We start from the raw sequence: 133755 nt of genomic DNA on the forward strand, positions 1-133755 counted from the left end.
TGCCAATTTTGTACCTTGCTGAATCCCCAGTGCCTGGAAAAGTCCCTAACACTGAGGAGCTGATGACAAAGATGAGGTGTCCCGGAAGCTACAGGCAGGAGGATGTGGCCAGTTCAGTAAACATATCCCAGAGAAACCCACAAGAGATCCACAATCTGGGCTCCGCGGGGCAGGGAAGCCACAGCACGGGGGAAGCCGTAGGGTCAGAGGCCAGATGGTTGTGCTGAAGCCCCAGTGGCGGCCGAGGTTCCAGAGATCCTCACTTCCAAGAATGCTGATAGTAAAAAAACAGCCGCCCGTCCTCAGTCTGGAAACGTTCTTCGACAGACACGCGGCCCTCCCGGGACATCTGGGACCTCTCCCGGCTCATCCCGACTCCATCAGAACTGCTGCTTCCCCTGGGGGTCCGAGGGAGTGCCTGTCAGCGCTGATGACTGTTTCGGTTATCGGAAGCACCATAACAAGCTATCCCACAAATCGGTGGCTGAAAACACAGCAACCTATAATTTTTCCCAATTCCGTGGGTTGATTGATGTGGTTTCTTTCCTGGCCTCAGGAAAGAATTACCCAGGGTTGTTGGATTCGCATGGAAAACAGCTGGAAGGGCCAAGAGGAAACTTTGCTGGGGGAGGTTGGCTGGACCGCTTTCCCATCCTCATAGCCTGTCATCCTCACGAAACCAAGCCAAGGTCTCTAACATGGCAGCCCGCAGCATCCCCAGGAGCATGAAGGCGGAAGCCGCAAGGCATGCTGGGGCCAAGGCTGGTAAGTCACGTGGAGCTGCTGCTGTACACTGATTGGTTAAAGCAAGTCACGGGATCAACGCACATTCCGGCGGGATAGAGCCCAGAGACTCCACCTCTGGTTGGGAGGAAGAACGGTCACATCTAGAGAAGCAGGTGTAGGCAAGAGGGAGGAATTTGTGGCCAGGATTTTTCAGTCTCTCACAACAACTGAGAGAAGAGTAGCTGTGGTGGGAGCTACATGACCTTGGATCGGAACACCAACACTTCTTGGCTGGGAGGCTTCTGCGAGCCACCTCTCTGAGCTTCCGGCTCCTGCCATCATGGAGAAGCAATCTAACCTTACCATGTTGGTAGTCATCTTTTTAGGTTACTTCCCAGGAAAACGAGTGGCAAATCAACAATTCTTAAATCTTTCCCGGCAGGCTCTCTCCCTGAACGTGGGTAATTTCATGTACTAGGGGTCCCAGTGGACCTTGGATGGCAATGAGAGAGGATGATAATGTCAGTGATAAGAACAGCTACCTCTTGGGACGCCTGGGTGGCTCAGTTGGTTGGACGACTGCCTTTGGCTCAGGTCATGATCTCGGAGTCCTGGGATCGAGTCCCGCATCGGGCTCCCAGCTTCATGGGGAGTCTGCTTCTCCCTCTGACCTTCTCCTCACTCATGCTCTCTCTCTCACTGTCTCTCTCGCAAATAAATAAATAAAATCTTTAAAAAAAAAAAAAAAAAAAAAAAAAGAACAGCTACCTCTTAGGGATCCCTGCTAGGCTGTACGTGTTATTCTGCTGATCTCTCTTTTCTTTTTTTTTTTTAAGATTTTATTTATTTATTTGACAGATGGAGATCACAGCAGGCAGAGAGGCAGGCAGAGAGAGGGGGAAGCAAGCTCCCCGCTGAGCAGAGAGCCCGATGGGGGCTGGATCCCAAGACTCTGAGACCATGACCTGAGCAGAAGGCAGAGGCTTAACCCACTGAGCCACCCAGGCGCCCCTCTGCTGATGTCTTGACGCAGACTAGGAGTCTTTGGGCCACCCCAGAAGCAGAACTTAAGACTTTGAAATTTTGTAGCTTATTTGGGAGATGATTTTTTTTATATTTTATTTATTTATTTGACAGAGAGAGATCACAGGCAGGCAGAGAGGCGGGGGGCGGGGGGAGCCGCTCTCCACTGAGCAGAGAGCCCAACACCAGGCTTGATCCCAGGACCCTGAGATCATGACTGGAGCCAAAGGCAGAGGCTTTAACCCACTGAGCCACCCAGGCTCCCCCATCTAGAGATGATTCTAGAGGCCCCAGGAGGAAACTAAGAAATTGGGACAGGGAGGAGAAAGAGTCAGTTCAGGGTGTGCTCATGAGCAGGTACTGCTGACTGGAGCTCAGTCCCCCTGGACACCTCAGGAACACAGTGGAACATGCAACTCAAGAGTTATCCTGACCCACAGGATCACCTATCTCTCTTGCACTGCCAGCCTGCCCTCCACTTGGGTGAGAGCAAAAAAACCTCCAGGTGTTTACAATAAGAGAAGTGATGCCAAAGGAATGTGGACAAGGCACTGACAACTCTTCACTACTGCCATTTTGTAGAGGGGGAACTCACGATGTCGAGTGAAATGGCCAAGAATCAACCCCAGGCTCTTCTTTCTCCAGAGTCCTGCTCTTTACCACTCTGCTATACTTCCAGTTGAAGTTGTTGACTTCAAGTTGTCTCTAGTTCAACAACGTTTCAAACCAATATTCGCCCTCCCCTGACAAACTTCAATTATAAGATCTTTCACCTTCTATGAAATTAACTCAAACTGTATCAAAGATCTAAATGTAAAACCCAACACTATAAAATTTCTGGGAAAAACATAGGAGAAGTTTTTGGATTGGGGAAAGATTTCCTAGATAGAACACCAAAAGTAAAACCCAAGAAAGAAAAATGGATATATTGGAAAATGTAAAACTTTGCTCTTTGAAAGACGCTGTTAAGAGAATGAAAAGAAAAAAAAAACCGAGGAGAAAAGATGAGAAAATCACATATCTGATAAAAGATTTGTTACCAGATTATATATAAAAAAACTCTCAAAACAATAAGAAAAGAACCAATCCCTTTTTATTTTTTAAAAATATTTTACTTATGGGGCGCCTGAGTGGCTCAGTGAGTTAAGCGGCTGCCTTCGGCTCAGGTCATAATCCCAGGGTCCTGGGATCGAGGCCCACATCAGGCTCTCTGCTCAGCAGGGAGCCTGCTTCCTCCCCTCTCTCTGCCTGCCTCTCTGCCTGCTTGTCATCTCTCTCTGTCAAATAAATAAATAAATAAATCTTAAAAAAAATATTTTACTTATTTATTTGATAGAGAGAGACACAGCAAACCAGGGAACACAAGCAGAGGACTGGGAGAGGGAGAATCAGGCTTCCTGCTGAGCAGGGAGCCCGATGCGGTTCTCTATCCCCGGACCCTGGGATCATGACCTGATCCGAAGTTAAGCAGTTGCTTAACCAGCTGAGCCACCCATGCACTCCAACCAATCCCTTAAAAAAAAAAAATTCATGAGGTGCCTGGGTAGCTCAGTGGGTTAAAGCCTCTGCCTTCGGCTGAGGTCATGATCCCTGGGTCCTGGAATTGAGCCCCACATCGGGCTCTCCGCTCAGCGGGGAGTCTGCTCCTCAGGCCCTGCCAGCCTCTCTGCCTACTTGTGATCTTGTCTGTCAAATAAATAAATAAATAAATTTTTTAAAAAAAATAATAAAGTGCTTTTATTTTATGTACATTGAATTAGCATTGTAGGTATCTTGGATATTTGCAGTTAAGGTAGGTGTCTTGGAAGGTAGTTCATTTAATCCAACTTAGTGAAGCCTGTATCCTTTACATACCGACAGAGACACCGGCAGCAAACAATGAAGCCATATTTCTAGACCAGGCAGTGCTGATTTGAACAAACACAGCGAGACTGACAACCCTGGCCACACTTCCTTGGACGGCTCCAGTAGAGTTGCTCTCTCAGACGGAACGAGGCAACCTATTTTTTTAAATGGGCAAAACATCCAAAGAGACAGGTCACCAAAAAAAATACTCAGATGGCAAAGAAGCATAGGAAAAGATGCTTCACATCATTAATCATCAAGGAAACGCCAATTAAAAATCACACTGTGCTAATAAGAGGATGGCCAAAATTAAAAAGACTGACCGTGTCATGTGCTGGCAAGAATGTGGGAGGAAACGGGACTCTCACTCATCGCTGGTGGGAATGAGAGATGGCACAGCCATTTTGGAAAATAGTTTGGCAGTTTCTTAAAAAATGAAACATACTGGGGCGCCTGGGTGGCTCAGTGGGTTGGGCCGCTGCCTTCGGCTCAGGTCATGATCTCCAGGTCCTGGGATCGAGTCCCTCCTCAGGCTCTCTGCTCAGCAGGGAGCCTGCTTCCCTTCCTCTCTCTCTGCCTATTTGTGATCTCTCTCTGTCAAATAAATAAATAAAATCTTTTGAAAAAAATTAAACATACCTACCATATAATGCAATTATCCACTCCTAGGTATGTACCCAAGAGAAATGACTGCATATACGCACGACAATACTTACTCACAAAAGCTCACAGCCATTTTATTCATGACAGCCGTAACTGGAAACAACTCCAATGTCCCCTAGCAGGTGACTATAGAATCACACTTGTAGATTGACGCAATGAGATTTTACCCAGCAGTGGGAAGGAAGGAAGTGTTAATGCAACACGGAGGAATGTCAGAATAGTTACGCTAAACAAATGAAGCCAGCCTCAAGAGGCTACATGCTGTATGGTGCCATTCATACAAAATTCTAGAAAACGTAAACCACTCTAAAGATAAAAAGCAGGTCAGTGGTAGCTAGGGGATAAGGAGGGAGGCTTACCAAGCAACACAGGAAACTTTGGATGGTCATGGTCGCATCCATCATCCACATGCATTGTGGTGTTAGGGGGGTTAGTCAAAACTGTACTCTTTAAATATGTACAGGTTAGGGACACCTGGGGAGCTGAGTTGGTCAAGTGTCTGACTTCAGCTTGGCTCATGTTCCCAGGGTCCTAGGATAGAGACCACTGTCAGGCTCCCTGCTCAGGTGGCAGTCTGCTTTTCCCTCTCCCTCAGGTCCTCCCTGCCTCACTCATTCTCTCTCTCTCTCTCTCATAAATAAATGTTGCTGTTGTTTTTAAAAGCACAACCTTTTGACTTAAAACCATGAGGTCTTAGTTGCCTGTTGTCTATGAACAGGACCAAGATCATTTCTAAAGGAAATCTTTGGGTCTGCCATTGAAAATTCCTGCGGGTGTGTGTGTGTGTGTGTGTGTGTGTGTGAAAGAGAGAGACTGAGTGTCAAAGACAGATGCTTCCCAGTATCCATTGAAGCCTGAGGCTAGCCCCAACTGGTGCTCCACATTGGTCCAGTGATACAGGACCACGGCAATGTCTTTAGTAAACGGGAACACCATTACATTAAATAATATCCTGTACTTGTATGGTAAATCAGATATCTCACAGTACATTCACAGCCGTCTTCTACATCGCCACAGAGACCTAAAGAATTGGGTAGCAAAAGCTTTACCACCTGTTGATGCTAAAGATGAAGAAATGGGGTACCAAGAGAGTAAGTTATTTTCCTGAATATTGGTGACATTTTGCATGTCCTGGTTTCTATATGAGGCATAGTTTTCCCCACTGTACTTAAATGATTTCCTTTGGGCTCAGGATTCTCACTTAGAGAGAGAGCGTGCCAGGGACAGACGCCTCCTGGGTATCTACCGAAGCCCGTGGCTTACCTCTCATTCAGCCGGCTTCTCTCTGTGGTCTCAAACTCAATGCTTCTAGAAACCTGCTAAAAGCACCCCAACAGTGGGAACGGCCATTTGCTTTGAGCTAAGGTGAGCCTGCTTTCCCTAAAACCATACCTGACCATGAAGCTGTCCACCTCCGCCCACTGGCAGAAAATTGCCGCTGTATTTATGGAAAGTTAGATGGGGACTTGGTTGACATGTCTGCTGGAAAGATTCCTCTGAAAGAATTTGCAGCGCATTCCCAGATGCCTGACCCTACTTTCCTGGGGCATTTATCAAGAATCCAGTATCTCTGGCTAAATTTTGTGCACCAGATTCATCTCTTAAATTCATGTTCCCTTCCTGGTCCTCATTTCTCCTTTGCCTCTGTCTTTTCATCTTTTTTTTTTTTTTTAATTTGAGAGAGACAGAGAGAGCATGAGTTGGGGGAAGAGCAGAAGGAGAGAGAGAAGCAGAGGGCCCGCTGAGCAGGGGGCTTAATGTGGGGCTCTATCCCAGGACCCCTGGTTCATGACCTGAACCAAAGCAGATGCTTAACTGACTGAGCCAACCAGCTGCCCCACCCTCTGCCTTTTCATCTTCTTTTATCATGTCTGTCTCACATTTCTTTCTGGAACAAGGTAGGAAAATAGGCACTGAATTTAAAAAAAAATTTTTTTTAAGGTAGAGATAGTGTTTGTTATTTCTGAGGGTTGTTCAGAGGATTTGGGAAGTGGGATGTGTTCACGCATCTACAGGAGAAACTGGAATGTGAGAAGTGCTTGATAAAAGAATAATATTTGTCCTTCTTGGTAAAGCGCACTTACCAACCCACTGCCCAAGCCTTTTATCCTGTTTGACTTTTCTTTCCCTTTTTTTTTTCTCGTGGCACTCATGACTTGTCAATATATGACATTAGGATTCTCACCCTCAGCCTTATTGACATTGGGAAGATCACTCCTCGCTGTGGGGGGCTGTCCTGTGTGTTAGGGGATGTGTCACAGCATCCCCGGTCACCACTCCCTAGATGTCAGTAGTACCTACCCTCCCAAAACGTGATACCCACAAATGTCTCCAGTCACTGACCAATGTCTCCTGGGGGGCATAATCACCCCCGGTTGAGAACCACTATGGTATATAACTTACTTTTGCATTATGTTCATTTTTTATTTGTCTGTCTCTCTTTACCCCCACCTAGAATGTGTGCTCCAAGAAGGAAAGAATTTTGGGGCATTGATGTACACACAATTCCTTGATTGATGCCTGGCACACAGTAGCTGTCCAATATTCACAATATTTACTGGAAGAATTAATGAACAGTTAGTGGGTTTTATGCCTGGGGATGGTCCCTGGGCTTGGTGTGCATAACCTCGTGTCTTTATCTCAACATCCTTTAAGGGGAGGACCTGTCACTGCCCCCCCTTTTCCCCTCAGAGGAGAAAAACTGAAGCTTTTTTTTTTTTAATTTCTTAACCCATTTTCTTTCTCATTTATTTATTTGACAGAGAGAAATTACAAGTACACTGAGAGGCAGGCAGAGAGAGAAGGAAGCAGGCTCCCCGCTGAGCAGAGAGCCCGATGCGGAACTCGATCCCAGGACCCTGAGATCATGACCTGAGCTGAAGGCAGCGGCTTAACCCACTGAGCCACCCAGGCGCCCCAAAACTGAAGCTTCTTGAAGTTACATACATACACCCCCACTCACCCACCCAATAATAGAATCCAGAAGCTTAGCTGGCCACCACCCAACAAACATCTGTGTTCTCCCTTCTGGCCAAGAAGAGTTGAATTAAGGTCAGGGTCAGCTTCAGTCTCCAGAAACCTGCAGGGAAGTTGAGGGGGGAAGCTGAGCTGGCCTGGAGGGGCCAGAGCTAAGGGGGCTTTCTCAGGAACTCTCGGAAGGGGGCCAGAACCTGGCTGGGTTCAGTCTGTTTCTCTCTGGAAGAAACCAGGCCCCAGACCTATAAGAAATGGGGGTGAGCTCCAAAATGAAGCCCCCAGCACCAGTCTGGAGATGTTGCTGCAGCTGTCTAGCTAGAGAGACCAGGACTGCACACGCATGTGCACACACACACACACACACACACACACTCTCTCCCCACCCCTCTTCACTCCTTCTACCCCACTCAACCCTCTTCTACCCCTCACCTCTGATTCCACTTCCCCCATCCCCCCTTCATGCTTACCCTTAAACAGGCCCAGACCAGAAAGGGCCCAGCCCTGTGATTGGTCTCTGGGTCCCAGTACCAGGAACTGAGAGGAAGGAGATGGGAAGGAAGGAAAAGAGTAGGCGGGACCGGGAGGGGGCGACATTTATATCTATGCCCAGGGCTGGGCATCTGCTTACCATGGACACTGTCGGGTACAGCAAGTGGGACAGCAGGCTCGAGGAAGTCCCTGGAGGTATGGGCAATGGGACTGCTTCACGGGCTTGGGTCTTTCTGGTCAGTGGTTTGGGGTTTGATGGGGGAAGGGAGGTGAACAGCCAAAAGGCAGTCCAAGTATTGGGTGCAGAAGAGACACCACAGGCGCCAGAATGAGCTGGATCCAGATTCTTTTTTTTTTTTTTTTAAAGATTTTATTTATTTGTCGAGAGAGAGGGAGAGAGAGCGAGCACAGGCAGACAGAATGGCAGGCAGAAGCAGAGGCTTCCTGCTGAGCAAGGAGCCCGATGTGGGACTCGATCCCAAGACGCTGGGATCATGACCCGAGCCGAAGGCAGCTGCTTAACCAACTGAGCCACCCAGGCGTCCCTGGATCCAGATTCTAATTCTAACTCTGCCACTTGGAGCTCCTGTGACCATGAGCAAATTACTTAACCTCTCTGAACCTCAGTTCTTTGGGAGGAGCCCAAGCGCCCAGAGCTCCATCCTCGGGGCCCAGAGACCCAGGGCGGTCCTGGAGCAGGAAGGACCCAGGAGTTCATCTGTGTTATCCCAGGGTACTGGGGAAGCTGGGGACGGCGACTCCTCTTCCTGGGCCTGCTTCTGGTGGTAGCCACAGTTCTGTGGGCCCTCATTCTGAGCGTCCTAGTTTCTAAAGGTGAGTGACCACATAATGAGGGGAGGTTGTGTCAAGCCACCCTGGGGACATAGACCTTCCCTCTGTCTCTGGACGCAACAGCTGGGTCCCAGACCCCAGCCTGGGTCTGAGTGTGAACGCGTGTGAGCAGTCTGTGTACATCTTTGGGCTGTGCGCACCCAGATGTGTATGTCAGTGCGTGCATGTATGTGTGTGCATGTCCCCATGTGTTTGTGTCCCCTGGGTGTGTGCACATCACGTGAATGTATGCCTACCCGCCCCTTCTACGCGTCCCAAGACGGGGCCCCTGCACCCCCTGCTCAAGGGGGGAGAATGCCGGAGTCCCCGGTCGCACCTGCAGGAGCCTCTTCTCCACAGCCTCCACCGAGCGAGGGACGCTGCTTGGCCACCAGGACCTGCTGAGGACAAACGGTGCGTGCGGAACGGTACTAGTAGCCACCCCCCACCCCACTCCACCCCCCCCCCGCCCACGTGGTGTGCGGGGCCGGAGTGTTTAGGATCCTGGAGACAGGGTAGTGGGTGGTCCGCGGTCCCGGGGCCTGGTCCCCGAGCGGGGAAGGGTGTCCTGTGAGTCCCCGCAGGTGACCGGGGTGTTTGTGGGGCGGGAATCCTTCCAGCCTCCGAGCAGACCGCGGCGCTGGGCAATTTGAACCAGGAGATCCGGGCCTGCAACAGCTGCTGTGAGACTGGCGTGCTGGGGGCGGGGCTTGGGCCGGGATTGGAGGAGGCGAGCGGGGGCGGGGTCGGGGGGCTGGTGGGTGGCCGACCCGTGGGTTACTGACGTCTCGCACGGGTCCTTCTCTCCGTTCCCCGCTCCTTCCCAGGCTTGGGGACACAGGCGCTGCTGCAGAGGACACGCACCGAGCTTGGGGAGGCGCAGGCGAAGCTGATCCAGCAAGAGAGTGCCCTGAAAGAACTGAGCGATCGCGGTGAGAGGGGGACATCGCCTGGACCCCTGATCCGTGATCCCGGCTGTCATTCCCATACTGACACCTATCCTGGTTAGGGTTACGGCGACCCTAGACCCTATCCTGTGATCCTGACCTCTGACAGCTGGACTCTGATCTTGACTACAACTCCTGACCCCAACCGCAACTTGCCCCGGACCAGCTAGAACAGTCCTTGACCGCGATTTCATTCTTGACCATGATCCTAACCATGGACGTGGATGCTGACCTTTAATCATGACCCTACTCCTGACCCTGACCTGACTTATAATCTGAACTCCCTTGACTTTGCAGTGACCCAGAGCTTGGCTGAAGCGGGCAGGGACCGCGAGGACATCCGCAGTGAGCTATTCAGGGCTCTGGAGGCCGCCCGGCTGGGGAACAGTGAGCAAGACAGAGGGGAGAGAGGGAGGGACAAGTGGACCTACCTGTGGGCCTTGGGGTTCCTTGATCCGCACTATCCTGCACCTTGACCTTGGCCTGTTCTCTCTGCCTCCGCCTCTAGACCTCTGGGGTCCACTTCCTGCCCCCTCCCCACCCTGGGTTTCTTCCGTCCGCTCTACCAGGAGCAGTTCACGTCTTTGACTCTCGCCACCACACAGGCTCCTGTGAAGAGTGCCCCGAGTCCTGGCTGCCCTTCCAGGGCTCCTGCTACCTTTTCTCCGTCCAGCGGGCCACATGGGAGGAGTCGCAGCGTAACTGCGCGGGCGCGGGCGCGCACTTGGTGATTGTCGGGGACCTGGAGGAGCAGGTGCGCAGCCCCCAGCGGTCGCAGGCGGGAGGCGGGATTCACCTGAGGGAGGTGGGGTAGGGGGAGTGGCGAGGCCACTCAGCCGGCTGGGTCTCCCTTCCCGAGCAGGGCTTCCTGAGTCGGAACACGCGAGGCCGCGGTTACTGGCTGGGCCTGAGGGCGGTGCGCCGCGGGCGCACGATCCAAGGCTACCAGTGGGTGGACGGAGTCCCGCTCAGCTTCAGGTGAGGCCAGGGACTTGGGGAGAGGGACAGGTCAGCTCCTGCGGGAAGTGCGCTGGCCAGATCTCAGGGACTCGGTAGGGATGGGCGGCCCGGACCCCAGGACCTGGCTGAGGGTTCAATCCCGGGAGTTAGAAAGTGATGTCGCAGGTGCGTGCTCACATTAAACCCTCAGGGTGTCTAGGTTAGACCCAAGCAATAAACAGGGTAGATCCTCAGGGCTGCACGCCAGGCCCATCTTGAGCGCCAGAAACCCCCCCCCCCCAACAACCCCCTGCAGCCACTGGAACATGGGGGAGCCCAATGACTCTATGGGGCGTGAGGACTGCGCTATGATGCTGCGCACGGGGATGTGGAACGACGCGCCGTGCGAAAACGAGCGGGACAACTGGATCTGTGAGAAGAGACGCAGCTGCTGACCGGTGTCTGCGGCCGTACCCACCGCCACCCCACCCCAGGGAGATCGCCCTAGCAGGTCACCGTCCTGGTGCCGGCCACTGCCATTGGTTCCCCCTCCCCCTCCCCCCGCCCGGCGCCCTGCCCTCCCCCAACCAGGTCCACCGCCCACTACTGTGAACCGCCCACCCACCCACCCCAGGCAGGTAAAGGCACTGGGACCTCCACTCCAACCTCACTGCAAGCCTGCACACAGACATAACCCAGCCTCCAACCCCACTCAAATCCCGGCTCCTGAGCCAGTCCACGGACCCCATGCCCCACACCCCCCATCAAAGTAGGGCAACTCAGGGATGGAGCTGTTTGGTTTTCTTGCATTACCCACCCCTCCCCCACTGGGAGGCATCACAGATAGGGGTTTTGTGAGCTGTCTTCGAAGTCCTAGGAAGCATCAATAAATCCTTGAGAAATGAATCTGGGTTCATGGCTTTGGTGAGCTGTTCCAAGTTTTATCCCAGAGACCCCAGTATCAGCCCTGTGAGTGACCCCGACCTCTCTAAGTGACCTCCTGGCCCTATGATGCTCCAAAGCTCAGTGAGTAACCTGTATTTGCCCAGGACAGCTGTCAGGCTCTAGGGACAGAGGAATGACTCTGACCCAGTGCTCCTCCTTCTGATCTAGCTGGGCACAGGAACAAGGTGATCAGTGACTCCAAGGAAGAATACACGAATGCCACGTGGTGCATTTGGAGAAGCCACACCTCTAGGGAAGGACCCTTGCTGGAATTCTGCAGGGGTGGCCCCTCCTTGAGGACACTGTCACCCCACGGTGGTGACCTGACAGTCTGAGACAAGGCTCTGAAGCAGGTGGGAGACGGGCTGTCTGCATCGAAAGAGCACGTCTCTCTGTCCTAAGACAGGTTCTGTGACCACTGGATGGACTGATCCCATACATCCCAGAGAAGATGGACTTTTTGAGAAACCATGGGATTTGCAAGCAGAGGGTGTTGGGGTGTGTGAAGTGTAGCTAAACCCATTTGGGGGGTGCAGAGTATCCTGAGTCTGGCTTTATCAGCTGGGGACTTTTGATCTGAATTCACCCTGCACTCCCAAAGTTTCCTGCTCCCATCCTGGAGATCTGGGGCTCTCCCAGAATTTCCAGTGGAGACAGGTCCAACTGAGGGGAAGGACAGGCTAGCAACCTTTAGTTCTGGGCAGTCTTTGAGAGCCCCCAGGCTGCCCAGCCATGAGAGCACCAACTGAGCAGGCAGAAGAGGGAACAGCACCCAGACTCCCTAACCAAGGGAAACCTTCCAGTGAACCCCAGTCCTCTGGGTGCTCTATGACTGCCGCCCAAAGCGAGGCACTAACCAGGACCAGGGGCCACCTGAGTCCTGGACAGATAGCATACCTACTAGACTGTTGGCCAGACTGATGGATTTCCAGACAGTCAGCTTGGAAGGGGTATATGAGTTTCTGGGAGCCTCTGTAACAAATGACTGCCAGCTTGGTGGCTTAAAGACAACACATATTCGCTGACAGTTCTGCAAATCAGAAGTCCAAAATTAGATTTACTGGGCCAAAATCAGGGTGTCACCAGGGCCAGCCTCCCTCTGGAAACTCCAGGGTGGTAACTGTTTCCTTGCCTTTTCTAGCTTCTAGAGCTTCATTCCTCACATTCCCTGGCTCATGGCCCCTTCTTCCATCTTCAAAATCAGTAGGGCAGTATCTTGCTTCCCTGATCATATTGCCTTCTTCTGCATCAAATCTCCCTCTGCCTCCCTTCCTATAAGGATGCTTGTGATTGCAGTTAAGACCGACCCAGGTCTTAATCCAGGATGGTCCCTTTAATACCAAGGCAACTGTGGCACTTTTAACACCCTGAGTTAGTGCAGACCACCCACAGATTAAAGGCACTGTTCCTAACAAGAGTGTCTGTCCTCACTGCAGACACAGGCTGCGAGTTTGGGGGCGCTATCGGTCACCCACACTTCGGACCCAATGATTCTGACCAACTGATACAAATTCAGAGGCTCTCACAATTCCTTTGGTTCTGTAATTCACTAGAATAACTCACAGAACTCAGGAAAGCTCTAGAAAGGACACAAATCCACAGTAGCCAAATGAAGACATCTATATGGTGAACAGGGTCATGTCTGTACCAACCACAAAGCTCCTCTGAGCATTGGTGTCCAGAATTTTCCTTGAGATTTCATTTTGCAGGCGTGGTTGACTGAATCAGGGGCCACACGATTGCCTCCATCTCTAGCTCCCCTCCCCTTCCATGGAGGTCAGGTGGTTGAAGGTCCCACCCCTCCTGGTTGGTCTTTCTGGCATGACCAACCCCCACCCTGAGCCATCTCCTCAGCATAATCCAGGTGTGGTCCAAGGAGCCCCCAGGATTGATGAAGACACTCTGATCACTCAGAAAATCCCAATGGTGTAGATGATGCCTGCCAAGAGCAGGGAACCAAGACCCACCAAACTCTTTAGTGTCCACATCTTCCCACCTCTAAATTCCTACTCACCTCTGCAAAATCTCTGTTGCTATATAAGATAGTGGCCAAGTTCCAGGGATTAGGACGTGGATATCTTTAAAGGCCATTATGCAGCCTCACACAAGACATGATCGACTGACAGACATGTGGCTCACAGTGGGGGAGGCAACCAGAACACCAGTCCGGTGCCTGCGTACTCGGTGAGTTGGGTCAGTGACGGTCTGGAAGACTCACCGATTCCAGTCTAACTTACCGGCCATCGGGAGACCCGTGGCCAACTGAAGAGCCACAGAGACAGACTGACAGTCCGCAGTCAGCCTTTAAGTCTGGCTGACACCCTCAATGGTGGTCAGTGTAGTGGTGGATGTCCAGCAGCACAGGTGAGCAGAGAGGCCGAGGTGTCTCGCCTGGGAATGGAGCTGAGTGAGTCCTGGCTGTGGTTGGGGCAGAAGGAGGAGACCTCAAAGTTAAGCAGGAGCTTCCCTGGGATATTTCAAAGACCTGGCTTGGACACTGGGGTCTGGGGCCTGAGAGAGCCCTGGACAGGAGCCTTGAGACTCTGTCCTGCCCCCCACCATCTGCCATGACCCCTCCTGGTCAGCTCATAGGCCCTGCATCCTGGTAGGTGGCCAGGCTCCCACCTGTCAACATTGAGTCAGTACACGAAGACCCTGCATGAGAAGGTCAGAATCAAGTGCTTCTTCTGGCTTCTTGGTCCCAGACCCGCCCTCCTTCCTTCCCTCATCCAAGATTCAACCTCCCTGGGAAGAAAGGCATCCCGGGAGCACAATACTCATCCCAGAGACCTTGACCTTCGGTTGACTTGCTTTCCGGAGAATCGGTCTTGCCAGAAAGAGTGTACTCTAAAGCTGGTACAGGCGGGGGCCTGAATGCGGAGGAATCCTACGATGTTTCCCCTGAGACTGTGACTGGGCCAGGTCAGCAGTCTTAAAGACAGACCTTCTTTCCTGGAGACCCCAGAAGCTCTGAGAGCTCTGAGAGCCCCCCATAATAGATCTGAAATACACTGTCCTGTTCCTGGGACACAACAGCAGTTGCCAAGAGCACCACAACGGGCCTATAGGAGGCAGAATAACGGTCTCCCAAAGACGTCCGTGTCCTAATCCCCTGAGCCTATGGCTATGTCACCTTACACGGCAACAGGGACTCTGCAAATGTGATTAAAGTGAGCACCTTGGGGTGAGGAGGTTGTCCAGGTTTATCCAGGTGGGTTCAGCATGATCGCAAGGGTCTCAAATCAATAAATAAAATCTTAAAAAAACAAACAAAACAACCCTAAAGTAAACTATGGGCTCTGGCAGGTAATGATGTGGGAATGTAGGTTCATCGGTTCTAACAAAGGGGCCCCTCTTGGGGGGAATCTTGATGGAGGGGCGGGCTGTGCCTATGTGCCGGCAGGGGGCATATGGGGAATCTCTGTATCTTCTCAGTTTTGCTGTGAAGCTAAAACTGCTCTTTAAAAAAATAATGTCCTAACCTCCCCATCCTCCCCCCTCAAAAGGACAAACAAGCAGTTCTCCCCTAGAGCTCCCAGAACAATGCGGCTCTGCTGACTCCTTGACTTGAGGCCCGAGAGCCGGGTGTCTGACATCTGACTTCCAGAACTGTGAGATAACAAAATTGTGCTGTTTTAAGCCACTGAGTTGGAGGTCACTTACTGCCACAGCCACCAAGGACTAATAGCAAAGCTTCCCTGGAGCTGAGCCCCAACTCGACGTTAACCACCTGCGACCCGACAGCCGCCTATGATGATCCTGTCCCATGCCTTCCCGCGTCTATAGGCACCTGGACGCCCCCACAGGAGCATCTCAATTCAACAAAAGCCCCTGGAAACCGCAGAATAAACTTTTCACACCCATAACGTGGCAGTCACTGCTTGAGATCGAACCTTAATCTCCCATCAGCTGACAATGCACACGTGTCGCTTACCTTAAACTAGGGTGGCCGAACGTCTCTGTGGGTCTCTGTCTGTCCTGGTTTGCATGGGCTCCAGGTAAAACTCTTTGTTTAAAAGATCATTTTTGGGGTGCCCGGGTGGCTCCATCAGCTGAGTGTCTGCCTCCGGCTCAGGTCATGATCCCGGGGTCCCAGGATCGAGCCCCTCATGGGACTCCCTGCTCAGCGGGAAGCCTGCCTCCCTCTGTTCCTCCCCCTACCCCACCCCCAGGCTCATGTTCTCTCTCTCTCTTGTTCAGTCTCTCTCAAATAAATAAATAAATCTTGGGGGAAAAAAAGATCATTTTTAAAGGTCAACTTTATTCCGGTGTAATTGATACACAATATACAAGATACATTATACACAATTTAATGAGGCATCATTTATGTGCAATATACAATATGCATTATATACAATATATACAGTAAAATGTCCCAATTTATCACACTCATCAGGATGATGTGCATCAAAAACAGCAACAACAGTGTAACAGGTGTTGCCAAGCAGTGGAGAAACTGGAACCCTCGTGTGTTGCTGGCGGGAGCGAACAATAGCGCAACCGCTGTGGAAATCAGCGGGGGGTGGGGCGGGTCCTGAAAAAATTCTGAACAGAATTCCCATGTTAGCCAGTGTCCCACCCCAAGTGTCCAAATGGCAGATGAACAGATAAATTGGGGTCCGCCCATATAATGGACTATAATTCAGCCTTGAAAAGGAAGGACATTCTGTGGATGGACCCTGAGGACGTTACGCTCAGTGACATAAACCAGTCCCAAAAGGACAAATATTGTATCATTTCGCTTACGTGAGGTATCTAGGGTGGTCCAACTTATAGGAGCGAGAAGTAGGGGTGACGGCCAGAGCCTCGTGGGACGGAGAAATGGGTACTTGTTGTTTAATGAGGCTAGAGGTTCAGTTTTACAGGACTGAAATATCCTGGAGATTGGTTGCACAACCACGTGAGTGTACCTAACACTACCGAACCGGACACCTAAAAACAGCCAAGATGTAAATTTTATGTTATGGACGTTTTGTACCATGGTTAACATTTTTTAAATGGAATGCAGCCATTTCAGGCTTACGATTCCGTGAGTTTTCAGAAACGTATGCAGCTGTGTGATCACCCCTATATTGCGGATTGAGAACATTTCCACCGTCCCCTAAAATTCCTTCCCCACCCCTGTCCCAGCCATGACTACTCTGCTTTCCATCACTATTAGCTAGACTGGCTCTTTCTGGAGGTCATCTGAATTGAATCATACAGTGTATTGTCTTTTTTTTTTTTTTTTTTTTTTTAGATTTTTGATTTGTTCATTTGAGAGAGAGTGAACAAGAGAGAGAGAGAGCACGAGTGGGAGGGGAGGGGGAGGGAGAAGCAGACTCCCCGCTGAGCAGGGAGTCCCACATGGGGCTCCATCCCAGGACTCTGGGATCATGACCTGAGCTGAAGGCAGGTGCTGAACGGACTGAGCCACCCAGGCGCCCTCACACAGTATGCAGTCTTTCTGTGCCTGGCTTCTTTCTCTAGGCATTTGTCTATGCCATTGTATGCATCTAGTCTGTTCCTTTTCACTTCTGTCTTGTCTTTAGTTGTGTTGCTAGACCACAATTTGTGTATCCATTTACCTGGATACACATCCATTCAGCATAGACAGGTATCTATGCTCTTTCCAGTGTTAATTACTAAGAATTAAGCTGCCACAAATACTCTTCTACAGGTCTTTTTTTACAAATTTAAGTTGTCACTTCTTGTGGGGAAATACCTAGTTGTGGTTCAGGGAGTAGGCGAATGTTTAATTTTAAAAGAAACTGCCAGTTTCCCAAATTTTGTGTTTCAATACTCAGCAATATCTCGGGGCTCCAGCTGCTTGGGGAGGATATTTTCGACGCAGGAAGGACTTCAGATCTACAGCTAAGTGGAGCTTTTATCTAGAGAAGAGCGGGCGCGGGGGGAAATGGTGCTAGAAGTTGAACCAGATAAAAGGAGGAAAGTAGGAAGCTGGTGGGAACCTGTGCTTGATAACACGTGTTCTCATAGGAAGATAAGACTGGGCCCTGGGAAAAAGGAGGTGGGGGTGGGGGGTGTCTCTGCTCTTTGGAATTACAGCCCCTGAACCAAGACAAGCAGGAGCTTGGTAAGAGAAGATGGAGAGAAAAAATCAGATCAAGTCTGTGAGCAAGGAACAATTTCTTTCTTTCTTTCATTATTCATTCATTCATATTTCTCCATCCACAAACACTTCTCAGCATTGATTATACTCCAGGCTTTGGAATGCCAGTGGAGAACAAGACGCCGGGGTCTCCAGACACAGAGAAATCTGGAAAAATTTAGGCAGAGCGGAAGCAGCCATTCACAAAATATTATAGACTTTAGAAGCCCATTTTTATGAGATTCTAGAACAGGCAAAACTACTCGAGGGTGGAAAAAATGTGGGAATGATGATTGCCTGGGAAGAGCCATGAGAGAACTTTCTGGAAGGAAGGATATGTTCTGGTGTCTTGATAGAGATTTGGGTTACACGGGTGAATGCATTCGTCAAAGCTCAAAGAGAATACACTTGGGATTTGCACATTTTATTCTATTTTACTCAAAAGGAAAAAAAGTAAGGAGATTGGCAAACAAATATTGGACCCTAGTTTGCATTTCTGGGCTGCAGTGTCAGAGGGAAATGAGCTAATGTCAGCAACTTACTTTGACCCGGGGATCATGACCTGAGCCAAAGGCAGATGCTTAACGACTGAGTCACCCAGGCGCCCCTGCAACTTACTTTGAAACGCATGAACATGTAGGATGGCTTGAGGGGTGGATGGATGAATTGGTTGTAATACACTGATTCTAGAATCTAAGAATGGGTTTTTCCATGCTTAAACTCAATTTTTCTATATGCTTAAAAATTGTCATAAAGAAATGTTGAGTTTCGGGTTATGGTTGGTGCCTTTCTGGGGCTCACAGTCTGGGGGGGAAAGAGCAGGTGATGAGGAGAGATAGAAGAGGGTACGGTCACAGGATGAAGTGGGAGGTAGAACATTCTGGAAAAGCACCTCTTCCCCATTCCCTGCTCTTCTAGTCTGAGGGGAAAGGTGGGGGAGGGAATGAGGGTCTGAGTTGGACAGGCCAAGGGGGTTTGTGCTAGGAAGCGGCGGGGGGGCTTGTTGGAGGGACTCCCTCGAGCACCCTCTGACCCTTTCCCAATGGGTGTCCCCATCAACAGCCCCCTGAGTGACCACACAACCACACTTTCTGGGGCTGAATCAGCAAGTCAGTGGTGACCTTGAAGCCCAGCCAGGTTTCCTGGACAGACCAGCCCCACTCATCACCCCACTTTCCAAGGAAATGGCCTTGTGACAGAATGGCTTGTTCTTTCCAAGCTCCTACCTCCTTCCCCCAGATCCCAGGAAACCCCCTGAGATCCCAAGGCGTCTTACCAGGTTGGCTGAGGTGTCTGGGGAGGGCCCCCAAGGTAGGGCAGGACCCATTCCCCTCAAGCTCTTGCTAGCCCCTTCCCCATCTGCCTCAATACCCCCACCCTCACCCTCTTGTCCTTAGATGCAGTCACAGATAGCTCAAGAGGGCTAATTTGGTAGATGCTGACAGAAAGCCCAGAGTCTAAACACAAAGCCTGTGCTTGCCCCTTCCTCACTGGGTGAGCCCGGATACGTCATTTTGCTTCTTCACACCTTGATTTTGCATCCATCCAGCGGGACAGTAACAACACCAGTATTTTGTGGATTTCTGGCCAACGGAATAATGGCTCCCAAAAGGTGTCCCCGTCAGTCCCTGGAACCTGTGATTATATGGCCTGACGTCGTAAAAGGGCTTGCAGATGGGATTCATTACATCAAGAAGCTGGAGATGGAGGTGGCCCTAGATTTTCCAGGGGGGGCCAAGGTCATCATCACAAGAGACCTTAGAAGAGGGAGGCCGGACGAGCAGAGTCTAGAAGGAGATGAGCCCGTTGAGCAGAGCCCGAGGGAGACTAGAAGAAAGCTGGGGAAGGAGCTACAAGCCCAGGAATGTGGACGCCTGCAGAAGCCAGAAAAAAATCAAGGAGACAGGGGTGCCTGGGTGGCTCAGTGGGTTAAAGCCTCTGCCTTCAGCTCAGGTCATGATCTCAGGGTCCTGGGATCCAGCCCCATGTCGGGCTCTCTGCTCAGCAGGGAGCCTTCCTCCTCCTCTCTCTCTCTGCCTGCCTCTCTGCCTACTTGTGATCTCTGTCTGTCAAATAAATAAATAAAATATTTTAAAAAATCAAGGAGACATAGTCTCCCTTTTGGGTTTCCAAGAGCGCAGCTTGGTGGATGCCTTCATTTTAGCCCAGGGAGAACCTGTGGGACTTCTGACCTCCAGATCCTTAGGGTATTGAGGTTATGGAAAGCCACCAAGTGTGTGGTAATTCTGCACAGTGGTCGTAGGGCGCTCCTATGCCCTGAAACCCGGGGAGCAATTACTACGTGCCTAGCCCTCCTGGCGCGACCAGGGACAGGGACTCCAGGACATGCCACTGTCCCCCCTTCCCGGCCCTGGAGCTCACAGTCCAACAAACCAGACGCATCCACGCACAGAAGACAGGTTGTAGAGACGAGTAAAAGGGTGACTGAGGGGCTAGGGGCCCCCTTAGCCAGGGTCACTTCCATCAAAGGCAGGCAGAGAAGCCCATGGGTGTGGCTAGAGCCCAGCAAAGGGGGAACAGAGCGGAAGGGGAAGGCGCCAGCCACACAGGGCCTTGTTGGCTGCCCGGAGTTGAGGTTTTCTTGGAAGAACCCTTGTGGGGCCAGGTGCAGGGCTGCCATGCATCGTGGGCTTCTCTCCATTCGGCATCGGGCGGAAGGCTAGGCGCACAAGAACCTATGTGGGAGAATTTACAGATGGGGAAACTGAGGCCCAAGAGGATACAGTCACCCGGCAAGGAAAGGGGCTGGAGCTGGAATTCAGCCGCCTTCTCCCTCTCCCACCCAGAGGTGGGGAGTCACCCAGGGGGGGGCGGGGGCAGTGACCATGTGTGTCCAGCAGGGGGCAGCACGGCTCCGGGGCTGGGAGATCTGAAGCAGGAGCGTGCAGAAAGGCCCAGGGGAGTAAAAAAAAAAAAACCCAAACAAAAACAAAAACCAAACAAACAAAAAAACCCAAAAAACAAAAACAAAAACAAAACAAAACACGAGCTCTAGACCAACGTTTTTTCCGGGGCTGGGGTCTTGGGTCTCTGAGGGAAGGGCCTGGGAACCTGGATTCGTGGGTCGCTAAAGGGCTGGGCCGGGTCTCTAAGGGGCCTGGGGACGGGGGGCCTGGAGTTCTAGCTCTCCAGGAAGGTGAGAGCATGGGTTCCGGAGTGCGGAGACTGGGTGCAGGATTTCTGGATCTCTGAGGGGCTGGGAGCCCTCCTCCCGCCTGGTCCCCCACACATTACCCAATCCCCTCAGAGAACCGTGGCCATTGTCAGAGAGAAATCCCCGAATCTCCCAGGGCAGGCCCGGAATGTTCTCAGGATTCCTGGGATGGGCTGGCTCAGCCCCCTGGTCCCTTGGGGTGTGCGGGGATCTGGGTGGGGGTGTGGGCTGTGGGTCCGGGAGGCCCTTCTGAAGTAAGGATGTGGACAGGCCAGCGAGCCTCACAGCGAGCCCCCTCCAACCTCTCCCTCCATCCCCACAACACGCAGAAGCAAAGCCAGCCGGCTCGCAGACCCCAAGGCTCCCCGCAGAACCCGTCTCTTCCCATTTCTAACTGGCCTTCCCTCCTGTTAATGAACTTACTGACTGGGTGGGGGTCGGGAAGGGCAGCCAGGAGGGGTGTGAGTGGGGAGTGTATGTGACTGGGAGCTTAGGAAGGACTCCCCCCCCCCCACCCCCTCCCCACGCCCTGTCCTCGGGGAGCTCCCTGTCCCTGGGGAAGGCCCATTAATGTCGGAGCTCAGGGCTGTGGGAAGGGGGATGCGGAGGACCCTGGGGTGAGCCAATGAAAGGGCACATGAGCCAAGGAAGCCCAGGTGATGGGGTTGGGCTCAAGATGAGATGTGGGAAGTCAGCAGGGATTGTGGGTGATTGATGTCAAGGGCCCGTGGAGAGGCAGAGAGAAGTCCCCGAGGGGACACTGAGGCACGCCTGGGCGGGGCAGAAGGGCAGAGGCAGACCGGAGGGCTGTTCATGGAGGACACCTACATTTTTCCATCAGCCTCTCCTTTGGGAGCAGCCTGCAGAGGACCTTTGTGCGTGTCTGGGTGACCGTGTGCGTGTCTCTGTGTTTAGTTTCCTGTGTGTAGGTTCTGTGCATTTATGTGTGTGTGTGTCCATGTGATTGTGTTCTGTGTGACTTTGTGCATATTGGGTGTGGCATCCATACCTGTGTGTCTACACTCCGTGTGTGGTGCCTGTGTCCCTGCGTGGGTTTCTCCGTGTACTTGTCCACGTCTGTTTCTCTATGGATGTGTGTGTCCTGTGGGTCTGTAGTCTTAATGTGTTGCGTCTGTGTGCGTGCGGACGTTGATTTGTGGTTTGGCTGTGTCGTGTGGTCTGTATCTTGGTGGATGTGGTGGGTGGGTGGTCTGGTGTGGCTTCTGTCTCTGTGGTTGGAGGGTGTTGTGTTTGCGTATGGGAGTCTCGGCGCGTGTCTGTGGTTAAGTCGCCTAAGACAGCTGGTCCCTGCGTATTCAGGTCTCTGTAGGTAATGATGCCGTATCACCTCACCTCCCACTTCTGAGTCACAGACGCTGTCACTTGGGCCCCCAACCCCCCACTTTCCTGGAGCACTGGGGTCCTACAAGAGGCTATAGGGCTTCTGTGCCTGTCAGGTAGGAGCCGATCAGGACCACGGGGCTTCCAAGCTTTAAAGTCCGGTGCCCTCCTCTGAGGGGGAATCTGAGACCCCAAAAGAGCAGATTGGGGCAGCCACGTGGCCAAGGTTGGGAGAGGTAGGTCCTCTCCAGTACCTGGGGCTTCCAGGGGAGGACCGTGTGGATTTCCCCTGGCCAGGAAGGGGGTGGGGCACCAGCTCAAGGCTTTGAGGTTGTAAAGCCCCAGGGGAGCAACCCTGGCCACTGAAACATTGAAGACGAAAATCCAGCTGCCTGGAGGGGTCTGCTCAGACAGAACCTCACGTCCCCCCCAGGTTCAGAACCCTCCAGTCTAAACTAGCTCTTCCCCAGGTACCCTAACCCTGCTTTCCACGCCCTGAAACTATCCCATGGATTTGTGAATTTCAAACTTGGTTTTTCTGCTGCATCGTAGATGAACCTGAGGACATCAGGCTAAGTGAAATAAGCCAGACCCAGAAGGACACATCCCACAGGACCTCACTCCCACGAGGTCCCCAGAGGAGCACCGTCCACCCAGACAGAGAGGAGAGGGTGGGAGCCAGGGCTGGGGAGTCCACGCTTCGTGAGGACAGAGTCTCAGTTTTGGGATGCTGGAAAGTTCTAGAGACGGACGGCAGGAACGGTGGCAGGATGTGAGGGTCCTTATCGCCACTGGAAATGATTAAATTGGTAAACGTTATGTGATCTATATTTTAGCACAATGAAAAACGAAACCTCCCTCACAAGAACTGGGACTTCCTCTTGTTCTCAGAACCTGGCACCCAGTAGGTGCTCAAATCATGGTTGTTGAGTGGTTGAAAGAGGAAAGCAGGTCATCCGTCCACAGCAGACGGACAGATAGAAGGGGACAGAGAGGAAGCGGGTGGAAGCCTGAAGCCAGCACCTTCTCTTTTGTCTATAAATCATGCTTCGAAGCAGTGGTGCTCGACTGGGGGTGATTCTGCCCCCCCCCCACCCCAGGAGGCATCCGGTGATGTCTGGAGACATTGTTGGCTGTCACGACTAGGTGGAAGGGGGACGGAGAGTGGAAGCTAGTGGCCAGAGGCCAGCGAGGCCGCTAAAGACCTTGCAGTGTACAGGACAGCCCCACCCCCCATGACAAGGAACCGTCCGGCCCCAATGCCAGCAGGGCTGAGAATGAGAAACCCGATTTCAGAGACACCTCCTCCTGCAAGCCCTCCTTGTGGTTCCTCCTTGTACTCCCCCCCCCCAACATCCACCCCCTTCCTTTCTCCCTTGTGCCTCACCAGGAGACATTGATCGGGTGGGGTAAGCTCTGGGCTGTGCCACCTGGATGGGGTTGGGGTCAGGGTCGGGGTTGGGGGTCCGGGAGGAAATGTTCCTTCATTACATTTGCAATGGACACCGGGCCCTGTCCCAGGTGCTGAGGCTCTAAGCTTAGTGGGGTGGTTGCAGCTTCTCCGCACAGAGCACACAGCCGGGGAGGGCTGGGGATCAGAACCTCCTTGGGGGTGAGTTGGGGTCGAGTAGGGTCAGGGATGGGGCTGGGGTGGGAACCTGCCTGGGAATCATTTATGAACCCCTGGTTTGTTCCTACGGATCCTGATCTGCGATGAGCGAGGGGACTGCCCCAGGCTGCAGGATCCCAAACCCGAAAGAAGAACCGACACCCTCCGATCGGGGCCCACATCCGCACAGTTTCCTGTTTTTCCCTTAAAGTGAACAGAGCGGTGGGCTGATACCACAGAAGGGAAGAGGGAGGGGTCATCGCGTGACAGGGTTACGGCCGCTCCCCCTGCCCCAAGGAGGGGAGCGAAGATTTCACCCCCAAAGCATCCTCTCGTCCAAGTCGACTCTTGACAGGGACCCAGCATCGCCCGATGGAAGGACACACGGGGATGGTTGGCAGCAGTGTGGACGGGGCACTGAGCACAGGGCCCGCAGAACTCCCGGACGCTCGAAAACACCGAACGCTGCCCCCGCCCCTTCCCTCATTCATCACTCCTTACCCCGTCCTGTGTCTTCACTGCGACCCAACAGGGACTGTTCCCACACTTTCTGCTGCTCCTTCCTGTGTCGTCCTCACTAGGACAGCTCCACTGTCCCTCAGGGTCTCCAGCTGAGACCGAGTCCATTTTTACAGCAGCCTCTGAGTACCTCCCCGTGCCCACCGTCCCCATAGCCAAGGCCCATCTCTTCCCAAACCAACCCGCTTCTCTTCGTTCCCGAAGCCGCCGCCCCAGACACCTCCTCCAGCACCTGGGCAAGGTGACAGCGCCCCAGTGTCCCCACCGGCACCTGGCCCCCATGACATGGGGGTCCCCCCCCCCACAAGCCTCCTGCTGCCTTATGTCTAGCCCCAGTGACCGACCTCTCTGGTACACACCTGATAATGCTCTTCTCTACTTAAAATAACCATTTTGGGGCTCCTGGGTGGCTCAGTCGCTTAAGCCTCTGCCTTGGGCTCGGGTCATGATCCCAGGGTCTTGGAATGGAAACTCGCATTAGGCTCTCTGCTCAGTGAGAAGCCTGCTTCTCCCTCCCCCTCTGCCTGCCACTCTTCCTGCTTGTGCTTTCTCTCTCTCTCTCTCTGTCAAACAAATAAATAAAATCTTTAAAAAATAAAAAATAAAATGAAAGGACCCTCCTCTGTCAGTTGGTCAATCATGCAATGGGGTCCGAGTCCCCACGATTAGCCCAGATCAAGGTTGAGAGGGACATTCGGGGGCCCCTGAATGAACCGCCTCCACCAACAGTCATTCAGTCAATAGACACACAGGAGGGCCGCCCTTTGGTGCTGAAAACGCGGTGTGACAGACGAGGGAGGCATTTCAGCCAGGCTCCTCCCCAGCCCAGCCCTAGCTGGGACGTGGGACACAGGGGCATGGGCAGGAGTCTTTCCATCCAAAGATGGGGGCTTGGCACGGGATGTTCCCCAAACCAGACCAGGAAGACGTTTAAAAATCAGAGAATACGGGGCGCCTGGCTGGCTCAGTGGGTTAAGCCTCTGTCTTCGGCTCAGGTCATGATCCCAGGGTCCTGGGATTGAGCCCCACATCGGGGTCTCTGCTCTGCAGGGAGTCTGCCTTCCTCTCTGCCTGCCTCTCTGCTACTTGTGATCTCTCTCTCTCTCTGTCAAATAAATAAATAAATAAATAAATATCTTTAAAAAAAAAAAAAAACAGAGGATACATTTTCTGGAGGACTAGCAAGGTGTGAGGTGTCAGGAAGTCCTCCTAAATACAAGGCCTGGTGAATGGTGGTTAGAGATGCAGACTTGGGACCCACGCTACCTGGGTTCAAATCCCTGCTTTGCCATTTATGAGCTGTGTGACTTTGGGCAAGTTACCTAACCTCTCTGGGCCCCACATCCTTCACCCCTAAGGCAGCGTGAAGAATGAAAGCATCTGCCTCGCAGAGTGTTTGTGGACATTAAATTGCTCTCCAAGGACACCGGGCAACGTGCACCGAGCACGACTAAACTCAACCCAATAACAAAACCATCGATATTTGACCAAGATGTTCTGTGATCTCATGGATCTTTCTAGTCACTTCGGTTCTGTCCCGACAGACCGCACTCCGGGGATGCGGGCTAGCATCCCTGAACCTGAGTTTGCTCACCTGAGTGATGGAGGGAGCTATTCATAGTCCGGACTTCACCGGGCTGCGGGGAGCCCCCGGGAGGCCATGCGTGTGCTGTGGTTACCCAGGTGGCGAGCCCATAATTAGGTCGGTGAAAATAGAAGCCGTGGGTGGGTCTGCTTTCAGAAGAAACTCTCTCTCCAGGTCAAGCTCCTCACCACAGCCCGCGGCCCAGCCGGCCTCTGCAGCCAGCCCCGACGGGCCAGGACAGCGACACGCTCAGAGCTCATGTGAGTGCATGAGACATGTTGAGTGTGTGAGTGTGTGAGTGTGTGTGCACATAGGTGATCCTGTGTGTGTCGGGGCTGGCCCTGGGGAGTGGACAAGGGAGGTTCCCCGGAAGAAGCGAGCTCCGGGCTGAGTCTTGAGGGATACTCAGAAAGAGCTCTGCTTGAGGAAAGGGCAGCGGGCAGCATGGGCGGGGTGGCCGGAGGTGCGGGGTCCTGGGCTGGGGAAGGGGAATCCAGCACCTGGCATAACAGCGAGGAACCAGTGAGCGTGGAGGGTGCGCTGGGGGCTGATCGCAGGGAGCCGTGGTGGGCCAGAAGCAGGGCTGGGAGCTCCGGAGTTAGAGAGAGGGCCTGACCTCAAGCCTGGTTACCAGCAGACCAGGAGGCCATGTGCTCCACGCCACCCCACCCCCCGACCACTGGTTGAGTAAATAGGCTCCAGTGTCCCATGTCCTGGGTTCAAGTCCGGGTCTCACCACTGTGTGACATGGACGAGTGACTTTCTTGGTGTCTTATATTTCTCAGTAGGTTAACTGAGCAGCGACTGCGCACCAGGACCTCGAGCACCGCCTCGGTCTTCACCGTGTGGGGTTGGCCCTGTCACCCCTGGTTGACAGAAGAGCCGACTAAGTTGCGCATTCAGAGAGGAGCCGGAACTCAGCCCCAGGTCTGTCCGGTGTAGGTTCAGGCAGGCTGGGCGGTGGGATGATGACACCTCCCCCCTCTTCCTCGACGGCGAACGGTCCAGTTGGAGCCGCCGCTACTCGGGTCCCGGCCACCATGCGCCTCCACTTCCCCAAGGCTCAGAGAGGGGAAGCAACTTCCCCAGAGTCATACAGCAAGCAAGACAGCCAGTAACCTCAGACAAGAGGCTTGTCTGACCCCAAACCCACAGTCACTGGCACAGTCTTTAAAGTCAAGAGACTTTTAAAGATGTATCTATTTATTTGAGAGTGAGGGGGAGGGGCCGAGGAGGAGATTCCCAAGTGGACTCCCACTGAGCCCGGAGCCCACCTCAGGGGCCGGATCTTACGATCCTGAGATCATGACCTGAGTCGAAATCAAGAGCTGACGCCCCCCCGGGCGCCCCAAAGTCAAGAGACTCTAAAGATGCCTTGAGCACGTTGGCGGAGGAGAAAGCTGAGGTCTAGTGGCGGAGTTTCTGCACCTCCCAGCACAGGCCTGATAAACGTTTAGGATCCGGAGACTCACTGTGTGCGTGCGGCACCTCGCTGAAAGCCTCACCTGGTTTGATCCTTCCACGACCTCCTGAGTTGGATGCGATCGTCATTCCCATTTTATAGAGGGGAAACTGAGGCTCGGAAAGGTGGGGTCCCAGGCCAAGGTTGCACAGGCAGCAATAGGAACAAGCTGATTCTATTTTCGGGGCTATGGTCAGGCCTTATTCAGAGAAATTTACATATTCATGAGGAGTACATCACCTAGGCCCTAGGGCCTAGGTGTCCTTCACATTGGCTTTTTATGGATGAGGAAGTTGGTTTTGAGGTTCAGTCGTTTGCCACATTTTTTGAGCACCGGCTGTGTACCCAACGTGTGCCAGACTCTGGGGCGCCTACCTCTGGTGTCAGGCCTATGACCGGTCATACCAGCTGCATCTCCCAATTAAATGCAGCATTGACTCCTGGCGATGGGCTGAGCACAATCAGCCAATGGTCACTGAGCTGCTCAGGTCCCAGATGCTGTCCGGAGCCTGACATCTAACCTTCCTGCTCATTAGAACCCAGCTCCCGGCCAGAGCTGTTACCTGTTAAGTGGACTGCTTTGTCCGGTGGTGAGCAGCCCGTCACTGGGAGAATCCAAGCAAGACTGCCATGGAGGAGCATTCATACTCAGGTGAGAGGACTCTCTGGAGCTGACACTGGCAAAACCAAGCACCTGACCCCTACCTTTCACCCAAGAGAGGAGAGGGGCTCCGGGGTCTCTCTCTGGGAAGAAGGCCCAGCCAGGGTCCAGGGGGAGGTGAGCCCTGACTGGCCCTCTGGGCCCAGAGCCAGGCAGGAGAGGGAAGCCACAGGCCCCTCCCTTCTCTGACTCAACGGCCTCCAACAAAAAAACCCGCTCCAGCTGGGGTGCTGGGAGCCCAGTAGAATTGGAAGCCAAGTCGAACAGGGCCTCAGAACAAGGGGAATTCGGCGTGATGAATCCTCCCAGCCAGGGTGAGGGGAGGGGGCCCGGACCCACAGTGGGGCCACAAGGTAGGGTCTTGGGCGACTCAGCGATTGGGATGAGTCCCCCGGGGGGTCCGACATCCAGGGAAAAGGCTGGGAAAGAGCTTGGGTATTGAGGAAGAACTGAAACCCAGTGCCCTGCGTTTGGGCCAGGACCAGGGTGAGAGCTGGCTGTCCAAGGGGAAGGGGGGCCCAGATTTCTGGGCACGAGGCTGGAGATCTAGCATGAGCGTGTGAGGGGGTAACTGAACCCACAAAAGGGAAGAGGACCACGGGTGAGCTCTGGGTGGGGGTCGGCCATCGGAGGAGGGGTCCGTGGAGGAAGGGTCTCGGCTCCTGGTCCTCCTAGGCCTGTCTTCCTGGGAAGTGACCTGGCCCCCAGTCAGTCTTGCCGGCCACTGGGGCGTGGGCAGAAGGAGTGGCAGACATGGGGCTGGACGCCTGGAGGGACAGAGTCGGAGATGCACGGATGCAGAGAGGGACAAAGTCGGGGGGTGGGGTGCTCGCTGGTGGGCACGACAGACAGCAGGCAAGGCGCGCAGAGGAGGCTGGCGTGTCCTCTGAGATCCACTGCCTTCGTGTGGGCTCTGGACAGGCTCCCTGGACTTAGGGGCTCTGGGTGACGGGGAGACAGGCACGGCCAAGCCCAGGCTCAACCTCCTCCCCCTGGCGCTCTCCCCAGACCCAGCAGAGTTCCCAAAGTTTTCCAGAAGGCGGCGATGCTGTGGGCAGAGGATGCAGCTGGCGCTGTTGGGGCTGGCGACCGTCCTGCTGTGGGCCGGGCTGCTGACCCTGCTTCTCTTCTGGCGTGAGGACACCCCCAGCCCCGCGTGGTCTCCCTCTTGTGTTCCCTCTCAGAAGCCTACTTTCCGACCCCAGGGAGCCCAGCACAGCCCTTGGAGTCCAATTTTCCCATCGTGTCTCCTGCCTTGTCCCCACCAGCCTCCTCCCAAGCCCCTTCTGTCCACCCCGGAGAGCTCCCCGCCCCGTCCAGCACCCCTGTCTCCTGCCCTTTCCACACCTGCCACACGGTATGCCCAAGGCCTCCATCCCCAGCTGACAGGTGGGGTGTGCGTGGCTGCGGGCATCTAGAAACCCGTCTCCTCCCCTCCCCGTCTCTCCTCCCCAGACTGGGACACCGTGCAGAATCTGAGACAGCTAGAAGTAACCGCTGCCCGGAACGGTATGGAGGGGTCAAGGCGGGGAAAGGGGGTCTCGTGCCACTGACCACTGTGGGCAGTGGGAGAAGGACTGGGCTCCAGCGACCCCTCACCCCGGGAACTGAGGGTCAGCCTGCATTTCCCGCTCCCCTGGGGATGAAAACCCGGAGGCTCTTGGAGGGGAGTGGGCTCGGAGAAGTGCCTGACGGAGAAGTGCTCCAGACCTCGGTTCCCTCACCTGTAAAATGGGCATCACCTCAGGGCTCTCGGGGCAGAAACAAGCTAAGACCTTCGAAGCACTGAGACCACGTCCAGTGAACTTTCGAGAAATACCTGCTGCTTTTATGTTTCATTCTGGGCGGGGGTGGGGGGGAAGGTACATGTGTTCATTCTATTCTTGGCTGCATTTTCCTGAGCACTATTGCCCCAAAAATGAAAAACGAAAATCTTCAGGTCTTGTGACCATGTGAGGGGGCCCCGCTCTTGGGGCCGGAGCTGGGGAGCGATTCGGGAATCGGCTTCCTGGCTCCTGAGGGCACATTATCTCTCCTGCTGCTCCAGTCTCTCGGGTTTCCAAGGACTTGGAAAGACACAATGGTGACCAGATGGCCCAGAAATCCCAGGGTGAGAGCTGGCAGCTTGGGTCTAGGAGGAGGGGAGGGCTGGGGAGAGGGGAAACCTGGATTACCTTGCGGGCACCATGTAGACCACCTGTGAACTTTAAAATGAGCAGGTGACCCTGAAGACACGGGGGCTGGGGGCAGGGGGGCTGGGAGACTGGGGAGGGCCCGGAGGACTGGCTTACCACTGAGCCCCCTCCCCCGCCACCAGCTGCCCGGGTATCACAGAACATGGAGGAAATCCGAGCTGAACAGGAGAGAATGAAAGCTCAGGGTGAGAAACTGGGGGGGGGGGGGGGGGGGGGGGGGTGGGGGGTGTGGGGAGCGCTAAAGCTGGAGGCATCACGAGGCTGGGGGCTCTGGGACTCCCAACCCTGACACCAGCACACCCCCATCAGACTCCGAGCTCTCCCGGAACCTGGACGGACTTCGTTTGGACCTGAGCAACCTCAAGTCCTTGAGTGAGCCTTGGGAGGGGCTGGGGGGTGGGGGGTGACGGAGGGGGGGCATTGCCAGTTCGTCTCTGACCACTGTCCCCCACTCCATCTCCCAAGACTTGAACGAGAGACACACAGCCCTACGTTCGTTGGAAAGACTCCAGCAGGAGGTGCTGAAGCTGTGGATAGAGCTACACACGTCCAACGGTGAGTTGGTGTGTCGGTGCGTGCATGGGACCACACAGGTGCGGTGACGTGTGATAGACGTGTGCATGTGACGTGGCCGGGTGTGCGCTCATGTGTGTGGCAGGGTCCTTGGAGGACACACGAGAGTGAGTTTCTTTCTGAGTCCAGCTGCTTCCCTCCACGGACCTGGAGCAGGTGCAGGGGTGGGGGCGGCGCTTGAACGCTTTTTTTCCTCCAGGTAAAAGCATTGTTTGACCTTCTCTGGGTTCTCTTGGCTTCTCTCTCCTCTGCCTGTTGTGGCTCAGCAGAGAGTCAGCAGCACGACGCCCTCAGCCACAGCCCCTCCCCGAAGACTGTCTGACCCCGCCCGGGGTGGAGCAAAGCGGGGGCTCACCTTTGCAGCGATGGGGGCGATGCTGGTGGTCGTGATTGGCGGGGTGCCCCAACATGCCGCAGGAAGAGCAGACATTCAGTCAGTGCGCCTTGAGCCCGGGTGTCCCTGCCCTGATGTCCTCCCCACCCTTAGCCCCTCCCTTGAGCTTTGGTTTTCCACCTCTGGGAAGCCCCAGCTGCCCCAAGTGGCAAAGAAAAGAGGAAGGCTCTGTGCTTGGTATGAAGGAGCTTAGTCCCCTGGGACACTGTGTGGCTGTGGGAATCCCAACCAGAAAGCCAGCTGTGGTCCCTCTGGGGAGGGCTCTGGAGCACGTTCTCTCTGATGGAAGGATCTTCCAATTCCTCCCCGGTCCCTGGGGAGGCCTGGGGTCTGAGCCCAGCTCCAGGGCTGTCTCTGGATGACTATGCAACACGCAGCCAGGCACTTTCCTCGAAGTTTTCTGCCCGCCGCCCCCAAATAAAATCTTTCTTTATTTGAAAGAGAGAGAGCATGAGCAGGGGAGAGGAACAGAGTGAGAGGGACAAGCAGACTCCTCGCTGAGCAGAGCCTGATGCGGGGCTCGATCTCACGACCCCGCGATCATGACACCCAGCAGAAGTCAAGAGTCGGACGCCCAATTGACTGAGCCACCCAGGCGTCCCCCCATCAAAATTTTCTTCAAGTGCCCAGAGATACTCTCTTCCTGTTTTAAGGTGCCCCAACCCCCACACCAAGGGCCACATACGGGTCACTGGTTCCTGGTCGGAAACACATCCAGCTTTGTTCCTCGTGGAGGTTGTGGACCCCCAGCCGCTTAAAAACTTCCACCAAAGCTATGGGCCCTCTCTGCCCATCATTCCAAGAAAATCTATTTTATTTTATTTTTTAAAGATTATTTATTTATTTGTTGGATAGAGAGAGAATGAGAGAGAGCATGAGAAGGGGGAGGGTCAGGGGGAGAAGCAGACTCCCTGTGGAGCTGGGAGCCCGATACAGGACTCGATCCCAGGATTCCAGGATCATGACCTGAGCTGAAGGTAGTCACTAACCAACTGAACCACCCAGGAGCCCGAGAAAATCTATTTTAAATCAAGAGTGAGTCAGCCCAGTAACAGTGGGCTTAACCTCGCACCTGGGAGGGTTGGGTGGTGGGGACAGTGTCTAATAGTTTCCTCAGGTTGGGAACAAGAGGAGACAGAGACCAAGGTGGCCCAAGGTCGAGCTCAGGTGGACCCAGCCCTTCAGGAGCCCCCTCCCATGAGCTTTCCAGTCCATCCCTCCAATTAGACAAAAATCCATCTCCATTTCCCCAAACGTGGCAAGAATCTGGTTTTGGGGGTGCTGGTAATAAGGGTGACCAGGGCTGTTATTGGAGCCGTTGGTGGGGACAAGTCATGGGGCAAGTAATGCTGGCAATCTTGGCCTCACCACGTCGGCACTGGGGTTGGCCGTGGAGTTGGAGCAGCAGAGAGAGGTTGCTGGCCATCCTGGTCCCCTCTGGTCATGATGGTGGTGACGCAGGTGTCGCAGGCAGGGGTGGTGATCATTGCCATGGTGTTGGCAGTTGAGGTGCTTCTGACTGTGAAGGGGTTTGCGGTGATGCTTGGTGGCTGAGGGGCCACTGGCCACAGAGCTGGTCACATGGGGATGCTGATGGTGATGGATACGCGGTTGGCTGTGGGTCACTTTGTGGGGATGGCGCTGGCAGAGGCTGAGGGTTTGCTGGCCAGGACCCCTTTGATGTTGGTGTCCGTGGTGGGCATGCTGCGCCGATGGGGGTCGGGGGGGTTCTTTGTGGCAATGCTGCAGGCTGTTGAGGTGCTCCTGCTGGGGAGCTGGTCTTGCCCGTCGGCGGCAGAGCCCCGGAGAAGGCAGCCTGCAAGGCTTTGTTAGGCTCTGGGGTGGTCTGCTTTCAGCCCGGACCCCAGGGGTGACTCCAGGAGAGACGCTGCCACCAATTCTGCCTATCATACCCACCGTGCCGGCCATGGCACCAGCCACAACACTCACCACAGTGCCAGCCACGGCGCCCACCACGGTGCCCGTCACGGCGACCACCACGGTGCCAGCCACGGCGACCACCACGGTGCCCGTCACGACGCCCACCACGGTGCCAGCCACGGCGACCACCACGGTGCCCATCACAGCGCCCACCACGGCGCCCGCCACGGTGCCCACCACAGCATCCGCCACGGTGCCCACCACAGCTGCCCCCCTGAGCCTCTCCTCCACCCCAGGCTCCACCTGCAACACGTGCCCCGAGAAGTGGGTCAGCTTCCAGAGGAAGTGCTACTACTTCGGTGCGGAACCCAAGAGGTGGATCCAGGCACGGTTCGCGTGCAGCAAACTGCAGGGGCAGCTGGTCAGCATCCACAGCCAAGAGGAGCAGGTGAGCCCGAGCTCGTGGGCGGGGACGGGGGCGGCGGACCCCCACCTCGACCCCTTGCATGGTGGGAGGGACCCGGGCACAACGCCCCGGCACTTCCAGGCCTGTCCTGCTCCCCAGGACTTCCTGGCCAGACACGCCAACAGGAAGGGCACCTGGATTGGCCTTCGGGACCTGGACAGAGAGGGCGAGTTTATATGGATGGACAAGGAACCCCTGAACTATAGGTGACAAGGGAGAACGTAACAGGGGGCCTCAGGGAGGGCCTCAGGGAGGGGGGCCTCTCTGCAATGGCCGGCTTGGGGGGCAGGCAGGCCCAGGTGGAGGTGAGGGCCTGCCGGGGGAGGGTATTGCTGGGCTGCAGGGATGGGGAGGGGCGGGCCCAGACTCTGAGGGGTGAGTCTAGACTAAAGGCACTAGGGTTCCTTCCCCACCTCCACCCTCTGACCCTAAGTCTTCCGCTGCAGCAACTGGCGGCCGGGGGAACCCAACAACGGGGGCCAGGGCGAGGACTGTGTGATGATGCAGGGCTCCGGGCAGTGGAACGATGCCTTCTGCGGCAGCTGGCTGGACGGCTGGGTGTGCGACCGGCTGGCCACGTGCTGACCGCCCGCCCACCCCCGCCGCCCCCCTGGGGTTCACCGGGACGTGCTCCGAGACCCAGACCCTGACAGTCCCCGGCCCCCCTGTCCGGTGCACCCCCTGTGTCGCTCCCCCACCTCAGACGCAGGAACAGCCAGGCCCACGGAGAGGCTCTGAGGATCCTCAACTATTTGTGGCTAAGGTCCCGGCCCCATCTTCTCCCGCCCAAACGGAAGAAGGCCTGTTGACCTGTCCCTGGCTTCTGCCAACTCCCCGGAGGGCCTGTCCCTCGCTCCTCAGCCCAGCTGGCCGTCACCATGCCCCTGTCTTCCAGCGCTCAGAGTACTCGCCTCAGAACTTTCCGGGGAGCAGAGGTGGATGCCTCGGGCCCCTGTGTGCTTCCCCTGCCGGGCCCCCCACACCGTCTGCTGGAGTCAGGAGTAGACCACGTCCCCAGCCCACCCCTGGCCACCCCAGATGTAGCCCCCGTGTCCTAGCCCCCCAGGGAGAAGACCTCGGGCAGCCAGGCTCCCCACCCAGCCCACGTCAGTAAAACGGGGTGAGGACAGCTGCTTCCCAGGGGCCTCGCTGGCTCCCGTCTCCCAATGTGGGAGCTGCGAGTCCCAGAACCCTCGGCCCGAGGCCACCTCGGGGTGTCCAGAGCAACTGAAATGGTATTTGCACCTCCCCACTCCCCCGCACCCCGCACCCCCACTCCTACTTCATTACAAGAGGCATTTACTAGACGGGGCTGGAGATGAAGATTGCCGGGTCCAAAGCAGCAGAGAACACCCCTAGAACACTGTAGGGCCGGGCAGGGGACGGCCTGAGCTTAACCGCCAGCCCGGCCTGCAGGCAGGAGGGCAGGAGCGCACACACGAGAAGGGCCCAGGATGGGCCTAGTGCCCAGAAGGCACTCGGGAGATGCGGACAGGCCCACGGGTGGCCTGGTCACCCGATCCAAAGGTGCTGGCCCCACCCGGACGCAGGTTTTGGGAGGCGTACATGTCACCAGCCCTAGGTCTGGCCAAGTCAGTCCCTGCACCCGAGGCTGAGGAGGGAGGCAGGCCAGGACGCCGGGACACCCTGAATTACACTCCCCACCCGCTCACCCCATCCCCAACTCCTGGCCTAGAACAAGAAGAACCAGACTGCTCCTGGGCTTCTCGGGCCCCCTAGAGAATCCATGAGGAGAGGCCCGCGCTGGACCACCTGGGACCTGGGAGTCAAGGGCCAGGCCGAAGGGGCTGGGGAAGGCACTAGGGTGGCCCCCGGGGGATGTCCTGGGGCCACGAAGGGGCAGGGGTAGAGCTAGGCCTAGGTTACCTGTCATCTACCCACTGCTCACCCGATTTCTGCCTCCTCCAGACGCCCCCTTGGAACTCCAGGCCAGTGTATAACTGCCTACCTGAGCTCTCCAAAGGGGACTCCCGGCCCCTCTGCCACTCAGGCCAACGACGGGGTCACACTCGGCACCTGTCACCCTCACTGCTCCCTCCGAATCCTCAGGGAATGCCATATGCAGAATCTGCCCACTTCCCACCACCTCCAGCAACTGCTTTGGTGTGGCCCCCCATCCTAGCTTGCCTCAATCTCCTTCTTCACTGCCTCACACCTTCCAGAAGTTTCCTTCTGGATCTGAGGGGGGAAAAAAGAAAAGAAAAGAAAAAAAAATCAAAGTCTTACAGGGTGCTTTGCAATTGCAGAATCCCTGCAGTTTGCCTGGTCTCCCCAGCTTCTCCTCCGCTCTCGCCTTCCCCAACCCCAGCACCTGCACCAGCCTCCTCACTGGCACTTACACATGGAGGCTCGCTCCTGCCTCAGGGCCTTTGCACATGTCTCCTGCCCCACTTACTCCTCAGTGGGGGCTATCTTGCATTCCCCTTCCCTCCCATTTAAAATGACACCCCAGACTCCGGATCGCTTGTATCTCACCCTACTTTCTCACGACACTCTTCCCCTTCCAAGAAAATGTGTCATTCACTGAGAGGTGTGTTCTTACTGCTCCCCGCCCCAAACCCCACCGGCCTCCCACCCCAGGCTTGACTGTGACCTTCAGGAGAGCAGGAGCTTTTGCTTTGTGACCCCCGCACCTGGCCCATAGTAAGTGTTCAATAAATATCTGTCAAAAAGATGAATGTGGGTCCATGGGCAAATGATCTCTTCTCTCAGTACCTACATCCTGGTCTAGTAAATGAGGGGAGGTACCACGCCTGCTTGGTTCACCAAGGGCAGCCGCTGCATTCCTCCTCCTCACCCCTCCCTACCCACCGTCTCGGCTTCAGCAGCCTCGAGCATCCTGTCGGAGCTGCTGTAATGGGACAGACACTTGCTAGACCTGTTCTTATGGGTGCCCCACCCCCACTCCTACAGATCATTCCACGCCTCCCTTGCCCGCAAGACCCTACTCACCTTCAGCAGGGAGAAAGACCCTGGGCCCCCTCCCAGCCCGCCAGCTCTCCAGCTTCCCTCCCCAGGGAACAGCCCCTCTCTTCTCCCGCCCTCTCTCTTTCTCTGGCAGCCTTCACTGTTGGGTGTCTGGGCGGAGCCCCGCCAGCCGGTTCCTGCCTCCTGTCCTTTGTTTCTGCCATCTGTCCCTCACCCAGCAGGCCCTAGAAGCCACTCTCCAGGGGCTCTGGGGACACCTCAGGCTACTAAACCCAAGGACTCTGCAGCTCCCCCTGGCTTCCCAGCGCGCCCCAGCTCACTCCTCCAGTCCTACGGTTTCCCAGCGACTTCCCTCCCAGCAGCTCGGATACCGGTTGGCCTCCTGGAAACTGCCCCCTCCCAAAATTCAGACTGCCCCCCTGATCGCCCCCTCCCCCAGCTCCCTCGGGGGCCCCTCCCCTCCCCCAGCCAAAAGCTATTTCCTGCCCATGACCCACCCCGGGGCTACACATGGTAGGTGCTCATAGTTCCATCTAGGCTGGGACACCCCTGTCCTTTGCTGGGGGCTGGGGCCCACCCCACCCCTCGCTGGAGGAACTGGACCTGCCCCCTGGTCAGACTCAGCACCCGGGCTCTCCCCACCTCATGCCAACCTCCACAGTGCACCCCCAAAAGCAACTGAGAGCTGCATCCACCCCACCCCTAAACCCTCGGTCAACGGAGGGGACCCAGCCGAGGGCACCCAAAGTTCTCTTTCACGACAGACCTGTTCAAGTCTGGGAGGAGGGGAAGGAAGGAAGGGAAATTTGAAGACACCCACCCCCCCACCCCTGGCAAAAGGAAAGGAGCGGCTGCCTTAAGTGTCAGATTTTACATTTTAAACAAGAACACACAAGAGGGTCCTGGGATCAAGCCCCGCAACATGCTCCCTGCTCGTTTGGGAGTCTGCAGCTCCCTCTGCCTCTGCCAGCCACTCTACCTGCTTGTGTTCTCTCCCTTTCTGTGACAAATGAATAAAATCTTTTTTTTTTAAAGATTTTATTTATTTATTTATTAGATAGACAGAGACGACAAGTAGGCAGAGAGAGAGGAAGCAGGTCCCCCGCTGAGCAGAGTCCCCTGCGGGACTCCATCCCAGGACCCTGGGATCATGACCTGAGCTGAAGGCAGAGGCTTTAACCCACTGAGCCACCCAGGCGCCCCACATAAAATCTTTTTTTAAAAAAGCTTGAAAAAGAAACACACGAGAACACCTGGCTGGCTGGGTCGGTAGAGCATGCCGACTCTTGATCTTGACCAGAGTTGTGCAGTTTGAGCCTCCTGTTGGGTGATTACTTAAAAATAAAATCTTTAAAAATAAAATAAAGGGACACCTGGGTGGCTCAGTCATTTAAGCCTGGGTTTTCTGCTCAGGTCATTATCCCAAGACCCCAGTATCGAGTCCCACATCAGGCTCCCTGCTCAGCGAGAAGCCTGCCTCTCCCTCTCCGTCTACCACCCCCACGCCCTCTGCTTACGCACTCTCCCACTCTCTGTCAAATAAACAAAATCTTTAAAATAAAAATAAAATAAGGGCACCTGGGTGACTTGGTTGGTTAAGTGACAGCTCAGGTCATGATCTCTGGGTCCTGAGACCGAGCCCTACATCGGGCTTTCTGCTCAGTGGGGAGTCTGCTCCTCTCTCTCTCAAATAAGTAAAAATCTTTAAAAAAAAAAAAAATGAACAGGAACATGAATGTGTTCATAGATCATCAATATTAACTTCAAACTATTGTAGGCACCGAGAGGATTCCGAAGTGAGCCCACCCACTTCCCCAGGTCTCTAGAGTCCTCCAAGTGTGGCCCCTGGACCATCAGCAGTTCTTGGGGACTTGTTAAAAATGCAAATCCTAGGACGCTTGGGTGGCTCAGTTGGTTAAGCCGCTGCCTTTGGCTCAGGCCATGATCCCAGGGTCCTGGGACCAAGTCCCCCATTGGGCTCCTTGCTCCGCAGGGAGCCTGCTTCTCTCTTGGCCTCTGCCTGCTTGTGTGTGTGCACTCTCTCTCTCTCTGACAAATAAATAAATAAAATCTTTTAAGAAAGGAAAAAAAAAGAAATGCAAACCCTCAACCGGCCCAGCAGTGTAGAATCTTGAAACTCCAGGGGTGGGGTCCGGGCACCCCCAATGCACCACACTCTGTGCGCTAGGGCACTGCTTCTCAATATAAGATACACAGATACCCCCGGGGAACTTGCTAAGACAGAGACTCGCAGTGGCCGGCTGAGGGTCTGCGTGCTGACCGGCCCCCAGGAGATCCTGCTGCTGCCTGCCCCGGACCACACTTTGAGCAAGAGTGTAAAGCTGGCGCCAGCCACCTCTCTGCCTACTCCCTCTGCGTGCTTCCTAGGCACACAGCCGTACCCCGTCCTTGACCTAATGCCGTCTACACCACAGAGTAGCTGGGCAGAGAGTAGCAGCATTCTCCCATCTCCAGCCACGGCGGGACTCCTGCAGACTCACGGCTACGCTAACCCCGGGCCTCCCCCAGGCCCGGCTGGGTGGGACCTGGCCCACCGCCACCCTCCACTGTATTCTAAACGTGCGGGTCTTGGCCTCCGTCCCCAGCCGGAGGCAGGCACCAGCGTCAAGGTGCCGGGTGGATGTGTGAGGCCCCCACACAAGACACGAGACACATTTGGGAAGGAGGCTCTGCATTCTTTATCTCCTGGGGGTCAGCGGCCCTCCAGGGCCCGGTCTCGGGCTATGACGGCCTCCTCGAACTTGATCATGAGCGTGGTGCCCTTGTGCCAGTGTGCCGTGACCTTGGCGGGAAAGCCGCTGTGCGTGAGCACCGCCTCCACGATGCCCGCCGTGAAGCTGGCACAGTTGAGCGTGCTGTTCTCCTTGGGCACGGAGATGTAGGTGTTGATGAGCGGCTCCCGCTCGATGATGTAGAAGGTGCGGGCATCATCGTTTGCCTGCTCCAGCTTGTCCGCCTCCTTGCCGAACAGCGCCTTCCACACCGCACCCTTGACGAACAGCAGAGCGCCCAGCACCTTGGTCTCCCGCCGGGCACCCTTCTCGCGAGCCACCAGCGCATCCAGAACGCGGGCGCCCACCTGGCGGCCCAGGGCAGCCAGGCGCGCCTGCAGCTCGGCCACGGAGAAGACCCGGCTCTGGCAGTGCTGCACCAGCTCGGAGAAGAGCAGTGCGAAGGCGCTCAGGCTCACCTCGGTGCGGGGCCGCACCAGGGCTCGCTCTAGCAGCGCCGACTTCCCTCGTGTGAAGCGTGCCTCCATGCTGCCACCACCGCCCTGCTGGGACACAAAGAAACACGGGTCGGGGGAGGGAGGGAGCACCCTTTGTGTGTGCTCCAGTGCCGACGTCCCGTGTCGGAAAAGAAGAGGGGAAGAAAAGGGGCACCCGCCTGCACATAAAGCACGCCTCCCCCAGGGACGGAAAATGGGGGAAAGTAGCAGGTTTACACCTTTGGCGAAGAAAGGGTTTGGTGGCGGAGGACACAAGAGGGAGACCACAGGGGTGACCGGAAACCATCCCCACCTTCGAGTTCCAGGGGATGCTCCTACATGAAAAGCACCTTCGTGTCCCCCTCTGCCACCTGTGGGAGCAACTAGAGACCTAGTGCACGGGGCAGGGGGCGTCAGACCTAGGGCAAGGAGAGGACAAGGATGGGGGAGCCGGCAGAAGTCTCGGGCACTGTCCCCCACAAGCCTCCAGCAGCCACAGGGCTGACCACCTGCAGATGAAGAGAACTTGCCCGCCTCTCCCCTGAGGAAGGCCAAAGAAAGCAGAGAGGGGGTAGGGTGTGTCAAGACCCACAGCCGAGAGGGTTTGGGGTTTCAGGGACGGACAGAGGACGACACGGGACAAGCCAGGAGGAAAGGGCTCTGACAGAGGTCGTCTGGCATGCACGAAGCACGCCTCCTTGAAGATGCGGGTGGGCCTTCGTTTGTAAGGAAGACTGGAGGCGGCCGCAGAGAAGGCGTTGGGAACCCCTCCACCTCCGTGCCCTGCAGAACGCCAGGGCGACAGTGGGAGACAAGGTGGAGGGAGACCCGGGCTTCGGGGGAGCCAGGAGGGGGCGCTGTGGTCCCCCCATCCTAGTGCACCAAGCCAGGGGTCGGTGGAAGAGACCCGGAAGGGGCTGCTGGAGAAAACCCGGAGGGGGCCCCGAGACCTCCACGACGCTGACCTGCGGTGAGGGTGCAGGAGGAGGAGCGGATGGGAGGATTCCAGGGGCGCTGAGACACCCTCTCCCGGCCCCCGGCCCTCGCCCACTCTTGCGCGACGCCGCTGCCCAGGGTGGGGTCGGGAGGAGCTGAGAACCCGGTTCCCACTGCGCAGGAAGGGGCCGGAGGGGTCTGGGGATGCTGGGATTGTCCTCAACGAGGTCCGCGCGGGGAATGGGAAGACCAGAGCGGGGCGAGTCCAGGGCTCCAAGACGTCCCCAGGTGCGCATCCCTCTACACCGGGAGGGCCCAGGGCGCGAGATGGGAGGGGAGTGCTGGCACCCGCCCCCCTCACCGGGCCAGGATGGGAGCCGGTAAGCTAAGCCGCGGGAAGGCCGGAGCCCCGAGACCCCCGCGCCAGCGTGGACCGGGCAGAGGGGCCGGAGAGGGACCCACAGGGACCCACCCTCCTCACGGACCCTTTGCGTGGGCCGAAGCGGACGGACCGGGGATCGCGGACGCCGGGAACGTCGCCCAGGATCCCCAGCGCGCGGGAGACTGGGGGTCCCGGAGCGGGCGAGGCCCCGCGCAAGCAGGGGTCGCGGGCGGGGTCTCACCGGCGAACTGCGGCCGTCGGTTTGGCCGAGTTGCTTTACGACGCCGTAAAAGGCCTTGAGTGCGCAGGCGCTGCGACTGGGACGGGCTCGTGGGCGGGGCGCGCGCGCTGGCGGATATTCCAGAGAGCGGCCGCCAGGGGGCGCGCGTGTCCGGGGCGTCCGCCTGGGAGTCCTGGGCGTCCGCGGAGTGGTGTTGGCCGGGAGGTCAGGGGCGGGGCTGGCTTGGGTTGGCCAACTCTTAGACAAACAGGAGCACGGATGGTCCCCGTTTGGGAGGACCCACGTGTCTGTCTCAGGGCACATATGTCTATTTGTCCTAGAGGCTGCACTACGCCTTGGACACGCAATCCGTGCATTTACTCGGGTACATGTTCTCTTAAGGGACATACATCCAGGAGCCGGGGGCATGGTGCACTTAGGGACGTCTGCACTCAGGGCTGCACGCTCGGTGGGCGTATACACTCAGGAACGCAGTTCCACCCGAGGATACCTGCCTAAGGGCTCGGAAATACCTGTGTGCCCACCTACACTTAGGGAGATACTGTCCATCTCAGACACACAGCCTCCCGCGGGGAGACTAGGTTACCCCCTGGGTACATGTTCATGGACACAGACAGACGCACTCAGGGCATTCATTCCCGCACAATCTCGTGCCCCAGGGCTCCTGGGATCACGTCCGCATGCTCACTGTGTGCCTTTCACCAGCCCCCAACATTTGCCAGACCCTCCCCCACCAGGCCCCCAAAGCCCCAGATGCTGGGAATATGAGATCCGAAAGCCACATTCTTTTGCATTGGCCTTTATCCTCACAAATCACAAACCGTGAGTGCAGAAACAAAGGGGCATACATGTGTACAGGCTCTGAACACCCTTGATGACATGATCAGTCACACATCTTGGCACACGCCTGTTCACACCAACACAAGCAATGACAGCACACAACGGTGACACCACAATCATAGTGGTGCACAGGGTGCCCCCCACACAGCTCCACCAGGACACATTTATACAACATACCACAGGACACTCGCACGTGGTCACCGGGCTCCCCATGTTACCAACACCCGCATTCCCAGTGACACTCTTTTGGGGGTCCTTGCTGACACAGCCCCCCACTGTGCCATGCATTACGCTCACAACACACCATGATACACACATGTGGCCGGCTTCACTGGGAGGTGCAGCCGGGTCTTCGAGGTCTCTCCATCTGTTGAGGTCTCTGTGTGGGATGGAGACCCAAGGTCAGGCAGATCACTCCCCCAGGAGGGAACCTGGGACCCAGTCTGTGGCTCCATCCTCACCCACCTCCCCCGCCCCAACTTACATGAGCTTGGGCTCTTCTCCAGGGCCTTGGAGATTTCTTCTAACTTATTCTTGATTTGTTTCATGTCTGGGGGCAGGAAGACAGGAGAAAGCTGGTGTGGGGTCCCCCACAAGACTCCCTTTATTGGGAGTCTCCTCCCTGCCCGACCCCCAGTCTGGGGTGCCGCGGGGCCTGTGTACTTGGTGTTCCCAGCAGCACTTAAATATCTGCTGAGTGACTTAGGGGGTGACATCCATCGTGCCTTTAAACCCCTGTGCCCTGGGAGAGTGGGACCCCTGCTGCCCCCGCCCCCAGTTCCCCAGCACCCAGCACGAGACAAATTCTGCCCAGTGAAGTTCTGCAAGGGCACCTGCTGATAGCGTCTTCACTTTATCACCCTCGGCCTGGACATCTCTCTTGACCACAATAATGTCCTGCTTGGCCTCCCTGACGAGCTGCCGGACCGAGCTCCAGCCCTGATTCTGCTCCTTCTGACACTCGTGCACAGAGGTGGAGACTGAGGACCGAAGCAGGCATGTCCTTATCGCCGCCGCCCCCCCCCCCCCCCCCCCCCCGCCCCCGGGGCCCCCCCCCCCCCCGGGTGCCACCCTCACCATTCCAGAGCTCCCTCTTCAAGACCAGCAACTCCCGGGACATCTCAGAATCTGTTCAGGGGGAGGGGCGGGGGAGGCAGGAGAAGCCTTGAGGCGCCCCCAGTCCTGCAGTCCTGGGAACAAGGGTGGGGGGAAGGCAGAGGAGCGAGGGAGAAGGGAGATAGGGTGGAAACACTGGGCCTCCCCACCTCCTGAGGACCGGACCCCTCCACACTGCCGCAGCCCCCCACCAAAACAGAACAAAAACAAAAACCACAAAAACAACAACAAACACCCTGAAACCAAAAACCCTACTCACTCTTTGCCAGGACCACTGCCAAGAGAATGACACAGGACAGGATGAGAATGACGTGCAGGCTCATAAGGGCTCTGTGCAGACAATGAGGGATCTGGGCGGAGTCTGAGGGCCGCCTAGACAGGGTGGAGACTGGAGTAGAGGCAGGACAGGTGACCTCCAGGGCCCAACACCACCACCCAGCCCGTCAGCACTGACTCTACCACCACCTGCACCTGCTCTTCCCAATACCGTAGCCACCATGACCACCAACATGCACGCTGACCAGAGCCCCAGCAGTCCTAATGCTGCCATCATCATGGCTCCCTTACCATCCCCTTTTCCAGCACTCATGATGCCAGCAGTAGCTGTCAAACACACCCATCAACATCAGTGCCTATACCGTTGTCAGCACTGTCCCTAGCACCGGGTCTCATCAGCACGGGCCTGTGTTCAGACCCACCCCTCCGCCATCACCAAATCCAAATCCATCACCAACATCCAAACCTTCACCAACACCAACACCACCAACATCATCGTCCCCACCTGAGAAGCTAAGCCGCCGCCCCCGACCTTTAACACACAAACCCTGATATCACCACGCCCCCCACCTCTGACCCCGACCTCCACCTGTTTGCTCTTTGTTCCCATGGTGCCCTACCATGGGCCCCTCCCAAGGCTGCGCGGTGTGTGTTGGCAGGTGGCTGCTTGTGCTGATCCTTGGATGGTGAATGCCTGCCCTTCAGCTGGTCCTGGTTTCTGAAGGTCAAGGTGATATTCTCATAGTCAGGGTTATCTGCACCTGTGGGGGGGTGGTCAGTGAGAGGGGAAACCTGCCAGGAGCTCTGGGGCAGGGGTGGGGGTCGGAAGGGGGCTCAGAGATCTTGGCTCACCAGACCCCTGCGCACAACAAATCTCCGAGGATAAAAGATAAGGAATGGGGGAAACATGATCTGTTTCTTGGTTAGGTGGAGAGGGCGTGCATGAGCGTTTGGGGGGTACACATGCACACATGCATTTTGAGGTGGGGAAGGAGCGCTGTGACCCCACATCTAGCCCCTTGTTTCTCCCATCCCCATCTCTCCCACTTGACCTCTCCCCTCCCCACCCCGAGGTGCCTAACCTTCCTTATCGGCTGGGGCCCTCTGTTTCTTGTCTTTGAAGGCTGCCGCCTGCATCTTGACCTTCTTCTTCGTGTAGATTTCCTCAGACTCCATGGTTCCCAGTCTGCCAGTTTGCCCACACACATCCCCACCCACCGGAAGGTGTCATGGCAGATGAGGAAATCTGTGGGTTGGGGGTAGGGGGAGAAGAGGTCAGCCTCCTCTTTTCAGCGATCCAGGACCCTCCAGCCCTCGGACACCCTCACTGCCCCCCATCCCAGATCAAGAGGGTCTTAGGAGACCAGAAGTCCCAGGGAGCGCCAAGCAGGAGAAGCCCATACATCCAGAGACAGGAACCACCACGATCAGGAACCAGCAACAGAAACGTTAGTCAATGCTACACGGTCATCATGTTGTAATAAACAAATATATCAAGTCCGCACCTGTATACCTCAATCACACACATCATTATACACCAATTAGACTCAATATAAATAAATTTAAAAAAATTTAAAGGATGGTCACAAACTTTACAGGAAACTATGTATGTGTCTACCTGTATGACCTTCACCCCTACCCCTCTCAAGAGAGAATCTGGGGCCCCTAGGAGTCCCGCCTTTTAGGTTTGGGGTATCTGGACTTGGAGGCAGGATTCCTAGGTCTCCCACATCTTCCTGCCCCCTGCCCCAATCCCACCCCCTCAGCTTCACCCCAAGAAGTTCTACTTCTTCAAGGCCCCGTGGAGGAAAGGAACGGATGTGAGGCAAGGGGACCAGCCACTGGAGCTCCACCCATGTCTGGGACAGAGGCCAGACGCACCCCTTGACCTAACCCTGGGCATGGTGTCCCCTCTCCCGGGACCCCCAGACAGAGGAACACTTGGAAGCATTCACTCTCATCCATACATCTGCTCACTTCCCCACACTCACACACACTCCCAGAAACCATCGCACGTCTGCTCACGTAGTCACGTGGCTCGCCCATTGTTGGGCTTCCACTCGGGTTTACCCGCAGAGAAATGCTCATATTCATGCCTTCCTGTGTCTGCTCTCTCTCTCTCTCCAGAGGTCTTAAAGCTCTCTTTGTGTCTGTGACTTTGAAAACTGGAGATAAAAATGAGACCAAGTTTGTAGGGAATTTTTCTCTCTAAGTTTAGAATGGTGCCTTCTGGTGGAAACATAATGTAAACTATATCTTTAATTTAAAATTTTCTGGCAGCCATGTTAAGAAGACTAAAAGAGACAGGTTCAATTAATTTTAATAATGTATCTTGTTTAACATAATATACCCCCCCCCAAATGATCACTTCAGCACGTAGGCAATACTAAAAAAATTATTGAGCTATATTATTTTTGGGGGGTACTAAATCCTCAAAAATCAAACGTGATTAAACTCACAGAACATTTCAAGCATTTGATGGATGCGATATTGGAGAGCACTGGCCTAGACTATCGTGGTTCTCTCCGTCTGGAAAAAATAAGTAAAAGATCATTTAAAAGACTTTAAAAAAAGATTCATTTATTGGACAGAGACATAGAGCACAAGCAAGGGGGGAATGGGGAGAAATGGCAGAGGGAGAAGGAGAAGCAGGCTCCCTGCTCAGTGGGGAGCCACTGCTGGGATCACGACCTGAACGGAGGGCCGACACCTAACTGACCGAGCCACCCAGGTCCCCCTTAAAAGGACTGTCCATGTGGGAGAAGTAGGTATGTTTTAGCTTTTAAATATGTGATTAAATTTGAGGTAACTTTGGAATGGTCCCCCAGGGTTTGATGAGGATAATGCTCTGTTTTCTAAACTACTGCCAACTTTGCCAGCTCAAGGAGAACGACTTTAACAGTCTCTCTCTGCCCTCCACTCCCTCTGATTTTTAGAAAGTCAGGATTGAGAGGTAAGACCCTGTTCTGACTAACAGTCACAGAGGAGACGGACCAATGGGCAGCCGGCTCTGCTGTGATGGACAGGCGCAGGGGGTGGGGCCGCAGCCTTGTTCATTTCTGTAGGTGCTTGAAGCTAAGACCAGGCTCCATCCAGCCCTTTGGACAAAATAGCAGTTGTGCACCTGGAGGCCCACGAGCAATCACAGTGGCCCGAGAGGGCTCTGTGAGCTTTCCTGACCAGCCCTGTCATAGGGTCACAGTCTCAATTTTCTTAAAAAACAAAAAAACAAAAAACAGAATATGCGTCTCCAGCCCAGTTAACCATAAACCTGTGATTGGTTTAGAGTTGGCACATCATCCAGGCCCAGCCAATCAGAGTCAAAGATTTAGCACAGGGGTGGGCACAGGAGCTAGATTCAGCCAATGAAACTCAGGCCTGCGACTTCTGCCGCATTAACCAGAGAAAAGGCATTCCCCACCCCCCCACCCCCCCAGGCGGCTCTCAGCCTGGGAAAATGTAAGCCTGGAGCTGTGTTGGGGGAGAACCCGCTTGAGAGAGAAGCCAACATTGAGGAAAGCAGAGCTGAGAGGGAGTCAGATCCTGGAGATACCATTTGAGGGTTCTATCCACCCATGCCTGAATCTGTCTCTGGGCTTGCCTGGGACCACCAGCATCAGACTCTTCGTTCTGGCTCAGGTCCGTGATATCAGGGTTGTTAGATCGACCCCTGCTTCAGGCTCTGCACTGAGAGTAGACTCTTCCTCTCCCTCTGCTCCCCTCTGCCCGTTTCCCCAGCACACTCTCGCTCTAAAATAAATAAATAAATCTTTAACTCTGGGCCTCTCAGTTACATATCCATAAACTTCCTCTTTTTTTTTTTTCTTTTTTAAAGATTTTATTTTTAAGTAATCTCTACAGCCTACATGGGTGTCAAACTCACAACCCCGAGATCAAGAGCCGCACGCTCCACCGACTGAGCCAGCCAGGCGCCTCCAGGACATCCCTTTACTTTTGCTCAAGCCGTCTTGACATGGGGTTTGAGGCACTTGCGACTAGAAGAATCTCGGCTACCTCAGGGGGGGCTGGGCAGTTGGCAAGTGAGAAAATGGAGGCTTGAGAAGGGGACTTGCCTATCCAGATCTGCACCCTGGGACGGGAGAGTGATTATGCTGGAAATGAGCATCTGAAAAGGACCTCCTTGGGGCCCAGACACGGGGACAATTGAGTGGAACTTGGAGATAAAGAGGCATTCCAATCGTCTGGGGACAAAGGAGGGCAGGCACCCCCCTCCACATCAGTGAGGGGGTGGGACAGGCAAGGGTCTAGACCGTTTCTGCTACTCAACACACTTCTGACTCAGTTGTCCTACCTCAACCCCGTGGCCACTGTGGGGTTGGGGTGCGGATACAGGAGGGGAATCTCTGGATTGGGGTATACCTGGGCTCCTGGGACAAGAAGAGAGTTTGTGACCTCAGCTCATGGCTACCTGAATCAGACAGGGGGCTGTGCCATCACAGGGGGGGGGTGGGTGGGTGGCAGAGGTGGGGGCATAACATTGGAAGAGAGGGATGGTCGGAAGAGAGGGATGGTCAGAAGGAAGTCATGGGCGCCCTACGCCACTGCCTCCCTCCAGGAGCGTCTAAAACATCTTAAAAACCGGGATCCCAACCCATCACCCATGCTCCAGTCCCTGGAGTCCCTTTCAAGACTGCACCCTGAGTGCTCTGAGGTCTGTCTGCATCTCTCAGGGGCTGGATTTTAAGACCCTTGGGTTAGGATTCCCAGAGATCTCTGCCCCCAGGAAGCTGTGTAAGGGTTGCAGGTGACTTGCCTTCAGGTCAGAATTCAGACTAGGACCAAAGCCTCCCGGGTGGGGGTGGGAACTTGATGTCAGAAGCAAAAGACTCTGTCCAGGGTTTACACGTTTATGTGTCTATGTTTCTCCTTCTATGGCCATGCTTATGTGGTTCAGGGGCATTGTTCTGCGGGCATGTTGTGTCCCTGTGTGACCATAGTGACTGGGTTGTGTACTGAGTGCGTATATGTAGTGTGTGCAGGTTTCTCCACGAGGTTGGGGAATGAGGGAGCATGGCTCAGGGCTCTGGGCTGAGAGATGACTCAGGCGTCCACCATGACCCTGGGGCTACTGGGGGCTTTGGCCCTGAAGTATGCAGGGGGTTGGGGGGAGGTCAGGGGTCCCTGTCCCATACAGACCCAGACCCCGAATGAAGCCTCATTGTAGAGGCTGGGACAGACTGACCCAATGACTTCCTGGAAGACCAGAGACCCGAGGGATCGTCAAGGTGGCCTCAGAGGTAACGTTCACTTCCCCTCCTGAAGGAGTCCATGATCCTTGGGTGTGAGTATCCTTAGAGGAAGCAGAGGCCTTGTTCTCCGAGATGCGGTAGGGGGAGGCACAACGTGGGAGATAAATGGGCAGAAGAAAGTCACAGACGCCCACAGCCACCGCCTTGCTCCAGCGTCTGCGTGCCCGGCTCATTTCGGAGACGCCAGCTCAGTCCCCTAGCCCCCAACAAACGGACAGCAGGGCGCGCAGACCCTCACCAGCATCTGCTCAGGGTTTATTTCCACCCCGCCCCTCCGAGGCCTGACTCCGCCCCCCCGAGGCCTGGCCACGCCCCCAGCCCCGCCCGCGCTCCCCGGGGACCTCAGGCGGCGGTCTGCAAGCGGCAGCAGCGAGCTCCGGTCCAGTCCATGCCCGCGCACTGGCAGTGGCACGTGGTCTCGGCGCGCACGTCCCACGAGCCGCAGGCGGAGCCGCAAGTGCAGGCGGTGACCGCGAAGCCTGCGGGCGGGAGCGGAGGGAGTTTGGACCCGAGCTGGAGGCTGTGGGCCGGGGGGGTCGGGGGAGAGCGGAGGCGGGAGGGTCTCCAACACCAGAGCATGGGAGCCGGGTTGTGTGGAGCGCAGGGAGGCTGGGGCCCTGGACTCCAGTGTCCTGAGGAAATGCAGTCTCGGTGCTGGGGCGGGGAGGCTAGCGTGGCAGACCAGGACTCTGGGGAAGTTGACTCAAGAAACAGAGCCTGGGACGCCTGGGTGGCTCAGTCGGGTAAGTGGCTGCCTTGGGCTCAGGTCCTGATCCCGGGCTCCTGGAATCGAGTCCCATATGGGGCTCCTTGCTCAGCGGGGAGCCTACTTCTCCCTCTCCCCATCCACCTGCTTGTGCGCTCGCGCACGCTCTCTCTCTGTCTCTCTCTTTCTCTCTCAAATAAATAAAATCTTTAAAAAAGAAAAAGAACTAGAGGCTGGAGTTAGGGGGAGGGGTTCCTGCGTGCGGGGAACAGAAGTGAGAGCTGGGAAAAGGACTTGAAACTCACCTGCGGGACAGGTGGCCAGGTCCCCCCTGGAGGTGACACTCCGGCAGGTCAGGCCAAAGTTCCTCATTGTCTCAAGAACTGCGGGAGGGAGGGAGGAGGGAAGGCAGCGGTGAGACCAAGCTGCCCCTCCCCCATCCTCCTGCGGCCCTGCCCCTGGTGGTTTGGAGGTAGGCAGGGGTCAAGAGAACTGTTCTGAGGAAGGCCCAGGTGGGCCAGGCCCTGTAGAGAGCCATGAAGTGGGGAGCCCACCACCTCCCAGGTTCTGTCTTGAAATGGGTGTTTATAGGAAGGAGGATATTCCCAGCTTCTGCGGAAGGTGCTGCGATTGGGGGCTGGGGCTGGGCTGGGCTGGGCTGGGTTGGGTTTGGGGTGGAGGTTTGGTTCTGGTCGGGGCTGGCTCCACGGCTGCTCCGTGTCCGGAATTAGAGGGTCCCCTGCTGAGGTTGAGTGAGGGGTCCTCACTTAAGGATGGGGCGTCATCCTGGATCTTCTCACTGATGGCTTTGTCCACGGGACACAGAGAATTGCCACACACCAGCAGCCCCAGGACAGGGAGCAGGAGGAGAGGAAGAGCCTTCATTCTGCAGCTGCTGAAAGAGGGAACCCACAGCTGGGTCAGTCCCTTCTCATCTGGGGAGGGTCAAGCCTCCAGAGCGGGTGGGATATGGAATCCTGGGTCCCTGTGGGGGACGAGACTGGAGTCCCAGCTTTGTTGGGCTTCTGGGCTGAGCCGGAGCAGGGTTCACTTACCCTCGGGATGGACTCAGCAGGCTGAGTCTCGGGCACTGATTTCATGCCTCTGCTGCATCTCCCTCTTTAAGGCTTCTGGACACGGAGCTTCCTGTCTTGGCTGGGTGTTTTGCCCCCCCTGGCCCTCCCATCCCACATCCGGAGCCAAGAGGAAGCCCCCAGGGCAGACTCTAGGGGCCCAGGGGTAGGAAGCTCTGCTCCACCCCCCCCCTTCCCTGCCACAGTTTCCCCATTCAAGAGCTCACCCTTCTCACATCCGGGCTGGGATTGGTCCAGGAGGTAGTGCCTGGGGGATGACTCCAGAAGCCCTTGTCCCAGGGATGGGCAAAGAAACAGGAGTTTGCACATAAGCATAACCAAAACCCCATGTGAGAACTGCATACCGTGTTCACACCCAAATGCCCATCAACAATAGAATGGATAAAATCATGTTTCTTTTTCCTTCAATGGAACAGTCTGCAATAGACGGTGACAAACTTGCAGTGCATGGGACAAAGCTGGCCCATGGTCTATTTCTGCACAACCCACGAGCTAAGAATGGTTTTTACATTTTCGTTTTGGGGGTTTTGTTTTTAGTACGAATGGATTTTTTTAAATTGTGGCAAAATATATTTCACAATAAATTTTTTAAAGGATTTTATTTATTTATTTGACAGACAGAGATCACAAGTAAGAAGCAGAGAGGCAGGCAGAGAGAGAGGAAGGGAAGCAGGCTCCCCGCTGAGCAGAGAGCCCGATGCGGGGCTCGATTCCAGGACCCTGAGATCATGACCTGAGAGGAAGGCAGCGGCTTAGCCCACTGAGCCACCCAGGTGCCCCTCACATTAAATTTTTAAAAAGATTTTATTTATTTGTCAGAAAGAGAGAGAGAGAGCAAGCACTAGCAGGGAGTGGCAGGCAGAGGGAGAGGAAGAAGCAGACTTTCTGCTGAGCAAGGAGCCCCATGTGGGACTCTATCCTAGGACCCTGGGACCATGGCCTGAGCCGAAGGCAGACGCTTAACCGACTGAGCCAGCCAGGTGTCTATTTCACATTAAATTTATCATTTTAATCATTTCTTACAAAGGGTTTATTTATTTATTTGGGAGAGACAGATTGCAAGGGGTGAGGAAGGGCAGAGGGAGAAGCTGACTCCGTACTGAGAGCAGAGCTTGATAGGGGGCTTGATTCCAAGACCCCAAGATCATGACCTGAGTGGAAGGCAGACACTTAACTGACTAAGCCACCCAGATGCCCCATTTTAACCATTTTTTAAATGTACAGACCACTGGCATTAAGTACCCTCGCACTATTGTGCAACCAACCCCACGATCCATCTCCAGAACTTTCTCATCTTCCCAAACTGAAACTCTGTTGCCCTGAAACACTAACTCACTATCCCCCCTTGCTCCTGGCTTCTACCATCTACTTTCTGTCTCTGTGACTTTGTCAGAATCACACAGTACTTACCCTTTGGTGTCTGCCTTTTTTCACGTAGCACAAATGTTTTCAAGATTCATCCAGGTTGTGGCAGGGGTCAGAACTTCATTCTTTTCCATGGCTAATATTCCATTGTAGGGACACACCACATTTTGTTTATCCATTCATCTGTTACTTACAACTTGCTCTGTTGTTTCCACCTCTTGTCAAGGACACCCCTGCAAACCTCGGAACGTACCGAGCATCTCTGAGCCCCTGCTTTCAGTCCCCTCCGGTACACATCCAGGAGCGGGCTTGCTGGATCATATGGCCATTCTGTGCTTAACTTTTCAAGGAGCTGCCAAAAGTTCATACATTTTTGAATCATTGGGGAAAAAAATATTAACAGTGACATATGAAAAGGACATGAAATTGAAATCCCAGTGCCCACAAATAAAGTGTGCTTGAAATATGGCCATGCCTACTTTTTTATAGATGGTCTGAGGCTGCTTTCCTAAGTCAGTGACAGAGATGATGCCCTGCAGAGGTGACCCCAGCTACCATCTGGCCCTTTACAGAAAAAAAAAAAAAATTGACCATCCCTGGTCAGCAGCCAAGAGTGTGAATGAGAGATGGTAAGGGACAGCTGCGTGTAACAATCTGAATGATTCTCCCCAACATAACTGTGAGCAAAAGAATCCAGACGCAGAAAAAAACATTAACTTCACAAATTCATTTATTAGAAAGGACTAGGACAGGGCTCCTGGGTGCCTCGGTGGAGTGAGTGTCCGACTTTTGATTTTTGCTCAGGTCATGATCTCAGGGTCCTGAGATCGAGTCCTGTGTCCGGCTCTGTGCTGGTGTGGAGCCTGCTTGGGATTCTCTCTCTCCCTCTCCATCTGCACCACCCCTCTCCCCACTCCCCGCACACATTCGCTCACTCTCAAAAAAAAAAAAGGAAAAAAAAAGAAAGGAAGGAAAGAAGGAAGACCAACTAATCTATTTGTTGGAGATGATGCAGGAAGTTTCCTGGGTAGTGAGGGGAAATGGGAAGCTAGTGAAAATTCGAGCGCACACTTACATCTGCACACTTTACACCTGCTGTATTTCAGTAAAAGTGATGTGTGTGTCAAATCCCTGTGTAAGCACAACCGTGTACACAGGGCCAAAGTGTAGACAATACTTATTGAGCAGTTACTATGTGCCAGATGTGATGCTGTGCATCGTGCCTGCCGTGGGGAGCAAGGGGACCCCCACCGCCTAGCCCTCATGCACTTTGCCCTGCCTGTCGGAGGAAGAGAGACACCGAGAGAGAGCTCAGTTAACCTCACCCTCCATCAGTCATCTCTGCCGTGGAGGATAGGAATCGAGTTCTGGGAGAACTTCTGGCAGAAGAATGTGGCCCCCACGGGGAGAATCCAAGGAGGTTTTATGGAGGAAGAGATAGCTGAGCGGAGGGTAAGCAAGAGTTAAGCAGGAGAACCAGTCAGGAGGGCATTCTGGGGGGGAAGAACAGCATGTCCCAAGGCCCTGGGGAAGGACAGTGTGCACCAGCTTTGAGGAACTGAAAGAAAACCAGTGGGCAGAAAGGCAGAGAGCCTGGTTGGCATAAACAAATTTCACAGGCTCCCTTCCTTGAAGACCCCAAGACACAGCTTGGATACAAGGTAGTTCAGGACACAGCAAGAGTCATTTGGTTGAGAGCTCTGATCCTAGAAAACTTTCAGTCTCAGAATTTTTCAGATAAAAACTTTTGAAAGGCTCAGAAGTGGGCATCTCTGTCTATAGGTCAGGGGAAAAGCAGGGGGTGTGTGGAACCCCGAGGGTGCCCTGGGGACTTAGCTTGAAAACCCTTGGTTTTCAAGTAGCAGGAAAGGGCCACATGCCTTTTCATTCTCTTTAAAGAAAGGAAAATATTTTGGGGGGCGCCTGGAGGGCTCATTTGGAAGAGCATGCCACACTTAATTTCAGGGTCATGAGTTTGAGCCCCACACTGGGTATAGAGATAACTAAAAAGAAATAAACTTAAAAAAAAATATTTTCAGGGGCACCTGGGTGGTTCAGTGGGTTAAGCCTCTGTCTTCGGCTCAGGTCATGATCTCAGGGTCCTGGGATCGAGCCCCGCGTTGGGCTCTCTGCTCAGCGGGGAGCCTGCTTCCTCCTCTCTCTCTGCCAGCCTCTCTGCCTACTTGTGATCTCTGTCTAATAAATAAATACAATCATTAAAAAAAATAAGGTGTCATTTACATAAAGCAAACTTCACTCTTTTTACCGAGGTCTAGGAGTTTTTACAAATGCACAGAGTTACGTGATTATCACCACCCAATACTTATTACTTAAATGACAGTTGGGAAAAAAGGAATTTCCCAACGATCTTAAGGAAATCTGTGTCCTGAAACCACAGAGAGGATTTTTTCCGCTCTGTACCACCCGTCCTTGTGAAAATTCACAGGTATTATGAGCTTCTTCTTGCCTCTGTTCCTGTACAGCTGTCCTTGAAGGGTTGTTCTGAGCCCAGAGGGCTTGGGAAACTGACCTCCAGAAGTAATCTGAGTTACTTGCCTCGCTAGATAACAACGTGCTGTCCGGTTGACAGACTCAGGTGACAGGAGAATCAGCCAAATCAGGAAAGAATCACTGACACTTGCTTCCTGTCCCATATGAATGACAGAAAAGAAAAGCAAAAACCTTGGAACCCTGCCCGTTTTCTTTAGCAAGAGCTGGCGAGCCTGGCGAGCCTGGCTGCCCGGCGGAAGGGGAGTGTGAGCCGCCAGCTACCTGCGCAGAGGTGGAGAGAGGACAGGCAAGACCCGATGGGGCCAGGTTGCACCTGGAGGCAAGGAACAGCGACAGCCTGAAGGTTGGGTGGTAAAAATCATGGAGATTTTCAGTGTTAACGACCTGAGATTGTCCTTACAGAGACCCACTCTTGCCTCTTGGTGTCCCTGGTTTCCTTGGGCCTCTGGACTCCTTACAGGCTATCTTTCCCATGGGGGCTCCTTGGGATGCTCTGAGATGACCGTGTCTACTGTTTGTTGAGCAATATATACATATGATCACCACCCAGTCAGGTAGAGATGGTAATTATCTCTACAAAAGGAACTGTTGAGGCCCAGAGAGGCGAAGGGATTTGTCTGGGGTCACAGAGCAAGTTGGTGGAGGAGCTGGGATTTGAATCCTGGTGGTCTGGGTCAAAGACATGTACCTTTCAGCCACCTGTGGCAGAGTGGAGGGAGCTCCCAGGAACAGCCACAGCACTGTCCCAGATTTACTTAAAAAAATAAAAAGAAAGAGGGTGCCTGGGTGGCTCAGTGGGTTAAAGCCTCTGCTTCAGCCCAGGTCATACTCCCAGCATCCTGATATCGAGCCCCACACCGCATCGGGCTCTCTGCTCAGCAGGGAGCCTGCTTCCCCCTCTCTCTGCCTGCCTCTCTGCCTCCTTGTAATCTCTGTCTATCAAATAAATTAAATAAATAAAAAATTTAAAATAAATAAATAAATAAAAAGAAAGAGAAAGAACAAAAGCAGCATTGTTTGGAGAATATTCCTACAGCTTTTCTTTTGCTGTTGAAGAAATGACAGAGATAAAATGGCCCTATTTATTTTTCCTAAGATTTTATTTATTTGGGACAGAGAGGGAGAGAGCACAAGCATGGGAGGGAGAGGGGGAAGGGAGAGGAGCAGGGGGAGAAGCGGGCTGGATCCCAGGTGCCCCCAAATAGGGACATTTTGGAGCACCTGGGGGGCTCAACTGGTTAAGCGTCTGCTTTCAGCTCAGGTCATGATCCCAGGGTCCTGGGATTTGTCCAACGCCAAAGTCTCCCCTTTTAACCAAGACATTTTCTCCCCCAAAGGGGGTTGTCCAAAGGGATGAGCCCTACATGGACCAGGGTGGGGATTCACGGAGCGCAAAGGAAAGGGGTGCGGGAAAGAGTTTCATGGAAACTCCTGCCACCCAGCCTGGCTTTTTCATTTTTTGTAAAGCTTTTATTTATTTATTTGAGAGAGAGAGCATGAGCAGGGGAAGAGGCAGGGAGTCCTACATGTGGGGCTTGATCCCGGGGTCTGAGGACCCCAGGATTGTGACCTGCGCCGCAGGCAGATGCTTAACCAACAGACCACCCCCCGCCCCAGGTGCCAGCCTGGTTTTCTTAGATTGCACATAGCAATCTTAAAGAAACAAACAAACAGGGTGCCTGGCTAGCTCCGTTGGAAGAACATGTGACTCCTCATCATGGAGTGGTAAGTTCAAGCCCCACACTGGGTGTAGGGATTACTTTAACTAATTAATTAATTAATTTAAAAAGCCAGGGTGCCTGGGTGGCACAGTTGATTGGGCATCCGACTCTTAGTTTTGGCTCAGGTCATGATCGCGGGTCCTGGGTTTGAATTCTGAGTTGGGATCCGCTCTCAGCTCAGAGGCAACTCGAGACTCCTTCTCCCTCTTGCTCTGTCCCTCCCCCGTGCTCTCTCGCTCTCTCAAATAAATAAATAAAATCTTTAAAACAAACCAACAAAACCACCCAAAACCTTACAGAAACAGAGAACAGATCGGTGGTTCCTGGGGGTCGAGGGCGGGATGGAGAAATACAGGAAGGTTGTCCAAACGTCCAAACTTTGGTCCAAACAGCTAGAGGATGAATAAGTTCCGGGGAATCTAATGTACTGGGGGTCACAATAAACACTACTGCATTGTGTGTCTGAAAGTTGCTAAGCGAGTAAATTGTAACTGTTCGTACCTCACACGCATACACACACACACTGTAACTCTATGTGTTATCTAACCTTATGGTAGAAATCATTCTGAAATATGTCACATCACTACATTGTACACCCAAAACGGACACAATGTTACAGATCAATTACATTCCCATAATGGGGGAGGACATCAGTTTCACATATAAGGGAAATCATGCAGTGTTTGTCTTTGGCTTTCTTTCTTTCCTTTTTTTAAGATATTTATTTATTTGGGGCACCTGGGTGGCTCAGTGGGTTAAAGCCTCTGCCTTCGGCTCAGGTCATGATCTCAGGGTCCTGGGATCAAGTCCTGCATTGGGCTCTCTGCTCATCGGGGAGCCTGCTTTCCCCCCTCCCCTCTCTCTGCCTGCTTCTCTGCCTACTTGTGATCTCTGTCAAATAAATAAATCTTTTTTAAAAAAAATATTTTTTAATTTATTTGACAGAGACAGAGACAGCGAGAGAGGGAACACAACAAGCCAGGGGAGTGAGAGAGGGAGAAGCAGGCTTCCTGCCCCACAGAGAGCCCAATGCAGAGTTCGATCCCAGGACCTGGGAATCATGACCTGAGCCAAAGGCAGACGCCTAATGACTGAGCTACCCAGGCCCCCCAATGTTTGTCTTTCTCCTTCCGACTTATTCACAGGCAACTGCAGAGACCATGCGGATCGGGACACCACACAAAACAGATGCTGCAGAAATGTCACCTTCCCTCACCATCATTTTCCCAGAATTTCCCTGGCCACTGACAGGGACGGAGACTCCGAGTGGTCTCACAAACTTTGGTCACTAGTCAGGACCTTGTCCGTCCCAGCGCCCCAGCCCTGGGGACTCCATCTCTGCTCACCCCACCCCCCAGCAGAGTCTTCCCACTCGCTGGGCAGTTTCTTCACTCCAGGGGCCTTTTCACAATATTCTTGGCAGCTGTTGGTTAACGGCTGTTTGAAGATTTTGAGTAACTTTAGAAAAACAAAAAAAACGGGAAGCTTGCTTCGGTGACCTCCTGGCTGTCTGGGCTCCCCTAGAGCTGACAGCTGACAGCCTCCTGCCCTCTTCTTCCTGGAGCTTTCCTTGGCTCGCTGAGTCACCCTCACTTCCTGTCCCTGCCCTGCGGCCACTAAGCCCCTGCCTCCCAAGTTGAAGGTTTCAGGCACTCCTTCCTCTGCCAGGGTCCCTGCTTTCACCCCTCCTGCCTACCTGGCAGCTCTGGTGTGCCCCAGAGCCTCGAGTTTGTTTCCGTGGAGCAAGTTCCAAGCCACAAACTTGGATGAAATCTTATTCTAGAAGGACCTCCCTGCACGGCACAGGTGGAGAACTCCCACTCTAATGCATTCCTGACCCTGAGACCGTCTGTCCTCACTTCTCCTGGGGACATGCCCTCAGACCCTCCAAAGCGCTGATGTGAGCCTGGGAAATCCTTTTTGCTCACTTTGTGGGGCCCTCCTTCTTAGTCCGGGGCCAGACCCCATTAGAGTGTCTAATAATAATAATAATAATAATAATAATATTATTATTATTATTATATCCATAAATTATCATGATGATAATTATCATTAAGGCAGCCAGAGTCCCCAGGATGCCTCCTATATGCTTACAATGTGACCACTGGTCACCCTGAGATCTGTTTCCACCCTAGATCTCCCTGATAAATTCAAATATCCTGCTGACTCCTGGGGATCCTGCAGATAATACCTAAGAAAATGTATCAGGTTGTTACTTTCCAACTAGTTGCTGAGGGATAGGTTGTTTAAGAAGGATCCTAGCTAATCCCAGTGGAAGGATTAATACACTTGGAAATAATCTTCAGGAGAGAATGGGTCCAGGCATGGAGACGTGATGGCTGCTGACACTTTTAGGTGGAGACCTGGTGGAAACTGGGGGACGTCTGCCCCACTCCCACCAATCCACAGATGAACTATAGCACCTGACCTTATGGAGCCCCTGAAGATGTAAAGCGAAGTGCCCAGCCTCCCCGGTGAGAGACTCTTCTGACCTACAGCAGAACCTGGTTCGGGTAGTGCTAGCCACCCCATGATCAGAGGAAACAGCACGGTGAGGATCGTGGGAACAGATGCTAAGAACAAGTTATACCGGGTCATAAAGAAGCAGCCAGCCACATCCAGAAGGAAGAGAACCCCGAAGAGCCCCAAAGAACACACACCAAGTCAGGATAGATGTCCTCAGGAAATAAAGAATGGTGACTTTTGAGCTAAAACCGGAAGGAGGGAGCATATGAAGATCTGCGGGGGAAAGCACTGTAGGCAACGAGAACAGCAGGTGCAAAGGTCCTGTGGCTGGAACGGAGTGGTGTGTTTGACAGATGGCAGTTGTGGCTGAGGGAGCCAGCGGGGAATGGACTTGAAGAGGGACTTTGTGAAACACGGAGAGAGGGAGGTTGGATTTCGTTCTCATAGGAGGGTTTTGACAAGTCTCAGTAATGCGTGCGGAGGGATTGGCTGATGCTTCACGCCCACAGGGGTTCATGAATTTTTGTTGAATCAAACTGTCCTTAAGTCGGAGACGCTACGACACCTCCTCGACATAAAGGGCAGAGGCTGAGGCGGCGGGAGCAGGGGAGTTTTGTTGCAGCAGAGAAGCTCGGAGTCACCGCTGACCCACTTACCGTTTCCAGTTAGGGTTACCCCAGCTCCAGGTACCGACGTGAAAGAGCCAAGATCCCGGAAAATTGGGGGCACAGCGCCCCCTGGTGCTCAGAGCGTTTATCTACCTCAGCGGGCCCCGGGCAGGGGTGGGTCGGAGCCGGGAGACCGCGGCTTCCCGGGGAGGCGAGTTTCACAGTCAGACTTTGAAACCACCTCCTTCTAGTTAAATGGCTTCTCTGCCGAGGCCGGACGGGGAGCCCCGCATCCAGCGCGGGCGTCCCACGGGTCGGGGGTCGGGGGTCGCCCCCCCCCCCCCCCCCCCCGACGACCTCGCACATCCAGCCTTCTGCTCTGGTGGGAGTTTCGCGTGTATTCTAGAAGTAGACTGAGTCCGAGGGTTTAGCCCTTTTCGAAGGCCCCGCCTGCAAACGCGTCCTTAGAGTTCCCTGAATTCGGAAAAGGAGCGGTGACTTCAATCGGGGCCACGTTTTCCATGGCCGGTGAGGAAGCGTCCTGTCCCCGCCCAAGCCCTCCCGGTCCTGGCCTTGGATGGCCACATCCCCCAAGGCGACCAAATGGGAATAAGTAGCGCTCCACGGGGCGGGGAGGGCGGCGCTATCCCCGGTGCCCCTCCCCCGGCACCCCTTCGGGCAGTACCTCTTCGTGGGCCCCGCCGGCCCTTGCTCAGATCCCTTCTGTAGTTGCCCCACTGCGCCAGATGCCCACCTGGCCCTCCAGGCGCTCTGGGGCTCTCAGATCTTACTGTTCTTCAAGGTCATTGTCACTCCTTCTCTCTCTTACCTTGGCTTCCACTGTACCCTCCCCCGCCTTCCCTGACTCCTCTTTTCATTACCAACTCAAACTTCCCCTCCTCCAGGAAGCCTTCCTTGACTGCCCCCAGACTAGATAGATGACGGTACCCCTCTGGGCTCCCACAGCCCCCTCCGCTGCTGCCCACCTGGCTCGGTATCCGTGCCCCAGAGAGGGACAGTCCTCATGTCTCATTCACGCTGCGAGATTCCGATCTCCTTTCTAGCTGAGTGTTGCGGGCTGAACTGTATCCCCCGCTCCCCGAAATTCAGGTGGAAGTCCCAACCCCCAGCGCCTCAGAATGTGACCATATCGGGTGAGAGTTTTTTTTTTTACAAGATAATTAAGTTAAAACTAGGTCATTAGGGTGGGCCTTACTCCAACATGGCTGGTGTCCTTCTAAGAGGGGATTAGGACACGGGCGTGCAGAGGGACAGCCGCAGGAGGACATGGGGAAAGAGGGCCTCCCGGCCTCCACTCCCCAGGGTGAGAGGAACAATCAAGCCACATACCTTGAGCTTGACCTTCCAGCCTCCAAAAGCCGTGGGAAAACACATCTCTGTTGTTGAAATCACCGGGCTGCGGCAGCCCCAGCACTCGCACATACCCAGTTTGGGGTCCCTGTGAACACCCTGGGGGTGGGGCGGAGGACGAGAAGGGGGAGCAGCGAGGCTCTGGGCTGGGTGGGAAGTGGGCGTGGCATGCTGTGCACCTGTCTTCACGCAAAAGCACACTCTGATCCCAGGAGCTGGAGAAGACCCCTGGCTGTCTGGCTCCAGAGCCCATCAAGACTGTTCCTGGAGTGGGGGTTGGGGGGGCGGTGGGAGGACAGGACACCCGTCCCTTCTGCTTGTCAGTAATAACAGGCCCATCACAGCAGCCAAGATGACTCAAGATGGAGGAACAGCGGCGGTCACGCCCTCACGCCATCAGCTTTCTGGCACGATCTCTACCTCATTCACAAAGAGGCCCGTGTTTTGGGTGGACAGAGAACCCAGGAAGCTGGCCAAGGCCTTACAGCTAGTCCCTCTCAGAGCCAGTGTTCAAACGAGGCCCAATTCTTAAGCTTCATCTCAGCTTAAGACGCCTTCTGGCAGGACAAGAGTGGGTCCTGAGGGACAGGTCAGGGAGCAGGGTCCACGGGAGGCGGGCCCAGGTCAGCTCCATCAGAAAGAAGGCGAGGTGGGCGCGGGAGGAGAGAAGGGACAAGGAGTTTATTTCTCTGGGGATGGGGAGGGGGCGGGTCAGGGCAAGGCAATGTCCTCCAGCTTCTGGTCCAGCGTCTTGAGGTCATCCAGGAAGCGTGTCGGGGTGAGAATGTGCGAGGAGCCTGGGCAGCGAGGGAGGGTTGGGGAGGTGGATCTAAGAAGTCTAGACTCCCTAGAAACATAGGAGTCCAGCCCCCAGGGGACCCCTTCCGTGGGAACCCAAGCCCCAGCCCCTCAGAAAGTCAGGAGTTTCCAGTCACTCACCCAGGGCTCCCCGACACAGGCCCTGCACAGGCTCCAGGGTTTGGGGACCCAACAGGGAGTCCCCTGCCAGTCCGACCCTCTAAAACACGTAGGAGTCCAGCCCCGGCACCCAGGGTACCCCAGCCCTGGCTTCTCACCAATGAGGACCTCCCACTTGCCATCGGTGGCCCTGGTCACCTCGTAGGCGGCCCTCATCTCTGACATTGCCACGCCGCCCAGGACGTAGATGATGAGCCGCGGCCCGGCCCGCGTCTCCACGCCGGCCTTGCTCTTGTGCCAGTGGCCGAAGCGGGCACTGTGCAGGGGGAGACGGGCACAGGTCAGTCCGGGCAGGAGACTCTCCCCCGCACGGCCACACCCCTCATCTCCATGGGCCTGGGCGTGGGGCAGGAGGCGGCCCCCAGGGGCCCTCACCTCACAGCAGCCTGGGAGCTGGATGTGGGGGCGGGGTCGGACACGAAGGGCCACAGCTTTCGGTCCAGCCGGTCCTCCACGGCATCCTGGGAGCCAGAGAGGGAGGCTCAGGACAGCCTCACAGCTTCAGGGGAGGGCATCCGGGCTCCACGGGGGTGGGCGGGGCAAGGCTGCTGGGCCCCCAAGTGGGCAGAGGTGCCAGGGGCCAGAGGAACAGCGGGCCCAGGCCTGGTCCTTTTTGCCTGTTGCTCCTTTGGGCTCCCAGGACAGGTAGGGGCTGGTGGTGGGGAGGGTGAAGCGGGAACACGGGGCTTTCTCGGGGAGGGTGGGCAGCAGGGGGAAGAGACCTGAGGAGGACCAAGGGGCCAGTGCTTGGACAGGAAATGCGGCTCCCCCTTGAGGTGCCCCCCCGCCGCTTTCCTAATTCCTCCGGTGTGGGCTTGGGGACCCCCCCCAACAGCACAGCAGATCAGATGCCAGGGGGATGCCCATAATGAGGGATTTGCCTTTAAGCCCTGAGGCTTAGCACTGTGACATGAAGAGGACTGAGCCACGGCCTAGACCAGGGCCCGACTTGCCATGGTTGGGGGGGGCAGGGGGAGGTGAGGCCCCACCAGTGGTACCTCCATCACATCCTTGATGACTGGGGTCCAGCGGGACAGCTGATAGGTGGGCTCCAAGCGCTCCCTCCGCTCTAGCCGGCTTGAGGTGCCAGAGCCCTACAGGCGGGGCGCAGGGACGGGGGCGGGGGCGGATGGGGGAGAAGGAGGTGGGTCACGGGCAGGACTGGGGACTCATCTGGCTAGAGGAGGCGCTGCAGAGAAAGATGGAGAAATGGAGCCGAGAAGCAGAGAGAGGGAAGAAGGTGAGAGGAGAGAGGGTTGGGGGGGGAGAGAACAGGGAATGAGAAGGAAAAAGAGATTCAGAGCCCGGGAGACTGAAACCTGTGGCAAAGAGAGACGACAGACAGGTGGAGACAGAGGCTGAAAGGTGTGGAGAAACAGAGAAATGGGGAGGTGGGGGCAGGGTGACAGGGGGCTGGGAGAGAGATGAGCGACAGGTGAGGGCACAGGAGAGCCACCCCAGCAGTGGAGGCAGGGTCAGGGGAGGTGGGACACACGGGGCCAGAGAGAGACAGGACAGGCTAAGACAGCTGAGTACAAGAAGCTGCTGTGTGGGTGAGTTTGGGGTGGGGGTGTGCGGGGGGGCGGTCCTCTGAGTCCTCCAGGAGCCCATGGTCGACCGTGTGCTGGTGACCCTGCTCTCCGTCCCCTGGGACTCCGGCCACACACCCCACAGCGCACCTCCAGCGGGACCACAGCTCTAGCTACACCTCACCTGTTTATCATGCAACCCATGGCTGGGGACAGCTGCGGCGCCCGCTGGTCCCCAGACCTGACCCTGTCCTTCCAGCACCCCACCATGCTTTGGAGGCCCCGGGCTCCCAGGCCCCAGGCTCTGACTCCCAGGCACCGCCCCCCATGCTCACATTTGCCCTCCGCCCAGTCTGACCCTAACGGCCTGTGGCCGGCATACCCCGGGGTTGGTGACCGTGCCCCCCAGCTGCTCCAGGTTCCGGATGAGGCTGCTGTGTGCCTGCACGTTGGCGTGCTGGATCAGCTTGGCCAGGTTCTCCTCACTCACACCTGGAGGAGGAGGACAGGTGGGCTTCTAGGGATGGGACCCTCATGCGGGGGGCTGGCTCAGAGAGGGCAGGGAGACAAAAGGTGGCCACGGGGTTCCTGGGTGAAGGGGTTTGAGGGTGGCGAGAGGAGGTCCCTAGACTGTGATGGGGGGGTCCTCAGGAGAGGATACTAGAATTCTGGATGGGGATCCCAGAGGGGAGAGATGGGGGTCCCAAATGAGTTGATGGGGCCAAGTTTGAAGGAGTCAGGTTTGGGGGTCGCTATGTCAGTGGAGCCCTCACTTCAGTGAGCGTGCCCCCAGATCAGTGGCGGGGCTTCTCAGGGTTGAGGTGGGTTTATCTGTGGGGTCTAGTGTGCCTGTTGAGTGGGGACATCCCAAGGTCGGGAAAACTGTGGGGTTGAGAGATTCCCAGGACCACTGCAGACCCCTGTGAATGGAGGTCTCTGGAGGTCTTCCCAGGCCCCCAACCCACCGTTCCGTAGAAGGATGTACAGCAGCAGGACCCGAATCTTGTCATAGGCTGGCACCGCCGTATCCAGCAGCACCGGCACGATCAGCTTCATGGCATCCTTGATCTTCTCACCTTCCGCGTCTGAGCCCATGGCCAAGTCCTGCAGGGCAGGGGTCGGTGGGTTTCCAGAGCTGGGCCACCCCCAGAGTCCCGGGTAAGACCTTGGGGAAGGCCTTCTTCCTACTACCAGGTCTCTGAAGGTTTTATCCACAGGCCCCGCCCCTCTCAAGACCCCGACCTCTCCACAGGCCCCCCCCTTATCCGGTTCCTTACCCCTCTATGGACCCGCCCACCCATAGACGGCAACCTCGTCCCAGGACCGCCTCTCTCCCAGGGCGGAGCCCCATCACAGTCCCTATCACAGTTCTCCGGAAGCCCCGCCCCCTCACGGGCCACACCTCTCCAAGGCTCCTCCCCTGCAGACCCGCCCCCTCTACAGGCAGGTCTCTGAGGCCCCACCCCCGACCCAGGCCCGCCCCCACCTGCTCCACACCGCACAGCTTCTCCACGGGACCCTTGAAGTGCTTCATGCAGTCGTCGGCTAAATGCAGGTGCGTGGAATACTGCGGGGTGGGAGGAGGAAGTTGGGGGGTGACAGAAACTGAGTCCCAGTCCCCCACCCAGGTTCCCCGCCCAGGCTCACCTTGTTCAGCTCCTTCTGGTACTGCGGCATCTTTTTCAGGATGTGGGACAGGTCTTTGATGTTGGCCTGGGGACAGGGAGGCCGTGAGGCCTGGCCCTGCGTACCCGGATCCCACTCCGGGCTCGGCCACGGGACTGGGGCCCCGCCCCCACTCGATGGCGGCACAGGCCTCTCTGCCCCAGCTGCCCATCCAGACGCGGGCCCGCCCCTACCTTGTCCGTGGTCAGCCTCTTGCTCTCACAGAACGTCTTCAGAAGCTCCGTGACCCTCCTGGTGGTGAAGAGTGTGAAGAGTGAGCAGGGGTGGGTTGGGGACTGGCGCCAAGGCTGTAGTTTGACAGCAGTGTGTGCGGGGGATGTGGGGTGCCACACAGCCGGGACGCCGGAGCCAGGGGACACATGCGGCCCTGGACTAGGCCATGGGCAAGGCCACACTGAGGAGTTGGCTGAGGGGCGTGGCTTGCAGGGGGGGGGCGCTCACCCTGGGCCAAAGACCATGCACGTGACCCACAGTGGGGGGTGGGGGAGGGGACGCGACTGGGGACACGGAGTGGCCCACGCACTTGGACACGTCGGCGATGTGCATGTGCCGCAGCTCCACCCACAGGTCATCGTCCTCGTCCAGCAGCACAGCCTTCTCACGGGCCTCGCTCAGCCCCGTGGTCTCGTACCTGCGGGACACGGAGGGTCAGGGCAAGCAGCTGAGGAGGGACGCGGGAGCTGATGTGCCCGGGTTAGTGTCCCTGGGCTCTGCGTACTTGTACGTGTCCTGTTCGATGTTCAGCAGGTCATAGGCCATCGCCTGGAAGGTGAGTTCATGCAGCAGTGGGGACACGGGGTCCGCCCCCCGGTCCATGATGAGTAGCTGTGAGCGGGTTTTTTCAGGGCCCTGGGGGGACGGTGGGCAGGGATGAGGATCTGCCCCTGTCCTTCCTCAGTCGCAGCTTCACCCCCTCCTCCCCCGCAGGCCCCCTTACCTCGCCCAGACTGGGATTGTCTGCCTTGAAGGCATTCAGCTTGGCCAGGACTGCGTGGGCCAGCTGCGCTGTGACCTCTGGGCCCCTGGGGGTGGGGTGGGCAGACATGGGGGCCTCAGGCTTGGGGCAGAAGAGGGCCAGGCCCACGCGGGAGGTCAAGGAAGGGGTTAGGGATGGGAGTTGGGCCCCGGGCGAAGACAAGGACTGGGGTCAAAAGTGAGGTTCAAGGCTGCAGGCAGGATGGGGTCAGGGCAGGGGCGGCCTGGGGGGGTCCCCACTTGCGGTAGCGGATGGCCGGGTACTCCTGCAGTGTGGCGCACAGTGTGGCGATCTGCTGGGCCAGTGCCTCGATCTGCCGGGCCCGCTCCCCCACCCGGAAGGGGCAGTAGAGGTTGTAGGTGCTGTGGGGAGCATCCAGGGAGAACACCTGGTGGGGCATAAGAGTCGGGGCTACTGCTCTGGGTGCACCCCTGGCCTGCACACGGCCTCCAGCACCTGCAGCTCCCCGGGGCTTCCCCTGGGCTCTGGAACCTGCCTCGCCATCCAGGAGGCAGGCCAGGCTGCTTTCAACTGATGCCGGCAGGAGGCGGAGAAACAGCCTGGGCCCCGCCCCCTCGGTGGGAAGAACTCGGCCCCTCTGTGTTGGCTGCTTTCCTTTCTGACCCGAAGGCCCCCTTCTTTACTGGATTCAGTGTCTTTCCGGGGGAACCCAGGCTGTTTGGTCACCGGCTCCCGCCCCCCACCCCGGACCAGCCTCGACCGTACCTGGGCTTCGTAGGGGAGGAAGGCCAGGTGGATCTCTTTCAGCGTCTTCACCACCTTGGCTAGACGGGAGCGGCCCAGCTCACTGAAAAGGGGCTCAGGGCAGGCTGGGGTGGCAAGAGAGGGCATGAGGCTAGAGTGGCCCCACGCCCCTGCCCCGCCCCCTGCCCCCTGCCTGTTTCACTCACTGTCAGTGAAGAAGATGTGTGCTGCTTTGTAGGTGAAGGTCGGAGTTCCCCGGAAGTCGGCGATCAGGGCCTGTACTGACTGGGGGGGCGGGGGGGGGGGGGGGGGGGGAGGTGGGCAGACCATTGTCCAAGCCTGGTCTTGCCCCTCCAAAGCCCTGCCCCAGCCTCCCAGCCACGGCCTGTCCCCCCCGACCATGTGCAGACATGCACAGAGGCATGCATCTACACACACACACACACACACACACACACACTCATTCACACCGGCACCTTCTCCGTGGGGCTCAGCAAATAAATGGCCTCCAAACTAGGGATGGGTTCTCGCCGTTTGTTGATGTCTTCAACAACTAGCAGGAATAGAGAAAGGGCCGTATGTAGGTGGCACTGGGACTAGGGCTCATGGAGAATCTCAGACTCGGAGAGTCGGACACTTGGGCAAGAGGGCTGGATGCCAGGGCAGGGGGAGTGGACGCCCTCGGCGCCTAAGGGGAGATACCCCCCCTGTGGGGCACATGGCTTAGGGTTACATGGCAGGGTTCAGCATGTTCAAGGTCACAGCCATGCCCCTCTAGGGGTCCTCCATAGAAAGTGACACATTCTGGGCATTAGGGGACCGACCCCATGCTCAGGTCCCATCTGGGCAGCATGGGGTGGGGGTGTCCACTCACTTGTAATGCCCTCAGCCAGGATGTCTGACATCTTGCAGCAGGAGGACAAGATGCGCATGCTTGGATGGTCCATGATGAGTACCTGCCCGGATGGATGGACAGAACGACTGATGGACTGAGGAGTGGGCAGGAGAGGTTCCAGCTGCCCCCGAGGTAGGGCTGGGGTGGCGGGCAGGACTGACGGCTTCAAGAGCTGGCTGGATGGGAAGACCCGACCCCAGCGTGCCGCACACCCACACACCCACCCCAACCCCCTGGACTAGCGGCCTCCCCAGGGAGTACTTATGGGTCCCACATTCAGGGCCTCCCACATGGGTCTGGACAAGGCATTCTGCCAACCCCATACCTTCCACTCCCCATCCTTTTTGACACTCCGAATGACTCCGCTCAGAATTTCTGCGGGAAAGGTAGAGCGGGCTCAGGATATTGGATTCGCTGGCCCCAACACGGCCCCGAGCCTTCTGGGTCTCCGGGCTGGGCCTCCGTCTTCAGTCCTGTTTACTTCTCTCATCAGTCTTGGGAGGGCACCCCTAGGGTCACCCCCAACTTACAGACAGGGAAACAGGTTCAGAGGACGGGTGACCAGCCTAAGCACCCTCAGCCCTAAATGGCTAAGTCCCTGGGGTTTAAGTAGTCACTCAATAACAAATATGCGTTAGATGAACGAGTAACTGAAAAGTTAGAGTTCATGTACGGGTCCACCTCCCTCCAGAGCCCAGCTCTCAGCCTCGCCATCGCAGCCTTGAGTTCTCCTGCTGGGGGCCTCGAAGCCAGACCGCCCCCTCCCAACCTCCATCAGTTTCCTTGCAGGACCCTGACTCCCTGCTCTGAAGCAGGCCTAGCTTCTCCGCATTAACCTCGTGTAGGAGGCTCCGCTTTGGGCTGGGGTGCTAGGGGTCTGAGCCATAGTCTGCCCTGCCTTGCGGAGGGAGAAGCAGAAGGGACAGGGTAGCCCCGCCCGCCCAGAGTGTCATGTCCACTCTTATCAGGACCGCCAGGGCGGAAGGAGCAGGAAGGAGGTTCTGAGGCCGGAACTACTTGAGATGGGGGAAGGGGCGACCTCCACCCCTCTCCCAAAGAGCCCCGACCCACGCCGGAGACGCCCGAGTCCTCACGCTGCTTGAGGTTCGTGGGGACCCGGCAAGAAGGAAGGTGTCCCCCACCCCCCGGGCCTGGACATTGGCCTGACCACAACCCCCAAGCTCTCATACCACCTGGGGTAGTTGACCAGCGCACCCAGCCCGGGCCCCAGTCCAAGAGTCCAGGCCCCCCCCCCGGACTTTGCCAGGCTCGAAGACCCGGCAGTCGGGCGTCCAGCTGCGCCCTCTCCCCGCCCGCAGCCTAGGGGGTCCAGGCCTGCAAGCCCTGGCGCCTGCCTACGCCACCCCTAGCCCGATCCCCCTGGGTCCCGGGAGTCCAGTCTCCCAACTTTGTTTAGCTCCGGCACGGGAGAGCCGGGATGTCCAGCAGGACCGAGTCCCCGCCCGCCCCCTCGAGGATCAGGTGCTCAACGCCCAGCCGGGCCGCCAAATCCCCGCCGCCGGCGTCCCAGGGTTCGTGCACCCCCGCCCCCCGCCCCCCCAGAAGACGCACTCACTTTCCCCCACCACCGCCTTCAGCCCCGAGGGCGCCATCTTCCCCCAGGGGCGCCGCCACCGCTTCCGGGTCTGTCCCAAGGTGGGGGCGTGGCCCCGCGCGTCAGCCACCTGGACCCCGCCCCGCGGAGCTGGCCCCTCCCCCACCGGTCCTCGGAGAGGAACATCTGTCCCGTGCAGAGTGGGCGGGCGGATGTGTCCACGCAGACTAGTGCGGAGTCGCTGGAGGGGCGCCCCGACGACACGCGCAGACGTGAGCTCAGACACACCTTCCGTGCTGGCGTGCAGCGAGCAAGTGGGATCGCGGGGAAACAACGCTTTAATCTCTCCCAGACGCGGCTAGCACCCTGCCAGAAGTTTCTCCACGGCTGACGGATGCTGTGTGCCCATCCGGGGCCGCGGGGCCATAAGCCCGTGACCCACTCACCTTCTGTTCCGCAGAGCGTAGCCGCGGGCTGGACAACATGTGATCAACTCACGAGAAAGCCTGGAGGGAGGGTTGAAGCTAAACCAGCACCCACTGTGTGCCGGATTCTCACTCCATCCCTGGAGAAGCCCTGACAGGGAGTGCGGTATAGACAATGAAACCGCGGCTCAGCGGGACCCTTGTCTAGGACCACAGGATGAATACGCCTGCTGGGATCTGAACCTGGACTCTGTCCGAGGGGGGCCGCTTGTCATAGCCTTGCCCTCACGGGCTGATAATCACATCTCTCTGCTGATGAACCCGTGGGCTCAGCGGCATGCTCAACCCCTTGCACACTTACACACACACTCAATTCACACTTGACTCAAAAGTTCATGGCCTGCTCCTGCTGTGCCCCAGCAATGGCTGCCGCCTTGTCACAGAGGGCACACAGTCCAGCAGCACCCATCCAAAAGAGGTCCCGTATCTCAGGTGTGATGCACGGGTGTGAATGCAGAGTCCAGAACTGGTTCCTTCATTTGGCCATGTTTATTAAGAGTTGGTCTGGATGGGGCACCTGCATGACTCGGTCCGTTAAGCAGTCTGCCTTTGGCTCAGGTTATAACGCCAGGGTCCTGGGTTGGAGCCCCATGTCGGGCTCTCTGCTTAGCAGGGAGTCTGCTTCTCCCTCTGCCCTTCCCCCTGTTCATGCTCTTTTGCTCTCAAATAAATAAATCTTAAAGAGAAAAAAAAAAGGTAATGAGTCTGGTGCTTGGCCCTTTGCCACTTACATGGGACAGGCAATTCACTAATTCAATTAGTGAATAAAAACTAGATCTGCCATGTGGCACTTAAGGTGAAGTGGAAGAGGAGAGAAAATGGTCAGTTCTGCTCTAACGGAAATAGTGATGTGAGAGCACATGCCAGGTTGGGGGGGGGGCGGTTTATCGTGTGTGGTACCAGAGGGGGGACACTCACAGGGTGACGTGTCAATTTAACCTGAACGACGTCAAGGAGCCATGCAGCGATGCAGGCAGAGAGAAGGGGATGTGGCTGGAGGAGCAGCGGGAAGTGAGGTGAGCTTGGAGGCCAGACCTCTGTGGGAAAAGGGAGGACTGACCCAGCCCAATTTGCCTGGGATTGAGAAGTTTCCAGGACACAGGACTTCCAGAGCTAAAACTGAGAGTCTTGGGCAAACCAGGATTGCTGGCCACTCTAGGTAGGATTTGGGGTTTTCTTCCATGTTTTCCTACCTCCCTCCATTCCTTTGTTTTTTCTTTCTTCTTCTTCTTCTTCTTCTTCTTTTTTTTTTTTTTTTTAAGATTTTATTTATTTATTTGACAGACAGAGATCACAAGCAGGCAGAGAGGCAGGCAAGAAAGAGGAGGAAGCAGGCTCCCTGCCGAGCAGAAAGCCCATTTGCAGGGCTGGATCCCAGGCCCCTGGTATCATGATCTGAGCCGAAGGCAGAGGCTTTAACCCACTGAGACATCCAGGCGCCCATAAAAAAGATCGTATTTGTTTGACAGAGATCACAAGTAGGCAGAGAGAGAGGTCGGGGATGGGGGAAGCTGGCTCCCTGCTGAGCAGAGAGCCTGATGCAGGGCTCCATCCCAGGACCCTGAGACCATGGCCTGAGCCCAAGGCAGAGGCTAAACCCACTGAGCCACCCAGGCGCCCCTTGTATTTTCTTTCTTTCATAGCTTTGTTGAGATATAATTCACATAGCACAGTCACTGAGAGTACAATTCAATGCCTTTTAGCATGTTCAGAGTTGTGCGTCCGTCCCCAATTTTAGAACGTTCCATTACTCTGTGGCGTTTTCTCCTGAGGGCAACGGGAGCCAAGGGAGAGTTCCGAGCAGGGCAAGGAGGGCATCCCTGCGGCTCCTGGAGGGGAAGGGTGGATTGCAGGGGCAAAGGGAGGAGCTGGGAGGCCGTGACACCCCCTGCAGCTTCTCAGTCTGTCCCCTGGGGGTGGAAGTCTGGAGGGTCTACCAGGGTCTTCTGTGCGGGTGCCCAGGGTCTTCTGCTGCTAATGGCTGAATGGTATCCTGTCCATCCTCCCCCAAGACAGGTTGAAGGCCCAAGCTCTGGTACTTGAGATTGTGACCTTATTTAGAGAAAGAGTCGTAGCAGGAACCTCTAACACAACGCGACTGGTTTCCATGTCTTGTGACGGCCATGTGGAGACAGAGACAGAGAGGAATGTCACATGACAACAGAGCCAGAGGCTGAAATACTGCAGAGACCAGCCAAGGAGCACCAAGGGCTGCCTGCAACCCTGAGGAGCCAGGGAGCGGAAAGGAAGGACCCTCCCCTACGGGTCTCAGGAGCACGGTACCGCCAACGCCCCAACTTCTGGCTCCGGCCTCCAGAACTGTGTGACAATCATCTGTTGCTCTAAGTCCCTCAGTTTGTGACTTTGTTAAGGCAGCAGTAAACTAGTACATCTGCGGAAGAGCAGAGCATCCCGTTGACATTGAGGATGCGGGGCTGCCGACAGGGTGCAGGCGGGGACCCAGATGGGGAAGCATTGCCTGGGGAAGAGGACCGAGCTTTGTGCTTGGGCAGGTGTGGTGACAGTGCGGCCCATTTACTCTGAGGAGAGGTTTTAACTGGTTTCTAGAAAGGCATCTTGGGTAGGGGATGGGGTGCCCGTGGGTTCCTCCCAGTGGCACCCTCTCCCAGGCCACTGAAAGGCGGCCATAGGTGCTTGGGGGAGGGGCAGGGACTCTTCTCCTTGCCTGCCATCCCCAGGTACTGAGATGACAGGTCTCAGGAGAAAGCTCAACCTGACATTGGTGGCAGGACAGGAAATCCCAGGCCTTTTTGGGACACCTGGGTGGCTCAGCTGGTTAAGTGTCTGCCTTCGGCTCAGGTCATGATCCCGGGATCCTGGGATCGAGCCCCGCATTGGGATCCCTGCTCAGTCTGCATCTCCTTCTGCCCCTACTCCCTCTGCCCCCAGCTTATGCTCTCTCTTGCTCTCTAAAATAAATAAAACCTTTAAAAAGGTGGTGGGGGTGGGGAAATCCCAGACCTTCTGGTATTAGGGCTGGTGGTGGGCAACCAGACCCAGGGACTGGAAGGGGTGGCCGGGAGACCAAGGTGGAGCTACTCAGCCTGGTGGTGCCTCAGTGGTCCTCAAGTCCACCTCCTTCCCCTACCACCTGCGGCTGGCAACAGCCCCACCAGCAGGGTGAGCCTTTCTCACTCTGCTTCCCACTGGAGGGCTACAGACCCCGCCTGAGCTGCCCTGGTGGCCTGACCTCTCCCAGCGGTGCCAACCAGCCCCTGCACCCCATCGTGGGGGGACACTGCTCTGGCCTGCTGCTGAGCCCCAATGAGAGTTCTTGGGGCCCAGTGAGTCTTGCTGCACAAGATCCCAAACCCAGGTCACCCTGTCTCCTGCCCCCACAGCAGCACTGTGCCCTGCTGCAAAAAACAATTATCTGGATCATCTTTATGGGGCTTAAGCTTGGGTGGGAGCAGATGGGGCATGAGCTGGGGATTTGGGGCTGGGTATCCACTCCCCCCGCCACATCCCAGTCTTTTAAAAAGCCTTCTCTGGCACAGGGCCGGGACAGAGGCCAGCAGAGAAGTGGACGGACCCAGGGGAGGGGCGCGGGGACGATGACGGACCAGGAAGAGAAGGCGGACGGGACCTCGGCTCCCTGCATCAAGGTAAGCAGATTCCACCCCACACATCCCTAACTCAAGGGCCTGTGAATGACAAGACTAATTGGTTTGTAGGGCACCTAATTAGCAAGCAAGTCTCCTGGGACCCCTGACCCAGTTGCTGCCCAAGGAAGCGCTGGTGGGCTTGGGGGTCCAAGGGCCTAGCCCAGCCCCAGGGCAGAGGTCAGTGCTCTTCGTGTTAACCCCTGGGAGGTGGGGGATGCTGGGATTCGGGGGCAGCCCTTGGTATGTTTCCCTGGGTCACATCCCAGCCCCCAGGCCACCCTGCAGTCAGGCCCCAATTTAGGATGTCAGGATGCTGGCACTGGCAGCCTCTCCCTGGAGGCAGCACCACGTGGAGTGGCCCCGCTGGCGGGGCCCCTGGGGCAGGGGCCGGGATTGGGAAGGAGGCTCAGGTCTCATTCTGAGCGGCTCTGCAGAGCAGCACATCGGCGGGGACCATGGTGAGCGCCGAGGAGGGGAGGGGAGGGGAGGGGCTCCCCAGCTGAGAGGCCAGCTAGACTGAGTGTGTCTGTCCCCCAGGCTGGCTCTCCAGACCAGGAGGGTTTCTTCAACCTGCTGAGCCACGTGCAGGGCGACCGGATGGAGGAGCAGCGGTGCTCGTTGCAGGCAGGGCCTGGCCCGACTTCTGAGAGCCGTGAGCACGGGCATGGGGGCGGGGGGTAGGGTGGGACTGGTGTGATGTTTGGGGGCATGAACCGGGCAGGGCATAGGGATCCAGGGAGAGTGGCCATCTTGGGGGCCTGTAGGCAAGAGTCTGAGGAAGCAAGCTGCAAATGGGAACACTGGGCAAGGGATGGGAGGGAGAGGCCAGCGCGCTTCCTAGAGAATGAGTGGGAGCGGAGGAGCGGGTTGGGGGCTCCGGCTGTGTCCCCTGGAGTCAGCGTATACGTTCATCCCCGCACACCTCTGCTTAACGCAGAGAGTGGCCCTGCACCCGAGATGGACAGTCTCATGGACATGCTGGCCAGTACCCAGGGCCGCCGTATGGATGACCAGCGTGTGACAGTCAGCAGCCTGCCTGGCTTCCAGCCCATAGGCCCCAAGGTAGGTGACGTGCCGCTGGGGCTGAGCAGGCACCCGCTAGGCTGAGCTCTCTGACCCTGACTCCCACCCAGAGCCAGGAGTAAATGGAGCCTTCCTCACCCTCATGTCTAGCCACAATGTGCCCCTTAGAGATGTAAGTTCCTAGTAAAAGGGCCACCCTGGGTCCATGCCAGGCACAGGATCCTGGCCGATCGGATACCCGACTTCGGGTGGGAGGACAAAGGCCCAGACGGGGCTGAGAGGGGCCCAAGGTCAGGCCGGAGGCATGTGAATGTTAGAGCCGTGGCTGGAACTCATGGCTCCTGCCTGTCTCAGGGTTTCAGGGAAGACAGAATGAGCAGCCCCCCTTCCTGGGAAGACACCTCCGAGGAAGAGGGCACCTGAGTTTATACACGGGACCCACACCTCCGTACACTAGTGTGTGTCTATGACACACATAACATACATATGCACATGTACCCCGGGTTCTGATCCCAAGACCCCAAATACCGCCCTAAAGATGGTAACTCGGGAGGTAACTAAAGGAATAACTCATGTACGTAGAAGCGGGGGGATGGCAGGGGTGAACGGCAGGAGGTGGCACACAGGTACCGTCTCCCGATGTCTGGGTCAGCTTTGGCTGGCACTGCCCGTGATCCGTCCCTCTGGCTGACCCCTCTTCATCCACAGGACGGAGTGCAGAAACGAGCTGGGACGCTCAGCCCCCAACCCCTCCTCACCCCTCAAGACCCGACTGCTCTCAGCTTCCGTCGGAACAGCAGCCCCCAACCCCAGACACAAGCCCCATGAAGGCCTGAGCCATCCTGGGCCCTGCTTGGCCCCTGAAAACAGACAATAAAACACTTCCACAAGAAACAAGAAACTGTGTATGTGTATTTTCTTGGGTGGATGGGCTCGGATTCAGGAGCTCTGCTGGGCAGCACGAAGGAGCTTCTCCTCCCGCTGCTTCCGTATCCTCTCTTTGAATTCTTCTAGCTCCCGGCGCTGGGGGGTGGAGAAGGGGGGGTGGAATGGGAGAGGAGGAGGACACACACCTCGGGGGCCTGGACCCCCTTCCCTTCACCCCCTTACTCCCCCAGGACACAGCCTCAGAGTTCAGCGTCTATGCTGGAAGCCCTGCACCAATTACAGCGAGGGTCCAAGTGGGATTAGCTTCACCTTTCAGGAAAAAGGCAAGAAAGAAACTATACACCCCTCTGCTCTCAGTTCTCTTTCCTCAGGACTGAGAGAAAAATCTTCATCCAAACCCATCACGGCCACAGGGATCCAGGCACCTCTGTCCCTTTAGGGGGGAAGAAGAGTATGTTACTTACCTGGTCTTCCCTCTCAGGTGGCCACAGCTCCCTCTGTGGGGACAAAATAGCAGCTGGAAGCATGAGCCAGGAGCCTCCGGAGCCCCCCGCCCAGGGCAGAATTGGCTGGTGGGAAGCAGACACTGGTCCCCAGCAGGCTGGTGCCCCATTCCCTCCCCCAGCCCTGGAACGAACCCATGAATACGCTCCCTGTGCCCACCTTACGCTGTATGACATAGTCTTCAAACCATCCGGCCTGATTGGCGATCCAGAACATAGCCACAGGGAAGGTGAGGTAGAGTGTCATCTGGAAGGGCAGGGGGTCAATGAACAGAGCCAGGGATTAAAGCTCTTCCACAACACGCACAGGTTGCTCAGAGCTTGGAGGACCACCCTCCCACGGAGACCGGAGTGCGTCCTCAGGGTCCCCAAGCACCGAAGAACTCCCACCACGGGCACAGAAGCCTCACACTTTAGAGCCTAGCCCTCTAGTAATAATAATTTAGGAGACCTCAAAGCCTCCTCCAAGTCTGGGGAAACGCCCCCTCAAAGACACACACACACACATACGTACGTACACGCGCGAGCGCGGAAAGACCCCTGACTCAGAGTACAAAACCCCGTACTAAAATCAAAGGCATCTTCGTGAGACCTCACGACCCACCCGTCCGTTAGATCCCCGGAGCATCTTCAGACCCTGGAATCCTCATTACTTGGAATCGATTCCCCTAAACCCAGGGGTCTATCAGAAACGCACAACCAGCCGGCGCCCACGAGCTCCCCCAGCGCCTGGAGCCTTCCTTCTTGGAGCCCGTTTCCCACATCACTCCTCTCGGACGCCCCGCCGCTTCCAACCTTAAAGATCCCTCTCAAAACTCAGAAACTCTCTCCCCACATTGCCCTCTTCCCCGGAGTCCCCTCCCTTCCAAAGCCTCCTCCTCAGGGCCCGGAGGAGTCCAACTGTCCACCCGCTGCAAAGCTCACTGACCCGAAACACCTCCAGCTTCACCCCCATCTCGCTTCTCCTAGGCTACAAAGCCGCTTCCGCCCAAAGTCAACCCTCCAGCAAAACAGCAGCTCATTGGGCGTTCATCGCCTCCATTACTGAAGCTGATTGGTAGACGAGGTTCGCGATGATGTCATCTTCGGGCGTCTCTTCCCTGCTTCCGGTCGTCTGTGCCTTCTAAGCGAAAGTCAACAAACGCGGTCCGCTGGGTCGGAAAGGGTTCAACCAATAGAAAATAGGTCTGGCCCCGGGGAGCGGGCCGTCCGCGGGAGGCGTCATTATAACGCGACTCCTGCCCGTAGCTGGAGAGCCAGGAAGATGGTGGTGATGGCGCGTCTTTCCCGGTCCGAGCGGCCGGACCTCGTTTTCGTGAGTCCGCGGCGGGGCCGGGGGTGGCCCGTGTGATAGCACAGGGCTTGGATGCTTCAGAGGCTCGGGGTCTGGCCGCCGGGGGTGTCGGCCAAATTCTGTCCACCCGAGAGCAGGGCGTGCGGGTCGGGCTGCCAGGAGCGAAGTTCTGGTGCCGGAGTCCAGGTGGTCTGAGCGAAGAGCTGCGGCCGAAGTTAAGGGCCAGGCGACCCGGGCCTCCGGTGGAAATGGGACCGCGCGGGGAGAGGGGTGGGTCGCAGAGCGAAATCTTGTAGAGATCTTGGCGTCTGAAGTAGAGGATAGTGACCCAAAGCCAGGGCTCTGGTTTCTGTGGTAAAGTCTTGGTGTCCTGAGTAACGGCCTAGGTCTGGCCCTGAGCCTTGTAGTCTCTGGAATAAAGGATTGGTGTCTGGATTCGCAGAACTGGAGTCAGATGTGGAGCTGGTCGGGCGATGGCCAGTGGGATCCTTAAGAGTCCAAGACTTGGCATCTGGAGCACTGACATATGTCCTTTGATTGTGCTTCACCGTTATTGCAGGAGATCTTTGTTTTCTTATATCTTTCTCTCTCTCTCTCTCTCTCTTTCTTTTTTGTTTTGTTTTGTTTTGTTTTTTGAAGGCTTGCATTTTCTAACTTCTTGTCTCTGTGTCACGTTTTGGTAATTCTCACAGTATTTCAAACTTTTCCATTCGTTTTGTTTTGGGGAACCAGGAGCCACGCCCAAATGAAAGGGAAAGTTAATAAATGTAGATGTTCCGACTGCTTCATGCGCTGTTGCCTATCTCTGTCCCAGTCCCTGAGACGTGACAGCATTGAAATTAGACCAGTTCATAACCTTCAGGAGCTTCTCAGTGTTCCAGTGAAGGGAAGAGTCACCTCTCACTTGATGTCAAAAGCTAGAAATGATTAAGGTTAATGAGGAAGGCATGTTGGAAGCTGAGATAGGCTGAAAGCAAGGCCTCTTGCACCGAACAGCCAAGTGGTGAATGCAAAGGAAACGTTCTTGAAGAAAATTAGAAGTGCTGCTCCAGGAAACACATGAATGGTAAAAAAGTGAAACAGCCTTACTGCTGTTACAGAGAAAGTTTTAGTGGTCTGGGCAGAAGATCAAACCAGGCACAACATCCCCTTAATCCAAAATCTAATTCAGAGCAAAACCTAACTCTTTGGTTCTACAAAGCCTCAGGGAGGTGAGGGAGCTGCAGGAGCCAAGTGTGAAGCTAAAAGAGGTTTGTTCATGAGGTTTAAGGAAAGAAGCCATCTCTGTAACGTAAGTGTGAAGTGAAGCAGAGAATGCCAGTGTAGGATCTGTAGCAAGTTAATCAGAAGATTTGGGGGGCAGGGGTGCCTGGGTGGCTCAGTGGGTTAAGCCTCTGCCTTCAGCTCAGGTCATGATCCCAGGGTCCTGGGATGGAGCCCCACGTCAGGCTGTCTGCTTCACAGGAACCTGCTTCCTCCTCTCTCTGCCCTTCTCTCTGCCTACTTGTAATCTCTCTGTATCTGTCAAATAAATAAATAAAATCTTTTTTAAAAAAGAAATTAAAAAAAAAAAAGAAGAAGATCTAGGGGCACGTGCGTGGCTCAGTTGGTTAAACGTCTGCCTTAGGTTCAGCTCATGATCCCAGAGTCCTGGGATTGAGCCCCACGTCAGGCTCCATGCTCAGTGAAGAGTCTGCTTCTCCCCCTCCTCCCCCTGCTCTTGCTCTCTCTCTCTCTTTCTCTCACTGTCTTTCAAATAAATCAAATCTTTAAAAAGAAGAAGAAGATCTAGTTGAGGGGCGCCTGGGTGGCTCAGTTGTTTTAAGTGTCCGTCTTCAGCTCGGGTCATGATCACTGGGTTTTGGGATCGAGCCCCATGTCCAGCTTCCAGCTCTGCGGAGAGCCTGCTTCTCCCTCTCCCTCTGCTGCTGCCCCTGCTTGTGTGCGAGTGCACATGTGTGTGCGTGCACGCGCATGCTCTCTCTCGCAAATAAATAAAATCTTAAAAAAACTTAAGATAATTAATGAAGGTGAGTACTTGAAACAGACTTAAATTTATTGTTATTATTATTATTTTCTCACAACCCTGAGATCAAGACCTGAGCTGAGATCAGGAGTCAGACGCCTAACCTACCGAGCCACCCAGGCGCCCCAGACAGACTTTTAATATAAATGGAAAAGTCTCCCCTAGGAAGAAAATGCCATTTAGAACTTAAATAGCTAGAGAGGAGAAGAAGTCAGTGCCCGGCTTCAGCGCTTCAAAGTACAGGCAGACTCTATCATTAGAGGCTAATGCTGCTGATGACTTTAAGACGAAGCTGGTGCTTGTTTGCTGTTCTAAAAATCCTAGGGCCCTTAAGAATTAAGCTAAAACTGCTCGGTGCTGTGTAATTGGAACAACAAAGCTTGGATGATGGCCTATCTGTTTACAACACTGTTTACTAAATATTTTGAGCCCCAGTATTGAGAACTATGGCCCAGAAAGTAAAGATTGCTTCCCAAAAATGACTGCTCACTAACAGTGCACCCGATCACCCCCGAGCTCTGACAGGGCTGCGCGAGATTAATGTTGTTTTCATGCCTGCTAACATAACATCTGTTTTGTAGTGCACGGACCAAAAGGGTAATTTCAGTTTTCAAGTCTTATTATTTAAGAAACATGTTTCATGGGGGTATAGCTGCCAGAGACGGCAGTTACTCTGATAGATCTGGGAAAAGCAAATTGAAAACCTTCTGGAAAGGCTTCACCATTTGAAATGCCGTTAAGAGCATTCTGATGCATGAGAAGAGGTCAAAGTATCAACCTTAACAGGATTTTGGAAGAAGTTGACTCCAGTCCCCGGGGATGACTCTGGGGGGTTCTAGCCTCCAGGGGAGGAAGCAACCGCAGCAGATGTGGTGGAAACAGCAAGAGAACCAGAATTAGAAGTGGAGCCTGATGACAGGACTGCCTTGCTGCGGTCTCATGTTAAAATTTGAATGGGGGGCGGCGCCTGGGTGGCTCAGCCTCTTCCTTCAGCTCAGGTCATGATCGAGTCCCACATCGGGCTCTCTGCTCAGCGGGGAGCCTGCTTCTCCATCTCTCTCTGCCTGCCTCTCTGCCTACTTGTGATCTCTGTCTGTCAAGTAAATAAATAAAATCTTTAAAAAAAAATGTGAACGGGGGAGGAGTGCGTGAATTCTTACGGATGAGCAAAGAAGGGGGTTTCTTGAAATGGAATCTACTAGCGAAGATGCCATGAAGATTGTTGAAATGACAACAGAGTTTTAATTTTTTTTTATTATTAAAAAAAAATTATTTAATGGGGAGAGAGATCACAAGTAGGCAGAGACGCAGGCAGAGAGAGAGGGAAGCAGGCTCCCTGCTGAGCAGAGAGCCTGATTTGGGGCTCGATCCCAGGACCCTGAGATCACGACCTGAGCCGAAGGCAGAGGCCCAACCCATTGAGCCACCCAGATGTCCCAACAACAGAGCTTTTAGCATGTGATGGAAACTCAGTTGCCAAGCAGCAATTTGAGAGGCCTGACGGCAGTTCAGAAGGAAGTCCTGCTGTGGGCAAAACGCTGTCAAGCTGAATCCTATACTACAGAAAAGTTGTTCATGTAGGAACAATTCAATTGATGTGGTAAATCAGTTTCTCTCGCTCTCTCTCTCTTTTTTTTTTTTTTTTTTTAATGAAATTGCCACAGCACCCCCAGCCTTCAGCAACCCCTACCCTGATCAGTCAGCTGTCCCCACGGAGGCGAGACCCTCTACCAGCGAAAAGATCTCAACTCACTGAAAGCTCGGGTTTGCATTTTTTGAGCAAGAAAGTATTTTTTCGTCAAGATGCGATTTTTTTAGACATAATGCCATTGCACGCTTAATAGACTACAGCATAGCATGCGTATAACTTTTACGTGGACTAGGAAACCAGAAAATTCACTTGCCACGTTGTGATAGTCCCTGTGTTGTGGTTGTTTGGAGCTGAACCCGCAGCATCTGTGAGGTGTCCCTATTGAGGCCTGGCCCCTTCCCCAGGGTTTTGGTCTTCGGTGTTGGTGAGGCTTGGTGGCAGTCCATACCTCTCTGGAGGTAAAGGTCTAGCTCCTGTCGAGCCTGAAAATAAAATCAATAGTTATGTTACCAGCAAAATGGATTTAAGAGTGGCAGAGGAATTTTGTTTATTTCTTTACTTTATTTATTTATTTTTTACTTTATTTTTAAAAAAAGATTTCATTTATTTATTTGACAGAGATCACAACTAGGCAGAGAGGCGGGTGGGTGGGGGGAAGCAGGCTCCCTGCTGAGCAGAGAGCCTGATGCAGGGCTCCATCCCAGGACCCTGGGATCATGACCTGAGCCGAAGGCAGAGACTTTAGCCCACTGGGCCACCCAGGCGCCCCTGACAGAGGAATTTTGAGCAGGGGTGTGCAGGCTCTGGTAAAACCAAAGGCAAGTCTGAAGAACAAAGGGAAGGACTGTCACTTTATAGAGAAAAAGTCAGCTGAGAGGGGCTGCTTTGAAGGAAAGTCTCTTAGAAGAAAATGATATTCCGGGGGTGGTGATGGCTTCTCGTTGACCTGAGTTCTGGCAGTTTCTGGGCTGTTGCCAGGCAAGGAGAAAATCTTCCTGTGGGGGTTCTGCAATTGACAGAGAGATGGTAGCCGTGAGAGTTCCCCCTTCAGGGCTTCCCCATTCCACTCCAGATGAGGTTTCCGTATTCATAGTTCAACTTACCCAAGTTCTGGGGCAGAGTTGAGCTCCGCTCTGGCTAGTGGGATCCTGAGATGCCAGGGGTCTGGTGTTCGGGAAGAGACAACATTGTACGGAGTCAAGGCTTGGTGTCCAGCTCCGAGTGAGGTCTGGCGATGGACCCCGGAGTCTAAGGAATCCGGTGATCTGGGCCAGGGAGTGGGTGGCTCAATCCGGAAGTCCAAAAGAGTGGTGTCTGGGGGACAGTCTTGAGCCTGACCTTGAACCCTGATTGAGGGGTCTGATGCCTGGGCCAGATGGTGGCTGCTGGGATTCTGAGGAGTAAAACCTGGACCTGAGCCCTAGGATCTGGGTCTCTGGTGCCCTGGCTTCGACGAACGGGGGGACCTGGGAGCTGGCTCTGAGGGCAGGTCTCTCTCCTCCCCATTCCCTGGCTCCCGCAGGAAGAAGAGGACCTCCCCTATGAGGAGGAGATCATGCGGAACCAGTTCTCGGTCAAGTGCTGGCTCCGCTACATCGAGTTCAAACAAGGTGCCCCGAAGCCGCGGCTCAACCAGCTGTATGAGCGGGCGCTGAAGCTGCTGCCGTGCAGGTGGGACCCGCCGCGGCCCCCACCCCTCCCTGTCCTTACAGAACTGGCCGGGAGGTCCCAGGGGCTCTCATTCTGGCACTAAGTAGCCATCCCCACGGGTCAGCACATCTCCCCTCCCCCACCCCGTTGCAGGGACTTGTCCTCCTGCTGCAGGTCCCCTCTCCCAGCAGTTGCTTTGTGGGGGCAGGGCACAGGGGTGGGGGGCGCGGAGTCCATAAGGCTGACCGGTCATCGGCTGCCCCCGCCTGCCTCCCCAGCTACAAACTCTGGTACCGATACCTGAAGGCCCGCCGGGCACAGGTGAAGCACCGCTGTGTCACTGACCCTGCCTACGAAGACGTCAACAACTGCCACGAGCGGGCCTTCGTGTTCATGCACAAGGTGGGGAGGGCGGAGGCCGGGAGGGGCGGGGCGGGGGAACTGGTCGGGGGCCTTCGTCCCCGGCAGTGGGCAGAGTGGGGGGAATCTGAGTCCTGCCCCCTTGGTAGACTTGCTGTTGAGCTAGACTTGGCCGTGGAGGAGGGAGTTCTGGGCTCACCATGCGCCTCTGTCCCGCTCCGCCAGATGCCCCGTCTGTGGCTGGACTACTGCCAGTTCCTCATGGACCAGGGCCGCGTCACGCACACGCGCCGCACATTTGACCGTGCCCTCCGCGCCCTGCCCATCACCCAGCACTCCCGGATCTGGCCCCTGTACCTGCGCTTCCTGCGCTCCCACCCGCTGCCCGAGACGGCCGTGCGGGGCTATCGGCGCTTCCTCAAGGTAGGTGGAAGGAGCACTGCCCCGCACGCGGAGGCCCCCAGAACGGGCTCCCTGGTTGTTAGCCCCTGGCACGATGTCACAGGGCCGGAAGTGGGGAGAAGGCTTCCCGAGACAGATCTTGTCGGCAGTTTATTCTTCACGCCTTTGCTAGCACCTGCCATGCATCCAGTATTGAGACAGGTCCCGGGGCAGGTGACAGGGACAGTCTCTGCACGTGGAGGTGTTTGGTCTCACTGGGCAGACCGATGCCCCCGAGCTGACCACGTAAACCAGGAGCACGGCCACCCCGAGAGGGCAGGGAATGCGAGACCAATGGCTATGGGAGTGTGTCGAGGTAGAAACCGCGTGCGGATGGTGTGTGGTTTTCTTAAACTTCTAGCAAATATCATATACCACATAACTCTTAACACAGCGGTCTCTGGCCGCGTAGGGCGGGTTGTGGTAAAAAGCAAGGCCTGGAGGGTGCAGGCTGTTCCGTTGCTGTTGAAGCCGGACCAGTGGGGCCCAGACCGATTTCAGTCCAGACTTGGATTCAGCAGTGCTGATGCCGCACTGGTGGGACCCGGGTTGGACAGGGGTGGCTGAGGCCGGGTTGGCGGGGCTGGCTCTTGACCGGGACAGTGGTGGCTGGCTGACCCAGAGCTGCCGAGTGGGAGGGGGTGTTGTGGTGTGGCTCCTCGGCCCCCCGACTGCTGATGGGGCTGGTCGCTGCGCAGCTCAGCCCCGAGAGCGCGGAGGAGTACATCGAGTACCTTAAGTCCAGCGACCGGCTGGATGAAGCCGCGCAGCGCCTGGCCACCGTGGTCAACGATGAGCGCTTCGTGTCCAAGGCCGGCAAGTCCAACTACCAGGTGGGCCTGTGGGGGGGGGGGGGCAGGGCAGGAGGGCTTGCTCCTGTGGGGAATCCAGCTGAGACTTCTTCTGGCGCTGCAGCTGTGGCACGAGCTCTGTGACCTCATCTCCCAGAACCCGGACAAGGTACAGTCGCTCAACGTGGACGCCATCATCCGTGGGGGCCTCACCCGCTTCACGGACCAGCTGGGCAAGCTCTGGTGCTCCCTGGCTGACTACTACATCCGCAGCGGCCACTTTGAAAAGGTGAGCGGGCCCGGCAGCCGGTGCGGGGAGGGGGTGATCGCTCCAGCGTGTGGCATTCAGAGGACGCAGGCGGGCATGTGTGGGGCAGCAAACACGGGCATGTCCTGCTGGCCTGCACGCCTGCCTTGGGGTTGGTTAGACCCGAGTCCTTCCTGGGTGGGTGGCCTTGAACCCATCAAGCCTGGGCGTCCTCATTTGCAAAGTGAGAGGGACAGTTGCTCCTTCGCCTGTGAGGAGTCCGGTGCCACCCAGGCGCCTGGCGTGAGGGTCACTCCCAAAAAGTTAGTCTCCCTTTCCATGTCCCTCTGCTTGCTTGTCAGTGGGGTGGCACGCCCGGGATGGGGCGGTGCCTGGGGCTCTGACGAGTCCCTGGAGGGGCTGGCGGGGGTTGTTGGGGGCCTCGGGGAGGAAGGAGCAGAGGGGAGTAGAGCTGGAGCAGAGGGGAGGCTGGCGAAGGCAAGGGAAGGGAGAGCTCTGCGGGCCAAGGAGGGGAGCCACCGGCCTGTCGTGAGCGGGACAGAGGCAGGACCAGCTCTGCATTTTAGCCCTGGGCGGCCACAGGCTGAGGCCCATGGCAGGAGACCAGCCAGGAGGCTCTGGGGCCAGTGGCCAGGCCAGGGCCGTGGGATGACCAGCCAGGGCTGGGTGGAGAGATGGGGCCCAAGCTGTGGCGGGGGGCAGGAGTGATGAGAACATGAGCTTCAGCAGTGGGGCCGGGCTGGCACGAGGGGTCCTCCACAGCCACGGCAGTGCCCTTCATGGCTGAGCTGAGACCAGGGTCCCTGCGGTGTGGACCTTGGGGCACGGGGGTTGGTCACCTCACGAGTCTCACTGGGTATCGGGCACCTTACACACGTTTCCCTTGAGCGTCATTCACTTTGCACAAGGGAGCATCACCGTCAGTTTCCTGGGGAGGAGTGGGGGCCCCAGAGCACTCTGGCGGGGCGGGGGGCAGGGGACAGCTCATCATGGCTGTGCGGTCGCCGCTCAGAGCCTGACAGAGCAGGGCGATCCCGGCTCAGGACCACTGCCAGGGCCGTGCTGTTGGCCTCCCTGTGTTCACGTGAGTGGGCACCTGTGCCTCCCCCGCCAGCACTTCCCTTCCACCCTCCCATGCCCGCAGGCCCGAGATGTGTATGAGGAGGCCATCCGGACCGTGATGACCGTGCGTGACTTCACGCAGGTGTTTGACAGCTACGCACAGTTCGAAGAGAGCATGATCGCAGCCAAGATGGAGACAGCCTCAGAACTGGGGCGGGAGGAGGACGGTGAGCTGCCGGGCAGTCGTCCTGGGCTGGCCGGCCCAAGGGCCCGAGGGTCCTAAGCGGCTGGGGCAGGGGAGAGGTGCGGCTCCAGGGCCGTCGGGGGCCGGCAGGCAGGGAGGGAGGCCGGCTGGGTGGCCAGGGCACGTGGAACCTTTGGCGAGTAACCAGGATGACGTATATGTCTCCGGCTGGGGTGGCCAGTGGGCTGAATCCGCCAAGCCCAGAGCACGCGGTGGGGTCTGGGGAGTGGGGCGGCTGTGTGCCGAGGCCCTCACTCGTGCTCCCCGACCCCCGTCACGGAGCCCAGATGACGTGGACCTGGAGCTGCGGCTGGCCCGCTTCGAGCAGCTCATCAGCCGCCGGCCCCTGTTGCTCAACAGCGTCTTGCTGCGCCAAAACCCGCACCACGTGCACGAGTGGCACAAGCGCGTGGCCCTGCATCAGGGCCGCCCCCGGGAGGTGCGTGACAGTCCCTCCCCTCGGCTGCGCGACCCCCCGCCCCCACTGGGGGCCCGACTGTCCCACCTGACTCGATCCCTCACACTAGATCATCAACACGTACACGGAGGCTGTGCAGACGGTGGACCCTTTCAAGGCAACGGGCAAGCCCCACACGCTGTGGGTCGCATTTGCCAAGTTTTACGAGGACAACGGGCAGCTGGATGATGTGAGTGCGATGCCGTGTGTGCGTGCGTGCGTGTGTGTGTGTGTGTCGATGCGTCCTTGGCCAGAGGATGCAGGAGGCCCAGACACAGTCACGTTTGCACGCGTGTATCCATGTGCACCCTCGTGGGAGGGGGCAAGTGGGCAGGGTCTCAGCCTGCCCTCTCCGCGCCCTGGCAGGCCCGCATCATCCTGGAGAAGGCCACCAAGGTGAGCTTCAAGCAGGTGGACGACCTGGCCAGCGTGTGGTGCGAGTGTGGCGAGCTGGAGCTCCGGCACGAGAACTACGACCAGGCCTTGCGGCTGCTGCGGGTAAACACAAGCCCGGGCTTGGGGTGGGCCGTGGGGTGTGCGGGGCCACGTGGCCGGACCCAGGACGCTCCTGAGCCCCCGCATCACCGCCGGCTCCCTGCAGAAGGCCACCGCGCTGCCCGCCCGCCGTGCTGAGTACTTCGACGGCTCGGAGCCCGTGCAGAACCGTGTGTACAAGTCGCTGAAGGTGTGGTCGATGCTCGCCGACCTAGAGGAGAGCCTGGGTACCTTCCAGGTGAGCTGCGTGGCCAAGTGCCTGTTGCAGGGGAAAGAAGGGGGGACAGCGGCCTGCGGACTCTGCCTTGGGATTTGCTCCAACCCGCCCCTGCCCCGCAGTCCACCAAGGCCGTGTATGACCGCATCCTGGACCTGCGCATCGCCACGCCCCAGATCGTCATCAACTACGCCATGTTCCTGGAGGAGCACAAGTACTTCGAGGAGAGCTTCAAGGTGAGCGGGGCTGATCTGGGGGTCCCAGATGACAGCGTGTTTGCTTCAGAGCCTCGAGCACTGTGTTGTGTCCTCTCACTGTCCTAACGGGGCATCACAGACCAGGGAACTTAAACAACCTAGACGTGTCATCTTAGTCCCAGAGGCTGGGTGGAAATCTTGGATTGTGGTGTCGGCGGGGCTGGTTTCTCCTGAGGCCTCTGTCCTTGTCGCACAGGCAGCCGTCTTCTCCCCGTGGCCTCCCATGGTCGTCGCTGTGTGTGTGTCTGTGACTTCATCTCTTCATAAGGCCCCCGGTTCTTGAATTAGGGCTCACTATAGCGACTTCATGCTCGTTTCCTTTTTAAACACCTCATCTCTAAGTACAGTTCCATTCTGAGGTCCTGGGGATATGGCTTTGGCAGGATTTGGGGGGCCCGTTTACCCCTTCAGAGGCCCCGAGTCCTTCCGTGTTTATGGGGCGGGGGTTGGTGTGGGTGTGTGGGGGCTGTTCCCGCTCCAGAGCCCAGGTCCAGGTTGTAGGTCTGCGCATGTGCACTCAGGGACACCTCGCCTGGCTGTGTGACAGGTTTGGGAGACCGGACACAGCTGGGGAGGTGGTACACAGTGCACGGGCCACCCCCAGCCCGAGTGACGTGGGCCCTGCCCCTTGGCCTGGGTGTGTGGGCCTCCGTGTGGGGCTCTGGGCTCCAGTGTCTGCAGAGCTGAGGGCCCCTCCACGCCCTCAGCTCCCCGGCCCATAAGGGTACCTCCTGGTGACTTGGTGAGTCCTAGTCCTGCCCGGTTGTTGGGGACTTTGCAGTTTGTTGAGGGAGGCATACATGGGCCTTTTCAACAGCATCGCGATAGTCAGGAGGGGGCGCTAGGGAAAGGCCACCTTGCTCAGCCCAAGGGAGATGGGGGGCAGACGCGCTCCCCACGCCTTCCGGCCCTGACTTACTCTCCCGGGGCAGGCGTACGAGCGTGGCATCTCGCTGTTCAAGTGGCCCAACGTGTCGGACATCTGGAGCACCTACCTGACCAAGTTCATCGCCCGCTATGGGGGCCGCAAGCTGGAGCGCGCGCGGGACCTCTTCGAACAGGCGCTGGACGGCTGCCCTCCCAAATACGCCAAGAGTGAGGCGGGCAGGGCCGGGCAGGGCCGGGCAGGGCACCCCGGGCTGGGCTCCAGCCTCTGACCCGCCGTCCTCCCACCGCAGCGCTCTACCTGCTGTACGCGCAGCTGGAGGAGGAGTGGGGCCTGGCCCGGCACGCCATGGCCGTGTACGAGCGCGCCACCAGGGCCGTGGAGCCCGCCCAGCAGTACGACATGTTCAACATCTACATCAAGCGGGCAGCCGAGATCTATGGCGTCACCCACACCCGCGGCATCTACCAGAAGGCCATCGAGGTGCCCCATGGGGGTGGCTGGGGGCACTGGAGGCCGGCCCTGGGCATGGGGACCCTGCTGACACCCGCCCCTGTGCACCTGGCAGGTGCTGTCGGACGAGCACGCCCGGGAGATGTGCCTGCGCTTCGCGGACATGGAGTGCCGGCTTGGCGAGATCGACCGGGCGCGCGCCATCTACAGCTTCTGCTCCCAGATCTGTGACCCCCGGGTAGGGGGAGAGCCTGGCGGGTGGGCAGTGGGGCGCTGCAGCCACGCCGACCCGCTCACACACGTGCCGCCCGCCCTCCACAGACCACCGGGGCTTTCTGGCAGACGTGGAAGGACTTCGAGGTCCGGCACGGCAACGAGGACACCATCCGGGAGATGCTGCGGATTCGCCGCAGCGTGCAGGCCACGTACAACACTCAGGTCAACTTCATGGCCTCGCAGATGCTCAAGGTGTCGGGCAGCGCCACAGGCACCGGTGAGCGGCCGCGGCTCCCCCTTTCCCTGGCCAGGCCCCATCAGCCCGGCCTCTGCCCCCTGCGCGGCCTGGACCTTCTGGGCTGGGAGCTCGGAGGGTCACCTCCGCCTTCCCCACTGGTGCCTGGGCGCTCCCTGCGGGCTGCGTCCTCAGACAGCTTGGGGCACCCGGCAGCACCCAGAGCGAGGTGGGGGCTGGTGTGGTTGTGCGGAGGGCAGGACCCATCGAAGCTGTCTGACCCCACGCTCCCCCTCCCAGTGTCTGACCTGGCCCCTGGGCAGAGCGGCATGGACGACATGAAGCTGCTGGAGCAGCGGGCAGAGCAGCTGGCGGCTGAGGCCGAGCGGGACCAGCCCCCACGGGCCCAGAGCAAGATCCTGTTCGTGAGGTAAGGGTGGGGGGAGGGGGGTGAGCCGGCTCTTCTTCCAGAGGGGAGGGCCCGGGGAGGCCGAGCCCTGTGGCCCCCCTCCCTGATCGCTCCCCGCCTCCAGGAGCGACGCCTCCCGGGAGGAGCTGGCCGAGCTGGCCCAGCAGGCCAACCCCGAGGAGATTGAGCTGGGTGAGGATGAGGACGAGGACGAGATGGACCTGGAGCCCAACGGTAAGGGGCCGGCCAGACGGGGCAGATTTGGGGGAGGCTGGGGCAGGACCGTCCCTCCTGGAGTGACCGAGTCCTCCGTGCCTCCCCCCTTCCCCAGAGGTGCGGCTGGAGCAGCAGAGTGTGCCGGCCGCCGTGTTCGGGAGCCTGAAGGAGGACTGCCCCCCCCCCCCGGCCCCCACCCAGCCTCCCCCAATATAGCCTGTGTTTGTACGTTGTGGTCTGAGCCTCTTTCCTGCTGCCCAGGTGCCCGTAGGGACTGCCTGCCCAGTGGTGCTCTGGCCCTGGGCCCAGTCTCCCCCCGCGCCGCCGCCCTCCCCCACCCCCAGATTGGCTGGTGCAGGGGGTGGAGCAGCTGAGCTCCAGGCCCGGGCCTATGCCCCGCCCTCACCCTGCAGAGCCAGTTCTGGACTCCGTGGCCAGTCTCTGCCGCCTGAGGCCTCTTTGAGGGCTTTGCCCCCGACTGCCCAAGTCTTGCCAGCCCGTGCCCGCACTGGCAGGTGGATACACTCGGCCTCCCCTCTCTAGACTGTTTCTTCCTGAGCCAGGGCGCCAACGACCTCTCAGGAGAAGGCAGGTTGACGGGCTTAGCAAGGTACTTCTCACCCTGGACAGCAGCCAGGAGCAGTCCTCAGCCCTGGGCCAGGGCCGGGGCCGGGGCGTGGTCCTTAGGCCTAAGCTCTGGGAAGCCATTAGTGAGCTCTAAACTAATAAGGGATTTTAAGCATTGAGGGATGTAATCAGATTTGTGCCCTGAACGGGCTGTGCAGGCTGAGGGATTGGCTTACGGGGGGGGGGGGGGGGGGGGGGGGGGGGGCCCAGGTCACAGGCTTGGACTGGGCGGGGGGTGGGGATGGAGAGAAGCAAGGTAGACCGAAGAGGCCGTCAGGCATGGGGGGCAGGGAGAAGGGGCGGGGTGGGGGGAGCTGGTCCTGTGCCTGAGCCACAGGGAGACCAGGAGCTCAGGCCAGCTCGAGCTCACAGCGCAGGGCCCACATCTCAGATGTCCGTGGCCATGCCAAGGACAGACCCAGACCCTTCAATGTGGAACTTGTGGGAGAGAAACATGGGAATCCTTTCTAGCGGTGACAACTGAGCCCAGAAATGGAGGCAGGTGGCAGTTGGAGAGGTCAAGCTTAGCTGCCGGCCACACACCAAATGCCAGGAGGGGCCGGTAGCCTCTGCACTGAGAACAGGGGAGTGAGTGGCAGGTGCGGAGGCCACGGGGAGGGACCATGGAGAGGCGGCCAAGGAGGGACCATGAGGGGCCTTGGCAGGAAGCCACATCTAGGCTGTTGAGGAGAAAGGAAAACAGGCAGAGAGATCACCAGTTGCCCCAGTCAGCCTCAGGAAAATGCTGGCACCCAAGCTCTTTCTAAATTATTTTATTCAAGAAGATGGAGAGGACGGACAGGGGACTGAGCTGAGCCCTGAGTCCCTGAACCTCCCGGCTCAGCCCCCACAGCAGGACAGGACAGAAGTTAGGGGGTAGGGACTCCAGCCCTACCCGGACAAGGTTGGGGACAGACGAGACCCAGGAATACCAACTGATTGTCCTCCAGGCTGTCCTCCGGGAGGGCGCGGCTGGGACCCGCCCCCTGTACCACCGGGGCGAGGCTACTTGGGGGTGCTGCTGCCCTTCTTGGGAGTCGTGGGCTTCTTACTCTGCCAGAGGTGGCCCTGGATGGTGAAGGCGTCTACGCTCATGGACATGGTCTTGGCAGGGATCTGGGTAAAGCGCTTGCGGTCTGAGTTGTACTTGTAGATGCCCTCAACCATGGCGGGTGTGACCGTGCGGGGGCCGTAGCCCGCCAGGCGGGTCAGCTCCTCTGTCTCCCCGGACAGCGTGTAGAGGGCCCGGAACTGGCAGCTTGAATCGCGGAAGAGGATCAGGAAGTGGTTGGCCTTGCTCTTCTCAATTTCCTGGTAGGGCGGCGGAAGCGGTTGGCCGGGGCGGGGGCAGGGCCTCCCCAACCTCCCCCCACCAACCCCGCCACCCCCAGGCGCGGGCTGACCTCGAGAATGCGGTTCTTCTGCGGTTCGTTGACCTTGCCTGCCAGGCAGCAGTGAGACAGGGCGTTGTGAATGATGAACTTGTTGGACTTGGCGCTGGGCTCCTTGTACAGCCGTGGACCTAGGGAGCGAGGCAGTCAGCGGGGCTGCGGGGCCGGGGTGGGGGACAGGCAGGGCCTGGGGCTCGCCGGCTCCGGCCCCACTCACCCGTGTACTCGGGCACTGACGCGGGGGACGAGGCGTTGCTGCCGTTGTCCCAGTCGCGCTCACGGCTGCCAGGCAGGCGGCTGGGGGACATGAGGCCGGATGGGGACGGAGCCCTGGGGGCGGACAGGAGGCGACAGGGGTGCAGTCAGCGGTAAGGGAAGCCTCCCCAGAAGCAGAGGGACCAGGGAAGGGACCAGCCTGGGACCCTGCGGCGGGGGAGACGTGCACATGTGTGTGCGTACTCCGGCGGCAGGTGCCTGCGCCCCCACTCGTCTGCCCCCCCACTCGGGTGCACAGGCGCATTCTTGGCACCCGTCAGCAGCGCCCTTGCGCAACGCACAGGATTGCGTTCTCCCTTCGACAAGACACACAGACCCTGAGAGGCTGCCCGGGCCAGACTCACCGAGACGTGGGCCTCTTCACGCCAAGGTTATTGGGGGCCTCATTGGCCACGGTGGACAGTGACAGGGTGGACTGAGAGTAGACTTTGCTGAGCCGGGAGCCTGGGAGAAGAGGGCGTGGGGTCATCCCTACCCAAATCCCCCTGCCTCCGAAGGGCCTGGGGGTGGGGAGGGGGTTACCTGACAGGCTGTGGAAGGAACATGGGGTCACCCTGCCTGAGACCCTCACCCTGTGCCCTCCGACTGGGACACACCTCCCCACCCCAAAAGCTCTTGCTCCATAGCATTCCCGAGAGCCTCGCAGCCCTTAAGCTCTGGGCATGCCTTCTGCCACTGTAGACCCCACACCCCTCTGAAGTCTCACAGACACGGGCAACCCCTCAAGACCCCTTTTGCCCTATGTACTCATGGCGGGGTGGGGTGTCTCAGCGAGCCCTGGACAAGCGCAGCGGGCAGGCACGACGCCGCAGCCCGACAGGGTCCTTACCCAGCAGGCCTCGGGCAGGGCTTCGTGCCAGGGCCGAGTCATCACAGCAACCGGAGCGTGGCCGGGGGGCCCTCCGCCCACCCCGGCCTGGCCCCCCGGTCCCCGCAGCCCGTGGCCGCAGCACTTTGTCAAGGTCGTCCATCAGCTTCAGCTGGGCCCGGCGTTCATACTCGAGCCGCGTGAAGTCCCCCCGCCGAGGGCCCACCTCCTCCTCCGCCGGGGCCCTCCCAGCAGGGGCTGGGGCTGCCGCAGGGGCCACCGGAGCTGGGGGGGCCTGAGTCACCTCCTCCTGGGCCAGCCTGCAGACCGAGAGTTACCGAGCCGTCAGACAGGTCCCAGGCTGTGTGGCAGCAGGTGTCCCGGGCAGCCCCCCGCTCACCGCGCGGCCTCTTCCCTCCGCTGCTCCTTCTCCGCCTCCTGCCACTGCTTCCGCCGCCGCGCCTCCTCCGCCCGCCGTTGCTGCCGCTCCAGCAGGCTGGCCCGCTTTTGGGCCATCTCGTCCTCGGGCTTGTCTTCATCCTGGGGGCAGGCACCGAGTCCAGCTGGCCATCCTCCCCTAGTACTTCTCTGCCCACCCCACCTGCTAACCACGCACCCCTCCTTTGCCTTGTGCAACGGGTCTGAAGGCACCCAGTGGGCTCCTGCTTTACGCACGGCCCTGTGCTGCGTACGAGGGCTAAACGGGGACCCAGCCAGACTGGGTGCTCTTTGCACCACGTGTTTGACCCGATGGGGAAGGCTATCAGTCCATGGTGTGGGGACACGCCTAGCCTAACCTGGGGGCACTAAAGGCGGCTTCCAGAGGAGGACGGGGACTTCACTGGGGAGGGGGAAGAGGGGAAAAGAATATTCCAGGCAAAGGGAACAGCAAACGCAAAAGCCCCGAGGCCGGAACACGCCTAGCAGGCATGGAACAGTGAGGAGGCTGGTGGGGCTGGGCAGCGGAGCGTGGGGCGGATGGGCCCAAAGCCACAAAGACTTTTTTTATTCTAAGAGCAAGGGATGCCACAAAAGGGTTTTAGCAGGGGACTGACAAAGTCCAGTTTCCGCTAACATAAATACCTATAATATATCCGTGCTGTTGAAATGGCCAGGGATGGAGCAGGGACTTGGACGGTAAAGGCCAGTCAGCACGTGACTGCAGGCGTCCAGGTGAGTCTGTCACCTGCCCGCCCATCCATCCATCCATCACGTCTGTCCACTCCCACCTGGCCAGCCACATCCCCGTTTATCCACCAGCGTGCCCCCTCCCTGACCAGCCAGCGGGTCCCTTCCCCCACCGGCTTGGGGGACGCTGACCTTATAGAAGAACCCCAGACCGGCCCGGGGCTCCCCCTCTGAAGACGCCTCTTCCTCTAAGGAATCCTCAGCACCAGGGGGGCTCCCATCTCCCTCGTCCTCGGCCGCGGGCTCCGCCAGGCTGCGCAGCGGGATCTCGATGAGGCCGGGCCGGGCCACGGGCTCCTCGGGAGGCGACCCCTCCGCCAGGAGGATGGAGGAGCGCGTCTGCACGGGCACCTGGCTTGGTGAGAACTTGCGCAGGTGCGGGAGGCTGTCGACGTCGTGGGGAGGCGTGAGCACTCTCGTCAGGGGCGCAAGCCGCAGCTCTGCTGGCCGTGCGTGTTTCGGGCTTCGGGGTGTCGGGCTGGGGCCGGGCCCGGGGCTGCGCCGGGCAGCCGGGGCGCGCCGAGCAGGGCTGGGAGAGGCGGCTTTGGGACCCGCCGTGGGGCCGGGAATGACCCACGCGGCGGGCGGCGGGGCGGGCCCTGGGGCCTCCGGTGGGGCCAGGAGCCGCTGCTGCTGGTCCGTGAGCCTCTGCATGTCCCGCTGCAGTGAGCTCAGCGCGGCACTTAGCTTGCTGACCGCCCGGTTATAGTCCCCAAGCCCCTCGGGGGGCACCGGGCCCAGTTCCGGTGAGAAGGTCACTGCCTTGGGCCGTGGGGATGGATCACCCTGGCCCTCACCCGCTGGCCGCTCCCCACCAGGGACCGGGCCCGGCTCCGCCTCTGCCTCCCCTCCGGCCTCCCGTGGCTGCACCTGCAGGAAGGCGCTCTTGCCCAGCCGCTGGCGGTGCTTGGCAAAGATGGCCTCGATCCGTCGCTTCTGAGCCTCAATGGCCCGCCGTTTCTCCTCCAGCCGGGCCCCCAGCTCACTCATCTCTGAGCTCAGGGCCTCTGGCGCTGTGGGGGTGGCCGCCGGGGACCCTGCCTCGGCCTCAGCCTTGACCAGCTGCTTCTTGCGTTCAGCAAAGCTGGTCATCTTGACCTCAGAGTTGCTGGCCGCTGGGGACGAAGCTGCTGCCTTTGGGGAGCCCTCAGATAGGGCCAGCGATTTCGACACCTCCCCTGCTGGGCAGGGAGATGGTTTCAAGGGGCCCTCGGGGTGGGGCACGTAGGTGGGTGCTTTGGTGGGCCCATCAGGCAGTGGCTTTGAGGCCCCCTCGAGTGGGTAGGAGGAAGCCAGCGGCAGTTTGGAGGAGCCCTCAGGGGAGTGGAGGTAGAAGCTGCCGTCGGCAGCCCCATCGGGGAGCAGCCGGGGCTCGGCACTGTGGATGATCTGCAGGGCCTCCTCGATGGTAGGCAGGTCGCCAGGCTCCGGGGTCGGCTGGACGGGGGTCCGGGCTGGAACAGGGCGTGGGGGGCCCAAGCTGTCTGAGCTGACGGAGCGGAGCAGCACGGGGTCTCCCATGACGACATCCACGTCGCTGTCCAGGCCAAAGGGGGTGCTGAACGACACTGCCTGGGAAAGGGGACGGCTGGGCGGCAGGAGGGAGGGGTCAGCCCCTGGGACGAGCCCCAGCCCCGCCCCCACCCAGCCTGCTCCCCCCAGCCAGGCCCCAGAGATGCACTCACCTGAGCTGCCGATTCCAGGCCTTGCCGAGGGCCTCCATGTGGGACATGGACGGGGAGGACTTCAGTGAGCCTGGGGAGGGGTGGTAAGTGGTCACTCAGTGGTCACTATGGAGTTGCTGGGGACCCTGGGTGGGGTCAGCCAGAGTGTGTCACTGACGGGGCATTATGTGGATAGCTGGGGCCACTGGGGAGGTTAGGATCACCATGGGATCATTCAGGTGTCAGAGGGACCTGGTGGAGGGGCCGGGAGAAGTGAAATCTGCTGAAGTTGTATTTGGTGGGGGTCGCCAGCAACCAGCTGTACCCCTGCCCTCACCTGTGGATCCCCGGAGTGGGGACTGGGGGCCGCCGGGTGACAGGAGCGGGTGGCGGAAGTTGAAGACGGGAGAGCTGCCAAGAGATGCATGTCAGCCAAGGGGGTCCCTCCACAGGAAGGGGGTCACCTCTCCCAGGAGTGGAGCACAGGGTGTCTCCTAGCTCTGGTGCAGTGCCCAGCGAGGGGAGGAACCCACCACCGCCACGGAGACTCACCCGACAGGGCAACCGTACCTGCAGCCACTGCTGTTCTGAGCAGGAGAGGCCTCTGTGGCCCGGGGGGAGGCAGCTGCCGCAGAGAAAGCAGGGTCAGGCCGGGCCTGGCCTCCCTACCCCGCCCCACACCCGGGGCCAGGCCTCACCATGACCATCAGGCAGGTCCTTGGCCTGCACGAAATCAGGTTTCAGCACCTCAAAGCACATGAACATCTCGGCGAGCAGCACCACCAGGTTGACCTGGAGGCAGAAGGCAGGGTCAGCCCCCGGTGCCTGTGGCCCTGGACACCTGCCTCAGCCCACAAGGCCTCGAGGTGACCTTACCTTGAGGGGCGGTGGGACATAAAGCAGGTCCTCGAGGGAGAGCGGGCAGCCACGAGGAAGGCGGGAGGCACAGAAATCCTGCACCAGCTGGAGGTTGTACAGGCTGTCCGCCACGGACATGGGGTCCTTGAGGCACACCTCTGTAGGGACAGGATACCTGGGTCCCCAGATCTATGGGAAGGAGGACGGGGCCCTGGGGAAGCGAGGGCCTCCTTGTGCTAGGTGGCCTCGACAAAGTGGGTACTAGGACAGGCTGTTCTCGGGTCTCTGCACCTGTTCCCAACTGCCTGCAGAACTAGTCCTCCAAGAACTCAACTCAAAAAGCTTTTCCTGACCCACCCAGCCCACCTTGGAGCACCTAAGATCCAGAATGTTCTTCTGGATGAACTTATTGTCTTTCTCTCCCAACTAGGATGGGAGCTACCTGAGGTCAGAAGCCCCTCTGTATTGTTCTCACTGGCTCTAAAATGGAATCTGGCATTCTATAAATATTTGCTGCAGGAATGAATTATACTAAGCACAGAGAAGTTGAGACACTTGCGCAAGGTCACGCAGCTCACTGAGGGAAAGTGTGCAAGTCCCGCTCCACCAGTTCTGGAAGCCGCCCTCATAATTACTGCCCCACTCTGGGGCAGATGCCCAGGGGCCAGGCTCCCAAGGACGAGTGTGGCCCAGGCCCACACACTCACCCTCGAGTCGCAAGAGCTGGGGACAGTAGCAGTGGATCGTGGCAGCCAGTGCAGCCCCACTTGCCAGATCCTGGAGGGTGGTGACATTTGGAAAGCAGGGGGCACGTCGGGCCACAGCTCGGTCCTTGCGGTAACGGATCTGTGGATGGGGCAGAGCCGAGTTAGGGCAGAGGGTCAGGCTGGTCCCAAGTCAGTGGTCGCGCAGGCTGGGGGGGGGGGGGGGGCCGGGGGTTTCCGCCATGGGGGGGCGTGAAGCTGGGGGTCCCAGAGCCAGAGTGGGGCCAGCCTGGAGCGGGGGAAGGGCAGCAGCAAGAGGCAAAGGAAGTGTCTGCGAGCAGCCAGGCCAGCAGCGAGGGCTAGGGCGGGGCTCCCGGGAGCCTGGGGCGGGGGATACATTACCATGGGGGGTTTGCTCCCCGACTCCTTCAAACAGAAGGCAATTGCGTGCTGGGGGGAGAGGAGCAGCCGTCAGCGGGGCGGGAGGGGTGCTGACTTGCTGGGCCCCCAAGCTCACCTCCAGGGGAGGGGGAGCTCGCCCTGACCCTGTCATGAGCCCTGGCCATCCAGCTGCGACCACGCTCTGGCCAGCTTTGGGGACCCCAAGCTCCTCCCAGCCTGGAGGGACCCCACAGAGCAGCCTCCCATGCAGGGAACCTCCGCCCCCCCCAACAAAAGACCCAGGCCCCAGCTTGGGGAGGGGATGCAGAGGAAGCAGATAGGCAGAAGGAGAGAGGAACCCCCAACCCAGGCCCGAGAGTGGAAGGAAGGGGGCCCCAGAGTGAGCGAAGGGAGGGACCCTGTCCAGCCCAAAGCCTCCCACTTGTGGGGGGCACCTTCCCCTGGTTGTGCTTCAGGGATGGGCACCCCCCCGCCCACCAAAGCTGGGACCCGTCCTTAGGGAAACTGGGGTCTTGGGAACATCCTTCCACCTTCCCCTGGGTTGGGGATCTTCTTCTTGACCAAGGGGGTGATCTCCATGTGCCCTGCCACTGGGGTCAGGATCCGCACGTCTGACGGGCTAGGGTCCTCCCTTCGGAGGTGCAGGAAGTCTCCCGGCTCAGCTAAGACAGACAAGCCGAGGAGCTCTGTCCTCTCGATTCCTGGGAGGGGAGGCCCATCCCCCTGAGCGGTAACTGGGGAGGGGTCTGCCCTGGCAGCTAATGGCAGAGACTCGTCTCTTTTCTGAGTCTGCAGAGGGCTTCTCTCTACCCCCCCAGGGCTGGGGTCCACGTCTTTTGCTCACAGCTGGGAAGAAGTAGGGGGGGAGCCAACAGGCAGGCAGAACAGACACAGGGAGAGACAAAGCGACAAGCAAGGCAGGCAGACGGGGCGGAGAAACAGCCCCACTTACAGGAACCAGCTTCCAGTACCAGCGTGTGGGGCACTGATGCCACAGAGGGAGAGGGGAGAGCAGCAGGAGAGGCACAGGGGAGAGGGCAGAGAGAGAGAGAGAGAGTCACCTCAAGCCCCCTCTCCCAGTGCAGGAATGGCCTCGAAGTGCAGCCCTTCCCCGCCCACCCAGCCCTCCAACTGTCCTTCTGTCCGTCCATCCATTCATCGCCCTAGCCTCACCGAGGGCTGTGCTGGGGCCACCCCATCGGCAGGGGCCGCAGGAGAGGCTCTCTGGGCAGCTTCCTGCTCTGTCTTCTCCTGCAGCCGCCGGATGGTCTGGGGAGCAGGGAGAGGTCACCAGAGCTCCAGTCACCGGGCCACCCCGGCCCCCAGCCCACAGCAGCCTAACCCCACCTACCGTGTCCACCCAGAAAAGGAGCTTGTGCTCCAAGCTGGCCAGGGCCAAAGGACCGGGCAGTGTCTTTGTCCATTCGAAGGCAAAGGCAACCATGAGGGCGTCAATGACAGCCAGGTGGGCTCCCTGTGGAGGTAAGGGCTGAGGGGTGAGACCAGGGCGAGGGACAGATGCTCCCCTCACGCTGAGGGAGGAGAGGAAGACCCTCAGGGCTGGGGTAGGGGGCGGGGCTTGAAGTAGGAGGGGCTTTGGGGATGGGCCGGGGTCAGTAGGCGGGGCATCAGGGAAGGAGCCAGGAGAGGGGTCCTGGAGGGCCAGAAGGCAGGTCCGCAAAGGCCTGGCCCTGCCTCTGGGGAGGAGCCAAGCCTGGCGGGAGGAGCCTTCAGGGAGGAGCCCGGCGGGCGTGGCGGGAAGTCGCGGGGCCTACCATGAGGATGGGCTGGTGCCTCAGGTCGGCCTCCTGCACCGGGCGCTCGGGCAGCGCGGGCACCGTGCCCCTCCGCGCCAGCAGGGCCAGCAGCGCCGAGGGGCTGGGGGGCGTCTCGAGCTGCGGCAGCGCCTGGCGCCAGGCCCGGCAGTAGAGCTCGGCCGAGAGCAGCAGCCGCGTCACCGGGGGCTTCACGTGCTCCTGCGCATACTGGTCCGTGTAGAAGGGCTCCCACAGCTCCGAGGGCACGTGCTCTGTGGGGCGAGGCGGGGCACGGCGGGTCAGGACCCCGGCACCCGCAGGGAAGACGGCACCGGGACGGGAGGCCGGGGGACCTGCGCGGAAGCACGCCGCGCTCGGGTGCAGGAGGCCCCCGGAGAAGGTCAGGGTGGAGGGGCCCGCGCCGGCCTGGGGCCAGGCGGTGGGAGAGCAAAGGGCCTCCGGTAGGGAGGGGAGAGCAGCTCTGGGACCCGAGAGGAGGCCGCCACCTGCGCAGGGCCTTGTGGGGACGTGGGTGGTCCTGGAGGCCCTCAAAGAACAATCACAAGGACTAGATGGTTTAATGGATCTCCCTGGGTGGCCCGCCAGCTGGGGAAGCTGGGGAAGCCGGGGAAGCTGAGGAAGCCGCAGCCAGGGCACAAGAGGTAACTCCAGAAATTGAGGCACAGGGTGGGAAAAGCCACACCGCTGGGCCACACTAGCATTGGGATTCAAACCCGGGCCTTCAGCAGACCTACACCCTCTCTCAGCTTGAAGGCTGGGGTGGGGTGAGCTGTGGCTCTGAGGGCCGGCTGGTGGGGCACAGAGTGGGGGAGGGAGGTGCCCAGGCCCCATCAGGTGTGACCGGAAAGATGGGGGGACAGGAGGGCCCGCAGGTGAGGCAGCAGAGACTGAGTGTGAGGGACTCAGGGCAGAGGTGAGATCATCTAGCAGAGGCGGCCACAACCCCCCTTCCCCCACAACACCGAATGCCAGAGAATGACACCAGCAGGGGAGGAGGTCGGGGGGGGGGGGGGAGCCCCATGGGGGCAGTGGGCGCTGGGAGGGCTGGTCCCCAGCAGGACCCAAGGGTGGGGAGGAGAAAGACCAGAAGAGGCCATGAGGACGAGTCTCTGGGGAGGTCTAGGAGGAAGTGGCTGAGGCCAGCATGGGGAGCCGGCCCTCATGGGGGCCTCCCAGGGAGGCCCCAACTCTTAATTCCAGTCCGAACAGCTGTTTTGCTTATTGGGGTTCTATGTGTCTGAGAGGATGGGGAGCAGGATTCTACTGCTTAAGAACATTTGCACACAGGGCGCCTGGGTGGCTCCGTGGCTTAAGCCTCTGCCTTCGGCTCAGGTCATGATCTCAGGGTCCTGGGATCCAGTCCCGCATCGGGCTCTCTGCTCAGCAGGGAGCCTGCTTCCCTCTCTCTCTCTCTCTGCCTGCCTCTCCATCTACTTGTGATTTCCCTCTGTCAAATAAATTTAAAAAAAAAAAAAAAAAAGAACATTTGCACAGGACATCCCAGACCGTCCTCAGGTGCCTGTCTTCCCAGCCATGCTCCCCAGAGGCCCCCTGCCTTCCCCTACAAGAACCCGGGCATCGGTCCCTTCAGTCCCTCCCTGCCCCAGCTCCTGACCCACCCCCTCAAATCACACTTGACCTTCCCTCTTAATGCTCTACTCCTGTGCAGACTTGTGCCTGCTCTCTGCCCCTCTCCGCGCAGCTTCTTGAGAGAACAGTTGTCCAGGCTCTGCTTCCTTCCGCCGGACCCTTACCCCAACCTCTCTAACTCCTGTCCGCCAGCCTCCCCACCTCCCTGCCTCCCCAAGGCCAGCAGTCGCCCTCTGACGCACAGCTGTGGGCCGTATCTTGCCCGGGCGCTCTGCCCAGCACCTCCTTGTTCCAGAAACCTTCCTCCCCCAGCATCTCCCAGCTTCCCATCTTCTCTGTCCCACCACTCAAGCCAGGCCTCCTCCCCACATGCCCCGTCAGTGCCAGGTTCCTGACACTTGATCAGAACAGCCCTGTAAATGGATATGGACTCCACCCCCCACCCCCACCCCAATGTGGCTTCCACAGCCATCTGAGCACTGCCACCTGCTGCAGCCCAGGCCTGTGTCCCACTGCCCTCTGGGCATCTCCCATGATGCTCAGTACCTGCTCCAAACCTGCTCCTTCTCTCTGAAACTGCACTGAGAAATCATCACCCCCCCCCCAACACCTAATGTCCTCAGGTTTCAACCTCTTGGCATCTCCCCAACCCAAACCCTGCTCCCTATCTCCCCAGGCCCTGCCCACTTCCTGCTCCCACTGGCAAAATTAAACAAGTTTCTTTCTGGGGCACCTGGGTGGCTCAGTCAGTTGAGCGTCTGTCTTCGGTGGCTCGGGTCATGATCCTGGGGTCCTGGGATGGAGCCCCACGTCTCTCTCACTCTCCCTCTGCCCCTCCCCACTGCTCATTCTCATTCTCTCTCTCTCTCTCTCTTGCTTTCTCTCAAATAAATAAATAAAATCTTTAAAAAAGAAAAAAAGTTACTTTCCTGCAGGACTTGTCAGGGCCTTCAAGATGAAAACCATGAGCTAGGGCCACCACTAGTTAATGCTGATCAAGCACTTCCTCTACACCTGTGTGTGTGTGTGCCAACACCCCAGCACTGCTGGCATTTGGGGCTGAATAATTCTTCCGTGTTTGGCAGGGGATGGGGTAGGCTGCCCAGTGCTTTGTAAGATAATCAGCACAGTCCCTAGCCTCTACTCACTAAATGCCAGGAGCACCGTCCTCCTAAGTAGTGACAACCAAAAATGTCTCCAGACGCCCTCAACGGTCTCCTAAGAGGCAAAACCACCCAGCTGGGTAGAGAGAGAGCCACCACGCATGACTCAAAACGTTCATTAGCCATTCACCATAGGGAGTGCTGTCCGAGAGAAATACAATTTGGCCCACAGACATAGTTTTCAACTGGGTACTCGCCCCATTAAGAAAGTAGAAATGAGAAACCTTAGTAATATACTTAACCCCAGACAAATCTGATACTAGCATTTCAACATGTAATTAATATAAAAACATTATGTGATGTTTCACTTTTTTCTTTACTATGAAGTCTTCAGAAGCCACGGGGTGGTTCATTCACGCATCACAACTCAGAGCAGCCCCGTGTGGTGGTGGCCGCGTCCTGGGACTGCACAGCTCTACGACAGCGCTTGCACTGACTGAGACCAACGCCACCGTGCATGCGTTTCCTGGTGGAACCCTTAGGACAACTTATTCTTAGCCCCACTGTCCAGATGAGAAAACCAAGGCCCAGGGAGCTGAGATAACCCGCTCGAGATCACACAGCTCATAAATGGTGCTCAGCGGCCACGAACCCAGGTTCCCTATGGGTCACAGTGATGCTCTACATAAGGGACTTTGTGTGGGGTTTTCCAAACTTGCACAGAGATGGCACCCTTTCTTATCTCTGAGCCAGAGTCCCGTGCAGCCCAGCTGCCTGCATTCCTGTCCAGCCTCCTCACACCTGCGCCTCCCGACCACCAGAACCACCTGCTCCCTGGGCAACTGCCCATCTGATCTCATTTTGTCACGTCCTCAAACATGTTCCATAGCTCCCCAGTGCCCTCAGATCCCCCACAAAACACACACACCCCCCTTGAGAGGCCATCCTCGGTCCCACCAGCCTGTCTCATCTCCCACCTCCCCCAGGCACCACCCGCCACCAGGACCTGCACAGCCTCCTCTGAGAACGCCCTGTTGGTCCAAACCCCAGGCCTTTTCACATGAGGTCTTCTCCCCCTGGAAAACTCCTATGCATCCTTCAAGGATGGGAGAGGCTGGGGCACAGCCGGGCCTCCCCCTGCCAGCCTCTTTCCTCCTCCCGACCCTCCCTCCTCCGGGGAGACTCCCCTTCTCCTTCCCTCCCTGAGCCCCTGGGCAGCCTCTACAACACAGACCTTATCACCCTAAGCAGTAATGATCTGGTCCCCTGTCCCATCCCCCTCTCTCCAACTCGGCTCCCACTCCCTCTGTCCGGAGCACCCAGCAGCGCCAGGCACCCAATGGGCACCGGCAAAAAGCCCCAGAGCTCAGGAATTGAGAGGAGCTTTGTTCCCCACTTCCCTCTTGGGGCTTGGCCACCTTCCTCTGCCCCGTCCATACAGAGAAGGAAGGCGGGACTGAGGACTGAACGTGACCCTCAGGGAGGACACGACACAGTGCGGGGGGGGAGCAGGTCAGTGAGAACAGAACTGGGGGAGTCAGGACATTGCCTCAGGAAACTTCACTTTCTTTTCTGCAAAATGGGACAGTAATTTCTGCTCCATGATGATATTAAGATTATTAATAAAAATACCACTACTGATTACAGCAGCAGGGACAGCGAGCAGCTGTTTAGGAGGTACAGTATGCCAGACACAGCACGAAGAAATCTGAGATCTGCCGCCAGCAACCTTGTGAACAGGGTCTTGGGACGCCCACCAACCCAGGCACTGCCCTGGCCCTTAGTGGGTGCCCCCGCCCCCGACATCTGCAGAATGGATAAGCGAATAAATGCCCTCTTTTCCAGAGGGGGGTACAGCAGCTCTGGAGGACTGTAATAATTCGTCCATAACCTGGTGGAGGGGGCTCAAACCCTGTCTGGTCCCCGAAGCTGAGCCCTCTAGGGCCACAGAACCTGGGATGGGAGAGGCTGGGGCACAGCCGGCTCTCTCCCTGCCAGCCTCCTTTCTTCCTCTAGCAGATCCTCGGGGAAGGGCAGGCCCCACAGTGGGCCCTGCATGGGAGGGTGCTGGGAGAAAGACACAGGCTTGGGCGGACCCAGGAGACGGGCAGCTGTCCCTGAGCCCCACACCCAGAACAGGTTGATCTAGGAAGGCCACCGAAAGGGGGATGGGCTGTGCCCTTCTGGTCCCAAGACCAGTGGGCAGGCCGGTGGGAAAGCAAGGTGTCCCCTCAGGACTCCCCTGAAGGCCCAGACCTTAATTAACCCCAGCTGCCCCGTAACAGGCCCTGGCTCCCAGCTCTGGCCTGAGTGGTGGGGCTGCCCTAGGGCCCTGACTTGGCCCACTCGGGCCCTCGCCTCCTGGGGACCCACCCGCATCCTTCCCCTTGGGGTGGCCTGACTTTCGCACACATGTGGGCCTAAGGGAGGAGTGGAGGCTCTGTCCGGGTGGGAGAAGGCCCTACACCTGGGCTCCCACCCCCGCGGATCTCGGACAAGCCAATTCCCTTCTCCCGGGCTCGCCCGCCTCCTAGGCAAAATGGGGTAATAAGTCACAGCTGCCAGCCGCTGGCCGCGGCCATGGAGGCGAAAGTAAGGGCTCCCTCGCCGCCCGCAGCGCAGGGAGGGCTGACGCGGGCTGTGGGTCCCGGCTGCGGGGCCGTGGGGAAGCGGGGGTCCTCGCGGGGGCGTGATGTGAATGTGTAAGGGCGGGGAGGGCGTGCAAGGCCCGCCCGGGAGACCCCGCCCCGCTCACCTGGGCTCCCGGACGCCCGGGTCCCGGCGCGGATCTGGGCCGCCGGCCCCACCCCCACCGCGCTCCCGCAGCCCGGCGGGCAAAGTCCACCGCCCGGGCCGAGCAGGAAGCCCGGAGGCCCGGCGCGGCGGGGCCCGAGCCCGGGGCCCCCCAGCGGCCGGCGCTATTGTTCCCACGGCCCCGGCCTCCGCGGCCCGGCGCCCCGCCCCCCGCACCTGCCGCCCCCGGCCCCAGTACCTGCGCCCCCGAACGCGGCCCGCAGCACCCACGCCAGGCTGGCCGCCGCCTTGGCCCGCGAGAAATCGTACTGGTCCAGCGACTTGATCTCGGGCACCAGGAAGGTCCTCCGCAGCGGCCCTGGCCCGGGGGGCGCCGCCTCCACCATGGCGGCGCCGGGGCTGCGGGCGCCGGCTCCGCGCTCGCTCCAGCTGGGCTGCGCCGCGCTCGCACCCGGACCGGGCCCGCCGCCGCCGCCGCTGCTGCTGCCGCCGACCCAGGTGCGGCCGCTCGCGCTCGCGACGCAGCGTCGGCCCCGCCCCGGGGCGGAGCCCAGGTGCGCCCCGCCCCCGGCCCGGACCCCGACCCGGTACCCACCCCCCCGCCGCCTCGCCTGGCCGACTGCCGCTGGGTGGGGCGGGTCCGGACTGCGGTGGTGGCGGGAGGCTGCGGAGGAGTGCGTGTGCGCGCGTGCGCTGGGGAAGATGCGGGACCCTCTGTTTGCGGATGTGTGCTGGCCCAAGTGTGTCCCCTTAGATGCGAGTGTGAGCATCCATGCGGGCTTGTCATTCCCGGCCAAGAGGCGGCGTGTGCATGGGTGCACCTGTGGCCCACTGCGTATTGGGAACGTGCAAGAGTGTGTGTGTGTTCTCATCAGTGTGTGCGTCCCTGAATGTAGTCGGGTGGGGAGTGTATTTGAGGGTGTCTGCGTGTGTGTATCTGGGTGGGAGCGTGACGGCACATGTGTGTGTCCGTGTTTTTCATGTGTGTGGTGTGTACAAGGATCTGGACTGTGTAGGTGTCTGTGTCCAGAGGATACAGGAGTGGTGAGTGTGCGTGTGTATTTGTGTTTTATCCGTGGATTGGCGAGTGTGCCTATTAGTGAGCATCTAGATGTTGTGTTTTGTATAAGGGTGTGATCACCTATGAGAGAAATTGAGGGCGTGTGTATTTATGCACACAGTGTGAATACTTGTATCTATGAATGTGGTTGAATGGGTCTGAATGGATACACTTGCAAATGTCTGAGCCCCCTTGGTGGATCTTTGTTTAATCATTGCTTTTGTATTTCACTGTGGTTTTGTGTCAGAACATCTACCCTGTGCCTCTTAGCAATTTGGAACTGTGAATGCACAAGTGTTTGTGTTAAGTCTTTGCAGGCCTGTATGTCTAAGTGTGTGTAGCCCAGTGTGATTGTGTGTGTGTAGTACGTATGTGTTTGCGTTTGTATGTTATCTCTTCTTGACTTTTTGAGTGTATGTGTGTGAAGCTCTTCACATCAGTGTGAATTTTGGGATATTTGCATGGATCTGTGTGTGAGCATGAGTGCAACAAGGTGCACACGTGGGTCTGTTTCCTGAATGTAGATTGAGTGTTGGAACTTACCTCTTTCTGTGTGAGTGCATTTCTGGGCGTGCCTGATTGTGAATCTGTGGCTGTAGCGTATGGGGGGAGGGTATGCGTGTGTAAGGGGTTGTGTTTCGAATGGCTCTGTGGGTGTGTACGGTTCTTTGTGTGCACCCAGATGCATTTGTGCGTTGTATCTAAGTGAGACTAGGTGGGTGAATTCCATGGAAGGCGATGTGAGTGTGAATTTCCGCCTTTACAGCTACAGAGGGAGCTTCATTCAAACACGCACACGCACATGCACACACAGAACCCTCGGTGTTTTCTCAACTATATACAATTCTGAGATGAGAAGGCACTACAGCAAGTCAGTTTCCTGAGACAGCCCGCCTCCCAGGGGGCGGTCCCTGAGCCCACACTTTGTTGAAATTCCTGGGTCCCTTAACATACATTGCACAGATGTGTTGGAGGGGTGGGTCTCACGGTCCGGAGCGTGTGACTGGAGAGGGGGTGGGTGTGCCCGAGGGAGAGGCACTGGGGCGTCGGCCCTCCTGTCTGGATGTGCCCGTGCACGAGGTGGGTGTGGGCTCACAAAGGGGCCAGTGTGTATGTGTTCGAACACACAGGTTGACGTGTGCGATGCACGTGCCTCGGCTCCTGTCCCGAACCCCGTGAAAGACCTGAACGTGTCCTCTCCCCACCGGGCCTTGGTTTCCCCCTCTGTGGCACTGTTGGGGCTCCCAGCACAGCACAGGGAGGTGTCCTGGCCGGGACTGGCGTGCTGTCAGGGGCGGCCACTCCCGCGAGCATGGCGTGTCCTGTTGGCTCACGCTCGTGTTTGCTTTTCTGGGAAGGTTCTCGTGACCTCTGTGGACCCCAAGGACGAACAACCAGCTGGCCCACACCCCTGGGGGATGCTGTAAATACGCAAGAGAGGCTTTTGGCCCCAGAGGCAGACCCGCAGGCCTTCACCTGTCCTGGGCTGGAGGGCCTGGGGGCTTCCGCCGGGGTCCGTGCAAGAGCTGGGCACAGATGCCCTTGCCTCAGGCCCAGCCCCCACACTGGGCCAACTGGAACTCCTGGCTGGGCCAGACCGCCCCACCCACACAGCTGGCTGGAACCGAGGTCCCACCTGCCCCTAAGGGCCTGTTCCTGGGGCCCAGGCAGCTCCAGACACACTGGCTCCCCTGTGTGAGGAGGGGCGCCCCCTCCCTGCGGCTCCCCGTCCGCCCTCCCCAGGTCCTTGCCTGCCGCCTCCTCCCTCACCTGGGGGGGCCTTGGGTTCTCACACCTCCTAACTCATCAGACAGGCTCCGGTTATGAAGCCGGGGGTGGGGATGACTTAGAGGGTTCATAGGTCAGAATTCAGGACTAGGTTTTGGGGAAGCGTATGAAGCTCCCAGAAATCATCTGCAAAATTCCGCGTGTGTGTGCCCTTTGGGAATCATACCCACAGGTAACAACTTCGGAGAATCTTTTCTGCCCAGCACAGTCTCATTTAATTCTCGCACTGCCCCGAGCCTGAGGAGTAGCAAACCCACTTTACAGACGGAAACACTGAGGCTGAGAGCCCCGAAGGGACACGGCAAGGAGAATGGAAGAGGACTTGGAGCCCAAGGCACCTGGATCTACCTGCTGATCTGCTACGCTGCCCTTCCACTCCGAGGCTAGCCCTCCTTCTGCCCTCAGACGGGGCTGGATGAGGCCAGCAGCTGTGGGGACTCAGGACAGAGGGTGGCTGGGACTCCCTCTCCGCACCTCCCACCTACACCTAACTACAGGATAGGGATTCAAGTGTGGCCACTGTTCTTGTGCTCCCCACCCACAGGCCCCTCTGAAGTTTGGCCTCCGTGGAAGGAGAGTATTATCAGAAGCCCCCCGCCCCCTGCCACACACACACACACACACACACACACCATCACCACATCCAGGGATCTCCAGAGACGGTTCTGAAATATTTAAAAAAACAAAAAAACAAAAACCCAAAAGCCACAATATTGTGCATGCTAAAGTCTATCCCTGTGCTCGTGACACTTGCATTTCTTTTTCTTTTTTTTTTAAGATTTTATTTTATTTTAAAGATTTTATTTATTTATTTGACAGAGAGAGAGAGAGAGAGATCATAAGCAGGCAGAGAGGCAGGCAGAGAGAGAAGGGGAAGCAGGCTCCCCGCTGAGCAGAGAGCCCGATGCAGGGCTCCATTCCAGGACCCTGGGATCTTGACCTGAACCAAAGGCAGAGGCTTTAACCCACTGAGCCACCCAGTGGCTCCTACACATAAAATCCCAAGATTTTATTTTTAAGTAATCCCTACACCCAACATGGGGCTCGAACTCAGAAGTTTGAGATTAAGAATCCCACGTGCCATCATCGGAGCCAGCTGGGTGCCACAAGGTTTAGGTTCAGAAGTAATCGATAATCCGTCAGATTATTTCAGCAGGGGGCAAACTATTGGGGCAGTAAAAAAAAAAAAAAAAAAAAAACAACAACAACAAAGCAAGAGTGCTAGAGAAAGCTTGGGGAGGGGGGTGTTGCTGCGTCAGCCTGGGAGGAGGCGGCTTCTCTGAGGAGGGGAGATAGGCAGAGACAAAAAGGATGAAAAGGAAGGGCTGAAGGAAAAGCATTCCAAGCAGAGAGCACTGCAAGGGCCCTGGGGCAGGGGCAAGCCTGGTGTGCTCAGCAGAAGGTGTTGATCGTGCAGAAGAAGCTGCTGGAGGCGCTTCTCAAATTCTCTCAAATTCTCTCCTGCGAAGGACGACTCCCCGCCCCCGCCATCCATAAAATGCAATAAAAATTTCTAGAAAAGGGGCGCCTGGGTGGCTCAGTGAGTTAAAGCCTCTGCCTTCGGCTCAGGTCATGATCTTGGGGTCCTGGGATCGAGCCCCACATCGGGCTCTCTGCCGGGGCAGGGGGGGGAGCCTGCTTCCCTTCCTCTCTCTCTGCCTGCCTCTCTGCCTACTTGTGATCTCTGTCAAATAAATAAATAAAATCTTTTTTAAAAATTTCCAGGAAAGTACAGTTGAAAAAGACATGCATGTTGCCAGAAAGCAAGGAATGTCAGACAATGAGGGGGTAAGTGTCAAAGGTCATGGGCGCCCACAGAAGGAGCCCCCAGGGGCCACAGCTGGAGCGAGTTAAGGAACAAAGCTAATGTCTAGGGGCGCCTGGGTGGTTCAGTGGGTTGGGCCTCTGCCTTTGGCTTGGGGCGTGCTCCCGGGGTCCTGGGATCGAGTTCTGCCTCAGGCTCTCTGCTCGGGGAGCCTGCTTTCCCTCTCTCTCTGCTCTGCCTCTCTGTCTGCTTGTCATCTCCCTCTCTGTCAAATAAATAAATAAAATCTTTAAAAAAAAAAGAAAAAACTAATGTCGTGTTGTATTATAACCCCAAGAATAAAGTCAATACCCGTGAGTTCGTCCTGATACAAACAAGTGATCAAATGCATTCACAGTGGAAGGGCAAGAAATGAACTTGACATGCAGAAGAATTCCAAATCATTTATGGAAGATACTGCATCTTCCGAAAAAGGTGAAGCAGCACAGGCTGGCTTCCTTCCAAAAAGCACAGTGTGGAAAGAGGGGGACAAAGAGGAGCTTCCCAGGGCAGAACTCTGACATACACAGAAGGTCACCAGGCTGGGGGGGTCAAGGCCACCGTTTGCAGTCATGACTGGCTGGCAGTATGTACCCTCACGCTATATCGTGAGAAGACTGGCACTCTGTGTTCTTCCCTCCCCAAACCCGAAACCCTACCCTAACCGTGAGAAAAAGATCAGAAAAATTCCAACAGAGAGGCACCCTCTGGGATCCCTGACCAGTTCTCCTCTAAACTGTCAAGGTCATCAAAGAGAAGGAAAGCTCAAGAAACCACCCCAGCCAAGAAGTGCCTAAGGCGACGTGACAGCTTAAAGTCATGTGGAATCCTGGGCCACAAAAGGACATTAGGTTAAAGCTAAAGACATCCAAATAAAACGCGTGCTTTAGTTAACACTAGTGTGTCAAAACTGTTTCATTAACTGTAACAGATGTCCCACACTAGTGTAATATATTACTAACGGGGAAACTGTGTGTGTGTGTGTGTGTGTCTGTGTGTGTGTGTGTTGGGGGAGGGGGTATACAGAAACTACACTAGTTGCTCAATTTTTCTGTAAATTCAACATTGTTCTAAAAAATGATTAAAAAGAGAATTTAAAAGACATGTAGGGGCACCTGGTGGCTCAGAGGGTTAAGACTCTGCCTTCAACTCAGGTCAGTATCCCAGAGTCCTGGGATCGAGCCCCACATTGGGCTCTCTGCTCAGCAGGGAGCCTGCTTCCTCCTCTTTCTCTCTGTCTGTCTGCCTCTCTGCCTAATTGTGATCTCTGTCAAATAAATAAATAAAATCTTAAAAAAAAAAAAAAAAAAGACTCTGCCTTTGACTCCAGTCATGGTCTCAGGGTCCTGGGATCGAGCCCGGCATCAGGCTCTCTGCTCAGTGGGGAGCCTGCTCCACCTTCTCTCTCTACCTGCCTCTCTGTCTACTTGTGATCTCTCTCTGTCAAATAAATAAATAAAATATTTTTTAAAAAATTAAAAAATAAAATACATGTAAAACATGAGCCCAAAAGTCGTAAAATCACTATGCCAAGTTACTATAAAGTGTCTCTACACTTCCTGTTTTCTGTACTCTCTCATCTGGACAGGTGATCAGCGGGTCTGGACAGCAGAGGTCTGTGGAGGGCTTTAAGCTGTTCCAGGTAAGGGTTCTTCCCCCTCAGCTCTGTTGACATTTGGGGACAGATCATTCTTGGGGGAGGGGCCATCACGCGCCTCGTTGGGTGTTTAGCAGCATCCCTAACCTCTACACACTAGACGGCCGGTAACGGGTCCCTCCGATCGTGACAACCAGCAACATCTCCGGACATTGTGCAATGGTCCCCAGCCGGCCAAATCGCCTTGCCATCGGAAACCATGCAGAGAAGCAGGTAACAAAGTCAGGTCTGGAAATGCGGGCCAGAGAGCTCCGTGCATGTTTGTGGGTCTCAGGGCCACGTGGAGGAGCCTGGTATTTCCAAAACAACTCTACCAGTGTGCAGGGATTCGTGGAGGCTTCACTCAGAAGGCCAATCCCAGGGTGTGGCTGTGGGGCTGCGGAGAGCTGAAAGATCCCGACTGTGTTTGGGAGAGAGAATTGACCGGACTTGCTGATCCCGGAGGCAGGAGGCAGAGAGAGGAAGGGAGGAGTTTTGGAAGACGGGCAGGCTGCTGATACCTTTCGCAACTGGGTAGATGCTGGTGTCATGTGCTGAGATGAGAACGTGAGATGCGGGGCCAGGCTGGGCGAGGAGGGGAGGGTGCTGAGTTTCATCTTGGACAGGTTGAGTTTCAGGTCCCGTAGGGCCACGAAGGAGAGCAGAAGATCGCGATCTTGTACACATCGTGCAGAAGTGATGCTCCGTGGGTCCATTCGAATGTACAGCGTTCCCAGAGGGGCCATGTCTGAACGGCCAGAGTCCCCTTCTCTCTCCATGTCTCCCCCCCCCAACAATCACATGCGCTCTTCTGACATTACCCCTCGGGGAATATCGCCCTTTCCGTGGGCACATGCGGCATCGCTCATCACGATGTGTACAAGATCGGGAACCTCCGCTCCCCTCCGTGGCCCCTCTCCTCTGCCACACGGAAGGACAATGGGACTTGGGAGCCTCCAAGACTCCCTTCAGGATGTGAATGGATACATAAACTCTGGTCAACTGGCGTATCATAAAGCTCGTGAAAAGAATGAACTTTCAAACCACAAAAAGACATGGAAGAATCTTAAATGCTTCTTACTAAGAGAAGGAAGCTGATCCGAGAAGGCTACAGACCATCTGATCCCAGCTCCAGGACCTTCTGGAAAAGCTGAAACCCTGGAGCAATTGCCAGGGGTTCATGGGGGCGGGCGGGACAAACAGGTAGAGCACAGAGGAGTTTCAGGGCAGTGAAAATACTCAGTGTGAGACTATAATTATGATCACACGTCACTGCACACTTGTCAAAACCCACAAAAAGTATGACACGAAGAGTGAACCCTGATATAACCTATAGGCGCTGAGAGATGGTGATGTGTCCGTGTGGGTTTGATTGGGACAAATGTCTCCCTCTGGGGCGGTGCTGATAGTGGGGAAGGCTGTGATTTTGTGATGGCAGTGGGTATATGGAAATTCTGTATTTTCTGCTCAGTTTTACTACAAACTTTAAACTGTTTTTTAAAATAGTCTATAATAGGAGTGCCTGGGTGGCTCAGGGGGTTAAGCCTCTGCCTTCAGCTCAGGTCATGATCTCAAGGTCCTGGGATCGAGCTCTGCCTCGGACTCTCTGCTCGCAGGGAGCCTGCTTCTCCTTCTCTCTGCCTGCCTCTCTGCCTACCTGTGATCTCTCTCTCTCTGTCAAATAAATAAAATAGGATCTTTAAAAAAATAGTCTATTATAAACACACACACATAGTCCGTACTGAAACAGGCCAAGGGACAGAGACTATCTCAAGTGCGCCTCTGTCCTTTGCACTGGCCTTGACGGGAAGAAATTTTCTGTCCACTTCATCTCTTTTGTTCCCCCTCCGTCTGGTAGGACGAGGTCTTTGGGCAAACAGATGTGAGGCAGTGACTTTGCAGATATAAAACCTGAAGACAATGTGATTGCAGAGCATGAAGGGAGGAGAAGTGGAGAGAAGAGGAGGCTCTGGCTGCTCTTCCGGCGTCGGGGAAGCCTGGAGGAGCTCGACACTCATCCTCTAAGCTCATTGCTGTGCCCACTGGCCCTTGCCAACCCCGCGGGGACAGCTAAACGACATGCTGGGGAAGGCCGATCTCGTACAAACTTTGGGTCCTGTGACGCTGCAGTCTGCCGAGACCCCCCAGCGCAGGATCCCCTCAGGAGTCATGCCCAGAACCTGGAGTGCCCTCGGAGAAGTCCGAAATGGAAGCCCCACGGACACCGACATACCGGCTGGCAACGGAGCCTGGAGAGGAAAACCAAAGAGGGCAAGGTTTTCCAGAGGGAGGGAGTGCGCCCCAGTGTTTGGGGCTGGCCTGGAGGGTCTGTGGGATCAGGACGGAACACTCACGGGCGGGTACAGGAACACAGTGTTCGATAGTGACCTCGAGGCGGCGTGTGGGAGGAACAGGGGAGGGAGTCAAAGAAGTGAGATGAGAGGGAGGGAAAACCACCTCTGTCCCCTCGGACATCTTCCCTCTGAGGCCTCGCTGCATCTCCAGCCACCCGCCGCGACTTTCTCCGCTGTCCTCCGAAACCGCTCCTCCCCTGGGGACCCGGGTGGTTCAGTCCGTTAAGCCTCTGCCTTTGGCTCAGGTCATGATCCCAGGGTCCTTGGATCAAGCCCCGCATTGGGCTCCCTGTTCAGCAGGGAGTCTGCTTCTTCCTCTCTCTCTCCTGCCCCTTCCCCTCCCAGCCTGCACTTGCTCTCAGTCTCTCTCAAATGAATAAAGACAATCTTGAAAACAACAACAACAACAACAACAACAACAACAATAAAAAGGAAGCTGTTCTTCTCCCCAACCTCCCGGATCCGTTTCCATATCTTCTCTTTCCCTCAAACTCAATCCCTGCTCTGGGGGGATCCCGCAGAGGAAAGGAACTGTCAACCTTGGTTAGTGCAAACCTCCCCCAAGCTAAAACAAGCCCCCTCTGCAGCATCTCTGTCTCCTCTTGTACAGCCTGTCTTTGATTCTTTCCATGAGAAGGTGGCTCCGCCGGCCCCAGATCCATTCTTTTCGCCGAATCATACATGCACATGAACACAGTACATATTGAGTTCGTGCTTGGAGGGTCTGTTTCCTAGACTCCCCACCTCATTTTTCAATTTTCCTAGCAAATGGTGTATCCTACACATGAAGGTAATTGTAAGGTGTGGGGTACCTTGTAGATTACAGGTTTTCATTTCTTTCTTTTTTTTTTTTTTAAAGATTTTTATTTATTTGTTAGAGCGAGAGAGAGATACAGAGCGCAAGCACAGGCAGACAGAGTGGCAGGCTAGAGGCAGAGGGAGAAGCAGGCTCCCTGCCGAGCAAGGAGCCCAATGTGGGACTGGATCCCAGGACGCCGGGATCATGACCTGAGCCGAAGGCAGCCGCCTAACCAATTGAGCCACCCAGGCGTCCCCAGGTTTTCATTTCAAACACAGAAATTAATAGAGCATCTCCTATGTGCTAGGAGTTGGGGAATCAGCCCGGATAGACAGACACAGTCACTTCCTCACGGAGCTTATATTCTAGTGGGAACATGGACACTGAACAGCTAAAGACACAATTATGTAATTATAGGTGTGGTGAGTGCTCTGGGAGAAGGAGACGTAGGAGGACTGGTAGACAGGAAGACCATGCAGTAAGGTGGTCTTTGTGAATGCGCAATACTCTTCTTTTTATTTTTTTTAAGATTTTATTTATTTACTTGACAGAGAGAGATCACAAGTAGGCAGAGAGGTGGTGAGGGGGGGCGGCGGAAAGCAGGCTCCCCGCTGAGCAGAGACACCCCCCCCATGTGGGGCTCGATCCCAGGACCCTGAGATCATGACCTGAGCCGAAGGCAGAGGCTTAACCCACTGAGCCACCCAGGCGCCCCTGCAATACTCTTCTTATACTTCCACAAATAAAACTGGTCACACAAAATCACTGAGCAAGTAATAGGAACAAATCTGTTCCTTAGGGGCAGAAACTTCCCACAGGGAGGCAGTATGTATGGCAGATTGTTGAAGTGATGGCTCCCAATTTGTTCACATCTGCCTGTCTCCACCCACCTGGGGGCTCCCCGCCCACTCTGAGTCAGTGTGACTTATTTTGGCCAATGGGACTATGGGAAATGTGACGGAGACAGAGGCTTGAACAAGAGAACTTGCAAAGTGAAATAAAAGAGATCACTATAGGTCCTTCAGACATTGAAAGGATAGTGAAGGGCGCCTGGGTGGCTCAGTCAGTTAAGCGTCTGCTTTTGGCTCAAGTCACGGTCTCAGGGTCCTGGGATGAAGCCCTGAGCCCCACAGTGGGCTCTCTGCTCAGCGGGGAGCCTGCTCCCCCACCCCCAAAGCTGCCTGCTTCTCTGCCTACTCGTGATTTCTCTGTCAAATAAATAAATAGAATCTTTAAAAAAGAAAAAAAAAAGGATAACCAGGGAATTTTATGAACAACTTGATATCTATAAATCTGAGAACTTACATGGCACATACAAACTCCTTGTAATGCAAGACTACAAAAACTTACTTAAGAAAAAAATGGACAACCTAGGGACGCCTGGGTGGCTCAGTGGGTTAAAGCCGCTGCCTTCGGCTCAGGTCATGATCCCAGAGTCCTGGGATGGAGCCCCGCATCGGGCTCTCTGCTCAGTGGGGAGCCTGCTTCCTCCTCTCTCTCTGCCTGTCTCTCTGTCTACTTGTGATCACTCTCTCTGTCAAATAAATAAATAAAATCTTTAAAAAAAAAAAGAAAAAGAAAAAGAAAAAATGGACAACTTAAATAGTCCTCTACTTAAAAATGGAATTTGAGGGGTACCTCGGTGGCTCGGCGGGGAGCCTGCTTCCTCCTCTCTCTCTGCCTGCTTCTCTGCCTACTTGTGATCTCCATCTGTCAAATAAGTAAATAAAATCTTCCAAAAAAAATAAAAATAAAAAAGGAATTTGTGATTTAAGCCCTTCCCACAAAGAAAACTCCATGCTTGGATGGCTTCATTGGTGAATCCTACAAAATATAAGAAAGAAATAATACTAGTTCTTACACAAATTCTTCCAGAAAGTAGGAGGGCGCACTTCCCAGTTCATTCTATAAGGGTTATATTAATCTGATACCACAACCAGATAAGGACATTATAAGGAAAAAAAAAAAAACCTTACAGACCACTATCTTTCAAGAATATAGACACAAGGGGCACCTGGGTGGCTCAGTGGATTTAAGCCTCTGCCTTCGGCTCAGGTCATGGTCTCAGGGTCCTGGGATCGAGTCTGTATCGGGCTCTCTGCTCAGCAGGGAGCCTGCTTCCCCCTCTCTCGCTGCCTGCCTCTCTGCCTACTTGTGATCTCTGTCAGATAAATAAGTAAAATCTTAAAAAAAAAAAAGAATATGGACACAATTCACAGACCTGTACCCCTGGGGCTAATAATACATTATATGTTAATTTAAAAAATTTTTTAATTAAAAAAATAAAATCTTAAAAAACAAGAATATGGACACAAACCATCCTTAACCAAATATTAGCAAATAGAGTCCAGCAATTTATACAAAGGGAAATACATCATGACCACATGGTTTATCTGAGTAATGCAAGGTTGATTCAGCATTTGAAAATCAATCATCTTGATTTGCCGTACCCAGAGATTAGAAAAGAATAATCAGATGAGAATCATCGTCTTAATAGATGTAGAAAATCCATTTGACAAAAATCAACACAGACTCACGATATTGGAAAAAAAACTCTCAACAAACTAGGAATAAAAGATTTCCTCTATGGGACGCCTGGGTGGCTCAGTTGTTAAGCATCTGTCTTTGGCTCAGGTCATGATCCCAGGATCCTGGGATGGAGCCCCACATCCCCCACATCGGGCTTCCTGCTCAGTGGAAAGCCTGCTTCTCCCTCTCCCACTCCCCCTGCTTGTGTTCCGTCTCTCACTGTGTCTCTCTCTGTCAAATAAATAAATAAAGTCTTTAAAAAAAAAAAAAGATTTCCTCTATGTACTAAAAAGTATATATGAAAACTTACAGCTAAAACAATATACTTAATATTAAATGTTGAGATGTTTTACCCCAAGACTGGGAACAAGGCCAAGGTATCTGCTCTCACTGCCTCTATTCAGCATTGTGTCTGAAGTCATGGCCAGGTTCATAAGGCAAGACAAGAAATAAAAAAGCACAGATAGGAAAGAAAAGTTAAACATGATTGTCTGCGTGAATGAAAAGAAAGAAAACAGTAAAATACAATCATCTTCATAGAAAATAAAAAAGACTGGACATAAGGCTACTAGACCTATTATGAGTTTAGCAAAGCTGTAAGATACAAGATCAATATATAAAAACGAATTCTGTCTCTACATATTAACAACAGATAACTGGAAAATGGAAATATGAAAAATCAATATTATTTTCAATATCGTCAGAAATGTAAATACTTAGAGATAAATCTAACAAGATGTGTACAAGACCTATACCTGGAAAACTAGAAAGCACTGTACAGAAAAATCAAAGAAAGCCAGAACAAACACAGAAATACACTACATTCATGGAGTAGAAGATTCAATATTGATAATATGTCATTTCTCCCTAAAATGACCCATAGATTCAGTGCAATCCCACTGTAAATTTCAGTAGGTTTTTTCGGTAGAGGCTGGCGAGTGGATTCTAAAGTTACAGAAATGGGAAGGACCTGGAAGAGCTTAAGCAATCTGAAAAAGAATGAAGTTGGGGTGCCCGAGTGGGTCCCCAGTAATAAAATAATAATAATAATAATAAAGAATGAAATTGCAGGATGTAAGTTACTTGATCTCAAGACATAAAGTTACAGTAGACTAAACAATATTATGTTGGTATAAGGATAAACCTATATATTAGTGGACTAGAAAGCCCATAAATAGACCCACACATACACGATCAGTTGTCTTAATAAAGCTATCCAGGTAACTTGATGAGAAAAGGAGAGTCTTTCTGACAAGTGGGATGGAAAAATTATGCATCTGTATGCAAAAATAAATAAATAAACCTTGATCCCTACCTCACATCATATATAAAAGTAACTCAAAATAGATTACAGACCCAAACCTAGAATTAAAACTATAAAACTTCTAGATGAAAACATAAGAGAAAATCTCTATACCCTCATTTTAGGCCCATATTTCTTGGTAGAAAAAAAAAAAAAAAAAAAAAAAAAAAAAAAAAAACACAAAAAAACCCCAGATCATTCAAAAAGTGACAAATTGAACTTAACCCAAAGATGGAACTTTTGGGTCAGTCTTTCCATGATACCATTAGGAAAATGACAATACAAGCCACAGACTGGGAGAGAACATTCTCAAAGCACGTATCTGATAAAAGACTTGTATCCAAGAATATATTAAAAACCCTCACAATGCAATATGACAAACAACGTGGTTCTTCCCCCCCATGGGTAAAAGATTAAACGAGCGCTTTACCAAAGAAGTTATACAAACAGCAAGTAAGAATGTTCAGTATCATTAGTGATCAGACAAGTTTCAATTAAAACTGCAAGGAGAGGCACTCCCACTACAATAACAAAAATAAATTAATTAATTAAAATTAAAAATAAAAGATAAGATATGACAGAACCAACGGCTGGTGAGTATGTGAAGCAATTAGAACACTCGCCCACTGCTGAAATGGTGTGGCCACTTTGGAAAACAGTTTGGCAGCTCCTTATAAAGTTAATAAACACACACATCACATATGATACAACTATTTCACTCTCCCACAGAGATGTAAGGGAAGCGACTGTGTTTTTCCATTTCTCATCACCGTTGCTATAGACTGCAACATGGTGCTCGCACAGAGCTGGTGCAAACGTTTGTTGAATGAATAAGGAAAGCCTATTTGACTCTTTGATCATTTGATGCATTTTCTGGTCTGCAGACCCTTTTTGCCTAACGCTGAGAAAGAATGAACGGAGTTCAGTTCCAGAACTGCTGGTTTAAGTCCCTCCTGGGAGACAATCCCAAACTGGTCACAGAGAAATGGCGCCTCTCTCAGAATCCATGACAAGTGAGGGGACCCCGGGCAGGGAAGACTTCACTGGAGTTCAAACAGATTTCCCAGCTCAACTACCACACTTCCCAGTACACATGAGAAAGTGTAACATTCTCTAACACTCTTTGCATAGGGCTCGGACAACTGGTTGACCATTTGGGAAAATAATCAGTTCAAACCCTATAACACATCACATAACAAACTAAATTTCAGATTGATGAAAGAATTAAGAGTAAAACGGCAAAGCCATAAAATAAATTGATAAAATCTTTTAAAAAATCAAAGGAAGAATATTTGACAATGCCTGAAAATTATATGAAATTCAAAATTTCAAAGGGTGCCTGGGTGGCTCAATTTGTTAAGCACCTGATTCTTGATCTCAACTCAGGTCTTGATTGCAGGGTCTTGAGTTCAAGCCCCTCCTTTAAAATTTTTTTTTGGGGGGCACCTGGGTGGCTCAGTGGGTTAAAGCCTCTGCCTTTGGCTCGGGTCATGATCTCAGGGTCCTGGGATCAAGCCCCGCATTGGGCTCTCTGCTCAGCGGGGAGGCTGCTTCCTCCTCTCTCTCTGCCTGCCTATCTGCCTACTTGTGATCTGTTTGTCAAATAAATAAATAAATAACTTAAAAATTTTTTTTTCTTAAAGATTTTATTTATTTATTTGTCAGAGAGAGAGATAGAGAGAGCTCCAGCAGGGAGAGCAGCAGGCAGAGGGAGAAGCAGGCTCCCCACTGACCAAGGAGCCCGATGCAGGGGATCCTAGGACTCTGGGATCATGACCCGAGCCAAAGGCAGATGTTTAGCCAACTGAGTCACCCAGGCATCCCTAAAAAACCTTTTCATGTGTCCATCAATAAACTTCCATTGGAGCATGGCCATGCCCGCTGATCTACATGATGTCCCATTGTTTCTGAGTTACGATGGCAGGTTCGGATAGTCACAACACAAACCCCTTGGCCTGCGAAGCCAAAAATATTTACTAACTGACACTTTGTGGAAAAAGTTAAGGGGGTGCCTGACTGGCTCAGTCGGTAGAGCGTGCAACTCTTGATCTTGGGGTTATAGGTTTGAGCCCCTCATTGGGTGTAGAGATTACTTAAAAATACATCTTTTTTTATGTTTTCTTTTCTTTCTTTTTATTAAGATTTTATTTATTTGACAGGCAAAGATCACAAATAGGCAGAGAGGCAGGCAGAGAGAGGAGGAAGCAGGCTTCCCTCTGAGCAGAGAGCCCCATGCGGGGCTTGATCCCAGGATCCTGGGATCATGACCTGAGCCAAAGGCAGAGGCTTTTTAACCCACTGAGCTACCCAGGTGCCCCAAAAATACAATCTTAAAAAAAAAGTTAAGAACAAATTGATGTTTGGTCATGAAATCAGAGCCTCAAACAGATCTACCTAGAGTTTGAGAGAGTGGGCAGGAGTGCGGGGAGGGACAGAGGAAGAGGGAGAAGCACACTCCCCCCCACTCTGTTTGGCAGGGAGACAGAGTGGGGCTTGAATCTCCATCTCAGGACCCACCCCTCCATCCCAGGACCCCGGCATCATGACCTGAGCCAAAGGCAGACACTTAACAGATGGAGCCACCCAGGTGCCCCTCTGGGCTTCTTATTTAAAAAGTCAGACCACGGGTTCCTGGGTGGCTCTGTTGCTTAAGCAACTGCCTTCAGCTCAGGTCATGATCCTGGAGTCCTGGGATGGAGTCCTGCATCGGACTCCCTGCTTGGCAGGGAGTCTGCTTCTCCCTCTGACCCTCTCCCTTCTCATGTTCTCTCTCTCTCTCTCTCTCAAATAAATAAATAAAATCTTTAAAATAAAAAATAAAAAGTCAGACCACTGACCAAATCACTTCATCACCCTGTGCCTCAGTTTACCTATAAAGTGAAGAGCAAAGTAGGATTATTGCACACAATGAATTAAAATATTTAAATTGAGGGGCTCCTGGGTGGCTCAGTGGGTTAAAGCCTCTGCTTTTGGCTCAGGTCATGATCTCAAGGTCCTGGGATCAAGCCCCACATTGGGCTCTCTGCTCAGCAGGGATCCTGCCTCCCTTCCTCTCTCTCTCCTGCCTCTCTGCCTACTTGTGATCTCTGTCTGTCAAATAAATAAAATCTTAAAAAAAAATAAAATATTAAATTGAAAAAAAACCCATTACACTGAAACTCTTAGAATGGGACCTGGCACATGGTATCACCGCATGGATGTGAGCCTTTCCTGTTTCACTTGCTTTCACAGATATTTTTATTTATTTTTTTTAAAGATTTTATTTACTTATTTGTCAGAGAGAGCGAGAGTGAGCACAGGCAGACAGAGTGGCAGGCAGAGTCAGAGGGAGAAGCAGGCTCCCTGCAGAGCAAGGAGCCTGATATGGGACTTGATCCCAGGACGCTGGGATCATGACCTGAGCCGGAGGCAGCTGCCCAACCAACTGAGCCACCCAGGCGCCCCCACAGATATTTTTAAATTGCCGTCCTGCCTGGCGTTTTCAAGTGTTCTCGGAAGCAAGACTCTACATCCATTCCCAGGGGTGTGTACTGCCTTTTCCAGGGCAACTTGCCAAGTATTTCTACATCTGAGATCTTTTTGTAAGAACACAAGCAGAGAAGCAATAAATCTGTGCTGTTCATTCATTTCTTCACTAGTGAATTGGGAGCAGCATCAGGAATTCATCCCGGAGGCGCAGAGATTAGCATACAAGGATATGCATCCCAGTTTCCCAGGAACAGTGGAAAGTCACAAACAACCCAGCAGGAAAGGACAAGTTAAATAATTGTGCAGCTGTGGGGGCAGGGGAGAGGGGGAGGTGTCATGCTTTAAAAGAATATTTAACAAGATATATTCTGGGGCTTTAAAAAAATCATCGAGGGGCGCCTGGGTGGCTCGGTGGGTTAAGCCACTGCCTTCGGCTCGGGTCATGATCTCAGGGTCCCGCGATCAGGTCCCGCGTCGGGCTCTCTGCTCAGCAGGGAGCCTGCTTCCCTCTCTCTCTCTCTCTCTGCCTGGCTCTCTGTCTGCTTGTGATTTCTCTCTGTCAAATAAATAAATAAAATCTTTTAAAAAAAAATCATCGAAATAATACAATCTTGTTGTAAAAGGCTCAACTAACAGAAAAGTAAAAGAGACAGAAATTCCCCCCTTAAACTCTCACTCCACGTCTTCTTAAGAGGGACCCACTGCCCATTGTCTGGAGGAGACTTCCGAGGTGTCCGGTACATGTGTCCGTCCGTGTTCTCTAACATAAAGCCACTCATATTGTACGCAATGTTATGTGGGTTTCTTTTTTTTTTCCCATGGAGCAAGGTATGGAGGGATTTTTCCGTGGCAGTGAATACGGGTCTGTCTCATTCTTTTTAATGGCTACAGAGCGTTCCCATAGCATGCCAGGCCCAATTTGTCTAACTATGCCGCTATTGTCAGTCGTGGAGACTCTATGCCACGTTTCACTTTTACAAGCAATGGCATCATTGCAAGCCAGGCTGTGATGAGCACACGTCCTTAGGCACATGAATTTATGGGCTCTGTTGTTGGCTAGAGAGTGGCCGGCTCAAAGGTTAGGTGCTTTGAATATTTTGTTCCACCATAGCTGAATCCCTTCCCAAAAAGTTTCAACAGTTTTCACTTCTGCTGCTAGACAGTGTGATGACGCTCATTATTCATCCAAGTCTCCATAAGATTCTAATAAGAATTAAGATTTGTCCCATTACTGGGGCACCTGGGTGGCTCAGTGGGTTAAAGCCTCTGCCTTCGGCTGAGGTCATGATCCCAGGGTCCTGGAATCTAGTCCCAAGTCAGGGGCTCCTTGCTCAGGGGAGAGCCTGCTTCTCCCTCTGCCTGCCACTTCCCGGGCTTGGGCTCTCTCTCTCTCACAAATAAACAAATAAAATAAACAAATAAAATCTTTTTAAAAAAAGATTTTATTTGTTTATTTGAGGGAGAGCATGAGTGGGGTGGGGAGGAGCAGAAGAAGGGGGAGAGACAGGCTCCCCATTGGGCAGGGAATCCCAGGACCCTGGGATCATGCCCTGAACTGAAGGCAGAGGCTTTAACCCACTGCACCACCCAGGCGCTCCTGTGTTTAGCCTGTTCACATAGTTTGGGTGCCAACCTGGACTATATAAGGAGGCACACTGATGTAAGGAGTATGGACCCTGGGGCCAACCAAGCTGCTCTGATTCAGGCTCCACTGTGTGATCTTGAGCAAGTCACTTAACCTCTCTGTCTCTGGTTCTCATCTGTAAAATAGAGATAATAATGGTATCTATCTCTTCGGGTTGAGTATTAAATTAAGTTGTATATAGAAAGTACCCGGAACAGTGCGCAGGGTGCGGCAAGCACTCAATAAACAGCTGTACCTGCTCCTTGCCTGTCCTTTATGCTGCCAGTGTTCCCTTCCTAGCCTCGCTTTGGTTGGTCTTTTGTCTTTGTTCATGATGACGTGTTTTCATGTGATCAAATCTGTCCGCCTCTTCGTTCAGAGCTTTGAGTTTCAATAACAGCAAAACCGGGTCATTTAAACTGAGCGTAGAGGAACAAGCTGGGAAACGAGAAGAAAATATTAGCAGTGTTTGTGTCCAGGGAGTGGAACACGTGTCGATGACTTATTTTCCTTTTCTTATATTCTATATTTTCTGAGTGTTCTAATGACCATATATTATGAATATATCTTTCCTAATGAACACATAGCACCTTTATTTTTATGCTTTACTTATTTTACACACACCAGCGATCGTTTTATAATGAGAAAGAGCGCCCCCTCCCCACTGCACGTTGTTTAAACCATAAAGGACAAAAGAAAGCAAGGAGTTAGCCAACTGCTGCCCGCACTTTAAGGCTCCCTGAGTCCGCAGGAGAACGGTCCACCCTTGAATTCTTCAGGGCTGGGGCCAGACACCCAACTATCACGGCAGGATCGCCCCCTGGTGGCGCGGGCAAGTAAGAGGCAGAGGCTGCTCCAGGAGTGGGGATGTGTGCGCGTGTGCGTGTGCGTGTACGTGTATGTGTGTGTCTCTCCGTGTGTGTCTCCTCCCGTAAGGAACTCCATTTCATTCAAAGCAACCCTTTGAGACAGGGACTAAAATTCTGTAAAAGACCCAGGTGAGAAAGGGAGCTCCCTGGCTGGCAAGGGGCAGGATCTCCCCCAATTCTGAGAAAATCCAGGTCCCTGTTTTGAACCACCCTAAATCTTCTGTTCCCAAAGTTTCCTACTTGAGTCTGAGGATCTAACTGACACATCACGCAATTCACCCATGGAAAGCGTACAATTTGGTGGGCTCTAGTGTACTCTAGTGTACAGGGCTGTACATCCATCTCCCTGGTTGACTTGAAAACATTTCCATCACAGGATGTGGAGAAAAAGGAAGTCTTGTGCACTTTGGTAGGAATGTAAACTGGTGCAGCCACTATGGAAAACAGTACGGAGGGTCCTTAAAATTTTTTTAAAATAAAACTACCATATGACCAAGAAGTTCCACTTCTTCTTCCTTTTTTTTTTTTTTTTTTAAGATTTTACTTATTTGACACAGAAGGAGAGGGTGTGCATGAGCGTACAAGCAGGGGTAATGGGAGAGAGAGAGGGGGAAGCAGGCTCCCCACTGAGCAGGGAGCCCAATGCGGGGCTCAATCCCAGGACCCTGAGAACACGACCCAACCCAAAGGCAGACGCTTAACCAACTGAGCCACCCAGGCGCCCCAGCAGTTCCCCTTCTAGGTATACATGCAGAGAACAGGAAATCACCATCTCAAAGAGATATCTGCACCCTGATGTTCACTGCCGCATCATTCACAATATCCAAGGTATGGAAACAATCCAAGTGCCCACTGATCGATTGAAAGGATAAAGAAAGAAAAGGTAGTGGGTATACTCAGTGGAATATTTTTTGGCATTTTTGAAAAAATATTTTATTTATTTTTAGAGAGAGAGAGAGAGAGCACAAAGAGGGGGAGCAGCAGGTAGAAGGAGAGAGGGAAGCAGGCTCCCTTCTGAGCAGGGAGCCCAATGCGGGGCTCAATCCCAGGACCCTGGGATCATGACCTGAGCCGAAGGCAGATGCTTACTAACTGAGCCGCCCAGACATGCCTTATTTTACCTTTAAAAAGAAATAAATCCTGAATTTCTGAGATAAATGGCACCTGAGTGACTCCTGGGGTCAAGTCCTACATCCAGCTCCTTGCTCAGCAGAGAGTCTGCTTCTCCCTCTGCCTCTGCCTGTCACTCCTCCTGTTTGTGCCACGCCCAACAAATAAATTTTAAAAACCTAAAAAAAAAAAAAAAGAAATCCTGTCATTTACAACAACATGAGAAAAACTGCAGGGCATTATTTTAAGTGAAGTGAGTCAGACAGAGAAAGAACAACACTGTTAAGGCATCACTTACAAGTGGAATCTGGGCATGGGAACGGGGGAGCTGACTTCATAGAAACAGAGAAGAGGAGCCTGGGTGGCTCAGTGGGTTAAAGCCTCTGCCTTCGGCTCAGGTCAGATCCCAGGGTCTTGGCATGGAGCCCCACATCGGGCTCTCTGCTCAGTGGGGAGCCTGCTTCTCTCTCTCTCTACCTGCCTCTCTGCCTACTTGTGATCTCTGTCTGTCAAATAAATAAAATCTTAAAAAAAAAAAAGAAAGAAACAAAGAATAGAAAAGTGGTTTCCAGGGGCTGGGAGATGGAGAAATAGGAAGAGGTTGGTAAAAGGGCACAAACTTTGTTATAAGATGAATAAGGTCTAGGGATCTGATGTAGAACATGATGACTATAGCTGATAACGTTGTACGGTATTATTATTATTGACATTTGCTAAGAGCAGAACTTAACTGTGCTCACAAAAAGGGAGGGGGCGTAAATATGCGAGGTCAGGAGCATGTCACCCACCTCAATGGGGGATCCTTTCACGATGTATCTATGCATCAAGTCATCACATTAATACATTCTTTCATTCCGCATAGTGCTTCCGAGCTTCATCCACATTGTGTCATGGGGCAATACTTCACTCCCTTTGTGACTGAATCATATACCATTGTGTGGCTATAAAAATTTGTTCATTCCTTCATCAGTTGATGGGTGTATGACTGACTATTATGAGTAATGCTGCTAGGAACTTCTGAGTACAAGATTTCGCTGGACATCTGTTTTCATCTGGGGGACAGATACCTAGGAAACCACTCTCTATAGGAGCGACCCTTTAACCAGCTTTCCAGATGTTCTGGATCTGACCTCAGTGTGGTTGTTTTCAGAGACCTGGCCAGAAACATGCAAAAGGAAGCCCCTTGGAAGCCTGGCTCCATCAGTCTCCTCTGATCCCACTCCTCTTGGCCAGCTCCCATGAGCTGCAGGGCAGGCCCCCTGACCCAAAACCAAAGCCTTCACCAGAACCCCAAGATTTCTCAGCATTAGCTGAGCCTTAAACTCTAGAACCAGGGAGAAGCAGCCTGGACAGCCCAAGAAGTTCCAGTGGGAGCCGAACTAATTCTGTTAAATGATGTATTCACCAAAAATTTCCAATTCTCTCTCTTTGGGGCATGGGGTAGGACTGCTCTTTCCTGCATGCTCATGATTGAGTAGGGCCATGTGACTTGTTCTGGCCAATGAGCAGCATCATTTCTGGGCCAGGACATTTAATTGCTGTGCAGTACCCACCCCCCCCACTCCCAGATTTCTTTCCTCTGCTACAGTAATCTGAAACATTCCAGATGTGGCTGTTTCATCATGTGGGATGAGGAGTGAGGCGCATGGGAAGAATTCCTAGATGATTTGCAACATATACATCTTGAGAGCAAAAAGTTAATTTTGCATAGCTTTAAGTCCCTCAGACTTTGGAGTCATTTGTTACAGCAGCATAATCTGATTTGTCCTGACTGATACACCAACCTAACCACATCTTGGTACCTGGGTTCAGTCAAGTGCGTTATATTAGATGGGTAGGGCTTCCATAACAAAGGACTACAGACAAGGTGACTTAGAAATTTCTTGTCTCATGGTTCTGGAGGCTTGAAGTCAGAGATCAGGGTGTTAACAGGGGGGAATCCTCTGAGCATTGAGAATCTGTCCCATCCTTCTTTCCTAGCTTCTGGTGGCCTCGGGTATTCCTTGGCCTTGTAAACGATGTTCTCCCTGTGTCTTCACACTGTCTTCCCTCCATGTACCTTAGTGTCCAAATTTCCCCCTTTTATAAGGATGCCAGTTGGATTAATTCTGGCTTAATTCCCTCTTTAAAAACCTTATTGCCAAAAAGAGTCACATTCTGTGGTCCTGGGGTTTAGCATTTCAACATATAAATTTGGGAGGGGGGAACCTCCAAGCAGGCTCCACTCCAGCTTCAAGGTGCCAGGGGTCTCATCCTGCCCAGGATCAGTAAGAGAAGGTACAAAAGGTTGATACCAGTATAAGTTGGCGAGACTTGGGGTACTGTAGAGGTAGGCTCTACTGATCAGGGGCTCCTTCTACGCCCATGGAGGACTTCCTTCTTGAGGACTAAGTGCTGGTCCCAGGACTACAGCCTATAATGGAAATCTCAGCAAGTCCACTCCCTAAGGAAACAGCATTGGGAAACAGTAAGCTTATGAATATGAGTCCTGGCTCCATCTCTTAAATTAACCCCTTCATGAGCCTTGGTTTTCTCTCCTATAAAATAGGATGATAATATGTAAAACAACTGTGGCTAGAGATCGTGACTTAAAAGCAAGGAAACTGGGCGGGTGGGGTGGGGAAGCTACATGAGACAGTAGTTTTGGACAGTCTGAAAAGATGGTATTTGAGAAAAGACTTATTCAGCTACACAAAGAGTAAAGAGCAAAGGACAAAGCATTTCAAGGCAGGAGTCTTGATAGTTTGAGAAAAAGAATCTGGTGTATTGGGGTTGAGGGGAAGGACACTAGGGCAGAGGGGTCGACAAGGGGCCAACAGGGACTGAATTTTTGGTTTAACTGTGCCCCTCAAAACCTAAATGTCTCTGGGAGCAGGCTAGGAGGGGAAGGCTTTTAGGGGGCATTGGCAGCACCCGGGACAGCTCTCTCTCTCTCGCTGTCCATGGTGCTGACACTTGAGACCAGCATCCTACTCTTGGTTTTGGATCAGGTCTTGACCTCAGGGTGGTGAGCTCAAGGCCTGAGTTGGGCTCTGTGCTCAGTGGGGAGTCTGGTTGAGATTCTTTCTCCCCCTCTCTCTGCCCTTCATATTCATTCTCTCTAAAATAAATAAATAAAGGGGTGCCTGGGTGGCTCAGTTGGTTAATCATCTGCCTTCAGCTCAGGTCATGGTCCTGGGACAGAGCCCCATGTCGAGCTCCCTGCTCAACAGGGAGTCTGTTTCTCCCTCTCCCTCTGCACCTCCCCATGCTCATGCGCTCTATCTCTGTCTCTCTCTCAGATAAATAAAATCTTTTTAAAAATAAAAAATATATGTGTGTGTGTGTATATATATGTATATATATATGAATATGTCCTCTTACATGGCCAAAGGGACTTTGCCGAAGTGATTACACTGAGGATCTTGAGATGATCTTGGATTACCCATGGGGGTCCCATGTCATCACAAGGGTCCCTGCAGGATGGAGGCAGAAGGGTCAGCATCAGGAAAAGGGACGATGGTGGAAGCAGAGGTCAGAGCGATGCAGTGTGAGAAAGACCCAGCCGGCTACCACTGGCTTCAAAGGTAGGGAATGCGGCCACAGTTGAGGACTGCAGGCGCCTCTAGAAGCTGGAAAGGCAAAATAACAGATTCTCCTCTGGAGCCTCCAGAAGGAATGCACCCCTACAGACACCTGGATTTTAGCTCAGAGAAACCCATTTCAAACTTCTGGGCTCTGGAACTGTAAACTAATGTATGTGTGTTGGGGGGTACCTGTGTGGCTCAGTCGTTAAACGTCTGCCTTGGGCTCAGGTCATGATCCCAGTATCCTGGGATGGAGCCCTGCATCGGGGTCCATGCTCAGTGGGAAGACTGCTTCTCCCTCTCCCACTCGCCCTGCTTGTGTTCCTTCTCTTGCTCTCTGTGTCAAATAAATTAAAAAATCTTAAAAATATATAAATAAATAAATGTACAGTGTTTGAAGCACCAGGTTGGTGGTGATTCATTACAGAAGCAGTAGGAAACTCAGACAGGGGCCAAAGCCCAGAAAAGATGGCTCCTTCCTTTACAGAATCCAGGAATTGGAACAACTGGGCATTTGAACCAGGTGGTCTGACGCCAGGCCTGTGCTCCACTCTGCCTCACCAAGGTGGAATTATCTTCCCTGCTGTTACAGACTGGCCTGGGTCACTGCCAATCCCATGAATTCATATGCTGGCATTCTAATCCCCGTGCAAAGGACTGAAGGCTTGTGTCCCCTGCTTTAGCTGTCATGTTGAAATCCTAACCCCTAGCGTAATGGTATCGGATGGGGCCTCTGGGAGGTAATTAGGTCACAGGGCTGGCATCCTCACCGGGGGGATCAGTGAGCGCCCTTATAAGAGAAACCCCAGAGACATCGCTCATCCTCTCTCTGTCAAGGGAGGGTATAAGAAGTCGGCACTCTGCAACCCGGGAAATGGCCTTCCCCACAAGGCCGCATGTTGGCACCTAGATCTCGGGCTTGCAGCTTGCCTCAGTGTGAGAAATAAATTTCTGTTGTGTACAAGCCGCGCAGTCCATGATATTTTATTACAGCAGCCCGTACTAAGAACCCCAGGACCTCAGAATGTGACTGTATTTGGAGACAGTTAAAATGAGGTCATTAGGGTGGGCCCTGATCCAGTATGACTGACGTCCTCAGAGGATGAGGCGATCACCCGTGAAGCCACGGGGAGAGGATGGCCATCTGCAAACCAAGGGGAGAGGCTTGAGAAGGAACCGACCCTGCCGACACCTTGATCTTTGGCTTCCAAGGCTCCAGAACTGAGAAATCGAGGTCTGCTGCTGGAGCCCCGCAGCCAGGGCACGTGGTCGTGGCTGCCACAGCCAAGCAACACGCCTGGGGAGCTCCAGCTCCAGGTGCACCAAGGCCACCTTGAAGAGTAGCGCTCTCCAAGCCCAGAGAATCCCAGTTAGGGTGCTCAGCCCACCTCGGCTGGTTCTGGGCTCTTGCAAGGTGGGGGCGGGGTGTGGGGTCTTCGGATAAGCGTCTGGAGACACGACATACATGAGCCCTGGGGCCGTTCTTGGCCAGCATGGCCTCTTTGGACAACGCCATTCACCCCCACGGCATCAATCTCCGCTGCTGTCCCAAGGCCTCCAGACTGGTTCCTGGTACAAATCTCTTCTGGGTCCCCACCTGAAACATCCAGAGCCCCTGCCATCTCCCCTTGAACGGTTCCTGAAGTATCTCAGACTGAACATGATCAAAAGAGAGCCGAGCACCGTCCCCTGCTCCTATGTCCTTCCCCGCACCCCATCTCAGGGAAGATGGCCTCCCCGGTGACCCATGCCAACCAAGGTGCCTTCATCATTCTACTTGGTGCCCCCACCCCGTGCCCCCCACTGCTGCCCCAACCTAGGCCTCGTCTCTCCTCGGTCCCCTGCACTCTCTGCCCTTCTGGAAACACAGATCTGACTAGTCTCCACCCAAAAACCTTCCAAAGCCACTGTGTTGCCGGTGGGCAGGGAAAGGCGTATAGCCACTGCGAGAAAGAGCGTGGATTCCTCAACAAGTCCAACTTAGAAAGACCCATGACCCAGCAATCCCCCCGCTGGGTCCACACCCAGAGGAAGTGAAAGCAGGGACTCAGACCTAGACACGCACACATCCGTGTTTGCCGCAGCCGCCATCCATGGCGCCCAAGAAGTGGAAGCAACCCCGGGGTCCACTGACGGGTAAGTGGGTAGACATGACGTGACCCATCCACACCGCGGAGTCTCACAATCTTAAAAAGGAAGGACAGTCTGACACCTGCTACGACACAAAAGAACCCGGAGGGCACCATACTCAGTGAACTAAGCCAGTCACCAAAGGTCAAATGCTGTAGCATCCCTCTCCTAGGAGGTCCCTAGAGGAGTCAAATCCACAGACACAGAGCGCAGGTAGTGGGAGCCAGGGGCTGGGGAGTCAGTGTTGAATTCAGGCATAGTTTCAGTTTCAGATGAGAAAGTTCTAGATGGTGGGGACACAGATGGTCAGGACGCTCACACAACAACGTGTATATTTAGGGCCAGTGAACTGTACACGTGTCAGCATGTGGTGAAGGCAGTGACCGGGACCCCCTGCAGCGCATAGCGGGGCGGGGGGCACTGGTCGGGAGCCGGGCCCGGGCCATAGTGACATCGGGCGAGTCCCATGCCACCCACATCCCCATTCCCCAGGCGAAGCGAGGCAGGCTCAGAGTCTCAGTAACAAGCCCGAGGCCACCAGTAAGAGGCAAGGCTGGGGTTTCATACTAGGCAGCTCTGCTCCACAGCCTAGATGCACCAAGACAATGAACCCTTGGAGACGGTCTTGGTGCATCATAGGGATTGGCATGTGCTGCGTGACCAGAGCTGAACGCACAGTAGGGCCAATGCCTGGGAACCTCTCAAAGTCCTTAAGCCTGTGTGTACTGCATCGTCCCCCGGGAACCAGACTCTGTGGTGCACACAGCAGGAAAGAATGGGAAACACAAAATGCCCGCACACAGTAGGGCCAGTCGAGCGCAGAGGCTGTGCGAGTCCGGTAAGGAAAATAAAGGGTGCCAGGGTGGGCACCCAAGAACACCCGGGATCCCCAGAGGGCCTGCGGTCTGAAGCCAGCGTGGAGGGGGACTGCAGGGGAATCCTGAGTGCGCGCACAGGGGGGCAGGCTGGCTGGGCCTGAGGCTGAGCATGGCACGCGGGTACAAAGACAAGCTCCGGGCTGTCCGGCCCAGCACCAGCCGTCCGACCCAAAGATGACACGAGGCCATTTCCAAGAGGGAAAGGTTTATTGGGAGTGACTGGTCACAGTCCTCAGTGCGGTGGGGCCCTTCCCCTTAGGGGCAGGGCGGTCCAGTGTGTGGGCCCCGGGGGGCCGGGGTTCAAGGGGAACCCAGGAGGGAGGCAGGCATAGCAGCAGACAGAGAAGAAGAGAGCCACCCCCACTGGGCTCAGCCCCGGCCATGCCCCAGGGGGACCCCTCTTGAGGTCCTCAGGCCTCCGCAGCTGAGCCCGGAGGGTCCAGGGGCAGACAGCGCCGGTGCCGGAGAAGGGACTTCTCCTCCTCCTGCAGGGACAGGAGCGCCACACGCACACATCACACAGCACGGGACACTGGTACTCACGCACGCCTCCGCCATGTCATCCCCACCCCGTGGAGGGCCTGGGGCCAACCAGTCTCACCATCTCAGAGGCAGTGCTGGGGCTCGCGCCCTCGGGAGAGCCGCCCTCGTCCCGTGAGCAGTCAGGGCCTGCGTCCTCCTCATACTCTGTCAGGCAGTCCGACTCCTCCCCTGCAACCGGGGAGCAGGGCAAAGTGAATCACGCCGGCTGGCCTAACATCTCTACATCCCATGGATCCCAGCCCTAGCTCCATGAGCCCCCCAAGGTGCCCCTGGGCCCTCACCATCAGCACAGCCGTCAGAAACGTAGCTCGTGGGGGGCTCAATCCGGGACACAATCTCCGCCAAGTCAGTGAAGCCAGAGCTGGGGAAGGCCAGCACCTGGGGAGCGGCACAGGTGAGGGTCTTGGGCGCTCTCTGGGACTCTGGAGCGTCAGGGGCTGTGGTGTCTTGGGGCCCTGAGATCTGAGGGGGACCTCTCTGGTCTGATGGGCTCAGCTAAATCCAAAGAGGTCTGGGAGCATCTGAGTTCTGGGGGTGCCTCAGCCAGGCTGGGGGAATCTCTGTTGTTAGAAGTGGCCCCCCCATGGGGTAGGTCGCAGGCTTACGTCTGCACGGCGGCTCTCGTTAAGGTCAGCAGATCGCCGGTCCGTGAGCATCTTTTCAATTATGTCGCCCCGGCTCCAGCCCCCAAACACAGCCTTCCCGTACTGGTAGCCCACATCCTGCGGGAAGGGAGGACACTGGAGCCGGAGCCGGACCTGCCAACACCCCACCCCAATGTTTCCTCTGCCTCCCTTCGCTGCCGATCTCCGTTCTGCTGACCGTTCCTTGGCCCCTCGAGAGCCTGATGTTTGGGGGAGCTGGCATCCGAGACTCAACTTACTTCCGAGCCAGGCCCATGTAGCACACTCGCCCCCATATTCCTCACCCTGCGCCCCTGACAGGCCTGACCTGTCAATCTCTCTACATGCCTCCCCCCTCAGCCCCACACAGTGCACCAAATGGTGTGTCGGCTTCTTTCAAGTTCTGAAAATACACAATACACCTGCAAACAGCCCCGTCTCCCAAGCCTGTGACAGACATCACCAATCCATCCCTGCACACTTCCGCTCCCGGTCGATTTCAGGGGACGTGGGCTAGGACGCATTATTCAGGTCAGCAGCTAGTAGCATAAAGCATGTCGGTCGCTCCACGCCCCTCCCATGTTTGCGGCACACACTACTGATTGCCTTTTCCCGTTCCTGCCTTCTAAGGCACTTTGGGCAGTGCAGCTGGCACCCAGCAGGAAACTTAGTGCGTACACAGCACACACACGCGTTCCCTTGCCACACTCATGGCAGACATCACAAATCGATTAGCACTCTGTTCCTCATGGATCCCACATGGGAATGGAGCCTACACTCCTTCCCCCGGGGTTGCTGCGGGCTTTAGGTAGTAAAGCTTTGCCACCCCACCCGCTCACATAGATCTGGTCGAATTTCCCGAAGTCCATGGTCTTGAAGCAGTCGATGGGCGGGCGCAGGTACTCGCAGTAGGAGCTGGACTTAACGACCTCCAGTTGCCGCACGCAGGACACATAGGCCAGGCGGGACTGGATCTCGGCCATGTCTGGAACCTTGATCTTGTCGGCCCAGGGGTTTAACCGCTTCCACAGCAGCCACCAGCCAGACAGGCTGTCCCCGTAGGTGCTGAGGTCCGTCTCATCCTGGCTTCCCACATCGATGGCTATGACCGTCTTGGCACCCATACTGCGGGCGATGTCCGCTGTGGGGCCGGGGGGTGTCAGCAGGCAGCTCCCCACCAAGGCCCAGGGCAGAGACATTCAACCCAGTCCCAGAAACACCATCATACAAATGGTCACACACAAAAAAAACATGCAAACAAACATGCCAGTATGTAAAGGGCAGAGGTACCGATGCCCATGACCTTGAGGAGGTGAGGTCGGATGGTGGAACTGTTAAGGCTGGGGAACTAGGGCCAGAGGGACGGAGGCGATGGAGATAAAAGAGTGAAGTTGCTGGGAATAAAAGACACCAGGTCAGACACATGGGGGACAGAGACGTGGAGAAGAGTGATGTGGACAGAGAAAGAGTGGTAAGGACACCAGGAAACAGAGACACAGGAGGACAGAGTCAGAGAGGCAGGCAGTCCAAGTGGCAAAAAAACACATGCAGAGAGATGTGGAAGTCAAGCCACAAGGGACAGAGATGCAGGGAAGCGGAGACACCAACAGATTTGTGGGGGAGAAAGAGATATCAGAGATATGGAAACACAGAGAATCTGGGGGGAAATGTGGGGCTGAGATGGGGACAGAGAA

The 133755-nt window shown here is 55.7% G+C and overlaps 11 protein-coding genes, 1 long non-coding RNA gene and 1 pseudogene across 31 annotated transcripts in view; 4 read left to right on the forward strand and 9 right to left on the reverse strand.

The window, feature by feature from the left end:
- Positions 1–3566: 3566 nt before the first annotated feature.
- On the reverse strand, positions 3567–3997 carry LOC132009602 (small ribosomal subunit protein uS14-like; annotated as a pseudogene).
- Positions 3998–7844: 3847 nt separating this feature from the next.
- On the forward strand, positions 7845–11345 carry CLEC4G (C-type lectin domain family 4 member G). Its single transcript, XM_059387702.1, has 9 exons — positions 7845–7917; positions 8455–8556; positions 8914–8967; positions 9174–9236; positions 9381–9485; positions 9798–9887; positions 10106–10254; positions 10363–10478; positions 10756–11345. Exons 1-9 carry the CDS (start codon positions 7863–7865, stop codon positions 10892–10894), a joined length of 873 nt encoding a protein of 290 aa, XP_059243685.1. The 5' UTR covers positions 7845–7862; the 3' UTR covers positions 10895–11345.
- LOC132009679 (uncharacterized) lies at positions 8467–10099 on the reverse strand. Its single transcript, XR_009402033.1, has 4 exons — positions 9932–10099; positions 9339–9472; positions 8891–8951; positions 8467–8550 (listed from the first exon to the last, which is right to left on the reverse strand). It is a non-coding gene; the product is annotated as an uncharacterized LOC132009679 (long non-coding RNA).
- Positions 11346–25865: 14520 nt separating the features above from the next.
- Positions 25866–36031, forward strand: FCER2 (Fc epsilon receptor II). Of its 5 annotated transcripts, XM_059388873.1 has the most exons (12): positions 25866–25964; positions 26490–26631; positions 27703–27818; positions 28836–28961; positions 29283–29336; positions 29875–29937; positions 30145–30207; positions 30332–30394; positions 30488–30577; positions 32846–33318; positions 33436–33542; positions 33783–36031. In XM_059388873.1, the coding sequence occupies exons 3-12, from the start codon at positions 27797–27799 to the stop codon at positions 33919–33921; spliced, it is 1200 nt and encodes a 399-aa protein (XP_059244856.1). In that variant the 5' UTR covers positions 25866–25964; positions 26490–26631; positions 27703–27796; the 3' UTR covers positions 33922–36031. The 5 variants fall into 5 exon arrangements, with proteins under 5 accessions (XP_059244856.1, XP_059244857.1, XP_059244858.1 ...); XM_059388874.1 differs by lacking the exons at positions 25866–25964; positions 26490–26631 and having other exon boundaries at positions 27492–27818; XM_059388875.1 differs by lacking the exons at positions 25866–25964; positions 26490–26631; positions 27703–27818 and adding an exon at positions 28074–28141.
- A 2929-nt stretch (positions 36032–38960) lies between these two features.
- Positions 38961–41245, reverse strand: TRAPPC5 (trafficking protein particle complex subunit 5). Of its 6 annotated transcripts, none has more exons than XM_059388883.1 (2): positions 41074–41245; positions 38961–39583 (listed from the first exon to the last, which is right to left on the reverse strand). In XM_059388883.1, exon 2 carries the CDS (start codon positions 39563–39565, stop codon positions 38999–39001), a length of 567 nt encoding a protein of 188 aa, XP_059244866.1. In that variant the 5' UTR covers positions 39566–39583; positions 41074–41245; the 3' UTR covers positions 38961–38998. The 6 variants fall into 6 exon arrangements, with proteins under 6 accessions (XP_059244866.1, XP_059244865.1, XP_059244863.1 ...); XM_059388882.1 differs by having other exon boundaries at positions 38961–39580; positions 40963–41245; XM_059388880.1 differs by having other exon boundaries at positions 38961–39580; positions 40936–41245.
- MCEMP1 (mast cell expressed membrane protein 1) lies at positions 39847–48810 on the reverse strand. 2 transcript variants are annotated; one of them, XR_009402305.1, is made up of 11 exons: positions 48509–48810; positions 45765–45834; positions 45331–45470; positions 44388–44810; positions 43926–44066; positions 43289–43417; positions 42991–43041; positions 42747–42893; positions 42398–42463; positions 42230–42292; positions 39847–39933 (listed from the first exon to the last, which is right to left on the reverse strand). XR_009402305.1 is itself a non-coding variant. In XM_059388877.1 (10 exons), coding segments are annotated over exons 4-10 (630 nt in total). In that variant the 5' UTR covers positions 44482–44810; positions 45331–45470; positions 45765–45834; positions 48509–48809; the 3' UTR covers positions 41857–42290. The 2 variants fall into 2 exon arrangements, 1 of the variants encoding a protein (XP_059244860.1); XM_059388877.1 differs by lacking the exon at positions 39847–39933 and having other exon boundaries at positions 41857–42292; positions 48509–48809.
- A 1-nt stretch (position 48811) lies between these two features.
- RETN (resistin) lies at positions 48812–60117 on the reverse strand. Of its 3 annotated transcripts, XM_059388886.1 has the most exons (5): positions 60033–60117; positions 50582–50644; positions 50049–50176; positions 49587–49664; positions 48812–49054 (listed from the first exon to the last, which is right to left on the reverse strand). In XM_059388886.1, exons 3-5 carry the CDS (start codon positions 50164–50166, stop codon positions 48918–48920), a joined length of 333 nt encoding a protein of 110 aa, XP_059244869.1. In that variant the 5' UTR covers positions 50167–50176; positions 50582–50644; positions 60033–60117; the 3' UTR covers positions 48812–48917. The 3 variants fall into 3 exon arrangements, with proteins under 3 accessions (XP_059244869.1, XP_059244867.1, XP_059244868.1); XM_059388884.1 differs by lacking the exons at positions 50582–50644; positions 60033–60117 and adding an exon at positions 50337–50443; XM_059388885.1 differs by lacking the exons at positions 50582–50644; positions 60033–60117 and adding an exon at positions 50337–50439 and having other exon boundaries at positions 50049–50173.
- A 962-nt stretch (positions 60118–61079) lies between these two features.
- STXBP2 (syntaxin binding protein 2) lies at positions 61080–68863 on the reverse strand. The gene is made up of 19 exons (XM_059388887.1): positions 68763–68863; positions 67512–67561; positions 67166–67247; positions 66768–66844; positions 66498–66576; positions 66313–66416; positions 65826–65974; positions 65548–65632; positions 65329–65459; positions 65134–65241; positions 64784–64841; positions 64572–64637; positions 64411–64491; positions 63890–64028; positions 63307–63416; positions 62394–62489; positions 61771–61856; positions 61494–61651; positions 61080–61214 (listed from the first exon to the last, which is right to left on the reverse strand). The coding sequence occupies exons 1-19, from the start codon at positions 68797–68799 to the stop codon at positions 61129–61131; spliced, it is 1782 nt and encodes a 593-aa protein (XP_059244870.1). The 5' UTR covers positions 68800–68863; the 3' UTR covers positions 61080–61128.
- Positions 68864–72772: 3909 nt separating this feature from the next.
- PCP2 (Purkinje cell protein 2) lies at positions 72773–74776 on the forward strand. Of its 2 annotated transcripts, none has more exons than XM_059387703.1 (4): positions 72773–72852; positions 73390–73504; positions 73790–73914; positions 74584–74776. In XM_059387703.1, exons 1-4 carry the CDS (start codon positions 72802–72804, stop codon positions 74701–74703), a joined length of 411 nt encoding a protein of 136 aa, XP_059243686.1. In that variant the 5' UTR covers positions 72773–72801; the 3' UTR covers positions 74704–74776. The 2 variants fall into 2 exon arrangements, with proteins under 2 accessions (XP_059243686.1, XP_059243687.1); XM_059387704.1 differs by lacking the exon at positions 72773–72852 and adding an exon at positions 73207–73310.
- LOC132009682 (protein PET100 homolog, mitochondrial) lies at positions 74767–76281 on the reverse strand. 2 transcript variants are annotated; one of them, XM_059387706.1, is made up of 4 exons: positions 76195–76281; positions 75427–75513; positions 75228–75260; positions 74767–74898 (listed from the first exon to the last, which is right to left on the reverse strand). In XM_059387706.1, the coding sequence occupies exons 1-4, from the start codon at positions 76219–76221 to the stop codon at positions 74815–74817; spliced, it is 231 nt and encodes a 76-aa protein (XP_059243689.1). In that variant the 5' UTR covers positions 76222–76281; the 3' UTR covers positions 74767–74814. The 2 variants fall into 2 exon arrangements, with proteins under 2 accessions (XP_059243689.1, XP_059243690.1); XM_059387707.1 differs by lacking the exon at positions 76195–76281 and adding an exon at positions 75871–76151.
- Positions 76282–76420: 139 nt separating this feature from the next.
- Positions 76421–89062, forward strand: XAB2 (XPA binding protein 2). Its single transcript, XM_059388888.1, has 19 exons — positions 76421–76581; positions 81700–81848; positions 82106–82229; positions 82413–82610; positions 83327–83461; positions 83544–83708; positions 84832–84976; positions 85281–85432; positions 85521–85640; positions 85817–85948; positions 86052–86183; positions 86285–86398; positions 87352–87514; positions 87598–87788; positions 87874–87996; positions 88080–88251; positions 88510–88639; positions 88743–88852; positions 88950–89062. The coding sequence occupies exons 1-19, from the start codon at positions 76531–76533 to the stop codon at positions 89048–89050; spliced, it is 2607 nt and encodes an 868-aa protein (XP_059244871.1). The 5' UTR covers positions 76421–76530; the 3' UTR covers positions 89051–89062.
- Positions 89063–90219: 1157 nt separating this feature from the next.
- Positions 90220–104392, reverse strand: CAMSAP3 (calmodulin regulated spectrin associated protein family member 3). Of its 5 annotated transcripts, none has more exons than XM_059388892.1 (19): positions 104216–104392; positions 98528–98781; positions 98104–98226; positions 97926–98021; positions 97705–97737; positions 96753–96800; positions 96354–96492; positions 95665–95804; positions 95487–95580; positions 95359–95413; positions 95126–95199; positions 94810–94879; positions 93257–94661; positions 92337–92476; positions 91958–92256; positions 91473–91572; positions 91070–91182; positions 90865–90983; positions 90220–90772 (listed from the first exon to the last, which is right to left on the reverse strand). In XM_059388892.1, the coding sequence occupies exons 1-19, from the start codon at positions 104361–104363 to the stop codon at positions 90467–90469; spliced, it is 3756 nt and encodes a 1251-aa protein (XP_059244875.1). In that variant the 5' UTR covers positions 104364–104392; the 3' UTR covers positions 90220–90466. The 5 variants fall into 5 exon arrangements, with proteins under 5 accessions (XP_059244875.1, XP_059244872.1, XP_059244873.1 ...); XM_059388889.1 differs by having other exon boundaries at positions 93257–94712; XM_059388890.1 differs by lacking the exon at positions 97705–97737 and having other exon boundaries at positions 93257–94712.
- Positions 104393–131083: 26691 nt separating this feature from the next.
- The window catches only part of PNPLA6 (patatin like phospholipase domain containing 6), a 21692-nt gene continuing 19020 nt past the window's right edge, over positions 131084–133755 (reverse strand). For both annotated transcript variants that reach the window (XM_059388895.1, XM_059388894.1), the window contains 5 exons: positions 132901–133202; positions 132044–132160; positions 131720–131816; positions 131497–131606; positions 131084–131380 (listed from right to left, as the gene is read on the reverse strand). In XM_059388895.1, coding sequence (XP_059244878.1) covers positions 131306–131380; positions 131497–131606; positions 131720–131816; positions 132044–132160; positions 132901–133202 — 701 coding nt within the window. In that variant the 3' untranslated portion in view covers positions 131084–131305. The remainder of the gene's footprint in view (positions 131381–131496; positions 131607–131719; positions 131817–132043; positions 132161–132900; positions 133203–133755) is intronic.

This window comes from Mustela nigripes, chromosome 2 (assembly GCF_022355385.1).
Source record: "Mustela nigripes isolate SB6536 chromosome 2, MUSNIG.SB6536, whole genome shotgun sequence".
NCBI classification, from domain to species: domain Eukaryota; kingdom Metazoa; phylum Chordata; class Mammalia; order Carnivora; family Mustelidae; genus Mustela; species Mustela nigripes.

Bases quoted from the DNA above. Each gene is read 5' to 3' on its own strand.
- CLEC4G (XM_059387702.1), top strand. From the start codon at position 7,863: ATGGACACTGTCGGGTACAGCAAGTGGGACAGCAGGCTCGAGGAAGTC. The intron at 9,237-9,380 runs GTGAGACTGGCG...GCTCCTTCCCAG, and splicing joins CCGGGCCTGCAACAGCTGCT to GCTTGGGGACACAGGCGCTG. The intron at 10,255-10,362 runs GTGCGCAGCCCC...CTTCCCGAGCAG, and splicing joins TCGGGGACCTGGAGGAGCAG to GGCTTCCTGAGTCGGAACAC.
- FCER2 (XM_059388872.1), top strand. From the start codon at position 28,123: ATGAATCCTCCCAGCCAGGGTGAGGGGAGGGGGCCCGGACCCACAGTG. The intron at 29,938-30,144 runs GTGAGAGCTGGC...CCCCGCCACCAG, and splicing joins GATGGCCCAGAAATCCCAGG to CTGCCCGGGTATCACAGAAC. The intron at 30,208-30,331 runs GTGAGAAACTGG...CACCCCCATCAG, and splicing joins GGAGAGAATGAAAGCTCAGG to ACTCCGAGCTCTCCCGGAAC.
- TRAPPC5 (XM_059388883.1), bottom strand. From the start codon at position 39,565: ATGGAGGCACGCTTCACACGAGGGAAGTCGGCGCTGCTAGAGCGAGCC.
- MCEMP1 (XM_059388877.1), bottom strand. From the start codon at position 44,481: ATGGAGTCTGAGGAAATCTACACGAAGAAGAAGGTCAAGATGCAGGCG. The intron at 43,418-43,925 runs GTAGGGCACCAT...CCTCTACTCCAG, and splicing joins AGCCTTGGGAGGGGCCCATG to TCTCCACCCTGTCTAGGCGG. The intron at 43,042-43,288 runs GTGAGTAGGGTT...CCCCCTGAACAG, and splicing joins GGCAGTGGTCCTGGCAAAGA to ATTCTGAGATGTCCCGGGAG.
- RETN (XM_059388886.1), bottom strand. From the start codon at position 50,166: ATGAAGGCTCTTCCTCTCCTCCTGCTCCCTGTCCTGGGGCTGCTGGTG. The intron at 49,665-50,048 runs GTGAGGACCCCT...TCCCTCCCGCAG, and splicing joins GGATGACGCCCCATCCTTAA to TTCTTGAGACAATGAGGAAC. The intron at 49,055-49,586 runs GTGAGTTTCAAG...TCCCGCCCGCAG, and splicing joins CCTGGCCACCTGTCCCGCAG to GCTTCGCGGTCACCGCCTGC.
- STXBP2 (XM_059388887.1), bottom strand. From the start codon at position 68,799: ATGGCGCCCTCGGGGCTGAAGGCGGTGGTGGGGGAAA. The intron at 66,577-66,767 runs GTGCCGGTGTGA...CCGCCCCCCCAG, and splicing joins TGCTGAGCCCCACGGAGAAG to TCAGTACAGGCCCTGATCGC. The intron at 61,857-62,393 runs GTACCACTGGTG...TCTGGCTCCCAG, and splicing joins TCATCAAGGATGTGATGGAG to GATGCCGTGGAGGACCGGCT.
- PCP2 (XM_059387703.1), top strand. From the start codon at position 72,802: ATGACGGACCAGGAAGAGAAGGCGGACGGGACCTCGGCTCCCTGCATC. The intron at 73,505-73,789 runs GTGAGCACGGGC...TGCTTAACGCAG, and splicing joins TGGCCCGACTTCTGAGAGCC to AGAGTGGCCCTGCACCCGAG. The intron at 73,915-74,583 runs GTAGGTGACGTG...CTTCATCCACAG, and splicing joins TCCAGCCCATAGGCCCCAAG to GACGGAGTGCAGAAACGAGC.
- LOC132009682 (XM_059387706.1), bottom strand. From the start codon at position 76,221: ATGGGGGTGAAGCTGGAGGTGTTTCGG. The intron at 75,514-76,194 runs GTCAGTGAGCTT...CTGCCCTTCCAG, and splicing joins TGAAGCTGGAGGTGTTTCGG to ATGACACTCTACCTCACCTT. The intron at 74,899-75,227 runs GTAAGTAACATA...TCCACCCCCCAG, and splicing joins CACCTGAGAGGGAAGACCAG to CGCCGGGAGCTAGAAGAATT.
- XAB2 (XM_059388888.1), top strand. From the start codon at position 76,531: ATGGTGGTGATGGCGCGTCTTTCCCGGTCCGAGCGGCCGGACCTCGTT. The intron at 76,582-81,699 runs GTGAGTCCGCGG...TGGCTCCCGCAG, and splicing joins AGCGGCCGGACCTCGTTTTC to GAAGAAGAGGACCTCCCCTA. The intron at 85,949-86,051 runs GTAAACACAAGC...GGCTCCCTGCAG, and splicing joins AGGCCTTGCGGCTGCTGCGG to AAGGCCACCGCGCTGCCCGC.
- CAMSAP3 (XM_059388889.1), bottom strand. From the start codon at position 104,363: ATGGTGGAGGCGGCGCCCCCCGGGCCAGGGCCGCTGCGGAGGACCTTC. The intron at 91,573-91,957 runs GTAAGGACCCTG...CTCTTCTCCCAG, and splicing joins CCCTGCCCGAGGCCTGCTGG to GCTCCCGGCTCAGCAAAGTC. The intron at 90,984-91,069 runs GTGAGTGGGGCC...CTCGCTCCCTAG, and splicing joins GTCAGTGCCCGAGTACACGG to GTCCACGGCTGTACAAGGAG.